Source organism: Pseudochaenichthys georgianus, chromosome 5, assembly GCF_902827115.2.
Source record: "Pseudochaenichthys georgianus chromosome 5, fPseGeo1.2, whole genome shotgun sequence".
Classification (NCBI taxonomy): Eukaryota; Metazoa; Chordata; class Actinopteri; order Perciformes; family Channichthyidae; genus Pseudochaenichthys; species Pseudochaenichthys georgianus.
In genome coordinates, this window is record NC_047507.1 from 33096763 (window position 1) to 33217414 (window position 120652).

The following is a 120652-nucleotide window of genomic DNA, read 5'->3' on the forward strand; positions in this document are numbered from 1 at the left end:
TTGTTACAACAACTTTCATTTGCCGTACACGCCATAACTGTTATTGCTCAGGTTGATCCCGCCCCTGCCCCGCCTCCGACGTAGCAGTTCTTGCTTCTAGAACGACAATTTTTTGGTGCTGAAAAGCACCAAAAGATTCGGAGTCTTAGAGCCGCTCCGCTGCGGTGTGAACAGGAAAAAACTGTGCTTTTCAGGCTCTAGCTCCGAACCGGCCATGGAACCACGTTGGTGTGAAAGCCCCATTAGAGAAATGCGGATTTTGGGTCCTTAGCTTGAACAAAAAAAACAGTAGGCGGAGCTAATGCCTGATCAGAATTCTACCGGAGATAAAGTTAAATTCTGCTGTGATAAACGCCATCCTGTTCTAAACCACATCAAGGATTTCTGAAACAGTATGGAGCTCAAATGCTTTTTCTCTTGAGGGTTTATCACACAAGGGTTAGTGCTAGATCGTATACCTCTTGGGTTTTATGCGGCGGAAGTGACGTAATAGTTGGTCGTGGATGAGACGGCAACTTTTGTTGCGCTCGCCGCGCTCCAACAGACACAGACAGACAAGTCTTGTCAAGGATGCCAAAGCGCAAACAAACAGGATGCCTTTCACATAAAATATTTCAAACACTGGAGGATTTCGAGGAAGTGTTAGGAGACGTGGAAGAAACAACGATCACAAAGTATATTGTGTACAAAAAGGAACAGGTTTTCGGGGAAAATAGTAAGTTTGTATGGTTAGATCGGAAATTTAAGAAACAACGATGACCAAGTAGCCTACATTGTGTCAGTAATCAAATAAGTATAAATATAATAATGTATAAGTATATAAGTATGTATGTATATAAGGCAGCTAAGTAGTATAAGGGGCTCACAGAACGGCCGGTCGTCAGCGGGCCGGTGCCGGCCGGCTCGGTTCGAGCCGTTAATTTATTCATCTTTTAAACGGCTGACAGAGGTCCAGATTTTCCCCGCAGTGAGGCTCCCCCGCCCTCCTGTTGACAGTTCACGAGCGTTCACACCACTAAAATGTTTATTTTGGTGTTCTGTGTTTTAATGCCTACAACAACTGAATTATAGGTTTGTAGTTTCAGCTTTCTACATAACCCATAGATTGATAAAAGCGAAAAATACGTGAAACTTTACTGTACATTCAGCAACAGGTTGAATTATCAGGCGTAAAGTTACTTAAGACATTTCAAATTCCGAGTGTCTTTCCAAATCTAAACTGACCAGTGTTAATGTATATTTTATGGATAAAATATGTATTTTTGTCACAAATGTTTTAATACAGACGTGCAACCTTCACCAGAGAAAAATATATACTGGCAGTTGAAATGTGTACCGATGGGGTGCCATTCCAACTCGTGGGCACCAAGATATATGGATGCCACCAGGAAAAGGACAGGTGTACTCGGCAAAAGGAGAAGTACCATGCACAAAAAGAGAAACAAGCGGTATATTTATGAATTGACATGCATTAACAACTTTAAATAATTGGTAAAGGAAAATTAAACAACTATTCGTAATATGACATGCATTATGGCATTCTATAACACATAACTACTACTAATTACAGACACATGCATTTCCTAACATTCGGTCTATACAGTGGGGCAAAAAAGTTTAGTCAGCCACCAATTGTGCAAGTTCTCCCACTTAAAAAGATGAGAGAGGCCTGTAATTTTCATCCTACACTGAACAAAAATATAAATGCAACACTTTTGTTTTTGCTCCCATTTTTCATGAGATGAACTCAAAGATCTAAAACATTTTCTATACACACAAAATAACCATTTATCTCAAATATTGTTCACAAATCTGAAAAAAATCTGTGATAGTGAGCACCTCACAGGTGTGGCATATCAAGATTGTCACAAGTTAGACACTTCTATTATTGTTTGTTTGATGGCTCATCTAAACTCTCCTGTCATTTCAGATCCCGCTTTCCTCCAGGCCCTTGTAATCAGCTCATTTCCCTCACCTGGTCTCCTCAGCCCTTCCCCTCACCTGTTACTCATTCCCTCATCACTCCACAGTATTTATACCACCTCATTATCAGTTGTCCTTTGCCAGATTGTCTTGTCGTTTCCGCCAAGCTCTCCAGTGAGTGTTGTGCTCTAGTCCCGAGTTTTGTCCTGCCCAGTTTTCGATTCCTGCCTGCCTGTCTGACGGATTTACTGGTTTTGACCCTGCCTGTCCTTGACCTGAAATAAACTGAACATTACTATATACTGGTTGTATCTGAGTCGTGCTATTGGGTTCTGATCTGTACCTGTGATCGTGACAAAGATGCTGATTAGACAGCATGATTATTGCACAGGTGTGCCTTAGGCTGGCCACAATAAAAGGCCACTCTAAAATGTTCAGTTTTATCACACAGCACAATGCCACAGATGTCGTAAGTTTTGAGGGAGCGTGCATTGGCATGCTGACAGCAGGAATGTCCACCAGAGCTGTTGCCCGTGAATTGAATGTTCATTTCTCTACCATAAGCCGTCTCCAAAGGCGTTTCAGAGAATTTGGCAGTACATCCAACCGGCCTCACAACCGCAGACCACGTGTAACGACACCAGCCCAGGACCTCCACATCCAGCATGTTCACCTCCAAGATCGTCTGAGACCAGCCACTCGGACAGCTGCTGCAACAATCGGTTTGCATAATCAAAGAATTTCTGCACAACCTGTCAGAAACCGTCTTAGGGAAGCTCATCTGCATGCTCGTCGTCCTCATCGGGGTCTCGACCTGACTCCGGTTCGTCGTCGTAACCGACTTGAGTGGGCAAATGCTTACATTCGATGGCGTCTGGCACGTTGGAGAGGTGTTCTCTTCACGGATGAATCCCGGTTTTCACTGTTCAGGGCAGATGGCAGACAGCGTGTGTGGCGTCGTGTGGGTGAGCGGTTTCTGATGTCAATGTTGTGAATCGAGTGGCCCATGGTGGTGGTGGGGTTATGGTATGGGCAGGAGTATGTTATGGACGACGAACACAGGTGCATTTTATTGATGGCATTGTGAATGCACAGAGATACCGTGACGAGATCCTGAGGCCCATTGTTGTGCCATTCATCCACGACCATCACCTCATGTTGCAGCATGATAATGCATGGCCCCATGTTGCAAGGATCTGTACACAATTCCTGGAGGCTGAAAACATCCCAGCTCTTGCATGGCCAGCATACTCACCGGACATGTCACCCATTGAGCATGTTTGGGATGCTCTGGATCGGCGTATACGACAGCGTGTTCCAGTTCCTGCCAATATCCAGCAACTTCGCACAGCCATTGAAGAGGAATGGACCAACATTCCACAATCAACAACCTGATCAACTCTATGCGAAGGAGATGTGTTGCACTGCGTGAGGCAAATGGTGGTCACACCAGATACTGACTGGTTTTCGGACCCCACCAGACCCCCCCAATAAAGCAAAACTGCACGTTTCAGAGTGGCCTTTTATTGTGGCCAGCCTAAGGCACACCTGTGCAATAATCATGCTGTCTAATCAGCATCTTGATATGCCACACCTGTGAGGTGGGATGGATTATCTCGGCAAAGGAGAAGTGCTCACTATCACAGATTTTTTCAGATTTGTGAATAATATTTGAGATAAATGGTTATTTTGTGTATATCGAAAATGTTTTAGATCTTTGGGTTCATCTCATGAAAAATGGGAGCAAACACAAAAGTGTTGCATTTATATTTTTGTTCAGTGTATATGCCTTACATTCATAATTTCAGCGGGAGGGAGGGGGAGCGGCGCTGAGGAACAGCAGAGTGGCGAGTGAGAGGCGAGCTGTCATCTTCTCTTTACAAGCTTCAAAAATGCCTGTAGCTAGTGAAATTGAATATAACAATCAGAAATAACAAAATATGCACAGCTAGATCAGATCGCGTTTTAGATGTGACTTTGGAGTAGAAGGGAATTATTGAAACGGGATTTGTACAGTGTTCTGCGGCATCTGCCGCTGCGAAAATGTGGGGCAGGGCTGAAAAGTGGGGGGGCCAATGCCCCCCCGGCCCCCCTGCTTCCGGCGCCCTTGGCCCTGAGCCCAATAGAGATTGCCCTGAAAAGTCCACGCGGACGAAATGACGCACGAAGGGTTTGGGGGGCCTTCGCCTAGAACATTTTGATTTTTGCAGGTCTTAGATGCTGTCCGGTGCATTCTCTAGACTGAATTATAAGATGAACCACCACAATATTATATTGTTCAATTTTATTCTTCATTTCACTTGTTTGTTTGCATGAGTTCTTGTTTGTGTTTGCTCGCTTGCATGCCCTGCATAGCTATAAGAAATACTTAATTTGTTGGTCAAGACACTTTCCATCTGATGAAGGCAAATGCCTTCCCAGATGTAAAATAGTAGAAAACATTACATTCAGTTATAACTGCCAAAACAAACATTATTTACACTATTATGGCCCCTGTTAAAAATGTTTGTAATGTTATCTACTGTTAGTCAGGAGACCTCGAGGGTACACTGGCCGGCTTATTAGAAATTAAGAATTGGCAAGAGGTCGAAACCACCCTGAAATAACTGCTTTATACAATTATTAATTACAAACAAATTGCACATTCAAGGTGGTCATGGAGTACTTGAATAATGACCTGCACGTGAAAATATTATTGCATTTCATGACCTGCACATGCACAACAAATTAATGACCTGCATCATGTAATACAAATAAATAGTACTCTGCCATTTATGCCTGAGAATTAATAAAGTTAATAAATTAATAAATTGACTGGGCCAGCCCGAACATCGCGAAGTTGGTCGAACGAATGCCTCCTCATCCGGAAGCTGACCGAGCAGACCTGAGCAGCAGTCGAGAGGAGCCGAGCGCATCCGCGAAGCACACAAAATGGCGACGTCCATGAAGAAAGACGGGTTGACCGACTTTTGGCAACTTTTTCATCGTTTTCCAACCGATTTGACCGCTGTCAGGCACTGACACGTCTCCACAATTGCCATAATAGATTTCCCGATCGGGCAACCAGCAGGTGAGGCTTCATTGCCCGAGCTAAATACTAGACTGCCTCGGGCCATCAGGCAGCCGTTAATGTCGAGCCCTGGTTTTATTTATTCAAAAATAAACTACATAAATGTTTTGCGAAACAATGTTGTTATGGTTCATAAGTAAATGTTGACTGTAGGTCTTTGACAGGAAGTAATACAACCTCTGCACTCAAACACTCAAATTACTTCCTGTGTCCTAAAACTCCATACATTAACCCTGGTTGCGTTCCAATAGTCCATTTAGCTCAGGAACCTTCCTAACGGAGTGAAATGACCCGGAAGTATGGAGTCAGATTTGGGTCAATATTCTAGCGCGCAAAACAAGCTACTCACGAGTGGAAAATGTGCTTCTACACGCGCATGAAATGACCCCCGCGCGCAGATTAAACCCCCGCGAGAGACAGCCCTCTTGCTCGCTCGGGGGAGTGTCAGCCTCACTTGCTCGCGGAGTCTGTCTACGCGCGCGTGAAAAGTTTCTGACACTTTGGGGCGGAGCCACTGGACTTTGATTGACAGCTGCAAGGAAGCCCGGAGTTGCCAGGTTTGATAAATGCCTGAACTACCAAGAGCCGAGGAGTGACAGCTGCAAGATCAGTTGGACGAGACTGAATGGTAAAGTTGTCCATAAAAACTATTATATTCGTAAAGTGTACAGCTAATATATATATAAATATTAGGGCTGTCAAACGATTAAAATTTTTAATCAGATTAATCACAGCTTAAAAATTAATTAATCATGATTAATCACCATTCGAACTATGTCCAAAATATGCCATTTATTTATGTATATTGTTGTGGAAATGGAAAGATAAATGAAAGCAGGCGGATATATCTATTTAACATACAGTATCTATGTTTATTATAACATTTTTCTGCATGTCAAAATGAAAAACAACCCACACACCTATCAATCATCAAACCGTGGGGTCTTAATTCATTACGTGTTGATTTCTATCAACGGGGGAGTACTTCAGGAAAGTCGACAGAGGGGGGGGGGGGGCTAGTGGAGTACTTCGTGACCACAGAGTGTGAACGTTGTGATCAGCTGTTTTAGCGCAGTTCTCCAGTGATGGGGGGAGTCTCCCTCCGCAGCCGGTTGGCGTAGTTTTGGCACAGTTCCGTTGTACAGACCGACGTTAACAGCAGCCCTGTCTGTGCACACGGAGACCGATTCTGTCGTCCGGTGATCGAACCGCCTTCTGGAAAAGCTTTACAAGTACGTCGGTACGCAAATGCGCTTTGTGACACAAGTGACGGTACGCATTTCAGATTACGCACATAACCTGCGTACCAGTTATGTGCACCCCTGTACCAGAGCCATATTATTACTATTATATGGCTCTGCCCTGTACTACAGCAAGAGTATTCTCCGTCGGGACTTCCTGCAACAACAACACGCCGTTATCAAAGATGTTCTATTGAGAAGACGATCACTACGTGACAAAAGTTTTCAAAACCGTGGCTACTGAAATCAATCTTACTAACTGCTGTCTGTGCAATTTACTCCGCGAGTTTGCAGACTTTATTTTGCTTACTTTAACATCATTTTTCATGGTGGGGCTAAGCCATTTCTTGGTATGGGTGTAGCCTACCCCAGCCATACCCTGGCGCTGCCACTGGTGGCACGTATGGGACGGGCCATTCTGCCCATGCGTTAAATGCGTTAAATATTTTAACGCAATTAATTCAAAAAATTAATTACCGCCGTTAACGTGATAATTTTGACAGCACTAATAAATATATATATATCTTAATGAATTTTATATAAAACAATATATTTTTGAGTGGGCTGTATCTGTCGAAAACTGCTGTCTGCTGTATGCACCTCCCTTACGAAATGAACTATAAATGAATTATAGTATTACTATAGTATACTATAAGAGTTGTATAGTGTCCTTTAGTAAGTTTTCACCAGCTATTGTATTACTATAGTTTTTTCTGTAGTGCCATTTTATTAGCTATAGTAGCCCTATAATATTTCAATAGTAATGCTATGCATCTAGATATTTGTAGTATTCCTATATTATTTTAAATAGTATAACTATAGTATAATATATAGTGTTTCTGTAGTTGTTTTTTGAACACAAGAACACTCCTATAGTAATAGTATGATGTTGTCATAATGAATGCATATTATTACTATAGTGTTTGTAAAAGTATTGCACTCCTAGAATTAATGTGTATTTTTTTATATCAAATTAATTTATATATATATATATATATATATATATATATATATATTAGTGCTGTCAAAATTATCGCGTTAACGGCGGTAATTAATTTTTTGAATTAATTGCGTTAAAATATTTAACGCATGTGCAGAATGGCCCGCCCCATACGTGCCAACAGTGGCAGCGCCAGGGTATGGCTGGGGTAGGCTACACCCATACCAATAAATGGCTTAGCCCCACCATGAAAAATGATGTTAAAGTAAGCAAAATAAAGTCTGCCAACTCGCGCGGAGTAAATTGCACAGACAGCAGTTAGTAACATTGATTTCAGTAGCCACGGTTTTGAAAACTTTTGTCACGTAGTGATCATCTTCTCAATAGAACATCTTTGATAACGGCGTGGTGTTGTTGCAGGAAGTCCCGACGGAGAATACTTTTGCTTAGTAAATATACAAAGAATAGACACTGAACATGTATTGGCTGTGCCCTAGAGATACTAATATCTAACTAATATAACTAATTATCTCTCTATGGCTCTGCTTTTGCTGTAGTACAGGGGTGCACATATCTGGTACACAGATTATGTGCGTAATCTGAAATGCGTACCGTCACTTGTGTCACACAGCGCATTTGCGTACCGACGTATTTGTGAAGCTTTTCCAGAAGGCGGTTAGATCACCAGACGACAGAGTCGGTGCACACGGAGTGCACAGACAGAGAGCTGTTAACGTCGGTCTGTACAACGGACTTGTGCTAAAACTACGCCAACCGGCTGCGGAGAACTGCGCTAAAACAGCTGATCACAACGTTCACACTCTGTGGTCACGAAATACTCCACTAGCCGCCGCCGCCCCCCCCCTCTGTCGACTTTCCTGAAGTACTCCCCCGTTGATAGAAATCAACACGTAATGAATTAAGACCCCACGGTTTGATGATCGATAGGTGTGTGGGTTGTCTTTCATTTTGGCACGCAGAAAAATGTTATAATAAACATAGATACTGTATGTTAAATGGATATATCCGCCTTCTTTCATTTATCTTTCCATTCCCACAACAATATACATAAATACATGGCATATTTTGGACATAGTTCGAATGGTGATTAATCATGATTAATTAATTTTTAAGCTGTGATTAATCTGATTAAAAATGTTAATCGTTTGACAGCCCTAATATATATATATTAGCTGTACACTTTACGAATATAATAGTTTTTTATGGACAACTTTACCATTCAGTCTCGTCCAACTGATCTTGCAGCTGTCACTCCTCGGCTCTTGGTAGTTCAGGCATTTATCAAACCTGGCAACTCCGGGCTTCCTTGCAGCTGTCAATCAAAGTCCAGTGGCACCGCCCCAAAGTGTCAGAAACTTTTCACGCGCGCGTAGACAGACTCCGTGAGCAAGTGAGGCTGACGGCCCGTCCACACTACAGCTTCAAAAATAGCTTGGAGCTGGGCGTGTCTGGAGCTTGGGGATTTTATTCAAGCAACACGGCCAACAACCAATCACATGAATCTCCCGCCCCCGACATACAAAGCAAAAAACCCCGGGGATTGTATGGGAGCAATATATATATAAACTCCCCAAACAGGCAAAAACCTACCAGTTTCACCCACTGTCTCTGCCACCTCCATCCATGCCTGGTTCCTCCAGTTTGTATCCCGGTAGGTGAAGAGGGTCTGGTCATACAAAACCGGGTGATCTGCTACGGCGATAGTTAATTTCTCCTCCGACTTTTTTTGAAATATAGAAATGAACGGCGGGATATCTCTCCCAGCTTAGACGCGGTTTGATTGGCTACGGCTTCAGCTGTCAGATTTTGGGAAACGGGATTTGATTGGCTGGCGCTGGCTACTCCGGCGTCTCAGGCGACAGAAGTTGAACATTCAACTTCTGTCGCCTGAGACGGACCGCTCTGCTACCCACAATTCAGTTCGGCGAAAAAGCGCGGCTACGTGACGTCACCCCATTGAAAGTGAATGGGCAGATTGGAGCTTTCGACGCTGTCGACGCGGTAGTGTAGACGGGCCGTGACACTCCCGCGAGCGAGCAAGAGGGCTATGGAACGCCCTTTGCGCCACAATTCGCGCGTTTATTCGCGCGAAACTACGCGCGAATAAACAGGGAGGTCCGTTTTATAAACGGGGAGGTCCGTTTGAGTTCAAAGTTTCAGTAACCAATCAGTGAAGAGCAAAGCCAGACCAAAGCAATCTGTAGATGAAAAGTTCCTGACATTGTGAGGCTGTACATCAGTGACCACCAACTGGCGGCCCGCGGGCCACATCCGGCCCGCCAGACATTCTCATCCGGCCCGCACGACGGGGGTGACTGTGGCGTTGGCGGAGTGGTTACTGCATTCGCCCCCCACCCATTTCTTTGTTTACAACGTCTCGTGAGTAAGGTGCAGTACCGGAGTCCAACAGAGAGGCAGCAGCTGCGCGACAGTAGACTGCGTACTGCGAAACCTTCCTGTTCCCTCCCCTGAAGAAGAAGTGATCCTTCGTTGTGAAGAGTCTGGTTAATGCGCTCCGCACCACAGCAGTAGCCCCGCTGTGACAGAGTCCAACAGAGAGGCTGGAGCTGCGGGACAGTAGCCAAGAAGCAGGGTTGGGTTGTAACGGAAAACATAACGGCGTTACGTAATCAGAATACGAAAATCAAGTAGGCTTAACTGTATTCAGCTGGCGTTACATTTGAAAAACGAGTAATCTGATTACAGTTACTTTCGTAAACCTGAAGTGAATACATTTTGGAATACTTATTGGAATTATTGGTGGAAAAGTTTCCTCACAAAATGTAATATTCATTACCGGCAGAACTGTGTGCGCACTGTACAGCGCTGCAGCATGTCTGTGAGTGAGAGAGGTGCAGCGTGTCTGTGAGGCCCCGCCCCCGCACGCAGATGAGAGAGAGAGATCTCTTTTAAAATATATTGAAAGTTAGAAACGGAGATGGTTAGATAAAATGTGCAAGATAACGTTTATGTAGCATTTCTTTATTGTCGAAATGATGACATTTCATAACGGGATGAAATCAAAGTGAATGGCCTGCTGCTGCTGAATGCATGGGGCAAGTGACTGGAAAACGTTTTAAAAGTTATTACATCGTTTCAGATAATAAATAATAATGATAATTCATTCTATTTAAGGGCGCCTTTCAAAGCACCCAAAGACACCTTACAATTCATAACATATTCCAAGGAAAGGTTTTAAGACAGTACAAAGAATGCAGTCAGGGTGATGTTTTTTATGTGGGGTGCAGATGAGAGAGCTGTCCAGAATGACACCAAGATGTTGTGTTTGAGTTCTTGATAAGCCATGAAAACAGTAAAATAAGTGTCTCCTGTTCACCAAAACATACCCATCTGTTATGGAAAAAGAAAGTATTCCAAAAGTAATCTGAATACTATTTATAAAATTCTGGGCTATATAAAAATCGCTGGCCCGCGATAGTGTCTATTGGTTACATTTCGGCCCTTGGACAAATGTAGTTGGTGATCCCTGCTGTACATTGTACGATATTCCAGATTCAGGGGACTATGTATTAATTTGGCTTTCAATATAATAAATATATCAATCAATATAACCTGCCTTGTCTTTTAAAATAAAATCGCCTTATCTTACTGAAGTGAAGGGTATTTATGTCTCCTTAAATCACCTTTTAAATGTACTTTTTATAACATGGCATGGTGTAACATATCAAAATGTTCAGTCTCTGGTCTTGCTAGAAATGCAATGTCACTCACCGTAGAGCACTGTCTTATGAGATACTTAGCTTAGAAATCAGATTTTTGGAAAACTTACAAACTCTTGTGAAAACACAGATGTACTCATGTCATCCATTTTTTTTGGTGTTTCAGATTGTGTTTACCAACGTTTTTGGTTCACAAAAGTAGTGAAATATATGAATTACACTATATGCCTATATACATGTGTTGTTCATGTCTAAAACGAAAATGTGTAAATTAGAATTTGGAGTAAAATAGTGCTATCACTCTACTTTAACCACAGAAAAGTTACATCAGGACTGATTCATGACTTCATATTCCATACTGAGGTTCATGTGATGTGTACAAATACAAATTGAGCATTACAACTTTTTTTTCAACCAAATATTTATGTTAACATAAGAAACTGTAAAATCTCAATATTTACAATACAGGGTTCATACACTTTTTCACCAATGATTTTAAATGACTCTTTCATGTGGCCTCACCCATATTCGAAATATTGAATATGTTACAACACAGTTTGCATTTAGCACGTCTTGGGTCAATGTCTTTTGATAACCACAATTGGTACTTATTATAAAAATATTGCATTCCATGACTTTTCCAGGTTTTTAATGACTGTACGAACCCTGACAATATCAGAACTTTCTCAACCAACTATTCATTATAAATGTAAAGACAGGGGGAGCAGTGCCAAGGTCTTTGTCTGTCTTCCAAGACAGTGGGTCTGGCTGCTGTGTAGGTGGGGGTGATGGTGCATGGGCTGCTGGTGGCTGTGTCGGTGGGAGGGAGGTGTGCGAGGCAAGACTTCTTTGCTGGCTGGGTTGATCGTGATGGCTGTGGTGGAGGCCTTTGTACCGAGGTGTATCTTAATCTTGTGGCAGGCACAGATGGAGATGGAAGCTGCTGTAGTGATGCTGGTCCTCTGGTGGTGATTGTTACGATTATTGTGTTATGTCACGTTTTCTATGTCTTGGTTTGGGTGTTTTGCTGTTCTCCTTGTCATGTTTTCCTCCCTGTATATTGTCTGGTCTCTTTTCTTTGTGTTTTCATGTCTGTCGTTAGTTTCCCTGGTGTGTCTAATTTCCTGATTGTTTTCACCTGTCACTCCTTGTGTGTCTCCTGTGCTCATCAGTGTCAGCCCCGCCCCTGATTGTTCCCACCTGTGTCTAGTTACCCTGTGTTTAAATTCCCCTGTCTCCCAGTGTTCAGTGTCGGTTCGTCTTGTGTCATGACCTGGGTCACCGGTGAGTGTTCTGTCTGTCCAGAGAGGCTTCTCAATACTCAAATGTCCCCTCCTCGGTCCTCCGGTAGTGACCCGGAAATGAATTTCAGCGCGCCATTTTGAAGGACGTCTCATTTCTCTAAATGCACACCGAGGATCGAGCGTCGAGGAGGCTCTATGGAGGAGCTATAACCGAGGATACACTGATGGTTCCTCCACGGCTCCTCCGCGGGTGCATTTCCGGGAACGGTGGAGGCGTGACGCACGGCCGGACTTATCTCAGCCAATGACAGCTCTGCATGCATCCCCTGGATATTATTTTAGAAACTGCTCTCATCGCAACGCGATGTTTACAGTGAGAACAGCTGTGAGGTCTGTGCAGAAAGCAGAGCAGAGTGTAAAATATATATCACTCAGTATAACAGGCCTACTCTCTTTATTTGCTTTAGTTTAGTAGATATCTACAAACAAAGAGTCGATATTTTTCCAAAACCATTTAGTGCTTCACATAATAAAATACACAACGGCTGTAGCCTGATTATGCTTTAGGAGCTGTACTGTAGGTGTGTGTGTGGTACAGTGTGTTGGTGTGTGTGTGGTACAGTGTGTAGGTGTGTGTTGTACAGTGCGCAGATGCGGCGGACAGACAGGTCTCAGTTGGTTTGGTGTCCTCTGCTTACTTTTAATACTTGCAAATACAACTTTTGGCCCGTAATTTCAATTCCCCATTTCAGCTACCAGAGAGAGGGGGGGGGATATATCCAGTCTCTGATTGTGTTACGTTATTATGAGAGTGCTCTCATACTTTAAATTGCATATATATATATATATATAAATATATTTGTGTGTTTGTGTGTCCGCATCTGTAGCCTGTTATTGTCTCATTATACCGCACTCTCAATGAATTCACAGTAAATATGTGGGGGAACAATGTTCAGCTGATCTAACAGAGATTATAAAATATGACAAAACACTCGACAGCTGATGCAGCTGTTGCCACGTAATAATGAACGGACGTCGCTTTAATATGACCGCTCAGAGGAGAGGAGTTCTCATTTCTTTAAACGTCTGCTGCTTCCCCTCCAAATTTAAGAATTGAGAAGCCTCTCAAGTTCTATTCGTTATCCTTGAAATAAAGGTATAATCAGTTTAATCTGCATTTGGGTCCTGCTTGCTTCGCTCTACCGTAACAGTGATGGCTCTGGTGAAGGCCCTTGAGCCACGGTAGATCTTGACCTGGGTGCAGGCACAGATGGAGGTTCTTGCTGCTTGGCCCAGGCAGCTGTGAAATCGGAAAGAAATATAGGACAATAATTACTACTAAGTTCATTAAAATATAAAGTTAGGTTTGAAATGAAATGAAATGAAAAAAAGTTCAAGTGGAATGTTTCTCAAGCACAAATAACAATGCACAACTCAAAATAAAATGGGGAGGTGGGACAGGAGTCTCTCTCTCTCTCTTACAACCTATTTAACTAAACCCACACAATGAAAGTACACTATTACTGTAATATTTACATTTACCTATCTTCAAATGGATCCTTGTTGTTGTTGCTGTATTCTCCAGGTTCCGATGCTCCAACTCCACTGCTGCTAGTGTTACAAGTCTGCTGTGCAGAGCTGGTAATCAGATAATAAGCCTGTTGAACAGGAGAAAAGAATGAAGCAGAGGGAAAGTTGCTGCCGTTTGTGTGGTTGTCCTAGCCAGTATTTATTAAACACATCAATAAATTCACTTACAAATTATATCCGTTCTCTATTTATCTAATCATTCTCTGGTTTGATGCCACATATCTCTGCGTTGTGTTGTGTGGTCGAATGAATATGACTTCCTTCTTGCCAACCAGCTTTATTATCTGTGCAAACAGAATATAAGGAAATGGCTCCTTCACCAGCTTTCTACCTCAATACTTCTCCTCAGTGCGGCCTGAAGCTAACTGAGAATGTAATCATACATTTAGCCAATCAAAATAACTCTATGTCTGACATATTTCGTTTTCTAATCAAAAATGGACATACATCTACATGCCATATTATGACTTTCATGAAGGATTAAAGCCTTTTTCATTTACAGTATACAATACAGTGATAACAGATAACACACACAACCCGACTGTACTCACTTTAACATGGCTGTTGTACAGGCACAATATTAGCATAGCATTAGCGCTTTAGCATTTAAATAATATGAACAATTATGACCTCAGACCAGCATTTCACATATTTATACAAACAGAATAAACTTGAAATGTAAACCAGACTAGTGCACAGGACTCATACACATAGTAACATTCGTAGAGCTACATTATTCAGGGAGCAACAGCCTGTGCTTTATGGGGCGAGGAACCATATTTGATCACTTCCGCACACACCAAACATGGCGTCACTGCTGCGACTCAGTGAGGTCGAGAAGCATATGGTTTTCTCCCAGCCAATCAGCGAAGATAACTCTACGCCACAAAGCCCGCCATTGGGGAATTTGACCAATCAGCAGAGACCTGAAACGTTTCAAACTTCCGGTTTTCTCGGAATCCGGAAAAAGGCAATTTTGCGGCTCCGTGCATTCACGGAATTCTGTGAAACAACAAAACTAACCATGGTAAGTTGACGAAACTCACACATTGTATGGTTGAATAGTTGTGCTAGGTTAGGACATTTGTGTTGTTAGCGGAAAAGTGAGTGAAATTAGTGAAAATACGGCATGAAAAGTTCGGGCACCATATTTGATCATACGCCCCGTTCAGGTAAACACTGGAGTTAGTAGGATATGACCATATTTGGACATACGCTCGATCCGTCTAGTAAGCGATACATAGTATATTTTAATAACAAATAAGGCAATACAATTTAGGATTTTATATTATAATGTTGCCAAAGGTTTGTATAACACTATACAGTGATTCAGTGAAAAGTTTAACACATTTCTAGAAATGTTCAAGCCATAAATAGTGAATATGATATTCTATTTTATCTATTATGTCAGTTTTATGACCTTATAGCAGTTGTTTTATGTTTTTTTGCATGTGTTTAATTTTTAGCAACTGTCTACCCGATGCGGAAGCCATACATAGCACATTTTAATTAATTTCCTCAATTCTGCCTTCAGGCGTGAGCCGCAGACCCCCAAACAGTCTGTGGATGAGGTGATGGTTGCCTACAAAGGGAAGACAGCCGGCAACCTGAGGCAGTATATAAAGACCAAGCCAGACAAGTGGGGTTTTAAATTGTTTTCCAGGGCCTCTGCGGATGGCTTCATCCACGACATGGTGCTCTACCAGGGGAAGACTACTCTGGAGGCCCACGGTGTCCCCCTGACACCTGAACAACAAGCCATGGGTGCCACCAGCCAGATTGTCTCTGTCCTGGCAAGTACCATGTCCTCCCCCAGCACCACAGCCATCTTTGCGGATAACTTTTTCACCAGCCTGGAGCTAGTGCGGTACCTCCGAGACCAGAACTGCAGGTATACAGGGACAGCCAGGGACAATAGAATTGATAAGCCCCCGCTCAAGTCCATCAAGGAAATGGAGAAAAAGGCTGTCCCTCGTGGAACATGTGACTACATCATGAGTGATGATGGGATCCTGGCTGTCAGGTGGAAGGACAACAGAACGGTATCTCTGCTGTCAACAGACATGGGGGTGGAGCCTATGTCCTCAGTCATCAGGTACTGCAGTGAGACGAAGACAAAGGAGCCGGTGAGCTGTCCAGCTGTCATCCGGACCTACAATGCCAACATGGGGGGCATTGATAAGAGTGACATGTTGGTCCACCTCTACCGCACCCCCATGAAGTCCAAGAGGTGGTACATGCGTATGTTTGCATACGCCATTGATGTCAGCCTCACAAATGCCTGGATCATGTACAGGCGGGACTGCAAGGCCCTTGGTGTGAATGGCGTGCCTCTGAAAAGCTTCAGAATTCAGGTGTTCAGGGCTGCCAGCAACCAGTGGCCAGTCAAGTCTAGCTCCCGAAGAAGCTCATCTTCATTGGTTGAGAGCATGACCGTTGCTGACCCCCAGCCTGTCCGTGGACACCGCAGCCACACCCCAAATGTGGCTGTGCGGTTTGATCCCTCCCTCTTCCATGCCCCTGTACATGCCAATCGCCTGACCTGCAAGTACTGCAGCAGGAAAGGCAACATTGTAAGGTCAAATGTGGTCTGCAGGGTCTGCAAGGTCCACCTCTGCATGAATGCGGAGCGTAACTGTTTTGTCAGTTACCATGAGGAATTTGACTAATTTCTCATGTTATGTATGTTTTGTTAGTTAGCTTAGTTTTCAGGGACCATGTTAAAAAGGAACAGAATATAGCAGTTTGCTAATTTCCCATCTGCAGTCCCTGGGCAGGTCAACATGTATACTACATATTAAATACATTATATACAAACATATTTCATACCCCTGCACTAAAACGTTTACATTACAAATATTTATTTCATACCCTTGCACTACAACGTTTACATTACAAATATTTATTTCATACCCTTGCACTACAACGTTTACATTACAAATATTTATTTCATACCCTTGCACTAAAACGTTTACATAATATATATTATATTTCATACGACTCTACACTCTTTTTATATTGTATTTAAGTGCATAGTTATGTTCTAATGTTCTAAAATAAATATTCCTTTCACCCTATATGTATTTTTGTCATACTTTTTTTTGTTTACCAGAAACGGGCAAGGAACCATATATGATCACTTCATTGACCTTGATTTTTTATATGAAAATTAAATATTTTGGAAAATTTCACAAAAGTAAAACAGTATTGTTATGTCCTCCAATAACACTCTAGGGTTGAAATTTAGAATTTCAAAGTATTTCAATGAGTGCCCTATAAAGGGTTAAAGAAGCTAGCGGACGCCATTAGCCAGGGGCGGACTGGCCATCGGGACGTTCGGGACGAATCCCGATGGGCCGGTACTGAAGTGGGCCGGTCGGACGATGTGGGCCGGCCGGTAACCGGCAGGGCTCGACATTAAATGGCCCGCTGGCCCGGAAGCACTATTTAGACACCCCGGGCCAGCATAACGTACTTTCCACTTGCCCGCTCGGGCCACTAAAAATATAAAAATGGTCCTGTGGTATTGGTATTTTGACTAGCAATTTAGTTAAATTGTTTCGTTTATCAACGCTACAACATAGCGTTCCGTGAGTCGGTTGTCGTTTTTGTTGGGTGAAAAGCAAACAGCTGTTTGCTCCGGAGCGCAGCGGGAGCAGGAGCACGCTGCTTCACTACAGACTATCGCGCCACCTAACCATTCGCCAAATGTTTTTAATACCAGCGGTAACCGGCCAAGCGCCGGGCAAAAAACAATCTTCAAATAAAAGAAAGTCACCGGAGGAATTAAAGGAGAGTGACAGGGAGCATGAGAAGAAGAGGGAGAGAAAGTGTCAGCCAGCTTGATCGATGGAGTTGGCTGCAGTGACGCGTCCTAAAAACTTTTTATAATCTATCGATTCGATTTATGATTCGAAAATTATAAAAGTAGGGTAGACATGTGGAGATTATCCGGCTGAACAAAACGTGCATTTATCAAACAGGTTTGTTTTCCACAGACCTTATTTCCAGCTATTTTCCAAAACCCTTGTCGAGGGAACCAGCAGCTTACTTCCCGCGTCACTGCTGCACCTCTCGATATGATGCCCATATAAACAAGGTCTTCTGTCGGCTCTGTACATCAATGCCGACCTATGCTGACAAGTAAGTGAAGAGTAGACCATATAAAAAGGTATTGGCGAAATGTCCCAGCAGTTTAGGATAATGAAGGTTCTAATCTAATCTATTACATAGCCATTACATGTCTAACTCCTAATGACAGGAAGGCAGAAAGTGCATTATACAAATAATAATAATAGCAGACATTTTTTAACAATGACCACAATATCATTATTTTAATAAACCAAATATGAACAATTGAGGAAAATGAGGAAGAACTGATGATTAAAATGTTGTAGTACAAGTAGTAATGTCGTTAGTGCATACATTACTATTGCAACAAATGTGTTAATTTTCTTCATTATTAGTCGATTTTTTTTTTTTTTGGACGAATGCTCCGGGCCAGTGGTTACAATGGTGGGGCCAATGATAATACAAGTCCACATTATTTACCCTTAATGTCTACCGCTAGTAAATTGTCTACCCCCCCAGTCCCCCCGACAATTTACTAGCGGTATTTACTAGCGGTATTTACTAGCGGTATTTACTTGCGGTACCGCGGTGGGCCGGCGGTACCGAAGTGGGCCGGTCGAGAGTCCCGGGCTGATTTGTAGTCCCAGTCCGCCCCTGCCATTAGCCATACGCTAGTGGCATAGCTCACAGAATGACATTAAAGTTAACTACACATAAAACAGTTTCAAAGACACATCTTAGATCGAAATATGACATAATCTGTGTACACACTACTAACCTGTTGAACAGGAGAAATGAATGAAGCAGAGGGAAAGTTGCTGCCATGAGTCTGTCTGTCTTCTTCTTCTTCTTCTTCTTCTTCTTCTTCTTCTTCTTCTTCTTCTTCTTCTTCTTCTTCTTCTTCTTCTCTCGGACCATGCCGTTGTAGGCATAGATAAATATAAACACTAGATGGCTCATGGGAGATTTTCCAGCGTAGCTGACTGGCCGCCATCTTGCTACAGTCAACAGTTACTCTGATTCGCGTTATGGTAGCTGTTGTAAGGTGAGTGATCTGCACAAAAATACTCTTAACTCGCTGAAATCTTGACTGATTTACAAACTGTTTGGTTTATTATAAACATTATTAGCATGGCTATGATACAGGATGCTTGGACATGTTGAAATTGCAGCTTTTCTTTGTGTATGTGGTTGTATTTATTAGCTGGATAATAACAAGAGGCTGTCAGTGAGACCTAGTATTACAAAGTTCACCCAGCAACTTTACACCAGTGGGAGAGGCAGAACTGCTCTTTCTTTTCAACATAACTTAAGTTACACATGATTTCTTCCAAGTGGTTTGGCTTGTTAAAAACATCTTGCATTATGATACAGGAATTTGCTGGCTTTGTGTTTACAGAAGTACCTGACTATGCCGGACTTTTGTGCAGCCTACGGATGCTCCAATCGCCGCTGTCTGCAAACAAGAACCCGTGGGATCGCCACATATGTTTATGTTTGCTCAGTCTAATAAACCCATAACATGGTTGTGAAAGAATACCAAAGCTGAGGCTGGACGATGATTGATTGTTAGTGTGCCATGTGTCACTGTGTGTCTTATTGGTTTTGTGGTATACTGTATTTTATTTTATTGTGTGCAAGACACATTTAAAACAAATAACCTTGAACCTTGAAGCCCCATCTCTCCCCACCTGCTCCTGCTTCCTACATCCCCGCACACCAAGTTGTTCTTCTTAATAATAATAATACATTTATGTTGGGGGGCCGCCTTTCATAACACCCAAGGACACCTTACAGGGGCATAGGGGCAATATAGGGAACAATTTAAACAGTGGATTTTGTGATATATCAGCCGGGGTGAGTCAAGACAAACCACAAATGGACTACAGAAGGACATATGGTACAGTTTATATTATTCTTGGTCTTTTTTCAATAACATATTTCAAAGGTTCTGGATTTGTTTACAAATCTAGAAACTAAATACAAAACTAGGATGATATGAAGATCTCATGTCAAAAATAATTGTGATAAATTAGACAGAACTGGCCTGTCTGTGAGCACATTTTATGTTGGTTTGGTTCTTCTGATAAAGGTGTGAATATCTAAATAATATACCAACATATGCTATTGTCATTAGTTGTGTCCCTGTTCTTCAAGCTAAGGCATTGCTCAATTAACAACTCTTGGTTTACAGAGTGGTAACATGAGACCGATTTTTATATATAAAATATAAATGTATTTTAATTTTATAATTTATTTATAATTTTTTTTGAAATATTGACAATATAATAAAGTAAATGGAAATATATACACCGGCAAATATTTAATATAAATACCTTGTGTGTGTGTATAGCTATTGCTTTATCTGATTAATGTTATTTTCATATGAAAGTCCATGATTATAAGTATGCAGTATCATAACTACATCTTTGATGTTTATAAAAATCCAAACCGTTTGAAAATCGGTTGAAAATTGAGCAAGCTATGGTTATTTAAATAGTAAACCATAATGTTATGAATGAGAGCTGTTATGGAAATCTAGGGCCCAACACAGCGCTGGAGAGTACAAGTCAAATGAACAATACAAATAAATGGTGAATCAAGCAAAGCTGTCTTTTGGTTATTTATTTGAAGCTTCAAATACACAATACAATAATATAAATATGTCACAAGTCGCACAGAGTATAAAATAGTCTGCGCGAGAGTGCGCAGAACAATGGAAAAACAAAGGTTATATAGAACCCCAGTGGGAACGTGAGAAATCTGGGTTCACACAGTCACATATTGTTATTAGACACCTGGCCTTCAAAGGGAGATAGCATAACGGTTCTCAGAGCAGGGAAGTTCGTGTGTGTCTGTGTGAGTCTCTTAGTAGCCAAAGCATCTCTTTGGCCTTGAAGGAGAGGAAGAAGAGATATATAATAATGGTAAGAATATATCAGGAAATAAGAAGCATTTGGTTTAAACATATGAAAGATATAATAAGGATGATAATAATAAAAATGTCCACTACATTCTCCCCTTTTGATCATACTTGATCAATAGAAAAAACAAATGATAGGATAGACTGATATAACACATCAATGAATACACTCCATCGCTGGTTTAAGTAAACACATCACAAATATATCATAGAAAACTGGCTGTTTTTGTGGAGGACAGACTCCAATATAATGTAAGCATAAGAGAGGAGATACACACATGATTATATTGATAAATCGGAATCAGACTCTTCTGATTCTAGCTGATCTATCTCACTGTGGCGCAAAGGATTGTCTTGTAATGGAATAGTAGTATACTGAACGAAAGCTGAGGACACCATGCTGGAAACGCACTTCTTCAGTATTGGGATAATCAAACAGGTACAACTGATTAATAGGCCAAAAATGATCGCCAGGGGTGTTGGAACTCTGGGTAATGATGTGTCGTGTGCATTAAGGACGTGAGTACAGTGACTGCTGGATTCAAATCCACTAGAGTGCATGTCCCTATCCAAAGGGGAGCCAGAACTTGATAGAGCTTGTTGCCGCACAACCAAACGTAATCTTCTGGCGCACTAAACCCAGCCTCACTGGGCCACGCCAGTTGGAGGGAAATATGTTTAACATCTGGGAATGCTACGTTAGAAAGGATTCTCTCAGGGGCACCAGATATGTGACAATACGAGATTTTGTAAGCACCGTCACCGCATGTGTTCCGTAGGATGCGAGTACAACCAGTAGTAGTGCCTAGGAAAAAATAAGGTGGTGTAAGAGACGTTTTGTGGTAAACTCTCTGGATGCATAGGCTGTGTTTCATCCCTCTCAAATGACTGGGGTGCACATGGCTGACGGGTTGGTACTTTGCGTATGTGGTATCAAATGTAGATGCACGCAAAGAGGAGTTAGACCGATTGCTGCATGGTGGGGGAAGCTGCCTAGCATAACGCCACTCGGTTACGCTGTCTTCACCCTTGATGGGCCTTGTCAGAGCCATAAACGCGCAGAGGTGTTCAACCTGGGTCAGAGAGCGCGGACGAACTGGCACGGACATTGATGAGTCCTGGGGGAAAAGGGTGCATGCATAACATGACCCATTTTGTCCTGCGGCCTGCAAGAATGATCTCAGAGTGTGCCACCAGACGTTACCGGTGATCCCATTACTGGTCTGACCCACATCAATGTTGCTATGGTCGTTATCGCCTATGTATAGATTAAATGTAGATGTACCTATGGATGTCAATAGTGGCGTCAAAGGTTGCTTACGTTTTTCCGGGTCTGAGTTTTGGGCGCGATGTCTATGTAAAATGTGCCACACGGGTCGGCGCCGGATACATACATACATACAACAAAATAAAATAAATGTGGTTCGCCCTGCTTTCCCCATGTACCTCTTAGATACCTCGATTTTGGCTGACATGCTGTATGCTGAAATGGATACATAAAATATAGGACTAGTCCTAACACAACTATCATGGCAAGTATGCAGAGGAACCATTCTATGATTGTCCAGGCTCTCCAGTAGCATTCACATTGCTCACGGTTGCGTTGTCGTCTCTCCAGGCGAGCCCTCATCACGAGCCCTCATCACGAGGGGGAAATGTTCCATGGAGTGTGTGAGTGTATTCTCTCGGTCGATTTCGTGACACGGACCGTCAGACTTCGCACACTGATAACACAAACGAGGAACCAGAGAGCATATGAAACCGCTCAGCTGGCACCCGCTCGTGACACCTTGTGTGTAGTGTGTTTTGGTGTATGTAGTGCAAGTGTGGTGCTGGTGGTGACTAGGACACGTCACTTGCTGTCATCTCTGTTGGTGACTCGGACACGTCACTTGTTGTCATCTGTTGGTGACTTGGACACGTCACTTGTTGTCATCTGTTGGTGACTTGGACATGTCACTTGTTGTCATCTGTTGGTGACTTGGACATGTCACTTGTTGTCATCTGTTGGTGACTTGGACATGTCACTTGTTGTCATCTGTTGGTGACTTGGACATGTCACTTGTTGTCATCTGTTGGTGACTTGGACATGTCACTTGTTGTCATCTGTTGGTGACTTGGACATGTCACTTGTTGTCGTCTGTTCCTATCGTTTCTCCTTTCCTGTGACTACGACCTTGCAGTGGCTGGCGTGGACCCATGTAGCTCTCTCGGCGACCTTGACCGCTGTCTGGGTGACGAGAAGCACCTGGTAGGGACCTTGCCAACGATTGGATTTCCAGCTCTTTCTCCGGAAATCCTTGACCAGCACGAAGTCGCTCGGTTGAAGGCGGTGAAGCGGACCAGTGGCAGTCGCTAAAGTGGATGATAGGTTAACACAATATGACAACATAGCATCCTCACACAAAGTTGTGGAGGGAAGAGGACATCCTGGAGCCTTGAGTCCAATCTGTGGAGGAGCCCAAAAAAGGATTTCAAATGGGCTGAGTTGACTCCGTGTTCTTTTCCGCATCCTCATGTACATCAGCACAATGGGCAGAGCTTGTGTCCATGACAGACCTGTGTCTGCACAGCATTTTGTTAGTTTGTAATTTTGCATAATGCAGATTAGCATGCTTCACAGTGCTTTTGAGCTGTTACTGTGAACCCCCTTGTGAACCACTCCTGATTGATAGACTCTAACATCCCTCCTTTTGACACATGATCCCACCCATGTGTCAACTTAGCGAAATGAGGGAAAAAATGTCTGGGAAGACATGGATTGGAATTTGGGCCAACCCAGGTGCTGGATTTTGGGTCAAAAACAGCCCCAGCAGCCTTCCATTGAGCCTTCTCAACTGGCGTAGCTAGCTGCTGCATGGAAGTCAGTGATGACATTTTGTCAGTGAAGGAGGAGACAGGGATTTTAACAAATGAGTGTGCGTGAGGTGCGAGAGGAATCAGGGCAGCTGCCTTTGCGGCTGAGTCAGCAGACGCATTTCCTAGGGAAACTGGGTCTGTACTGCTTGCGTGTGCGGCACATTTACAGACTGCAACCTCAGATGGGAGCAGAATGGCGTCTAGTAAGCCTGCAACCAGTACATGGTTAAGTACTGGTTTGCCATCAGATTTAAGAAATTGTCTACACTTCCAAATAGCCCCAAAATCGTGTACTACCCCGAAAGCATATCGTGAGTCAGTGTAAATAGTCACGGTTTTGCCTTCTGCAAACGTGCAGGCTTCAGTTAGTGCGATGAGCTCTGCTGCCTGTGCTGAGAGGTGACATGGAAGCGGTCCAGAACGGAGAACACCAGAATCTGAAACAACAGAAAAAACAAAACAAAAAAAAAAACAACAAAAAAAAACAAACAAATAAATTAGTGCCCCCTTGGTCACGAGAGGCAGACCCATCAACATACAAAATGAGGTCAGCGTTGGTCAGAGGAACGTCTTTTAAGTCCAAACAATAAAAACCTGTCTGTCTTTAAGTCCGGTCTAGGTGTGCACACAATGGAAATTACGTCAACCGTCTTCAGGCAATATTCAAACTAAATGAAGTCTCTCCTTTTGAAACATCATGTGTTGAAATAAACACCTGCAGTTCAAAAAAAAAAAAAAAAAAAAAATGAATTGCCTAATATTTTTGTTGTGGAATCAATTAATTTCTTTCTTTAAAGGCAAAAACATGAAAAAGCTAAAAGGAAAACCCTATTGAATACAATATTATTTGGAGCAACTTAATTTATAAATAGTTGTCAACTTAAAAACATGTGTTCATGTTCAACATGTGGTAATTAAGTACATACAATTTAAGATTATATTTAAATAATACGGTAAAACAAGTTGGAACTTTGGAGTAATCAACTTAAAAACTTGTGTTTATGCTACCAATTATTAAGTGAGTGGTAATTGAAAACACCTCTGATTGTAGAGGAAAAGCCTTCTCCCCTAACCCAAATAACTGTGTTGCTTTAACAACATTTCAATAGAAGTTGTCTTAACTCAATAACCATCGATGCAACCTATTGCCTTGATTTTCTTTGTTAAGCCAATGCATTTGTTGTTAGAGTGTACGTAGACTGGGCCTCCCATATAACCTGGCTGAGCCGATATAAGAACCAATCAGCAAATAACTTTTCAATACATTATTGATTACTATTTTTGAGGTACTTTTAGGTTGGAAGTGAACATAAGTCATAGGTACATGGTGTACTTTTCCTTCACTACATGTATGTAATACCTTTAGTTACTTCACAGATCTGGATGAATGATGTGAAATATAATCAAGTGTTGAATCAGACTTTAGTTCCACCTGGAGTAAATCCACAAGCTACCCTGCAGTATACAAAGTACTTCAGACTAGCTGCACCTTCACCAGCTCTGAGAACACTTTCATGATCAATCATTATAAAACATATCATATATATTATTCTGAAATGGACCAATCTGCACAACGACTACTTTTACTGTCTTTACTTTCACTATATTTTTATAATACTTTTCTACTTTTACTTGAAGAACATTTTGAATGCAGGACTTTTACTGTAACACTCTGGTATTTCTACTTTTACTCAAGTACAAGATCTGAGTACTTATTCCTTTACTCAAGTACAATATCTGAGTACTTCTAATTTCACTACAATATCTGAGTACTTATTCCACTTCTGGTAGTGTATTAGTCTGAATTGTAACTACAAAATCACACAGAGCTGCATAAAAATAGAATAATATGTACACGTGTGTACAATGATTTGTAGGTAATTTTGACTACTCAAGACACCTCACTTATACATCTTCAAAGTATTGGCTTTCAGAATATTAAACTTGTTTCGGCAAATTCAGATGATAAATTCAACTTTGAAGCTTGTAACGGCATAATTACAAGCAGAGAACGGACTAATGTAACGTCACAGCAAGCATAACAACAGCCGTGTGTTATGAACACATACGCAAGAATGACATCATCTGTTGCTTAGTGACTTTTTTAACATTTAGTCTTAACACAAACGTGTGAATGTGTAAGGTTTACCATTATATTCAAATGTGAACAAAAATTGACTGTCTTTGTGTACCGGAACACTGGAAAAAATGCATTTGAGACATCTATGGCAGTAAATATGTTGCAGAGGCTGGAACTTTTGGAGTAATCAGATAAGAATTCCGGACGAGCGTGCATGCACAGCTGCATTTACATCGTAAATCCTGGACAAATCTCCACTCGTCAGGAGGTTTGTCTCTGATCTTTTTGACAGGAAACACTGGAATCGTTACACGGAATAATGACCCCTTGTTTAAGCAGAGAGGTAAACACTGGCCATCAACAGTTTCACGTTTCAATGGGTACGGTACGTGAACGTGGACATTAACCCTACGTCATATCTGTGAGCTGCCCAGAGTGAGTATGGCACATCTGAAAGCGCGGCAGGAAGCTCAGAGATATGAGAATTACCTTATCCTCAACCAACAGCAATGTGCGCAGAACGGCTACGTTCGTGCACATTTTCCTTTGATACACGTCACGTGACATAGAGTACATGACATATTCTGTGTGTGTAGGTGCCCAATCAGTGACTGACTCCCAATCTTTAACGATTGGACCCAAATCCCTCCATCTATCAGTGGGGCCCCCTGGCTAGTGAAATGTGTGGACCGCCCCTGGGATTTGACACAGCTGGTTGTGTCTTGTGTGTGTGTGAGTCTAACAGAGATAGTGCTACCCAGCGAATTCCAATACATTTTTAAATATGAGCTCATCATTCACACATTCTAACAGTAAACCTCTCATCATAGCATTTACACGGATCTTTCAACCACGTTGCAGTACAATGCAAAATGAGAAGTTTCCACACAGCAGGTGGAAAACCACGTTGATCAGTCAAACGCAACAACTCCTGAAAATCAGGATATGTCAGCAGCCCATTGATACACATTCACCAGTTCTTTATCATCAAATGACACTTTTTTGAACCATCGTAGGAGATGGCTGTCGGACTTTAAGACCCTCATTTGTGGAAAAATGAGGTCCAAGCCGAACCGGAGAACCAGATCTCTGCCCAGTAAATGTATTGGGCAGACAGATGATAAAATAACTGTTTTTTACTGATGTGGGAAATGAATTACTGTCAACACCGTTATCTCCACTCTGAAGTGGTACAGAAACTTCTCCTTTTCATAAACCCAGCACATGAATAAATCTATCACTACATTTGCATTCAGGCAAATCTACCCTTTTTTACCACAGAATGTGTAGCCCCAGAATCAACCAAAAATGTGTGGGACATTTCTTAATGCAAACATTCACTGTCATATTTCAAATATGTACCCTTTTTAATTACAGACATGTCCTCTAATTCTTCTAATTTCTCAATAGCATGTATGATGCGTGTGTGTGTGTGTGTGTGTGTGTGTGTGTGTGTGTGTGTGTGTGTGTGTGTGTGTGTGTGTGTGTGTGTGTGTGTGTGTCACTTCCCTGGTTAGATGCTGCTTGGCATGGGGTCCGTCTCTCCCGACCGAATTCCTTCCTCCTCCACTCCCTCCCTCGACTGTTAGTTTGAAGAATTGTCTTTGTTGTGGTCCGATTTATCCGATCAAAAGTTCTTTTTCTGCTTCTCGTGTGGGCATTCAGCGATCCGATGACCCGTTTCTCCGCAGTTAAAACAGCGATTGTGGTTATTGCGGCCTCTGCCTTTTCCTCCCCGGCCACCCCCTCCTCTTCCCTGGCCATCACTTTGGGTCCAGGTGGTTGTAATAGCCTGGACCATGGTCAGCTGGCCGGGGAAAGGGGGGAATGTAGTTATTCCTTTTTCTGTAGAGTTCAGCTTTCTTCGCGTCTCTTTTCTTTTTCTCTCTCTTGTCATGGATCTTTTTCAGTCCTGCTTCTTCTTCTTCATTTTCTTTTCTCTGTCTCTCTTCGTCTCTGCTCCCTGTCTGTGTGTCTTGCTGCGCAGCTGCTCCAGCGGCGGCTGGTATGTTGACCTCTGGTCCAGCAGCAGCAGCAGCTCCTCCAGGAGCCTCCACTGCAGGTAGCAGACGGGGGGAGGTGGAGGAGGGGATGGAAATCCCGAGTCGAGGAGAGGGTCCCGCACGCCTGCAAACAGAGGATAGAGGGGAGCCTGTATTTTATGTTGAGGAGGAAACACAAAACACTTTTTCTCTTCCTTTGCACTTTTATCCTCAGCCTGTATCTTTTTTATTGCCGCGGCCAATTGCCTTCTTTCACGGCACTCTGCTTCATCCTCCCAGTATTTTAAACACTTTCTATGAGTGTCCAGTTTCTCTAAGTCTTTTACTTTAATTGTACTCTTCTTCTTCATTCCATCTTCACACTCTTGTAATTTATCCCTTAGGTTTTTGATTTTTAATTTACTCAAAGAACCTCCCTTAGGAAATCCGAACATTTCCGTCCATATATTTAATTTAGACAGACTTTCTTCACCATATTTTGCTCGCATGACATCAACTATCGGACCCTCAGGAGGCTGTACTTACCCCCTCGCCTGCTTTGCCCCCATAGCAAAGTCTTTTAAAGTGTCACCAAAACACTCCGTGTCACCAAAACACTATTAAAGTGTCACCAAAACACTCCGTGTCACCAAAACACTCCGTGTCACCAAAACACTATTTTTCATCCGTCGATGCTAGATATGCCAAATATCTCTGTTTTCGAGCAGTCCCTCTCCTGATGTCATGGAGTTTTAATTACGTTTAACTTTAAACAATTTAGACTTTGCACATCTCACCGAGTATTGAAAGCCCTTTGAGTTCGTTGGATCTCGTGAAGTCAATCGGTTCCACCCCTCACGCTGGTCCCCTCGTCCCGTACGTTTTTTTTCCGTCGAGGTAGAGGAAGACCAAAGATCCTGGAGCGACCACCAGCGTCCAGAGGTTTCCCCGATCAAACATACAGAGATCCTGCCGACAACGCCATTTGTTATGGAAATCTAGGGCCCAACACAGCGCTGGAGAGTACAAGTCAAATGAACAATACAAATAAATGGTGAATCAAGCAAAGCTGTCTTTTGGTTATTTATTTGAAGCTTCAAATACACGATACAATAATATAAATATGTCACAAGTCGCACAGAGTATAAAATAGTCTGCGCGAGAGTGCGCAGAACAATGGAAAAACAAAGGTTATATAGAACCCCAGTGGGAACGTGAGAAATCTGGGTTCACACAGTCACATATTGTTATTAGACACCTGGCCTTCAAAGGGAGATAGCATAACGGTTCTCAGAGCAGGGAAGTTCGTGTGTGTCTGTGTGAGTCTCTTAGTAGCCAAAGCATCTCTTTGGCCTTGAAGGAGAGGAAGAAGAGATATATAATAATGGTAAGAATATATCAGGAAATAAGAAGCATTTGGTTTAAACATATGAAAGATATAATAAGGATAATAATAAGGATGATAATAATAACAATTTCCACTACAGAGCACTGCCTGTAGCAAGATGGCGGCCAAGTGGAAACGTCGGTCTCCATTGGCCAGCAGCGCGTGTGAGCCATCTAGTGTTTATATATATCTATGGTTGTAGGTACCAGATGTGTTCGAGTGTATTTCCGTCGCTGCCGTCATCCGTCATATTTTACGGCAACTCAAGAGGGCCATGATGGTCAAATTCCGAACATTTAAACATAGCCGACACTTCATTCTTTAGTTTGTCCGTTATTATATGTAGAAGATTATACTTTTTCTCCGTCATGTTGTTTCCATAGCAACAACTTCAAACAGGCTTAGCCTACACTTCATTCTTTACTTTGTTCGTTAAGATATTATTTTCTTCTCCGTCATGTTGTTTCCATAGCAACAACTTCAAACAACAACAACTAACCGCTAGCCGCAAAGCTAGCATCACAGCCACTGCTCTGTTTTCAGAGACTTTGCACACGTTTTTCACAAACATTTTCACACGCTAGGAGTACTTCCATTTGCTTCGTCTTGATCTGTAGATGTGATTTGATGTGTCATGTGTCCCCCAACTCCTCTCCAAAGTTCAGATATTTAATAAAATACTCAGGGGAGTTTCCTGAATTTTCATGCCCAAAGCCAAGCACTAGGCCCTGGGTAAATTAAGAGGCTGATCTCGGGCACTTTTGTCCACTTTCCCTGGTGGTAGAAACTCAAGCCAGACATCCCTGGAATTGTCTCAGAGAGTAGATGATCAGTGGGGCCTTGTTTTTACTGAATGATTTGTTTTTTTATGGGGAATTCAAATATGAGCTTATTTTTAGGATTTTCGGCACACGTTTTCACAAACATTTTCACGCTAGGAGTATGGGAGTACTTCCATTCCCTTTGTCTTGATCTGTAGATGTGACTTGATGTGTCGTGTGTCTCCCAACTCCTCTCCAAAGTTCAGATACTATATAAAAATTAGGGCTGTCAAGTTAACGCGTTAATAACGCGTTAACGCAAAAAAAAATTAACGCCACTAATTATTTTACCGCGATTAACGCATGTGTATTTTTTTTCCTCGGCTGCCCCGTAGTTTCAGAGTGCATCAAGTTTAAAATACCATCTACAAGCTGATGCTGACAGCCCCGCAATGTAATGCGTCCTTGGGTTTCGTGAAAGGCGCTATATAAATTTAAATTATTATTATTATTATATCATATAGGCCTACACAACTGTGGTGTAGTTCTGCACTGAATGAAAAACTTGGGTTGCAGGTTCCTCAATAGTGCATTACAAGACATCTATCAATATTTGTGCATACCTACAGCAATGTTAACTATGTTGAAGCACTTATTTTAACTGATATTATACATAATGTATTAGACTCTTATAAGATGTATGTAGATATTTCATCTCCGGCCTTGTCAGGTATTGAACAATCAATAAATAAAGAACACAGAATTGTTGAATATAAAACACAGAATTTGTGTGATTATACTAAATGATTTTCAAATAAACACAACTGCATATTTAACTGTTACACATGCTGATGTAACGCAAATGTTCCAACTTGGGATCAATAAAGTATATCTTATCTTAAGCTGATCGATGGCTACTGCCATATTTGCAAAATGTGCCTCTGAACCTTGACAAGTGCATGTTTCAGGCTTATCAATTAATGTAATGTAATGTAATGTTATCACAGGGGTCACACACATAAGACCAGCTGTTAAATAAAGCTCTTCTGACCTTAGCTGGCATGTGGGTATATATATTAATACTGCCCATTATGGGTACAAGCAATTTTCACCCATTTATTAATTATATGTTTTAAATGTGAGTGTTTCCTGTCCCCTAAACCTCCAGGGATGTACACAGTTTAATACTGGCAACTTCTTATTATGGGAAATACGAAAACGTCTTTTAAAACTACAACTCCCAGTAGAGACGTGCCATAGAGAACATGTTGCGAAACAGAATAGCCAGCATGTGTAGTTCTGAGGACGGGGTGGGGGAGGGGGGACGCGGTGGACCCGTTCAAATCCAGTTTTGGACAGTCTGCCGTGGTTCCATCCCATTTCAAGTGCTGTTCGAGGCTCGGCTTAACCCTCGGAGCACACTCTCCAATCACAGAGCTTGAGGACTATCACGGGGTTTGTCAAACAGAGCACATGGTGTAGTCCAAACGATAGCTGGGGATTCTGGGTAGTGTAGTGTCTTCTGCCATCCTTTACTCCTGGGAATGGACGCTCACATTACCTTTAAGGGCAGCCGACACAAACGAATGCCGTGCTTCCATGAGCGTCAAATCCCGACGCAGATGGGAATACATTGCAATCAGTTGAAAGCTATTTGCGTCCCTTTATGACGCTGAAGGAGCCTAGGAGCGTCACAATTGGACGCCACGGACACTGACCAAACGTCGTTATTGGACGCTTAGGGAGTGAGAGTGTGTTGTTCGAGCATATGCCTTGAGTTGCACATAGCTCCAACGATCCAACACACACACACACACACACACACACACACACACACACACACACACACACACACACACACACACACACACACACACACACACACACACACACACACACACACACACACACACACACCCCCCCATTTGTATTGTATGAGAGAGGTTCCAGGTTGAATTGAGGCGAATATTTGTAATGTTCAGAGGTTGTTGTGTTTAATATTCATGAGAATATTTGTCATTGTTCAAATGATAATAAACATTAGCATTTGTCCACTCATATGTTGATAAGAGTATTAAAAACTTGAAAAATATTCCTCTAAGGTACATTTAGAACAGATAAAAAATGTGCGATTAATTTGCGATTAATCGCAATTAACTATGGACAATCATGCGATTAATCGCGATTAAATATTTTAATCGACTGACAGCCCTAATAAAAATACTAAAAGGTAAATAAAAGAACGGCGAACTTAAAGATAACAATACCATTAGCACTCCTAGTGGTGACTTTATGAACTGCAAACAAATTATAACATAAAATGCCTTTAAGGCAGCACACTGTTTGAAGCGCTGCACATTATATAAACTAACGTTACACACGGCAACGACATTAACTGCAAACAGTCGTGACTTGTGTTAAGTGTAACAATTTATTAACTAGCGCGTTAATTACGCGTTAACGCGTTAATTATTTTAACGCGATTAACGCATGTGTATTTCTTTTCCTCAGCCGCCCGTAGTTTCAGAGCGCATCGAGTTTAAAATACCATCTACAAGCTGATGCTGACAGCCCCGCTCCTGCCGGACCACACTTCCACGCTCACCGGCAGGCTGGGATTTGCGTAAAGCAGCTGTGCGCGCAACATAGCATGCCAGCGCGCGCATGGGACAAAGGAGATGAGATGTGGCTTCCTCCTCTGATGTGTGCGGAGGAGGAAAGAAACCCTCCAAGGTTATCACTCTCGATCTAAACGAGCTTGTGATCACTTTGGGCATAAAAGCCGGGTTCGGGCGCAACACAGCTGAGCTGCCATCTCCTTGGATCTGGAGACATTACGGAGCCACAGAGAGAGCAGACAATTCACTCACCCTTTTAGCTGATGTCAGAGCCAGGAGCAGAGCTACTTTGGCTGACAATAACTTCAGGGGAACCGGATCCAAAGGTTCAAAAGGAGCTTTACTTAGTGCGCGCAGCACTACAGCCAAATCCCATTGAGGCGCTAAAGCGCGTGATACCGGTCTGAGTCTCTGTACTCCTCGTAGGAATCGTTTTGTCAGAGGGTGACAAAACACCGTGCTGATCCCAAAACCTCCATGGCACGAAGAAATGGCAGCCGCATATGTTTGTATTGTGCTATAGGCCAGATTCCGGTCCAGCAACAGCTGGAGGAATGATAGCACCTGAGGCAGGGGACACGCAACGGGGTCCACGCCTTTCCCTACACACCAACGCTGGAACGCTGTCCATTTGGCTGTGTAAGACGCCCTGGTGGACGTGGCTCTAGATCCCTGAATAGTACTCACAACATCTTGAGAGAGGCCGAGCCCCTCTAAGTGTTCCCGTTCAGGGGCCATGCCCACAAATGTTGGCCTAACACTGGGTGACCGCTGATTGCTCCCTCCGCCTGGGAGAGAGCATCCCCCCGCCACGGAATTTCCCACGGTCTCCCTGACAGCATCCTCTGTATGCAGGGAAACCAGGACGCTCCCGTGCGCTCCGGGGCTATTAAGACCGCTATCAGTCGCTCCTCCTGCACTCGGTCCAGGAACCGAGGGATCAGAGGGACTGGTGGGAACGCGTATAGTAACACCCTGGGCCAAGGTCTGTGTGCGAACGCGTCCACCCCTAGAGGGGGGTGATCCTGCCTTCTCAGGGAGAACCAGAGAGCACATTGCGCGTTCTCGCGTGCAGCGAACAGATCTACCTCCGCTCTCCCGAACCTGCTCCGCACTTGGGAGACCAGCTCGGGGTGGAGGCTCCAGTCCCCTTGTCGAGGACCTCCTCTGGACATGAGGTCTGCCCCTCTGTTCAGCTCGCCGGGAATATATACTGCTCTGATCGAGAGTATGTGTGTGCGCGCCCAGCCGTCTGGCTGTGTTCAGCAGCTGCTCTGATCGTACACCTCCCTGACGATTTATGTAGGCTGCCGCCGTCTTGTTGTCTGTTCGAATCAACACATGATGATTCCACAGCAACGGGGCGAAGTGCTGAATTACTCTCCATACGGCGAGTAATTCCAGCGTGTTTATATGAAGGGACATGTGAGGCGGCCACTGTCCCCCAACCTGATCTCACCAGAATGCGTGACTCCACCACGACTCCTTAACACCGCATTGCATGGTGGTGTCACGAACTTTGTTACATTTACGTGTCTGCACCACGCAAACAACCCCAATGTAAAGTGAATGAGGCTCCTTTGTCGTGGTGCACACACGCATTTCTACAACGTCCCGCAGTGAGCTTTTATTCTATACAACGTTTTTAAAATCTACTTTATAGCTTGTAGTAACTCACGGGAGGCTTCTTTTATTTTATTTGTATTCATAATAATTTTAATTTTTCGACAGAATGTATTATGGTGCATTAGTTACGAATTGTTGTTCTCAAAAAACAGTGCATTGTGTGTAATACAGCTGTGATTTGTATTAAATTAGTTTGTTTTTAAGGAAGGCCAGAGCTTCAGCTGTGCCAAATAGATTGTTCCCTTTAGTTAACGTTTTTTAAAAGAACATTATATTCCGATTTGATCATGTCCCCTTTATTGTATTACGGAGAGCAATGTGAGCATCCATTCCCATTGGATAACGCAGGATTTTACACCCGGAAGTAAGTATTCTCTGTCGATTGATTTTACAGTGCTATCTGCACTACTCATCAACTCAAACACACCAGATTGTCCTTGTTGATTACACAACATTGATTGGTTTAAATTGTGTACAATGCTTTTGTAATTTTCCCCTTCGATTCGGAGAAACAAATATTTGTTCAGTTTAGGATGGCCGAAGACACTACACTACCCAGAATCCTCAGCTATCGTTTGGGACTACACCATGTGCTTTGCTTGACAATGTTGAAGTTTACGCTGAGCGACAAACAGCATTTTGAAATGGAATGAAACCCATCGACGGCACACTATTCAAAACAGGAATCGAACGTCTCCTCCCCCCCCCTCCCCCCCTTAGGTCACAGGCTCCTCCAACAGTGCAACACAATAAAACAGATAAACAGAAAAAATAGTGCAAGTCAATACAAAAAGAAAAATAGTAAAAAGTGAAATAGTGCAATAAGAGTCTATACAAGTGATTGGAATATGATATATTAGACAAATCATTTCTAAGTAGCAGCCAGATGAATGTTATTTCAAAGTTCAGGTGTTTAATAGTCTTATGGCCTGTGGGATGAAACTGTCCCTGAGTCTGGTGGTTTTGGTCCGGATGTAAGATAAGATAAGATAAGATGGTACTTTATTGATCCCAATTTGGGACATTGTTTTTGTTGCAGCAGCATAAAAGACAAGGCATTTTACAATCAAACAAAACCACAAATAAACAAGAATAGAAAGAAAAGAAAAGAAAATAGAAAATATACGTGTTGAAATAGAAAATAGACATGTAGATATTATATATGCAAATATACATATTCAAAAATATATGACAATGGAATATGGAATATCAAATATTGAACAGATTATATATGTGTACAATGTACAGCGAGGTTGTATTAGAGAAACTATGGAGCAGAGAGTTCTCTTCCAGCCAGAGGTGATTTATTGTACAGAGTTATGGCAGTGGGCAGGAATGTGTTCCTGTATCGGTCCTTGTGACAGCGGAGCTGCAGCAGTCTGTTGGAGAAGGAGCTCCGTTGACTGTCCAGCTGCAGGTGGAGAGGATGGGTGGGTTATCCATCATGGACAACAGCCTGTTCAGTGTCCTCCTCTCCACCACAGCTTCAAAGGGGTCCAGCTTGATGCTGATGACAGACCCAGCTTTCCTGATCAGTTTATTGATCCTGCTGGTGTCACCGGCTCTGATGCTGCCCCCCCCCAGCAGACCGCAGCAAAGAAGAGTGCACTGGCCACAACAGACTAGAAGATCTCCAGCATCTTGCTGCACACGTGGAAGGATCTCAGCTTCCTCAGAAAATAGAGTCTGCTCATCCCCTTCTTGTATAGCGTCAGTGTTGATCCTCCAGTTCAGCCCATAAGTGCACTCCCAGGTACTGTAGTCCTCCACAACAGCCACATCCTCTCCTAGAATGCGACTGTTGTGCCAGATGGCAGCAGACAGAACAGTTTGTGGCTGGGGTGATGGGGGTCTTTTATAATCCTGAGGGCTTTCTTTAAGGTTAACCAGGTATTTTTACTCCACTACATTTATTTTAGTTACTTTACAAATTCTGATTAATGATGTGAAATATAAACAACCCTTAAAGCAGACTTTAGTTACACCTGAGTAAAATTCAGGGAAGGTGATTGTCAAGTGCCAACAATCAGGAGAGATATTTGATTGGAGGACTGGCTTATCTAAAGCCAGTTGAGTAGCACTTGAAATGTTTTTGCTCTATGAAGCCTGATGTACTTTATGATTCTGTTTTCTTCAAGCTTGTATTTTGTTGGTCGAACGCACTTATTGTAAGTCGCTTTGGATAAAAGCGTCAGCTAAATGCAATGTAATGTAATGATTGTTGGTGCTTGAGAAGACTAAATATTTATCTGCAGATCCCTATAAAGTATATACATTACTCGTTATTCTCTACAAATAGTTAATTAAAAACTGTATATAATTGCTATTTTGGACATCCCTTTTCAAGATTTCAATATTACTCTAAACGTGTAATAACGTGCTTTAACCAGTAGGTGGTTTGGGTTAAAAATCTGTCAAGTTTACAGTGTTAACAAAATAAAATATACTGCTGTTTCTGGTTTAGTTTACGACGGATATATTTAGTTATTGTTTTGATATTTGTAACACAAAAGCGATGGAAAAACCCCACAGCAACACAGAAAATATGGTCTTAACATGAGTAGTTCATAAAAAACAATAATATCAAAACAAATTATTACTACTAACTTTATTGTGAAATTAAAACAGAACGGTAAAAGAATAGTTTCCGGTCTATTCTGAGCCAGATCTCTGTAGATAAATACAAATACAGAACTACGACAGATGTGTAATATTTAATGCAGCCAAACCATTTATTACAATGCATTCATGTGATGACTTTCAAAGAGTAAAGCAAGCACTGCTGAATAAAGTATGATTTATCTTTTACGAAACGTTTTTTTTTCATATGGAATGCAGTCAACCAATCACAGAGCTTGAGGCAACGCAGACAATAGCTGAGGATTCTGGGTAGTGTAGTGTCTTCGGCCATCCTAAACTGAACAAATATTTGTTTCTCCGAATCGAAGGGGAAAATTAGAAAAACATTGTACACAATTTAAACCAACCAATGTTGTGTAATCAACATGGATAATCTGGTGTTTTTGAGTTGATGAGTCGTGCAGATATCACTGTAAAATCAATCGACAGTAAAGAGTATACTTACTTCCGGGTGTAAAATCCTGCGTTATCCAATGGGAATGGACGCTCACATTGCTCTCCGTAATACAATAAAGGGGACATGATCAAATCGGAATATAATGCTCTTTTAAAAAACGTTAACTAAAGGGAACAATCTATTTGACACAGCTGAAGCTCTGGCCTTCCTTAAAAACAAACTAATTTAATAAAAATCACAGTTGTATTACACACAATGCACTGTGTTTTGAGACCAAAAATTCGTAACTAATGCACCGTAATACATTCTGACGAAAACTAAAAATAATTATGAATACAAATAAAATAAAAGAAGCCTCCCGTGAGTTACTACAAGCTATAAAGTAGATTTTAAACACGTTTTATAGAATAAAAGCTCACTGCGGGACGTTGTAGAAATGCGTGTGTGCACCACGACAAAGGAGCCTCATTCACTTTACATTGGGGTTGTTTGCGTGGTGCCGACACGTAAATGTAACAAAGTTCGTGACTCCACCACGCATTGTGGTGTAAAGGAGTCGTGGTGGAGTCACGCATTCTGGTGAGATCAGGTTGCTGTCCCCCCACTACCTGCGACCTGCATGTTCCCCCCCACCCGAGAGCGATGCGTCCGTAAACACCGAGGTGTGTGACGTCACTCTACCGAGGGGAACCCCCACGGACAGGACGTGGGGATTTTTCCAGTAGGTCAGATCCAAACCTATGGATAGAGGAATGCACACCCTGCGTCTCCTCTGACGCACGGGGTCGATGCGCAGGCGAATAAACCACCTCTGAAGTCTCATCATGTGAAGGAGACCCAGGGGAATCACCACGTGACTAGCTGCATCACGGAAAGGGCTGTCACCACCCTGTCAGGTGTCAAATTCTCCACTCTCCGCTGTGAGAGTCGTGCTCTCATGCGAGTTGAATTCCATTCCCAGATACATGATGATCTGGGAGGGAAGAGGACAGCTCTTCTCCCAATTGATTACGAAACCCAGGCTTGACAGGTGAGATACGTGTTGTACCGTCTGTAAAGCAGCTTCCTCTCTGGAGCGAACCAGCAACAGCAGGTCGTCCAGATAAAATAACACTCTCATCCCTCCTCTGCGTAGCGGCTCCAGCGCCGTCTCTACACACTTTGAAAAAGTGCGTGGAGCCAGGGAATATCCGAACGGCAGTCGATTGAACTGGTACGCTATTCCCTGGAATGAAAATCGCAGGAATGTCCTGTGTTTTGGGATGATGGTTGGAAGTAAGCATCCTTGAGGTCTATGGAGGTGCACCAATCTCCCTGGTGCACACACTCCATTACCTGTTTGATTGTCAGCATGTGAAACGGTATTTTCTGTATCACTTTGTTGAATGCTGACAGATCTAGGGTCTCATGGGTCTCATCCCCCCGGTCTTTTTCGGGATAAGAAAATAACGGGAGTAAAACCCCTGATTTTCTTCCCTTTGCGGAACCCTGGAGATTGCTCTTTTTAACAGGAGTTTCAGCAGCTCTGACTGGAGCGCAAGACATTGTTCTTGGGATGACAGAAGTGTTTCCTGAATCCCCTCGAACTGCGGGGGGGGGGGGGGGTAAGGCAAATTGCAGAGAGTAACCTCTGCTGATCAGCCTGCTCATCCATCCATCCGTCCATTAAACATAGCGGGCGTACCTTGGCGTTTTTGTTGTGCTGTGGTAGTCATGGTGACAAGCCATGCCAGAGCCCTCGCCGTCGTTGCTTGTGAAGCAACCCAAGGGGGGCCCCGCCCTAAAGGGCTGTGCAGGGGTCTCCACACGCTGCATCACACACCGACTCTCATCCTGTCTCTGTTTAGAAAAAAGCTCATAAACAAGACCCTGAGGCGGATTTATGCTCCCACTCATGGAGGTGTGTGCAGTGCTTTTCACCTCTCGCGTAATAGCCGCGCTAGGCTTAATACGACTGTGTGTAGGCACAACTGAGACAGAGGAAAAACCGTGCTGCTTGTTACCCGAAAGGATAGAAGCGGCCGATTTATATGTCAAGCCCTGCTGTCTTATAACCGACTGGTTAAATAATGCAGGCTTATACAGCGAGCCTAGCTGTTTGCTAACCGACAGATTAGAAACCGCTGGCCCAAACGGCGAGTCCCTCTGTCTTTTGACTGACAGGTTAAAAGCAGAGAGATTAAGCAACAAATCCTGCTGCCTTTTAATCAATGGATTAATGGCAGCCGGCCTGACTAGTGTGGGGGATACATGAGACACAGTTGCTACAGACACACTGTTGAGATTTGAATCATTCTTTTTATTGATAATTCTCTCTTCCCACATAACCCCCCCAAAGAGTCATCTTCGGTTCTGCTTCCTCGAAGGTTCACTCGGAGGAGCAGACCAGGAGCGGGGGTTCTTCCTTCCCCTCCGGCTCGTCGCCTGCAGATCCTGTCTCTGCGGCGGAGGAGCGGAGACCTGGGACGGAGCCCCTGCAGCTGCCGAAGGGCGATTCTGACGCCGCTGCTGTTCTCGCCGCTGTCCTCGCCGCTGTCCTCGCCGCTGTCCTCGCCGCTGTCCTCGCCGCTGTCCTCGCCGCTGTCCGCGCTGCCCCAGTTGAGACTGTTGCGGGGGCTGCGGAGGCTGTCGTTGCTGCTGCTGCTGTCGCTGAGGCCGTTTGTCTCTAAGCCAGCTAGCGTGACGCCTTATGTCATCTGCCTGCTCTGTCGCAGATTTCATGGTCTCCACCATGGTGTGGAACTGTGGTCCAAATAGTCCGTCCGGACTGATTGGAGCCTCCAGCAGATCCTTTCCTGCACCCTCCAGTATATTCCCCTGCTGTAGCCAGAGATATTGGTGGACCTGTGTCGCCCATGCCGCAATCCGCGCCTGCGAGACTGTGACTGCTGCACACAGTGTAAGTGCAGTACTGGCCGCCTTCCCTATCTCCTCAGCCTCCACTGAGGACATAGTTTTTGACCGCTCCGACATTTCCACCATGGAGTTTGACAGCAACGCTATGTTGTTCGCCGCCGCTGACGCCTGAAACGCACACTGGTGCATTCTGTCCGTCTGTCGGGCGACAAACCGATCTTTGGTGGCAGCCAGCATGGGTTGCCGTCCGGTAACTGCACTGGCCTGCCTAGCCCCAAAGAACGCTGTGAGGTTCGGCTCTAGAGGAGGCACGGTCGGGAAACCCACATCTGTGAATCCCACCACTCTCGTGAGGGGCACGTATGTCCCTATCGGAGCCTTCATTGCTCCAGGGTCCTCTGCCGCCCCCTCCTGGTACCTCCTTATGGCCGGGAAGCGTGGCCAGACCGGGTCACTCCTTACCCTGTGTACCCGGGAGAACACCCCGGACATGTCATTCGGAGGCGAGCTCTCCTGAGCTGTGTCTGACCCACACTTAGAACATTACTCTACAAGCAGATTGTAGTAATTTTACACCCACGCAGTGCATGGTCGAAGTGCGCATATTTTACGTACTTAATCATGGGCAGTAACTACAGACCCATAGCATTAACATCACACTTGTGTAAATGGATGGAGAAGATGATAGTGTATATACTATTACATGTCTTAGAACAAAGAGGGTTACTGAGTGGAACGAGTGGTGTCATAAATGTTATATTTAATATGTTAATATATTGTTTAATATTACACTTCACACAAGTCACGACTGTTTGCAGTTAATGTCGTTGCCGTGTGTAATGTTAGTTTATATAATGTGCAGCGCTTCAAACAGTGTGCTGCCTTAAAGCATTTTGTTATAATTTGTTTGCAGTTCAAAAAGTCACCACTCGGAGTGCTAATGGTATTGTTATCTTTAAATTCGCCGTTCTTAGCCCCACTTCCGGTTTAGCGTTAGAGAAACCATATATATCTATGAGAGAAACGACACACACACACACACACACACGCACACACATGGCAGCAACTTTCCCTCTGCTTCATTCATTTCCCCTGTTCAACAGGTTAGTAGTGTGTACACAGATTATGTCATATTTCGATCCAAGAAGTGTCTTTGAAACTGTATTATGTGTAGGTTAATGTCATTCTGTGAGCTACGCCACTAGCGTGTGGCTAATGGCGTCCGCTAGCTTCTTTAACACAGGCTGTTGCTCCCTGAATAATGTAGCTCTACGAATGTTACTATGTGTATGAGTCCCGTGCACTAGTCTGGTTTACATTTCAAGTTTATTCTGTTTGTATAAATATGTGAAATGCTGGTCTGAGGTCATAATTGTTCATATTATTTAAATGCTAAAGCGCTAATGCTATGCTAATATTGTGCCTGTACAACAGCCATGTTAAAGTGAGTACAGTCGGGTTGTGTGTGTTATCTGTTATCACTGTATTATATACTGTAAATGAAAAAGGCTTTAATCCTTCATGAAAGTCATAATATGGCATAAGTATGTCCATTTTTGATTAGAAAACGAAATATGTCAGACATACAGTTATTTTGATTGGCTAAATGTATGATTACATTCTCAGTTAGCTTCAGGGTTCACTGAGGAGAAGTATTGAGGTAGAAAGCTGGTGAAGGAGCCATTTCCTTATATTCTGTTTGCACAGATATTAAAGCTGGTTGGCAAGAAGGAAGTCATATTCATTCGACCACACAACACAACGCAGAGATATGTGGCGTCAAACCAGAGAATGATTAGATAAATAGAGAACGGATATAATTTGTAAGTGAATTTATTGATGTGTTTAATAAATACTGGCTAGGACAACCACACAAACGGCAGCAACTTTCCCTCTGCTTCATTCTTTTCTCCTGTTCAACAGGCTTATTATCTGATTACCAGCTCTGCACAGCAGACTTTTAACACTAGCAGCAGTGGAGATGGAACATCAGAACCTGGAGAATACAGCAACAACAACAAGGATCCATTTGAAGATATGTAAATGTAAATATTACAGTAATGGTCTACTTTCATTGTGTGGGTTTAGTTAAATAGGTTGTAAGAGAGAGAGAGAGACTCCTGTCCCACCTCCCCATTTTATTTTGAGTTGTGCATTGTTATTTGTGCTTGAGAAACATTCCACTTGAACTTTATATTTTAATGAACTTATTAGTAATTATAGTCCTATATTTATTTCCGATTTAACAGCTGCCTGGGCCTAGCAGCAAGAACCTCCATCTGTGCCTGCACCCAGGTCAAGATCTAACGTGGCTCAAGGGCCTTCACCAGAGCCATCACCACCAAGGACCAGAGGACCAGCATCACTACAGCAGCTTCCATCTCCATCTGTGCCTGCCACAAGATTAAGATACACCTCGGCCATCACGATCAACCCAGCCAGCAAATAAGTCTTGCCTAGCACACCTCCCTCCCACCGACACAGCCACCAGCAGCCCATGCACCATCACCCCCACCTACACAGCAGCCAGACCCACTGTCTTGGAAGACAGACAAAGACCTTGGCACTGCTCCCCCTGTCTTTACATTTATAATGAATAGTTGGTTGAGAAAGTTCTGATATTGTCAGGGTTCGTACAGTCATTAAAAACCTGGAAAAGTCATGGAATGCAATATTTTTACAATAAGTACCAATTGTGGTTATCAAAAGACATTGACCCAAGACGTGCTAAATGCAAACTGTGTTGTAACATATTCAATATTTCGAATATGGGCGAGGCCACATGAAAGAGTCATTTAAAATCATTGGTGAAAAAGTGTATGGACCCTGTATTGTAAATATTGAGATTTTACAGTTTCTTATATTAACATAAATATTTGGTTGAAAAAAAAGTTGTAATGCTCAATTTGTATTTGTACACATCACATGAACCTCAGTATGGAATATGAAGTCATGAATCAGTCCTGATGTAACTTTGCTGTGGTTAAAGTAGAGTGATAGAACTATTTTACTCCAAATTCTAATTTACACATTTTTATTTTAGACATGAACAACACATGTATATAGGCATATAGTGTAATTCATATATTTCACTACTTTTGTGAACCAAAAACGTTGGTAAACCCAATCTGAAACACCACGAAAAAATGGATGACATGAGTACATCTGTGTTTTCACAAGAGTTTTTAAGTTTTCCAAAAATCTGATTTCGAAGCGTATCTCATAAGACAGTGCTCTAAGGTGAGTGACATTGCATTTCTAGCAAGACCAGAGACTGAACATTTTGATATGTTACACCATGCCATGTTATAAGAAGTACATTTAAAAGGTGATTTAAGGAGACATAAATACCCTTCAGTAAGATAAGGCGATTTTATTTTAAAAGACAAGGCAGGTTATATTGATTGATATATTTATTATATTGAAAGCCAAATTAATACATAGTCCCCTGAATCTGGAATATCGTACAATTTACAGCCTCACAATGTCAGGAACTTTTCATCTACAGATTGCTTTGGTCTGGCTTTGCTCTTCACTGATTGGTTACTGAAACTTTGAACTCAAACAGACCTCCCCGTTTATAAAACGGACCTCCCCGTTTATTCGCGCGAATAAACGCGCAAATTGTCATGGGAGCCTGCCTGTAGACCTCCACTCTCAGGACAGTTTCGGTGCAGACCTCCCCTCTCAGGACACCTCCACTGTCAGTACAGGAAGTGACGATTCTGACGCGTTTTGTTCCCGCCCACCGAAGGACTCGTTTGATGGAAGTTTTCAAATCACAATGGAGACTTCACGGAGGTGATGAGTCCGACCACCGTGCACTTTGGGTCGGCCTTGGTCAAGCCCTTTTGACCCCCCAGCCTGGTTCTCGTAAAAGTTGTTCCTAAAAGTTTTTCGCTCAAATGACACCATGGAGATATGTAACGGGAGTTGACAGGGGACTCTGCCCGCCTCACGAGTGCCTATTTTCGGACACTTTTTTCCACTTTTCCCCGGTTTTATTATTTTTTAGGTTATTTCACCCGGTTTCTACCGGGGACATTGCCCGGTCTCGGGTGTCCCCCCACGGCCTGTGTCCAGCCCCCCCCCACACTCATCCATATATTAACGGATTTTGACAATTGTTGTTGCATTTTTCTCCTCTCCTCTCACTGATCGAATGGCAAACGCGACCCACTGTCGGAGGGCCTCCGCGCCGGCCGATATGAAGCGTGACCAATACGCACCGTCCAGGGGTCCCACGGGTCCCGCAGCGGGGTGGAGGTTCCCAGCTGGAACCTCTACACCTCCGCCGCGGTGCACCCGGCAAACACGGTTGTTTCTCGAACATTCCACTGTTGTCTAGCGGGTGTAACTAAAATACAAGATGTCGTATTTATATAAATAAATATATATATATCTATATAGATATATATATATAGATAATAAGTGTCAGTGCTATTTTATGTTGTATTAGCGTGCATTTCCTGTTCGGAAAGTGGTGCTGTACTGAGAGTAAACAATACAAGGTGTCCCTATTTTTATATATAGCTATATACTTTATGTATATAATAAGTGTCAGTACGATTTTATTTGGTATTTGCGTGCATTTCCTGTTCTGAAAGTGGCGCTGCGGCTGTACTGATAGTAACTACAATACAAGATGTCCGTATATATCTATATATATATATAATATATATACATATATACATATGTATTATATTAAGTGTCACGATCCGATTTTATTTTGTATTTGCGTGCATTTCCTGTTTGGAAAGTGGCACTGTACTGATAGTGGTGATTTTATTTTGGAATTCTTAGCGTGCACTTCCTGTACTGACAGTGGAGGTGTCCTGAGAGTGGAGGTCTGCACCGGAACTGTCCTGAGAGTGGAGGTCTGCAGGCAGACCTCCGAATTGTGGCGCAAAGAGCGTTCCACAGAGGGCTGTCTCTCTCGCGAGCGAGCACATAGCCGCTCGCGGGAGTTTCATGTGCGTGTAAAAGCACATTTTCCACTCGTGAGTAGCTTGTTCTATTTCGTCCCTACTGACCGCCAGAGGCGGTGCTTTAGCACTGGATATATCCATCGCGCACATGCGCAGCTCGAGTACCAATAACAGCAGCTTCGCGACTGACAGTCGGAGCTACGGGTCGTTAACGCGTCCTCCAGGAGCTGTGGCCGGCCGTGCGCCTCGACAGACAGGTTTGTGTCAGCTTGTTGCTGGTGATGGCTGTGTTTCCGCACCCTCTCCCAGCCAAGTTGTCCTGATTACCGTCTTATTTTTTGTGGCTTAGACTTTCTGGTGACGACAGTGTTCCCGCTTCCTCTCCTATAAAGTTGCCCTTATGCTCTTTTGAAAGTTCTGCTTGTGGCGTTGTGCCCGAGCTATCATTAGCATTTGAGTCCCAGCTTTGGCTGCGTCCCTCATTCAATTTAGTATGGAAGCCCAGAGGGTCATACTTTAAACCCGTTTTCCGTTTAGATGCAGAAAGTAAGGTAAGTACTTTATATTTCTTAGAAGCTATTATCTGGTCTTAACATTTGTGTTCTGACTTGGTCGCTTGATTGTTAGCAGCAGCCGCTTGGCTAACACCTTGCTGTTGAGCTTAACTATTAACTCAGGGCAGTGCTCCCGCTCCCGGTAGCATAGGGTTTGATTGCAGTAGCGCTAGATCGTTGTATTACTGCTCCTAGTACTAGACTCCTAGCACTAGGATGATATGCAGAGAACATCTTCACGGCGGGTGCTGTGTGCTCGGCATGTGCGGTTACTACTGTAACCAGGCACGGTTCTATGCGGGCTGTTCTCTTTCTTAGAAGCTAATTATCTGGTCTTAACATTGTGTTCTGACTTGGTTGCTTGATTGTTAGCAGCAGCCGCTTGGCTAACACCTTGCATACTGTTAAGCTTCATTATTTAACTCAGCCGGTGAGGGCAGTGCTCTCGCTCCCGCTCCCGGTAAACGCATGGTATGGTTGCAGTAGCGCTATATCATTGTATTTACTGTATTTATAGACTCCTAGCACTAGGACTAAGGTTCTAAGCCGTAAGTACTGGCCATAATTACTACTGTAACTACGGTTCCAAGCTGTGTAAGTACTGGCCATAGTTAATACTGTAACTACAGTTCCAAGCCATGCAAGTACTGGCCATAGGCAATACCGTAACTACGGCTCTATGCTGTGTAAGTACTGGCCATAGTTAATACTGTAACTACGGTTCCAAGCCGCGTAGGTACTGGCCAGAGTTACTACTGTAACTACGGCTCTATGCTGTGTAAGTGCTGGCCATAGTTACGACTGTAACTACGGTTCTGAGCCGTGTAAGTACTGGCCATAGTTACTACTGTAACTACGGTTAGATGCCGTGTGAGCCCTGGCCATGGTTACTGCTGTAACCACGGCTCTGTGCTGTTCTCTTCTTTAGAAGCTAGTTATCTGGTCTTAAACATGTGTGTTATTTGACTTGATCTCGCTTGATCGTTAGCAGCAGCCGCTCGGCTGACGTCTTGCGTATACTGTTAAGCTTCTTAATTTTACCCAGCTAGGTGAAGGCAGTGCTCTCGCTCCCGCTCCCTCTACCGGTAATGCGGATGTACCTACATCCCTTTTTCTTCGGCGAGTAGTAGCACCGCTCTACTCTTCCCGTTCAGCAGGTAGCTGGTGAAGGCTGTGTTCCCGCACCCGCTCCCGGTTACACTGCATCTGGCATTCGTCTCTAACTCAACCAGTGAAGGAAGTTCTCGCCCCCGCTCCTGGTAGATGCCAAACTGCCTCGTTTTTCCATTAAGCAGGTAGCTGGTGAAGGCTGTGTTCCCGCATCCGCTCCCGGTTACGCTGCATCTGGCATTCGTCTCTAACTCAACCAGTGAAGGCAGTGTTTTCGCCCCCGCTCCTGGTGGACGCCAAACTGCCTTGTTTTTCTGTTAAGCAGGTAGCTGGTGAAGGCTGTGTTCCCGCACCCGGTTACGCTGCATCTGGCATTCGTCTCTAACTCGACCAGTGAAGGCAGTGTTCTCGCCCCCGCTCCTGGTAGACGCGGAACTGCCTTGTTTCTCCGTTAAGCAGGTAGCTGGTGAAGGCTGTGTTCCCGCACCCGCTCACGGTTACGCTGCATCTGGCATTCGTCTTTAATTTAACCAGTGAAGGCAGTGTTTTCGCCCCCGCTCCTGGTAGACGCCAAACTGCCTTGTTTTTCTGTTAAGCAGGTAGCTGGTGAAGGCTGTGTTCCCGCACCCGGTTACGCTGCATCTGGCATTCGTCTCTAACTCGACCAGTGAAGGCAGTGTTCTCGCCCCCGCTCCTGGTAGATGCGAAACTGCCTTGTTTATTCCGTTAAGCAGGTAGCTGGTGAAGGCTGTGTTCCCGCATCTGCTCCCGGTTACGCTGCATTTGGCATTCGTCTTTAATTTAACCAGTGAAGGCAGTGTTCTCACCCCTGCTCCTGGTAGACGCTAAACTGCCTGGTTTTTTCCATTAAGCAGGTAGCTGGTGAAGGCTGTGTTCCCGCACCCGCTGCCGGTTACGCTGCATCTGGCATTCGTCTTAGTTTAACCAGTGAAGGCAGTGTTCTCGCCCCCGCTCCTGGTAGACGCTAAACTGCCTGGTTTCCGTTAAGCAGGTAGCTGGTGAAGGCTGTGTTCCCGCACCCGCTCCCGGTTACGCTGCATCTGGCACTCGCCTCTAGCTCAGCCAGTGAAGGCAGTGTCCCGCTCCTGGTAAACTGCCTTATTTACTAATCCAGCTAGGTGAAGGCAGTGATCTCGCTCCCGCTCCCTCTGCCGGTAACGTGGGTGTAATTACATCCCTATTTCTGTTGGGCGAGTAGCGGCGCGGCTCTACTCTTTCCGTTAAGCAGGTAGCTGGTGAAGGCTGTGTTCCCGCACCCGCTCCCGGTTACGCTGCATCTGGCATTCGTCTCTAACTCAACCAGTGAAGGTATTGTTCTCGCCCCTGCTCCTGGTAGACGCGGAACTGCCCTGTTTTTCCGTTAAGCAGGTAGCGGGTGAAGGCTGTGTTCCTGCACCCGCTCCCGGTTATGCTGCATCTGGCATTCGTCTCTAACTCAGCCGGCAGTGTTCTCGCCCCCGCTCCTGGTAGACGCTGAACTGCCATGTTTATTAATCCAGCCAGGTGAAGGCAGTGCTCTCGCTCCCGCTCCCTCTGCCGGTAACGTGGGTGTAATTACATCCCTCTTTCTGTTCGGCGAGTAGCAGCAACGCTCTACTCTTTCCATTAAGCAGCTAGCTGGTGAAGGCTGTGTTCCCGCACCCGCTCCCGGCTACGCTGCATCTGGCTACCTACAGAATGGTTCATTCATGTAGCCTGTATGGCTTCTCTTGAGCCGAGGACGGCCACGACCGCTGCCCCTCCTGCCTCGGCCGCCTCTGGCGGTCAGTGGGGACGAAATTCGAGCATCTGAGGGAGGTTCTCACGGTAAACGCCTGCATGAGCTGTAGCTGCATGCCTCGGGTGCTCAGAGTGGCTAGAATCAGTGAGGTGGAACGTCTGGCAGCAGCCAACAGACACCTCTCCTTGTCACGTCCTCCTCCAGATCAATTCGGCCGTTCCCGGCGACTTGAGGGAGCGATGGCTGTGTGCTCCCCCCAATAGAAGGACTAGAAACAGGCTGTCCTCTAAAGTGGATCGGCTAGCTGCCGATAGGGGCATGATGAAGTCGCTTCTTGGCCCTTCAGCCTGGGCCCAGTGTAGGGGCTGCTAGCGGGCCGCCTGTCCCCCCCCCCCCCCTCCTTTGGTTGGCGCCCCTCCTTCGGTTGGCGCCCCTCCTTCGGTTGGCACCCCTCCTTCGGTTGGCGCCCCTCCTTCGGCTGACGCACCTCCTTCGGTTGACGGAGAGTCGCGTACCAGTCGAGCCAGGGGAGCTGTTTAGGTCAGCTGCCCTGGAGGCACTGGAGCGTGCCGACCAAGCTAGGCAGACCAGGCAGCAGCACTCGGGTCCTCGTAGACCTGTGCCCACTCCCAGCAGGCCCAGGGGCCGCTCTAGCAGCCGCACTCAGCCGCCGCAATACAGGGGTGGTCTGCAGAGGTCTTAGCGGCCTACTCAACCGCCTCCCAATGACTTTCGTGCCCCATGTCGCCCGCCTTCCAGGCGGCCTCGTGCCCCAGAGCCTTACTGGAGCCCCCCAAGAGGCTCCAGGGTCCGGGGGGGCTGGGCCCTGAAATCCCGGGGGTGGTCGGCGGCTGCTTTCCCAGCAGCAGCTCAGTCTCTGGGCAGTCTGTACTTCCGTCCCTTGGGTGGTTTTCACCTTAACCCAGGGGTACGGACCGCAGCTCCGGCCCCTAGCCTTCGGCTGGGTCTAATTGACAGTCGTCAATACCTACCTCTGGGCCAAGAGTTGTCCGTCCTTCTGTCCATGGACGCAATCAACCCAGTAAGACCCTCTGCTTAGCCAGGGGGTTCTACTCGGCATACTTTCTCGTATGACCCGACATGTTCGGGTCGACGGCGCCACGGCGGGGTGCCACAGGTCGGTGTCCCTCTTTATGAGAGGGGCTTTACGGCAGCGTCCCCCTTGCACCCCGAGGGCTCCGGCTTGGGACCTGCCCTTGCTGCCGGATGCCCTATCATCTCCTCCCTTCGAGTCCCTGGCCCAGGTGGGGCTTAGGTGGCTGCCCACAAAGGCAGCATTTCTGCTTGCCATAGCCTCAGGGAAGCGAGTCGGGGAAGTGCATGTCCTCTCCATAAACAATACATGCCCAAGGTGAGACTCTCAGGCGTTGCCCTTTGGGCAAATGTGGCATTCCCGCCCGGGGTCCTTCCACAAACCCACTTCAATCAGCTTGCCCAGCTGGCACGCTTTGACATTCAGGAGTACGGCACGTCGAAGTTGCTGTGCCCTGGGGGTGCCCAAAGGGCGTATATCAAGGCTACTGCCTGTATACGGCAGGAGGAGCAACTCTTGATTTTGCCCTGGCGGCACTAAAGGAGGTTAGGCCCTCTAACCAGTGGCTGCCCCACTGGGTTGTCGATACCATCTCACAGGCTTACGGGGCCAGTGGCCGCCCCCTGCCATCAGTCTGAGATGCCACTCTACAAGGGGCATCTCAACATATTGGGCTGCCCTGAGAGGGGTGCCCCTGGAGACCATCTGCGCCGCGGCGTCGTGGGCGTCTTCTGGCACATTCTCCAGTTGTCATCAGGTCAATGTCGCCACTCCCCATTCTTTGGGCGTGGTCCTTTTGCCGAGCTCCGCTGCTTCCAGTGGTGAGCAAGGGCTTGGATTCTTCATGACATTGTTGGTATAAGTCATCCAGTGCTAAAGCACCGCCTCTGGCGGTCATCCGGGACTCATAGAACGATTGTTTTGCGAGCTAGAATATTGACCCAAATCTGACTCCATACAGAAGTCCCACAGTGGCAGCCATGATAAGTGCCGTTCCAATTCTCTAAATGAAAGGAAAGGAGGTTTCAAACTTCCTTTATAACCTCCTTTAGCTTAGGAACCACTGGACCTCCCTTACCGAAAGGAGAGTAAAAATGCTGCCCCACAATGCATTGCAGCCGCAGCATTTGCCGTCACTCAACAGTCGGCCGTTCACGGAAACAACCGATTATGACCGAGAAATTATATCATGAAAGTTACGGTGTTTATTAAGCATTTTAAAACGTATGTGGTAAGTTGCCAAAGTGCTTTTTTCTGAACGTTCATGAGTATTATAATCAAAAAGAGCAATATGAACGCTAGTTTTTACTGAAATGATCAAATAAATTCAACATTTCACAGTCTTTACTGAGCTGTGTGGAGTTTATTCAACTTTTAAAAGATGTTTGAATGGTGACACCGTGATAGATGTTAAGGACTAACGTTTATAATAAATACATTTGTATTGATTTTAAGATCTTTTCATAGTTCATACAATCATACGTATTGGGATCATTTGTATTAATGTGGACCGGAGGGAGAGGGTGACGAGCATAAGATTCACTTTCCTTTTTTATTTCAATTCCAACTTTGGTCATGAAGAATATGTTTCTCTGTTGTCCCCGTTCATAAAGCAAAACAGCAGCATCAGAGCACGGTGCAGAGTCTCCAGATGAGTTTACAGTAGTCCCTCCTTCTTATTGTACATCCATGTTGTAGTCCGCTATAGAAAACTGTAGTTTCCATAGTTTCCCCACAGCAGCAGACGCACATTCATGACGCTGGCGCATCATTCACGTTGGATAGTGAAAGTGCATTCGGATTCTCTATTCTCTCTTCTCCTAAATACTTTTTAATTCTCCTATCCACTATCCCTTAACCCCGTGACGGAATAGTAGATAGGGTTAGAATTGAGGAGCTGATTTTTGGATTATCGGAACGCAACCCATGTCCCGTGTTAAACTGACTTCCTGTCTCCTTTTCGATCGGCCGGTCGGTCCACGGCTGAAGTCGAATAGTCCATTTAGCTTAGGAACCTTCCTAAAGGAGTGAAATGACCCGGAAGTCCCTCAGTGGCAGCCATGATAAGTGCCGTTCGAATTCTCTAGAATGATGAGAATGATAGGAAAGGAGGTTTCAAACTTCCTTTATAACCTCCTTTAGCTTAGGAACCACTGGACCTCCCTAACCGACAGGAGAAGCGAAAATGCTGCCCCACAATGCCTTGCAGCCGCAGCATTTGCCGTCACTCGAGTCTCGGCCGTTCACGGAAACAACCGATTATGACCGAGAAATGATATCATGAAAGTTACGGTGCTTATTAAGGATTTTAAAACATAGGTGGTAAGTTGCCAAAGTGCTTTGTTTTGAACGTTCATCAGTATTATAATCAAAAAGAGAAATATGAACGTTAGTTTTCACTGAAATTATCAAATAAAGTCAACATTTCAGTCTTTACTGAGCTGTGTGGGGTTTGTTCAACTTTTAAAGGATGTTTGAATGGTGATATACACAGTGATAGATGTTAAGGACTAACGTTTATAATAAATACATCTGTATTGATTTTAAGATCTTTAGTTCATACAGTCAATCATATGTATTGGGATCATTTGTATTAATGTGGACCGGAGGGAGAGGGTGACGAGCATAAGTTTCACTTTCCTTTTTTATTTCAATTCCAACTTTGGTCATGAAGAATATGTTTCTCTGTTGTCCCCGTTCATAAAGCAAAGCAGCAGCATCAGAGCACGGTGCAGAGTCTCTAGATGAGTTTACAGGAGTCCCTCGTTCTTATTAAACATCCATGTTGTAGTCCGCTGTATAGAAAACTGTGGTTTCCATAGTTTCCCCACAGCAGCAGACGCACACAATGACGTCCGCTGGCGCATCATAAACACGTCGGATAGTGAAAGTGCGTTCGGATTCTCTAAAGTACCGCAGTCTCTTCTCCTAAGTCCTTTTGAATTCTCCTATCCACTATCCCTTAACCCCATGACGTTTCACTCAGAGGTCAAGGAATAGACGATAGGGTTAGAACTTAGGAGCTGATTTTTAAACTATCCGACTGCAGCCCACCTCTCCCTCACATGGTGCTCAGCAGTGCCCCTCTGATTAGTGTCAGTCCGCATGACACGCACACCCACACACACACACACACACACACACACACACACACACACACACACACACACACACACACACACACACACACACACACACACACACACACACACACACACACACACACACACACACACACACACACACACACACACACACAATTTGAATCAAACGTCCGTCACACGCTATAAAACACAAACGGTTGTAGATTCATTAACAAAACACACATGTCGGTTATTTCACATAAAGTGAAATAACACACAATAAGCTCCTGCTGACCATTTTCCTTTATGTGGCTCAATTCATTGCAGGGTAAAAAAAAGTTATCTAATTTAAACTATATCAAGCATTTCTGTGGATAAATAGATTTTAAAAATACATACATAGGGCTTTTAAAAAGTTGCTGTAAAAGTATTGCGTTTCCTAAAAAAACTCATGATTATTATTATTATTATTTATTACAAAGAAACTCCAAGATCAAATCAAATCAAGTTTTATTTATATAGCACATTTATAAACGATTTTTGGTCGAGCCAAAGTGCTGTACATAAAATAAAAATAGCCTACAGTAGAGACACTTTACAGCAAATACAACAGCACAGATTGTTCAGAATATCAGTAGGCCTATGACAATACGACACCCTCTGTCCTTAGATCCTCACATCGTACAAGGAAAAACTTCCAGAGAAAACCCACAGTTTAAAGGGGAAAATGGGAGAAACCTCAGGGAGAGCAACAGAGGAGGGATCCCTCTCCCAGGACGGACAGACGTGCAATAGATGCCGTGTGTAAATCGAAGAGATAATAAATGTTACAGCATATAAACCGAATGTTAGGAAATGCATGTGTCTGTAATAAGAAGATGAATCCACGAGGATGTCAGCTACAAGATGAGTGTTTTGTGTCTGATGTTTAGAGATGTACCACTCAGATATTGCCTTTGCACATCCCATAAAACATGTGCAGGACACGGCAGACGTAAGTGAAGGAATGCTAAATATCCGAATGGCATTTAAATGGCCACGGTCACATTTTTCACATTTCAACTGAGGTGAAGGAACGCAGTAATGTTGAGCGTTCAGCTGAGCATTAAACACAAACAGAGCAGCAGAGGAAGTTCAAACTGGAATATATCAGGAAAAACATGTGACACGTTACGGTCAAATGACACACATTTATCTGTTAACTCTCAGACAGCAGCAGTTACTGTTTCAACTTTTTTTCTTTTTGAAGCTAATCCAATTTCTGTTGGACAATATTTCTGAAAAAAAACACTTTAATTTCAAAATAAATGTTGTCCTGTAGTGGAAAATGATCCCGGTGTCCACAAAATACCTTTTTGATGACCCATGCAGGTGCCAATTTTTTAATTCAGCATGGTGAATTAAATGTCAGCTTTAATTTAGTTTGGCAGGCTCCATGAAGAACCAAAACTCACTGTTGTTTTAGTAACAATTGAATGTTTGGGTTCACTTTAAAATATCAACTAAACTGGTATCAGGACAACATATTTTCTATGTGCCTCCATCTTCTGATGTGACACAGCTATGATTCATCATTTGGTTTGGGTTCAAATACGGTCTTAAAATTAGGTTTGTCACAATTTTAAAGTTAAGGGATCAACCCAGGTATTACAGTTCATCCTGAAGGGAACATGAACTTCTGTACCAGATTTCACAACAATCATTTTAATTAATGTCAGGATTTGAGTCAAAAAACTTAAATTGTAACCCTCATGATGGCGCCATAAGAACATTTTGAGGATTGGGTTGACCATGAACGTCTATACCAAAACAATGTTTAAATCCATCCAATAGTTGGTGAGATTTTTCAATCAGTGTTAAAGTGTTAGACCAATCTGTAGAGCCATGCTGCTAACATGGAACATGTGGCTTAAATAAGGTTAAAGGCCACTAGAGTTTTTATTATTTCAAACCTTCAAAGTGTTCTAAAATATATACAATATATTCTTATTTAACTAGACATTTACTCGTGAAAAACATCAGATGTTGTCCTCAATATAACACGACATGTCTCTAACACACACACACACACACACACACACACACACACACACACACACACACACACACACACACACACACACACACACACACACACACACACACACACACACGCACACACGCACACACACACACACACACACACACACACACACACACACACACACACAGTGGCACGTGCCAAACTAGAAGACAAGACACTGAAAGGATAAGAATGGAGACAGACAGATGTATCATCCTCAGTGATTACTCAGTGTCATGTGAACCTTTGGATCTCCTTTGGGTTTTTATTTTGAAAGATTTTGATGTATTAGAGTAGAAATATAAAGTAGCATAAAATGGAAATACTCGAGTAAAGTATCAACTTCGTAACGTGTCATTAATTTTATTGGAAGAAGTACTCAGACCTTTGAGTAGCAAAACCGAATTGTAAAAATACCAGAGGTGGGGAGTAACTAAGTACATTTACTCAAGTACTGTACTTAAGTACAATTCTGAGATACTTGTACTTTACTTCAGTATTGAAAAATGTCGCTACTTTGTACTTCTATTCCACTACAATTCAGAGGTAAGCCGTGTACTTTTGCTGTACTACATTTATTTAATACCTTTAGTTACTTTACAGATGTGGATGAATGATGTGAAATATAATCAGCTCTTAAATCAGACTTTAGTTCCTCCTGGAGTAAATTCACAATCTACCCTGCAGTATATAAAGTCATTCAAACTAGCTGCACCTTTATCAGCTTTGAGAACACTTTATTGATCAATAATTATAATCAGAAGATATCATATATATTATTCTGAAATGGACCAATCTGCATGCTGAGTACTTCCTTTTACTTGTAACAGAGTATTCCTACACTCTGGTACTTCTACTTTTACTCAAGAACAAGTTCTGAGTACTTATATTATCTCTTAAAATGTAATGGAGTAAAAGTATAAAGTAGCATAAAATGAAAATACTCAGGCTCAGTACAACTACCTCAATATTTTACTTAGGTAGAGTACTTGAGTAAGAACTTAATTACCTTCCACCACTGGCCCAAAGTCCTAACCATGTATGTACATACAGACAGATTTTTGGATTCGGTATTTTTGGTGATTTTGGTTTGAGTGTCCTCTGCAGGTGGAGGTGTACTGAGGGACCAACAGTCTGGTCTTCCTGCGGGGGGAGAGGGGGGGGCTTCCTGTCAGCTCCTCTGTTGGGTCTGGTCCGTCAGCCCCACATGAGCCTCATTAGCGGATCAGAGCAGCAGCATGTGAGGTGTGTACGCGGTCATGAGACTCCACGTGGAGTTTCAATTCATATAGAACCGACCGACGAGCTGCTGTTAGTTAAACTGAAAAGCTTCGCTCTGATTGGCTGAATCGAGCTCGGGCCCGACGTACTAAACAGGTTTCAAATCGACAAATTTAACCTAACTGATGCAAACGTGCTGTACATTAATTTAAATGTAACCTCATTGATACCCGAGGTTCAAAGAAGCAGACTTTGAATCCTTTATTTGACTGAACAGTGAGGTACATTTACCTGAGTAGAAACTTTTGTTTCCTTATACATTATTGGCAATTTTGTATTTTATTTGATAGATTACAGTGAAGGAGAGAGAGTGACGGATATGACTTGTAACCAACTGAGGAAAGTAACGAAGTACAATTACTCTAATACTATACTTTATGGAGGATTTTAATTGTATGCTACTTGTTATCTCTCTACTCCATTACTTTTCAAGGGGACAAATTGTACTTTTTGCTTTGCAGATTCATATTTTAGAAAACCTTTTTTTATGAAGTGCAAGGCATTGTTATGCAATATATGAAACAACCCAGCAATATAAATAAATATTAAAGTAGCTCCAATGCAGCCAATATTAAACAGCATCTTACTGCATCATTGATAATAACTGATAAAGATATAATATAATAACATATGATAATGCAAAGACTAAACACTGGTACTTTACCTTTTATATTTTAGTACCTTTACTTGATTATACTTGCACACTTTACTTAAACTTAAATGCAGGATTTTTACTCGTAAAAAAGTATTTATAAATTGAGGTATAAGTACTTTTACTTCAGTAAAAGTCTCTATTTTTCTTCAATAACAACAACAACAACAACAACAACAACAACAACAACAACAACAACAACGCAACAACAGTCCAAAGGATGTTGAGGTTACATTGCGAGCAGCGTTAACAGTCAGCAAACATTGCACCATTTTTTTAAATGACTACATTTACGAGAAATGTTATAGTTCAAATGATAGAAATGTTCAGTGGTGCAGTCTAAAAGTCATGTCATAAACATAAAAAGGTCATTTTAACAGTCTCATAAATGTGTACTTCGAACTTGATGCCTATTTAATTTTCACTGTGAGTGACAAATGAGCCACTACGAATAATGATCTAACCGAACCCAAGGACTGTAGAAGTACTCAGCTTATTTACTTCACAATATACAAAAACTCAGTTTCAATTATAAGTTGTGCTATCAAAGTGTTACTTAGTATTTGCATTAAAATAATACTTATAGAACCATTTTAGAGTTGTGTAAATTACATTATTTGATTTTAACCATTGATGCATTAATATGTTCATCACTTTGATGTTTAAAAAGGTTAAGCTAATAAAAAGGTTTTAACAGTTGGCTAGTTCACGTTTGAGGATTGTTTAAGTATTGTCTTTAACTAATAATAATTTATTATCAATTTTTTGTTCATTTTATTTTGTGTTTTAATAATAACTGAAAAGTTATTGGTAACTGAAGTTGTTGTTGAGTGAAAAGTACAATATTTTGATTGAGTAGAAGTATCATAAAGTAGCATACAAGTACTATTGTGCACGAAAGTGTGCAAGAATGTGTGTGTGTGTTAAGATTCCTTTCTAAACCGACTTAACGCACAAACACTCACACACACACACACACACACACACACACACACACACACACACACACACACACACACACACACACACACACACACGCATGTTTCTTCACCTCTGTATCTCCATTGGCTGCTGCTGATGAATGGGCGAGTTGTTGACCAATCAGCAGCATGTGACTGGTGAATATCTAACCGCTCAGCATCAGCTGGAAACACTCTGACTTTCCCAGCGTCACACACACACACTTTTACACACAAACTGTCAGTGACAGAGGCTCCTTAAATAATCCCACACTCATCATTCTGCTGAATATCCTTTACCGTCTGTCATCATGAACAGCAAAGAACAGATCAGGTAAGAAAACACTTTATTTACATCTTATTTAAACTATTTATTGTTGTGCTGTTGTCTCTCACAACACAACACTCATTGTTTACTAAAATGTTTGGATTGTGACCGCTCATAATTTTATATGAGTAGTTCAACAAATAGTATTTCCATTCAGTAATTCACAAGAAAATGTACAAAGGACGGGAAGGTTGGATAAAAAGCCTCATAATGTTTGTTTTTTTCTACTAATTCTCCGTTAATGCGCTTATGGTCCCTCAGATTTATCCTTGGATGACTTGTTATTGTTAGACGGACCTTATTACAGCTGTAATTATGCTTTATGAATCCGAAATATTTCCTTAACTGTAAACTCAGTGAAGGAAAACAAGACTTTGGGGAAATTGGTAGTAAGAAGTGGGCATTTTAGAGGAAAGGAGAAACAAATCATGCTCTTTTGTAAATACTGGTTACCTTTGGGGTACAGCATTAAGTAATTATGGTATAAATTATCTTAAAATTATAACTATGTGTGTTTGTGACTCTTCAGTTGCACATTGCATTGTATCCAAATACCTAATAATTATTGCTATCAGTTTAAACATCAACAACAAACTCACTCTTTACCAGATTATATAAATCCAGCTGTTATTAAAAACTGCAGAGATACACCTCCTAACCTGTGTGACTTGTAAAGTTAAAGTATTGGTGATTTTATATGATGATGTAACCAAGATGTAATATTTGTTAGTTTTTTTATTTTACACTAGAAAACCTCCTGAGTTCAAAATGATTTGTTATAAATATTTTATATTTTACAAGAAATTAAAAAAGAAAATGATTTTGAAACTAAAATCCTATAGTAAATGATATTAGTTAACTCACTGACGAGGGATCAGGACTTCAAACTGATGGCACTTGTCCCTATAGCCTGTTTTAAATTGAAGTTGTCTGAGGTCCTTACCACCAGCTGCTCTTGCAGTAATAAGTAGTGTACCTTACTTACTGTCCCAAATGTGAACAATGTAGTGACTGCTTTTCGTCTTTTGTCTTTGTTGTGTTGTCTGTATTTTACATGTCTGTGTTATGTGTAAGAATGTATAACGTTGCTGCCTTCTTGGCCAGGTCAGCATTGTAAATGAGATGTTATCTCAATGCTTTTATCTGGTTAAATAAAGGTTAAGAAAGAAAGAGGACTTACAAAATGTATTCTTCATTAAACTGTATATTTACCATATTTACATGCTGCTCACTGGTTAGGTGTATTCAAGGTTTATGATGCTCATATCACTCTGGTTCCATAAGGAGAATCGTGTTAAATGCTTGGCTGGCTTTTGTAAAACATAACATAATATGTAATAGTAAAATATAAGGGACAGTTCAAATGTAAACATGCAATGACTCGTAAGACATGGATTTGAATTGCACAATATATTGTGTGTTTGTGTGTGTGTGTCTGCTATGAGTCTTCCAGTGATATAAGCATGTTTTTCTTGCCTCTGTTGTAATGTTTAACAACACAGCATCTAATCTCATTGACCCTTAACAATAAACTGTTCCTGCAGTCATGACGACTACCAGAAGACAGCTGATTGGCTGAAGTCCCAGACGAAGCACCGCCCCAAGGTGGCGATCATCTGCGGGTCGGGCCTGGGGGTGCTCGCTGACACGCTCAAGTGTCATGACTCCTTTGCCTACTCTGACATACCGGGCTTCCCCCAGAGCACAGGTACTGCTGATTTACTGTTATATAGTGTTTACTAGTGATGGCAAAATGAAGCTTTGAATGAAGCATCGAACCACTTGGACAATTGTGTCGGAAATAGGTTCTTTTCTCGAAGCTTCAGTTACAGCGACCTCTCCTGGCGAAGTGCAAGGCTGCAGTGGGTTTAACGTATCTTTGCCTTGAAAAATATTCGATGCACACACACACTAAGACTGAATATCATGTTCTATTTGCAATTAAAGATTGATAATTGTGTGTATTAGGTTATTGAGAAGAGACTAGAGAGTGCTGGACCTTTTTTTGGGAGGAGAGGGTTTTTTATCAGTTATTAAAGTTGAAAAGCAATGATTAAAATACATCCATTCCGGGCTTTGAACCAGCTGCGCGGAGGACATCGCCGCATTCGGGCCGCCGGCTCTACCCACTGGGCTATCTATTCCTTAAACTATTTAACTGTTTTTATATTACTGATAATTGTCTTTTCCACATTTCGAAGTGTTTCCCAAGCCAGAACGACCTATCTTTCTTCCTGGCTTGCTCTATAATGATACTACAATTCAAATGCAATACCAACAACAACAACGCAAACTATAGGTTACTTACGTAACCCCAGGTCTCAGAGTAACATGAAGTGAGATGTCTCACTATGGGATGCGCCTCATCGCGGAGCAAACAGATGCATCAATCTCATTACGCCAATCCTGATTGGCTGGTGATCTTGACGTCAGCGTCAGGGAATTCACCCCCTATAAGTAGCTTGCACCACGACGCATGCGTCATTCAAAATAAGCACCTCTTCTCGCTTCACCATAGCAAGGAGGGCCGTCTGGTGAGACATCTCACTTCATGTTACTCTGAGTACTGGGGTTACGTGAGTAACCTATAGTTTTCATTCATAACACTCCGTTCGATGTCTCACTATGGGATATTGTAGCTCCCGTATTGCCAGACGAGCTTATCTCGAAAATCACCAAACCGACCAGAACTTTAACAGGTAGGGCTCCGACTCAACCAGGTGCCCAGCACTGCTTGAGTCAAAACTGGAGTAGAACGTCCAGACTGTTAAAAGGCGGACAAAAGTGAGCGGCGAGGACCAGCTCGCCGCTTGCACCAATGTCTTGCATGGGAGATATCCTGTACAGAGCCCAGGATGCAGCCAGACCCTGAGTCAAGAGAACTCGCGAACCCGAGGGTGCCTGCGAGCTCTGACTTGTACGGGCCCCACAGCAATTGCTTCCACAAACAGTGGGAGAGCCGTTGCTTAGTAACAGGCTTGCCCTTGTAAGGGATAGCCCGTGACACAGGGGGCTTGGTCATTATGACAAAGCACCCCCGATTATGGTACCACTCACGGGCCAGGCCCATAGAGCCAAGCGCTCTGGGTGTGGGTGAAAGATCGCCCCCCCCGCTTGGGACAGTATGTCCCTGCGTAGTGGGAGCTGCCATGGCTGCCCGCACAGCAGCTGATATATCTCCGCTAGCCAGTACATAGCTGGCCAGTGTGGAGCTATCAGAATAAGTGTGTGGCGTTGCTCTCTCACTCTGGCCAGAGTTGGAGGTATCAGAGCCAGGGGTGGAAACGCGTACAGAAGGTCCGGGGGCCAATCGTGCGCGAGTGCATCCACGCCTAACGGTGCATTCAGATCCCGCATCGAAAAGAACAGCTGACACTGAGCGTTGTCTTTCGATGCGAACAGATCCACCGCGGCTCTGCCGTAACGCACCCACAGCTGGCTCACAATCCTTGGATGTAGAGTCCAGTCTGCATAAAGTAGTGTACCTCTGGACAGTAGATCTGCCCCGAGGTTCATCACTCCCGGTACGTGCGTCGCTCTCAGAGAGAGGAGACGTCTACCGCTCCATAGGATAAGTTTGCGCGCCAGTGTGTGTAACTGGAGAGAACGCAAACCCCCTTGGCGGTTAATATACGATATTGTGGTCGTATTGTCTGTCCTCACGAGGATGTGATGTCCCCTGAGAAAAGGCAGAAAGCGTCTTAGGGTGAGAAACACCGCTAAAAGCTCAAGGTAATTTATGTGCGCCCGCTGGAGGTCTCTGCTCCAGAGACCCCTCACCGGGCGACCATAATACCTCCTCCATAAATACCTCCTCAACCTGTCAGACATGCGTCCGTGGTGACCACTTTCCGTGGAAGGACAGCACCCAAGGGCACACCCCGTACTAGAAAAGTCGGGTGCAGCCAGTGGCGCAGTGCCATTACGCATTTCACAGTAACCATCACTCTCCGCGCGCCATGACGCGCGGGGTTTAGTTTTAGGGCGGCCACCCAGCGCTGAAACTCCCTCATGTGTAAGCGTCCCAGTCGTACGACCAGGATGGCTGACGCCATGAGCCCCAGCAATCGCAGGCATGATCTGAAGAGAACATGCTTGCGCAGCTGGAAAAGAGCAAGACAAGCTCTGAAAGCTTTCACTCTTTCTGCTGACAAGCGAGCTGTAAAGTGCACCGAGTTCAGGCGTAAACCCAGGAAGAGTATAGTCTGGGCGGGGCACAACATGCTCTTCTCTGTGTTTATTATGAAACCCAGGTTGAGCAGGTGCTTAACGAGGACATTTGTCTGCGTAACAGCCTCCTGCTCCGACTGTGCGAGAAGCAGCCAGTCGTCCAGGTAGGTCGCCAGGCGAATGCCCTGTTGTCTCAACGGGGCTATCGCGGCTTCCGTACATCGTACACACACCCTTGGACTGAGAGACAGACCAAAGGGGAGTACTCTGTATTCATAACAGATCCCCTGAAATGCGAATTTCAGATATTTCCTGTGTGGGTAATATACTGGGATGTGAAAATACGCATCTTTCAGGTCTACTGATGTAAACCAGTCATTTTGTCGCACGAGCCGCAGCAGAGATGTGTGAGTGAGCATTCTGAATTTATATCTTTTTAGATATTTGTTCAGAGCCCTTAAATCAAGTATTGGCCGAATTCCGTTCCCTCCCCGTTTGGGAACGAGGAAGTACTTGGAATAGAAGCCGCCTTGACTCTGCTCGGCGGGTACAATAGATATAGCCCTCTTTTCTAGGAGTGAGAGAATCTCTTTCTCCAGAATGATGTCTGACTCTCCTCGGGCCTGCGAGTGCAGAATGCCCGAGAAGCGAGGAGGGGTGACAGCGAATTGGAGTCTGTAGCCCCGTGTTACTGTCTTGAAAACCCAAGCAGATGATGTGAGCATCTTCCACTGCATGCTCCTTAGAGCCAGTGGAGATGTCACATCTCCTCCTCTCTGAGTCTCTATTTGTTGTGTTATCGGGCCCTCTAGTGTCTGAACACAGTGGTGCCCCTTATCGACAATACCCACCGACACTGCGCATGCGCGTGACGGTGGTGCTTTCACAACCGCCTCTTTTTCCCCGCTGCTTGGGGAAGATATTTTCCCTCGTAGCGGGACCCGGAGGTCTCCTTGGCCATTTCGGGCCACGGGACGTTGAGTCTGGCCGCAGCGCGTTTACACACGGCCTGCAGGTCCATGCTCAGACCGGGCGAAGCTGGTGTGCTATCGCCCGGGAGAGCAGCTCTCGCCTCAGGCTTTGCAGCCTGAGCCGGTGACATGAAGGTGTCCTCTTCCTGTTCATCTGACTCGTCCTCCTCGTAGTCCAGCTCGAGGACATCCTCCGCGGGTGAGACCATGGTGAGGTCTAACCGGGAGCCCCAGCTTGGTGGAGCGCGGGAACCGGGTCCCGGCCTGCCAGGGCGCGGGATTCCGGTTCTATAGCCATCGCAGATAATGAGCCCCAGACCGACAGACGGAGAGGGGTTCACTCTCTGTGTCGGACGCCCCCGTGTCTTGACTGCCGGCCCGGCGGGTCCGTGGACATGGGGGGGTCCTGTTCCGACAGGCTAGCTTGTCGTGCTAACCGTCGGCGGAGGCTCTTAACGGTGAAGCGGACACAATGTCCGCATGAGCCGGGGTTGTCGATAGCGCCTCGGGCGTGTTCCAGCCAGAGGCAGGACGAACAGACCTGGTGTGTGTCTGTGCCCGAGATCTTGAACCCGCAGCCGCAGAGTCGAGCCACCGAGTCCCTGACTCCTCTTGTTCGCCTCGTGGCATGGAGAGGGCCCGCTCTCGACAGGTGGGATGGGAGAAAAAGATATTACCACCTTGTCCTTAATCCGGAGAAAAGGACGGTGTGGGTCTTTTATTCCCGGAGAATACTGACTGGTGTGGCAGTATGCTCCTCTAATCCTTTCTTCCTCCGTGGAGAAGAGGAAAAAAAAAAAAAGGAGTAGTGATACAAATGCCACTTCAATCTCATTAGTATGCAGAAAAAGTGACAGGTCGCCCCGCCCCTTTTCGACCGGAAGTCCCGCCTCGTTCGACCGGAAGTCCCGCCTCGTTCGACCGGATGTCCCGCCCCCGCTTCCGGCGGATGTCCCGCCCCCGCTTCCGGTTTTCAAAATAAAAATAAAAAATAAATTAAAATTAAAAAAATGAGAAAAATAAAATGCCGTTGTTTTCAATCAATTAATATGCCTAGGATATATGTCCCGCCTCCTTACCACTTCCTGTGTGGTTAATCCTGTATACAGTATCGAATGTAACTTACAAATACTTGCAAATAACATGAAATTAATCCCAAAAGTAAGGCATCTTTAAAACATATATTTAAACCTCTCTGTTTTTGCAAACAGGACATGACAGGACATGAGGGGAGAGAACATATGGTGGAGGAGGAGGAACACACACACACACACACACACACACACACACACACACACACACACACACACACACTTTCCCCCGCCCCTCACCCTCTCCCTCTGTCTAAATAAAAAGCCATCGTCTTTAGTCACTCTTAAATATTTTTCAAGTCGAGAGAAAATGGCCAAGAGACGTCTTGATATGAATTTAATCAGCGAGACACCGGTGACAGCTTACAGCCATCCGTTGGGTGCTCCAAATCAAAGTAAAGCATATAAAAAACAGATATTTTAAAAAGTCAGCCTTTTTGCTAGAGGATAAGGGAGGGGGAAAACCCCAAACCCCCTATGGAGAAGTCATAAACCCCCTATAGAGACAAACATGTTGTAAACAGAGGGAGGTAGGTAGGTAATATACTTAAATATATATATATATAGAAAGTCAGAGAATATTTATCAGAGGATAAACCATATACATTTGTACAAGTCGACACTGGTGCATTTTGTAAGAAAACAGAGTTTTCGTACTCAGACCGCTGCAACAATTTCAAGCAGATCTCTGTGATATGCAGTCGCTGTCCGAATATAATGATGGTTTTAATTATTTATTAACAGTCATAAATGTATTTAGAAAAACCTGTGCTCAAACATTAAAGAAAAAGAAGGGTAAGGTTACCAAAAAGCTTTTGATATAGTTTTAACACACAGCGAGATCCCTAAAAAGTCACTAACAGCTGCGGGGAAAGAATTCTTTTAAATAAAGTTTTTCAAAACTTGTTGAAGAAAAAACGGTATACAATATTATATATATATATATATAACAGCCATTGACATATAGGCATGTATGGTAGAAAGATTTAACCGTACGCTGAAAACTAAAAAGTGTAGGTATTTTACAGCTAAAAACACTCCTAGACCTATGATAGTGTTTTTTATGTATGACAACTCTACAACTGGTAGAAAGTAAAGTACTTTTTCTGAGCAGATTTTCTTTAAGACTGTGACTCTTAACAAACCAACCCCCGAGAGACAGACATACTCATCCACTTTTCAACGTATTTTGTTTTTGTCTTTCTCGCTTTTTTTTCCATTATATTTTTGGAAAAATGCCTCAACCTCCATGTGAATTGCACACAAATCTGCAGAGTGTCACTAATATATATATATATATATATATATATATATATTCTTTATTTAACAGGTAAAAAAAAAACCTCATTGAGATTAAAATCTCTTTTCCAAGAGTGACCTGGCCAAGAAGGGCAGCATGTACAAAGTTACAACATATAAAACACAGACATGAAAGGCAGACAAATACAGCTGTAAAACACAAATAAAATGGCACATTAGCCAGTCAATATAAAACCTTTATTTAACCAGATTGGTCCCATTGAGATCATAGATCTCTTTTTCAAGGGAGACCTGCAGAAATATGCAAAGTAAAACAAACTATTAAAATCATTCAAAAACTGGCAACATTTTTAAAACGATTTCAAGATATACGAGCACTCACATCGACCAAAACTAAAAAAGTGTTACACAGTGACTGACATTCTGTACGGGAGTTCACACCTCAGCTGCTGTAGGGAGTTGAAATATGTTATGGCTCTCGGGGGATGGTGGTTAAGAGACAGATTCTTAGTTTTTTGGACTGCCTCAGGGGGTTAACGACATCTACTAAAAACAAAGTACTTCATAATCTACTTTTTTCAGCTTTTATACACAAAAGTGCAAGGAAGGTAGGCACATTTAGAACACTATCTATGAGATAGTGTTAGTGTTCCCTGCCCTTATCCATTTATTTTTTCTTTATTCAGCAATCGGCAATTGTGTCACCTTGTTTTTCTTGTTAATTAGGAAAGTGCTTGCTTAAATTTATGTATTTTAAGTGCATATTATAGAACAGGTATAGGGCAATATCAAAATTAGCCCAAACTTTTTTTATTCACAATGTTTACTGATAATCATCGAAATATGCAGGGGGTCCAATTCTTAACTTTTCCCTAAAACATTCTAGAATTTCTTTATCTAACACAAAAAAACATAAATTTTAAAAACATTTGACAACAATAGATACGTTGTTCCTGTTTTTATTACGATTATCAGATACAAAATGATAAGTATAAATAAATCTATGCTTTCAAATGCATTATTCAGAGATATTAGGCCTGTCAAATCAAAACTGGAGCATGTGAATAAGAGAGAGCAGAGTCCTAACCAGCTGATCCAAACCAAACTCTGAGCAGCCGGCGGCTGAGACGGAACCAACCAGCATGCGGACCAAACTGCTGCTAAGAACTCATGTTTAAATGAAATAGCAAGCAATGAATTCAAAGTGTGTATTTACTACACTAAGAGGAAAAGGAGATTTATCTGAGTTCTGTTGTGAGAGATTCGTGAGTAGAGAAGCGGCATCAGGTTTACAATCCCTCCTGCTAGGACGAAAACACAACTGCAGGTAAATGTGATGATGATGTGTGACAGGTTGAATGCAGCACAATAATCATTTTATTTTCTGAAATCTTTGGTATCGTAATCGTTTAACCAACATTTTAGTTCAAAATAAAATTTGAATAATCACCCTGTCCTCCAAACAAACAAAAGAGAATACAAAATACACTCATGTAATAACAAAAAATAAGTTAATTTGTCATTTTAAAGCAAATAAGACAAACTCTACGAATACAGACTTTACATTTTCCAACATCGACATAATACAATTGAAATGTAACCATTTAACATATAAAATCGCTCATGTTTTCATCAAGGGTATCTACAGCATTACTATACTTTAGAGAAGATTGGTACAGTATATGATGATGTACATTATATATATATATATATATAAAGCTTATGTGGGATACACAAATAAATATCACCCAATGGTGAGGGTTATGGTGAGCCATATGTCAATGGCTGTTATATATATATATATAATATTGTATACCGTTTTTTCTTCAACAAGTTTTGAAAAACTTTATTTAAAATAATTCTTTCCCCGCAGCTGTTAGTGACTTTTTAGGGATCTCGCTGTGTGTTAAAACTATATCAAAAGCTTTTTGGTAACCTTACCCTTCTTTTTCTTTAATGTTTGAGCACAGGTTTTTCTAAATACATTTATGACTGTTAATAAATAATTAAAACCATCATTATATTCGGACAGCGACTGCATATCACAGAGATCTGCTTGAAATTGTTGCAGCGGTCTGAGTACGAAAACTCTGTTTTCTTACAAAATGCACCAGTGTCGACTTGTACAAATGTATATGGTTTATCCTCTGATAAATATTCTCTGACTTTCTATATATATATATATTTAAGTATATTACCTACCTACCTCCCTCTGTTTACAACATGTTTGTCTCCATAGGGGGTTTATGACTTCTCCATAGGGGGTTTGGGGTTTTCCCCCTCCCTTATCCTCTAGCAAAAAGGCTGACTTTTTAAAATATCTGTTTTTTATATGCTTTACTTTGATTTGGAGCACCCAACGGATGGCTATAAGTTGTCACCGGTGTCTCGCTGATTAAATTCATATCAAGACGTCTCTTGGCCATTTTCTCTCGACTTGAAAAATATTTAAGAGTGACTAAAGACGATGGCTTTTTATTTAGACAGAGGGAGAGGGGCGGGGAAAGTGTGTGTGTGTGTGTGTGTGTGTGTGTGTGTGTGTGTGTTCCCCCTCCTCCACCATATGTTCTCTCCCCTCATGTCCTGTCATGTCCTGTTTGCAAAAACAGAGAGGTTTAAATATATGTTTTTAAGATGCCTTACTTTTGATTAATTTCATGTTATTTGCAAGTATTTGTAAGTTACATTCGATACTGTATACAGGATTAACCACACAGGAAGTGGTAAGGAGGCGGGACATATATCCTAGGCATATTAATTGATTGAAAACAACGGCATTTTATTTTTCTCATTTTTTTAATTTTAATTTATTTTTAATTTTATTTTGAAAACCGGAAGCGGGGGCGGGACATCCGCCGGAAGCGGGGGCGGGACATCCGGTCGAACGAGGCGGGACTTCCGGTTTCAAAATAAAATAAAAAGGCGGGACTTCCGGTCAAATAAGGCGGGACTTCCGGTCGAAAAGGGGCGGGGCGACCTGTCACTTTTTCTGCATACTAATGAGATTGAAGTGGCATTTGTATCACTACTAACAGGTATGCTGCTAGCTTGAAAAATCGGACCTACCTTACTTTCTCGGGTAAGAGAAGGGCGAGGTCGATTTTAAATACTAACAGCGTTAGTACTACCGTCTTCCTGCAAAGCAGAAGGAGTAGCCGGCGAGCGCCCCGTCGACCGAAATGGGTATTTGGGTTCAGTCTGTGGACAGTGAAGCTTGTCCGGCTACTATAGAGATGTGCTCTGAAGCGAGAAGAGGTGTTTGAATGACGCATGCGTTGTGGCGCAAGCTACTTATAGGGGGTGAATTCCCTGACGCTGACGTCAAGATCACCAGCCAATCAGGATTGGCGTAATGAGATTGATGCTTCTGTTTGCTCCGCGATGAGGCGCATCCCATAGTGAGACATCGAACGGAGTGTTATGAATGAGAACTACGACAACAACCCACACATTGCACATTGTTTAGAGCGGTCATAAAGTGTTGAAGCACAAATTTGAAACTGTTTCAACCTGTCACTTGTCAGAATCGAGACGAGGCAGTGCATTGAATCGCGTGAATGGACCGCGAACCAGTCAAGTGATTCATTCAGGAAATGAAGCAGTTGTTGCTTCGGACGTCATATGTCACGCTTCTATGGAATAGGAAGTCCAGGGTTGAAGCTCCGTTCGAAGCTTCAGTGTCAAACTGCCATCACTAGTGTTTACATCCTCGGGATGAACTGCTTAACACAAATCGAATCCATCTATACCTGTAAATTAAGTGTCATTTTTGAAGAGATGTTTATTTATTCATGAAGAGTCCGATTTTGTATGTATAACTTCTGAGACTGTCAGTACTTTCTGTTCAACTGGTAAGTTAATAGCATCACAGTTGCCTGGTTACAACTTGATGTACTGTATATCATGTGTGGGTTAATTAGCATCACTGTACCTGTGTCTCACCTGAACCCCCACTCTGTGCTGCAGTGCAGGGTCACGCAGGGCGGCTGGTTTTCGGGGAGCTGAAGGGGAAGACATGTGTGTGCATGCAGGGCCGCTTCCACATGTATGAAGGCCATTCACTCTGCAAGGTAAACAAACACAAACACACACATTTGCATAACTTACATTAAAGAATAGTTTGTCTATTTGCCAATATTTAGAACACTCATCTATTTATGGTAAATATGATGCTACTTTTTTTGTGCTATAATAAACTTGCCTAGCCTATAAATCCAATGCACTTCGTACAATTGCGCAAGGCAAACAGCAAATTCTCATATTTATACTCTTGTTTGTGTACAAATGAAACAAACAAAATATGTTGTGCTAATGAATAACTTCCAAGTTACAAGTCTTTGATTTTGTAACTGTTAGAAAGACCTAAGCTAGCTGTTTCCATCAATTTATAGTCTTTAAGCTAAGCTAAGCTAAGTTAGCTTCCTGCTAACATTGGCATCATGCTGCAGTGTTTGGGAGGCAGTGAGGGTTCAATAGGCGCATTCACACCGCAGTACTTTTCCCACTTTAGTTCCGATATAGTTCCGAAATGTCGCGTTCACACCAAACAGAGTCGGAACTAAAACTAGAAAATGCATTTCCTTCAGAAAATGTGTGAATGCTGTAAACTGTGAACATTTGTGGCTGAATTTAGCTGAAAATGCAGAAAAAGCAGAATATTTTATTAGCTGAATGGTAGTTGTTTTTAGCTACAAAAACCAAATAAGTGTGTTGCTGAACGGAGAAATGCAGAAAAGTGAAATGATTTAAATCAAATTGTTACAGCTCAAATGCATTGCAATGACTTTGTTGAAAACTTGAAAGTGAAATGTTAAACTGGATGAGTAGGACAAATAGTGAAGAGGCTTAATATTTAAAAGAAAAGGTTTAAAAAAAGGTATAAACAACAACATGTATAGCCTCAATGTCCTAAAATAGCTGAATAATCTAATAGTTGAATGGTTTCTGTAGCTGAAAATAGGCTGAAGGAGTTAAATATCAGATGTAAGTAGTAGTGAATGAATGTGTATTAAGAAGAGAAAATAAAGTAAAAAGGCTTGGGAAAGCAGCAGAATAATTTGACTGCAAACTTTTCGACTAAAACCATACGTCACCAATAATGTATAAAATATGTGGAACATGTTGAAGTCAGTATGACATCAGACAGAAAATAATAGGCTGAGACAGTCTGTTAAAGTCCAGTGTGTTTGTCAGTGTTTGTTTCTGTTCCTGAGCACCTAATCATAACAAATAATCATAACACCTGTGTGAGCCCAGAGATCAGAGGTTTCAATCTGTCCAGCAACACCATGGCAACCAACTGTAGCACTGAGTCCCCTTAAGAATGCATTGAGGATTATATCTGACAATTTTGCCACCTGTTAAAAAACTATGGCTCGTATCAAAAAATTAACAGACCGTGAGCATCAGGGAATCCCAATGAACTGATATATGGTTTTTTGGGGGTTTTGTGTGGTAAATGTGGAGATGGGAGCAGTTTGTCTAAAGTGTACTTCTCTCTGTTCTGAAGAAAGATCCGGATGTTTTTAACATGGGAATCAATTGGGAGCTAGCTGGACTTTTTGTCTCTTCATGCCCTCAACAGACATTTTATTTAATTTTTTAATTTTCCAACCTAGGAGAGGTTTTCCTACGTTTTTCATGAAAAATTATGTCTGAGGAGTGTAGGGTTTGGGAATTATGGCAAGTTGAAAACATGTTTTTGGGCGAATTTCAAGCTGTCCTCCACTCTATTTTGAGATCAAAGCACTCTAGACTTAACGAGCTGCTCCATCCACACTAATGTTAAAATCTGAAAAAAGCCTCTTTACTCCAAACTAAGTATCTCAAAAAGATATGAAAGATCTGAAGAACAGGTTTTATAGCTGAAGGTCTTGTGATCATTTAAAAGTTGGAATGAAGTCTCTAGCTGAAAATATGTGGAAGTAAAAGCATTTGGCGCAAGGTATAGGTAAAAGAGGATTTGAAGGTTTCTCCCATTGACTTCCATGTTAAAAGAAATAGTATAAAAAGCTGAATATTTCAAAAAGTATGACATATTTTGAAAAAGTTGAAAGTTTCACATCGATTGCTGAAAAGGCTGAATAGTTTAATATTTGAATAGTTTCTGTAGCTGAAAGTATGCTGAAGTTATGGAGAGCCAATATATTGGCTGAAATAAGAAGGGGAAGAATAAAGATCCGAAGAACTATAGTGGAATGCTATAAATAGCATTCGCACTAATAAAGATTCGAAGAACTATAGTGGAATGCTATAAATAGCATTCCACTAATTAGTTCATGAGAACCTTTTTACCCCCATTTCGTAGTACCCCTCACTGCAGTGCGCAGTACCTCAAGATGGTAGTACCCCTCACTGCAGTGCGCAGTACCTCAAGATGGGCGGGAGCTCAACATGGGCGGAGCCTCAACGCCCCTCCTTCTCAACCTTTGAGGCATGTGACTGACGGCCCCTCCTTCTCAACCTTTGAGGCACGTGACTGACGGCCCCTCCTTCTCAACCTTGGAGGCACGTGACGAGCTTCACAGATGATGCGTTGCATCCTGTTTCCGGGGTAGTAGTTCTGTTCTGTTAATCATAGCGTCAAAGTATTAACTATTTTAACATATTATATCTTATATTATTAATATATATATATATATATATATATATATATATATATATAATGATACCAGTAATATAATGATACCTTGAGGTCTGTGATGATGCTGAGTGATCTGTCGCCATGGCAACGGCATTTAAAAATGTAAAACTCAAATTAAACACATTAACAGCCTTCAAAGCATATTTTAATGTCTATTTGCATGTTAATTGCATCAATTATTTCAGCTATGACTTCAAGAAAGGGCCTTCATTTGTTTTTTAACGTACACCTTTTTAATTTTAATTTAATTTAAATTTCAGAGGCAATATTGTATATTTACTCACTTTTTACTGAAAAACATGTGATATAAATGAAATCATATCACATTATTTCCTACCAGTATTTTAAAAAATATATTAAAAAAGTGCCATCGTATTGACAAATTAATAGAATTGACAGGATAATATCAATGGTAATATAATACTGTGAACAGAGCCATTCCGCATGTACTTCTACTTTTGATACTTCGAGTACATTTAGCTGATAATACTTAATAATACTCTTTTACTTAAGAAACACTTTGAATTCAGGACTTTCAATTTTATTGAACACAGAAAGCAACAGACAAGACAGGACAAAATAATACACAGACAGATCGTGACAACTAATATATTTTGAGGCATTAGTGAACCTAATACAGCTGATTGTAACAGCTCCCCCCCAGCAGCGGTCACTCATGACCCCATCTCAAATGATGGTCTGCTTCTTTTGTGGAATCTCACAACCTCTTCATCCTAAAATATATTTGACAAAAGGGAGGTTAAATGTTTAACATTCACACTGGTTCAAGACTTTATTATTTGTGATTCAACAACTTCTACCTGCATTGCCTTTTCCTCCCGTCGCCTCTTGCAGTCTTGCGACCTCTCTTGTTCAGACCTTGGTGAATGAAAGACAAACATTTAAAAAAATGCATTCAAAATGATATAGTCAGGTTACAGTGTAACAAATAGTCTCAAGAATGCAAATGTAAATTGTAAAAATAAAGAAACGGCATGGGAACGTTTTTGAGGAGAACTAGGCACCACCAAGGCAAGGCAAGGCAAGGCAAGGCAAGGCAAGGCAAGGCAAGGCAAGGCAAGGCAAGGCAAGGCAAGGCAAGGCAAGGCAAGGCAAGGCAAGGCAAGGCAAGGCAAGGCAAGGCAAGGCAAGGCAAGGCAAGGCAAGGCAAGGCAAGGCAAGGCAAGGCAAGGCAAGGCAAGGCAAGGCAAGGCAAGGCAAGGCAAGGCAAGGCAAGGCAAGGCAAGTTTATTTATATAGCACCTTTCAGCACCAGGCAATTCAAGGTGCTTTACAAAAATGAAAGACATTCAGACAAAGGCATTTAAAAACAAACATTAAAAGAAAAACAAAAAATGAAAGACATTAAGAAAATGGCATTTAAAATCAGTCATTAAAAAGAAAAGCTAATAAAATAAACATTAAAAGATAAAAGTTACAGTGCAGTCTAAGATATGAATAGTTCATTTTTAATTTATTCTCAGAACCTCCCTTTGGAAATCTGAACATTTCCGTCCCGATTGTTAATTTAGACTGATTGTTTTCACCATGTTATGATCGCATGACATCCACAATCGGACCCTCAGGAGGGTGTACTAGCCCCCTACTCTGCTTTGCGTTCCATAACAAAGTCTTTAAGTGTTACCTGAACACCCCGTGTTACCAAAACACTATTTTTCACCAGTGCCTAATTTGCTGCATGTTTGTCTTGGAATATAAAAAGCACACAACCAGATGGGTCAACAACATATGTCCTGAAAAGTCTTGTATCCACAAGTGATATCAATGAAAAACTGAAATATGAAACCCTTATTTCTACATACCTCATTGAAATCAAATTGGGCTCTTGCCACAATGTAAAATGCGTACTGTAAATAAAGAAATAGTATATTATGTTAGGTTGTTGTGATGTTCATTGACAAATAATATTCCTCCGTGAATGTTGTTTTGGATATAAATACATCACAGCATGTCTCAAACTATGAGCAATAATGGAGTGCATAGCATGCTGAAAGCATTATACATTTGTATACATTATTATAAATAGGACTACTATATGTATACTGTACATCCAGTATCTTACCATCAAAACAAACACTCCACAGTTGTTCGAGAAACCTTGTCTTGGTAGGCCCTGTAGTGTGAAAAGTCAAAAGTGTGGTGCTGCAGTGAGCAGGTGAGATGGTAGAGGGAGCTGGGCAGGTGCTGTAAGTCGCCCTACAGTCACAGCTTTTGGCTCATGTGAATAGACATGCCGTAAAAAATGGCCCCTATTAATTATGGTCTGTGAGCAATAAAGACAATGCAAATGGCTTGCTGTTCTGCAGCTTAAGCCACACTTAACAATTGTGCACTCTGAAAACAAGAAACAATAGTAAAGTCAATAAGCTTGAAGACATTAAGCTCTCATTGTAAATAATGTGAAAATACAGACAGCACTAAAAAGAGCAATTTATTATACCTCTGTGCCTCACAGAAGAATGGCTTTTGGCATGGTATTCCACCTGAAGCCTCTGACCCTGGTATTGGCAGAACGGGCAGTGATAACTGCCAGAATTACCAATATACACTTTTGGGCTCCCATCATGGTGTAAATGTGTGATGTGTTTCTGGTCAAAGAAAATAAACACAAACAAAATGGTTAGGCAATAGGCAGGAATAAAATAAGCTGCATATACATTTATTTTGTAAAAATCGAATTGAAATATAGTTATCCATAGTTTTTTCAGGACTTTGCTTATACAGCAATCCTACTATTGCATAGTATAGTTATTAGTATTTCTCAAGTAGTGCAACAATAATATAAAGACTTTCCTAACGTTTTCAGGACTTTGCTTATACAGCAATCCTACTATTTTGAAGCAACACAAATGTAGTTCTATTTCGTCCCTACTGACCGCCAGAGGCGGTGCTTTAGCACTGGATATGTCCATCGCGCGCATGCGCAGCTCGAGTACCAATAACAACAAAGTCACCTGTGACCCACGTGACACCGGCTACATCAGCCGGTGTCGACAGAGGATCTGTTCCTTTTCATCTTCTCGCTGCGCGAGAGTACCTTGGCTACATTTTTTGTAGCCTACAGCGTTCGTTCATTCGGAACATTTGTTAAGGATTCTCTGCAAACAGCTGGCTGCGTGTAGCTTCGCGACTCATCCAGTCGGGGCCGCGGGATTACCCGTCCTCCAGGAGCTGCGGCTGGCTGCGCAGAGACTTCGTTCGGACAGGTTGGTGTCGGCTTGGTTGGCGACGGCAGTGTTTCTACTCCCTCTCCCAGCCTAGTTGTCCTGATTTCTGTCTGTTTGCTGAGTCTTTTGGTGACGGAGGTGTTTTCGCTCCCTCTCCCAGGAGTATTGCTGTGCTTTTGTACTGTTTTGGCCGCGGCGCTGAGCCAAACGTCATTAGCATTGAGCTAAACCTCATTAGCATTGAGCTAAACTTCATTAGCATTGAGCTAAACTTCATTAGCATTGAGCTAAACTTCATTGGCATTGAGCTGTACTGGCTAGTTAGCAGTAGCGAGCCACTCGGCGGACTCGGCGGACGCCGGGTTGAGCACCGGAGTTTCCCGTGCCGTTCTTTTTTCTTTAGCTACAGCTGGCATTCGCCTTTGATTTAGCGCTAAAGTTGCCGTGTTTATCCTGTTAAACAAGTAGCTGGTGAAGTCTGTGTTCCCACATCCGCTCCTGGTTACGCTGCATCTGGCGTTCGTCTTCAGTTTAACCAGTGAAGGCAGTGTTTGCGCCCCCGCTCCTGGTAGGCGCTAAACGGCCTGGTTTTTTCCGTTAAGCAGGTAGCTGGTGAAGGCTGTGCTCCCGCACCCGCTCCCGGTTACGCTGCGTCTGGCATTCGTCTGTAAATTAACCAGTGAAGGCAGTGTTCTCGCCCCCGCTCCTGGTAGACGCTAAACTGCCTGGTGTTTTCTGTTAAGCAGGTAGCTGGTGAAGGCTGTGTTCCCGCACCCGCTCCCGGTTACGCTGCATCTGGCATTTGTCTGTAAATTAACCAGTGAAGGCAGTGTTCTCGCCCCCGCTCCTGGTAGACGCTAAACTGCCTTCTGTTTTCTGTTTAGCAGGTAGCTGGTGAAGGCTGTGTTCCCGCACCCGCTCCCGGTTACGCTGCATCAGGCATTCGTCTGTAAATTAACCAGTGAAGGCAGTGTTCTCGTCCCCGCTCCTGGTAGACGCTAACTGCCTTGTGTTTTGGTTTAAGCAGGTAGCTGGTGAAGGCTGTGTTCCCGCACCCGCTCCCGGCTTCTCTGCATCTGGCTACCTACAGAATGGCTCATTCATGTAGCGCCTGTATGGCTTCTCTCGAGCCCGAGGACGGCCACGACCGTTGCCCCTCTTGCCTCGGCCTCGAGCATCTAAGGGAAGCTCTCACAGTAGGGGCCTGCATGAACTGTAGCTGCATGCCCCGGGCACTCAGAGTGGCTAGAATCACTGAGGTGGAACGTCTGGCGGCAGCCAACGGACACCTCTCTTGGTCACATCCTCCCCCAGATCAGTTCGACCGTCCCTGGCGACTTGAGGGAGCGATGGCCATGGGTGCACCCCCCAATAAGAGGACTAGGAACAGGCTGTCCTCTAGAGTGGATCAGCTAGCTACCGACATGGACACGATGAAGTCGCTCCTCGTGGCCCTTCAGCCGGGGCCCGGTATAGGGGCTGCTAGCGGGCCGCCTGCCCCTCCTTCGGTTGCTGCCCCTCCTTCGGTTGCCGCCCCTCCTTCGGTTGCCGCACCTCTGTACGAGGATGCCTTGTCGCTAGCGGCTTCGGCTAACCTCTTCAATGAAGAGACGGAGGACGAGGTCCCGCTCGAGGAGTTTTCCCTCTCCTCTGCTCAGGGGTCTCTGCAGGACGGGGAGGACGGCTCCATGGCGGCCATCATTTGTACAGCCTTGGCGCACCTGCAGATTCCGGTTCCGCAGGCCAACTTGGCTCCGGCTAGTGCCTTCTTCAGGCGTAACCCAGCCCGTGTCCCCCTCACCGTTCCTCCTTCAGAGGAGTACCTGAGGGAGCTCCAGGCATGCTGGAGGGACACCAGGGCCTTTAGCCGCACTGGTTCCGATGCCCGGACCTTGGCTGCCATGCAGGACCCGGCGAGGGCGGGGCTGGGTGGCATGCCACCCATTGAGCCTGCCATCGCCTCCCTGATTCTGGCTCCTGACGAGGCTTTAAGGCCTGAGGTCAGGTGCCCTCAGCCTCAGTGCAGGGTCACGGATGGGCTGCTCTGTAGGGCCTACGACGCAGCGGCACGCATGGGTCGTATCGGGAACTCCCTCTCCCATCTAATGCTGGCCGTCTCCGCCTCGCTGCAGCAGGCTCCGGCCGAGCCTTCTTTGCTGGGCCTCAGCGATGCATCACTGCAGGCCTTTGCCCTAATGACTAGGGAATTGGGACGAGTTATGTATTTTCTGGTACAGACTCGTCGCCAGGTTTGGCTGGCCCAGTCACCACTGACGGAGACATGTAGGAGGGTCCTACGTAGCGTGCCAGTCGAGCCAGGGGAGCTGTTTGGGTCAGCTGCCCTGGAGACACTGGAGCGCGCTGCCCAAGCGAGGCAGACCAGGCAGCAGCTCTCGGGTCTTCGCAGTCCCGCGGCCGCTCCCGGCAGGCCCAGGGGCCGCTCTAGCAGCCGCGCTCAGCCACCGGCTTACTGGGGTGGTCGGCAGAGTTCCCAGCGGCCCACTCAACCGGCCAATGACTTTCGTGCCCCAGGTCGCCTGGCTTCCAGGCGGCCTCGCGCTTCAGAGCCTTACCTTACCTCGTCGGCTGGTTTTCCCAGCAGCAGCTCAGCTACTGGGCTGCCTGTATTTCCGACCCCTGGGTGGTTTCCACACTAACCCGGGGCTACGAGTTGCAGTTCCAACGCCGGCCCCTAGCCTTCGGCCGGGTCAGAATGACAGTTGTCAAGGACCCGGCGAAGGCCTTAGCGCTAGCCCAAGAGTTGTCCGTCCTCTTGGCCAAAGGCGCAATCGAGCCAGTGGACCCCCTGCGTCAGAGCGGGGGGTTCTACTCGACGTACTTTCTTGTGAGCAAGAAAGTTGGCGGATTCCGTCCAGTTCTGGACCTCAGAGGAATCAACAGATTCCTGAGGGTACTACCCTTCCATATGCTAACCACAGCAGACACCCTTCGTGTTGTCACACAGGGGGAGTGGTTCACAACCGTGGACTTGAGGGACGCCTACTTCCACGTGCCAATTGCATCCCATCACCGGAGGTTCTTGAGGTTCGCCTTTCAGGGTCGACATTATCAGTTTCGGGTGCTTCCCTTTGGTCTCTCCCTCTCCCCAAGGGTGTTCACCAGGGTTGTTGCGGCAGCACTCGCTCCCCTGCAGGCACAGGGCATGAAGGTCCTGCCATACCTGGACGACTGGCTGGTTTGCGCGCCGTCCCGGGCCCAAGGGGCCCAGGATACGGCGCGCCTCTCATCCCAGGTTGCCCGGTTGGGCCTGACAGTGAACACCGGGAAGAGTTGCCTGGACCCTTCCCAGCAGGTCACTTATCTGGGGATGGTCCTAGATTCGGTCACCATGAGGGCCTACTTGACACCTCGTCGTGTGGACGACATTTCCCACCATCTTCGCATCTTCAGACTAGGCAAGAGGGTGCCTTACATACAGTTCCTCCGGCTCTTAGGCAGACTGACAGCTGCCTCAGCCGTCGTGCCCTTGGGCCTGTTGTCACTGCGCCCCATGCAGATGTGGCTGAACAGCCGTCACTTGGACGCCAAGCGGCACAGGCACAAGAGAGTCAGGGTGTCTCAGCGGTGCCTCCACTCTATGTCCCGCTGGAGGGACAGGGCCTATCTCCTGAGGGGTGTGCCCATGGGCACCATCCCATCCCGCCGGGAGACTGTCACTGTGGATGCGTGTCTCTCGGGGTGGGGTGCGGTGTGGCAGGGCAGGACTGTGCAGGGTCAGTGGTCTGCCCAGGAAGGTGCACGCCATATCAATGTGCTGGAGCTTCGAGCGGTGTTGCTCGCACTCATGCACTTTTTACCCCAACTGGCGGGCAGGCATGTGCTCGTTCGTTCGGACAACATGTCCGCAGTTGCCCAAATCAACCACCAGGGGGGCGCCAGGTCCGCACAGCTGCTCCGCGTTTCGCAGAGCCTCTTGCCTTGGGCGCTCCCCCGCCTCACCAGTCTGCGGGCAGTTTTTCTGCCAGGGGACCTGAATCAGGTCGCAGATTTCCTCTCACGGCGCAAGCCTCGGGGGAGTGGAGGCTTCACCCGGAGGTGGTGGAGATAATTTGGAGCCTCTTCGGCAGGGCCGAGGTGGACCTCTTTGCCTCGGAAGAGTCGAGGCACTGCCCCCTCTGGTTCTCCTGGTCGGAGGTGACCAGCCCATTGGGTCAGGATGCCCTGGCGCACGACTGGCCGGACACTCTCCTGTATGCCTTCCCGCCGTTGCCTCTGATACTTCAGACGCTTCAGAGGGTCCTTACCCAGGGGCACAGGCTCCTTCTAGTCGCCCCCCGCTGGCCGGGGAGAGTCTGGTTCCCACTGCTACGCAGTCTCTGCGGCAGCCCACCGTGGCGTCTCCCCGACAGGAAGGACCTCCTGTCACAGCTCAAGGGTCAGATCTGGCATCCCGACCCTCGCCGCCTTCAGCTCTGGGTTTGGCCTCTGCAGGGCCCAACCCACTGTTGAGCGGTGTCACGGCATCTGTCAGGGAAACTATCCTGAATGCCAGAGCTCCATCCACTCGGGCACAGTATGAGTGCAAATGGAGGCTCTTCTCCCACTGGTGTGTGAGTAAGGCTGAGAATCCGGGACATTGCTCCGTGGCCACCATTTTAGAGTTTCTGCAGTCCCTTCTGGATAGTGGACGTTCTCACTCCACTTTGAAGGTGTATATGGCTGCTATCTCTGCCCGACATGTCGGAGTCGATGGCGCCACAGTGGGGCGCCACAGGTTGGTGTCCCTCTTTCTAAGAGGGGCTCTACGGCAGCGCCCCCCTAGCACCCCAAGGGCCCCGGCTTGGGACCTGCCCCTAGTGTTGGATGCACTATCATCTCCTCCCTTCGAACCCTTGGCCCAGGTCGGGCTTAAATGGCTGTCCCTGAAGGCAGCATTTCTGCTTGCCATAACCTCAGGGAAGCGAGTCGGAGAGCTTCATGCCCTCTCCGTAAGCAGTACATGCCTGAGGCGGAACTCCGATGGCTCGGGTGTCACCCTCTGGCCGAATGTGGCGTTCTTGCCCAAGGTGCTTCCACTAGCCCACTCCAATCGGCCTATCCAGCTGGCACGCTTTAACATTCCACAGGAGAACGGCACACCTGAGTTGCTGTGCCCTGTGCGTGCCCTGAGGGCGTATATTGATGCTACGGCCTGTATACGACAGTCAGAGCAGCTCTTCGTTTGCCATGGCGGCACTAGGAAGGGTCGTGCTCTCTCGAAGCAGCGGCTGTCCCACTGGGTGGTGGATACCATCACATGTGCCTATGGGGCCAGTGGCCGCCCCCCGCCATCAGGGGCCAGATGCCACTCTACAAGAGGCGTCTCAACATCGTGGGCTGCCCTAAGAGGGGTGCCCCTGGAGACCATCTGCGCCGCAGCGTCATGGGCGTCTTCTGGCACATTCTCCAGGTGCTACCGGGTCAATGTCGCCACTCCTCACCCCCTGGGGGTGGTCTTGTGGCCAAGCTCCGCTGCTTCCAACTAGGTGAGTAAGTGCTTGGATTCTTCATGACATGGTTGGTATAGGTCATCCAGTGCTAAAGCACCGCCTCTGGCGGTCAGTAGGGACGAAATAGAACGATAGTTACGGCTGTAACTACGGTTCTATGAGTCCCGGATGACCGCCAGAGTTTCCTGTCACTCAGAATTCTTGTGTGCTCGCGAGAAGATTCTGGGAACAGATCCTCTGTCGACACCGGCTGATGTAGCCGGTGTCACGTGGGTCACAGGTGACTTTGTTGTTATTGGTACTCGAGCTGCGCATGCGCGCGATGGACATATCCAGTGCTAAAGCACCGCCTCTGGCGGTCATCCGGGACTCATAGAACCGTAGTTACAGCCGTAACTATCGTTTTACTTAAAGGTGACATGTCATGCTTTTCCGGTTATTACCCGTCCCCTTGTGTGTTATGAAGGTTTGTATGCATGTAAACGGTCTGCAGAGTCAAAACCCTCAAAGTACACCCTGTAGGGAGTAAAACTCTAACACAGAAAATACCTCCCCAAAACGCCTCGTTGGAGATACGTCATTGTCCATTTGATTCTTCCGGGGACATCATGATGTCATGTCGTCCCCGGAACGAAATGGACCAATCCGTGGAGCCGTTACGTTACGTCCGCGGAGCCGTTACGTTAAGCCTGCGCTGATTGGTCCAAATTGACCAATCCACGGACTTCCTCACACACTCAGTGCAGGCAGCTCAGCTGATCTCTCCTGCCTGGCTGCAGGCTGATAACAGACAGTTGGGATCGCGGTGAAATTCTCTCTGCAGACCCATTCTCACAGCGTTTATCAACCTTGTTCTTACTCAATATCAAGCCACACTTATTGTTTTTACTTCGGCTGTGACTTTGTGTGTGCTCAGGGTGAGTTTGGCTGTGTTTCGCTGTGTATCGCTAAACAAGGAAATCACACCTCCACGGAACTCAGCGCGATTCACAACATCCCGACTGGTCCCGACCAATTGGAGCACACTGGGCTCACAGGGAGGGGGGGGGGGCAAGAGCTGCAACGAGCCGTTTAGTGGAGAGAGTGAATACTGCTGAATACACATACTTTACAGAGATGCATATGCGAAACCAATGTGAGTTTGGAAAATTGCACAGTATAAATCTATTCTAGTAGACCTCAACAATGGAATTATGATCAGTGGAAATGGCCATGACATGGGACCTTTAAAATCAACACATTTTAAACCGCAGCAAAAACAAATAGTTAATTTATTCAGGGAAACGACAGCAAATAAGTGAGACTTAAAATAATATAAAGACTTTCCTAAAGTTTCAGGACTTTGCTTATACAGCAATCCTACTATTTTGAAGCAACACAAATGTAGTTTTACATTCAATCAACACATTTTAAACCGCAGCAAAAACAAATAGTTAATTTATTCAGGGGTACTTACCTACATCGTACTCTGATGCTATGATTAACAGAACAGAACTGCTACCCCGGAAACCGGATGTCACGTGCCTCAAAGGTTGAGAAGGAGGGGCGTCCCGTCACGTGCCTCAAAGGTTGAGAAGGAGGGGCGTTGAGGCTCCGCCCATATTGAGCTCCTGCCCATCTTGAGGTACTGCGCACTGCAGTGAGGGGCTTGTTAAAAGAAATAGTATAAAAAGATGAATATTTCAAAAAGTATGACATATTTTGAAAAAGTTGAAAGTTTCACATCGATTGCTGAAAAGGCTGAATAGTTTAATATTTGAATGGTTTCTGTAGCTGAAAGTATGCTGAAGTTATGGAGAGCCAATATATTGGCTGAAATAAGAAGGGGAAGAATAAAGATCCGAAGAACTATAGTGAAATGCTATAAATAGCATTCGCACTAATAAAGATTCGAAGAACTATAGTGGAATGCTATAAATAGCATTCACACTAATTAGTTCATGAGAACCTTTTTACCCCCATTTCCGTCCCTGCTAGAGAGCAGGTACTTTCGTGGGAGAAAAAGGTTCCCATGTCTGATTGGCTGGGCGGAATGCAAACCACGCCCCGTAAAACTCCCAAAAAGTTTTGTGAAGCCGCCATTTTATTATCCTCGCATTAGCATTATTATCATTAGCATTAGCCCAGCGCAGAAACGCAGAGAGACTAACTTATGGCAACACAACATAAAACATGGGAGCGGTGGAGATGAGGAGGTGTCGGCGTTCTGGCGATTTACTCATGAGAACTAAAGAGTTCTCATTAACTAAGTTCTGATGAACCTTTGTGGGAAAAGTACTGCGGTGTGAAAGCGCCTAATGTATCAAGGTTTTATTCTGTCTTCTGTGATTCTTCCTAATGTGTAAAAGTGCAGCACAAAATACTCCTTGAATCTAAACCTAATACTAACTTAAACTCAAGACTTTTAACTCAATCCAGCCCTCACAAAGACAAACACAAGAGCACACACTCATCAGGTTCAGTTCAGTACAATTTATTTTAGTAATTTCGCCACTGGTAACAGCTGTTAGATCAGTATCACACTTTTCACCATTTCAGTGTTTCAATGTTTAATTTTGTTAACACAAAATAAATATAAACATACAAATAAAAATGACTAGATAAATTCTTCACAGGGGAGCATTGTACACGTACAATTTAGCAAACCTCGGTATTACACACATACATTTTTTTGTAATCAGCAGAATGAGACTGAACCTGTAACGTGGTGTGTGTGTGTGTGTGTGTGTGTGTGTGTGTGTGTGTGTGTGTGTGTGTGTGTGTGTGTGTGTGTGTGTGTGTGTGTGTGTGTGTGTGTGTGTGTGTGTGTGTGTGTGTGTGTGTGTGTGTGTGTGTGTGTGTGTGTGTGTGTGTGTGTGTGTGTGTGTGTCCACATTTGTGAACCTGGCTCCGGTCATGCATGAGTTAGTCACATGCAGCCTTTTAGCAGACTGTTCAATGCTGCTATTGTTTCCCGTTATCAGACACACACACACACACACACACACACACACACACACACACACACACACACACACACACACACACACACACACACACACACACACACACACACACACACACACACACACACACACACACACACACACACACACACACTCACAGACTCTGTATGCTATGCTGATGATACCTGACTGTCCTCTAGTTGGCGCTCTATAGAAGCTCTGCCCAACACATTTTTTTCATTTACATTACAAAGGTTTTGAAAGAAATATCTGTCTCTGTCTGTTAATCAGACGACATTTCCAGTGCGAGTCTTCAAGCTGTTAGGGGTGGAGACTCTGATTGTGACAAACGCTGCCGGTTCATTGGCTGACGGCCTCCGACCCGGTGACATCATGATCATTAAAGACCACGTTAACTTCCCCGGGCTGGTCGGCATGAACCCGCTGTTCGGACCCAACGACGACAAGTGAGAAACGTGTATATACTTTTTTTAATATACTGAACAGATTGTTATGCTGTGCGTTTTGAATCCATTGTGCATACAATGGTAGTTGGTGCATATATTTTGACTTAGATACTCTGTGGCATTTGATCCGCTACTGTGTCAAATTTATAGTGACCTGACTGCATTAACAGCATTTCGATCTGATATGGTATCAGTTTAACACGGTACTGTATTACTCCTACAGGGAGTTATATCCAGTCATGCATGTAGTGAGGTTCAAGTTTATAGCGACCATATTATTCATATCTCAGGTATTACTCATTAAATTACATACTTCTTCACCTATATTTTCCTTGTTCTTAAAAAAAAAAGGGGTTGATGTATTGGACAGATTTCCTGGTTTCAACTATTATCTAATTAAAAGTATGAAGGCCTGCGGGCCACAGATTAATATTCTCCATGAATATATAAATGTCAAAAGTAAAAATATTTGTCACTCTGGCCCTTTTTATTGTTTCATATTTTCATGTTGCTTGTTAAAGGGGACCTATCATGCAAAATGCATTTTTGTACGTCTTTTATACATGAATATGTGTCCCCGGTGTGTCAGGGAACTCACCAAGTGTCAGAAAACACAACCCTCTCTCTTTTCCTCCATACCCAAATCTCTAAAAACGGGGCTGCAACGGAGCTGATTATTATTTGAATTTTTCTGACGTCAGAAAAGGAGTGCTCCGCCTATATGGGCAACTCTCCACCTATCAAGGGGAATGAGAGACCGCTCGAAAGCGCTGGAGACACTGTAGTACATATGCCAGGCCTGTAAGTGGCGCTGTAGTCTGCCACAAAAGCAGAATCAGCCCTTGCAAAAACAGGGCTGGAAAAGAGCAAATAGAGCGAAATGAGGCATGGCTAAAATGCATGATCTGTTTGGTATTTTGAAAAAAAGACTTCACAGACATGTTTTATATAGGTATGGCGCTACAATATATGTTTCAAATATAGCATGACAGGTCCACTTTAACTTAGCTGTCACAGTAACATTTTGAAGTGTGCTGCTTTGCGGTTGTTTTTATTTCAGTTGTTGTTTATCGTTTTGTTGTGTTCAGGTTCGGACCTCGTTTCCCGGCGATGTCTGGTTGCTATGACAAAGGTCTGCGCAGCTCAGCGATGGAGATCGGGAAGCAGCTGGGCGTGTCCAAGCTCATGCAGGAGGGCGTGTACGCCATGGTGGGAGGGCCCAACTTTGAATCCATCGCTGAGGCCCGGCTGTTGCACCGACTGGGAGTGGACGCTGTCGGTAAGATGTCAAAAACACTCAAATCACCATGATTCATCTTTTCTCAAAGCCTTTCAGGTAAATAAAAAATATATACGGGTTCATCCTCTGAGGACCAGGAAGTCTTCTCTGAATTTATAACTCCTCGATTTATGATAGTGTCTGCATTAAATTCATGTTTTCTCTTGTGTTGAAAATATCACGGACACCGATTTTCAGTCAGTTGGTTCGTAACCATAACTGCAACATAAATGCAACTTTTGAGAGCAATTACAACTAAAATAAGTCTAAAATATTCTATATATTTCACATGGCACTGTACAAGAAAGTTCGAGGTAGTATTCAAATCCACAGTATGTCAAAATACCAACAAAAAAATAAATGAAATGTTTTGAGGCTTTGTAGAAATTATTTTGTGAAGGTATGTACAATTAGTATGAAAATGTGCATTTGTCTTAAAAACAAAAGTACTCAATGCAGAACATTTTAGAAAATCTCCACATTTTTAAGATAAATTAAAGTAATCAAAAGAAAAAAAGCAAATCCTCACATTTTAGCAGTCCTGAATGTCATAAAATGTCCTGAATAATGTTAATAAATACTCAGGACCTTAAATCGTGCTTATGTTTAGTTCCTGAGAAAATGTACATTGTTTAATTACTGGCAGGGACACCATGGCTGGTAACGTCTGGTAATGAAAAGTAAACATTTATGTTGATACTACAGTGAAAGAAATTCAAAAATAAAAACGGTGACCCAGTGAACCTGCAGCTTAATAGAGTGGTGCAGTGACGAGTCCTAAAACCCGGAAGTGAGTTAGCATTTTACCACTACGGGTTCCCTCGTCTCAGAGTCAATGGGATTTCTCCATAGGATTTTGGAAAATAGCTGGAAATAAGGTCTGTGGTTGACACAAATTGAAGAGACAGATCACGTTTTGTTCTACGACATTAAATACATCAGCAGTGACCCCACTGGGGATTTTTGAAGAGTTTGCGTGTCTGAAAAACGATGGTTGTTAACATGTGGCTGAATAGGACTACAGAAGTTGTTGAGGACGTTGTACGTCATTACGCCGAACATGTAAACACTCCCGCTAAGTTTGTTTGCCCCTGTTCTGCTTGAAAGCAAGTACCTGCGCTCTTGCAAACTGTTAAAACAAATACTTCAACTTAAGTTGGCGTGACGTTGAAGTCGTGCGACCCTATTGTAGTTCGTTTATAGCATAACGTTAGCATTTTGCTTCTGCTTTTTATGATTCGAAATTATAGAAGTCGGGTAGACATGTTGATATTATCCGGCTGAACAAAACGTACATTTATCAAACAGGTTCGTTTTCCACAGACCTTATTTTGAGCTATTTTCCAAAATCCTATGGAGAAATCCCATTGCTTTTTTGTCGAGGGAACCCATGCGCAGCTTACTTCGGCTAAATACGTCATCCTTGCACCACAGTATAGAGTGGCGAAGTCCCTTCCCTTCCAGTGGACCTCCATGGGACCTTATTTCGGAAAAATTATGTATTGAAGTCAATGGAGAGAGAAAGATTATTTTTCGATCCCGTTTTAATTGTGCCACGAATTACACATATGATGTTTGTCAATTTAAAAGATAATTTTGCAAGTCAAAAAAAAAATGTGTCGTAAAACTGTGAAGTAACACATTTGTGACCCGCTCTATCGAAATCAGTCGGAAGTCGCAACAGCTCATTTCAAAATAAACGTGGATTTGCGTAAAAAACAATTTGGGTGTTTTGTTTGATTTTAAATAAACAAAATCTTGGCTTTCAGAATATATGAAACTTTTATTTCCAAACTCACACCATAAATACATTCTTTAAGCTTGTAAAGGGAAGATGACAGGCAATCTGCTCTTCCGCAGCACCACCCCCCCTCCCTCCGGCTGACATTATGAATGTAAGCGTAGAGCAGTGGCAGCGCCAGAGATTTTCTCTAGGGGGTGCTGTGGGGTAGCTTGACGTTTCATAGAGGGTGCTCAAACATTAAGGGTTTCCCATTAATGCACCAGCGCTACAGTTACATTTTCTACTGCAACACTACCCACACACACACGCACACAGTGCACCCGCGACTGTAACAATGAAGGCTCGATAATCAGCTCACGGCATATAGGTGTAAGCAGGGGTAAAGTGCTATTTTTACAAGTGGGGAGTGGACCTCACGTCCTCTAGGAGGGTCCTCACCTCCTCTAGTGGGGTCCGGGGGCATGCTCCCCCGGGAAGATTTTTTTTTAAATATTGAAGTTAAAAGCATCAATCTGGTGCACTTTGAGAGCAACATTAAGAGATCTATGGATACATCTCTCATCACCCATATGAAACAGAACTGTAAACAGATTTTCTATTTCTTCATAGACATTTTACAAATCACTCCCCTTTTAAAACAAACCGTTTGAGACCCACTGAGATAACTAGACTAAAGTTAACTAAACACTGAGAGAGTCCTTTACTTCACCGGAGCTGAGGTTACCTGAGACTCTCCGTCTGACAGGAGAGAGTTCTCCCTCCACCTTGTTGTTGAAAAAGCTCCTTATACCCGTTAGCTTGGCTGGCTAGCACCAGATGCTAACCACAATGATCTCCGGTAGATACTTGGTAGATACCTACCGGTGCGCGAGCTCTCTCGCTCGCGCACGCACACAAAATGGCTCGGGCCACACACACACACAGAGCAGAGCTTGAATGAAACACAGAGACCCAGAAGAAAGCTACTTGTACTCACGAGGCCTATTATGTGCAGAATCCCTCTGTTTTGATTGAGTGTCCACACGTGGATGTTTAAGAACTAAAAAACGATAATCTTTTCACTTTGCTGTTAGCAAATCATTTGGCGCTCTAGCTAACAGGAAGTCACTCAAGTGTCACAAAGTAATGGGTAGGTCAAAAATCGAATGGGTGCTGGCCATTGGCCTAATCATATCACCTGTGTTGGCTTTATGTTTTTGGTCAAACATTTGTTTGTTTCACATTTGCATTGATGTAATCAATAATTTTTCTAATTTAATTTAATAAAAATAATAATAATAATTTTCGAAAAAAGAACAAAAAAAACACATATTTCTTGGGGGTGCTTAGGGGGTGCTTTGGCAATCCTGGGGGTGCTTCAGCACCCCCTAGCTCCCCCCTGGCGCCGTCCCTGGCGTAGAGTAATCATAAATAACACTAGCAGGGTCCGTTACAGTTTGTTTTAATCTGATTTCAATTAAACAAAGTCTTGGCTTTCAGAATATTAAACTTTTTTCGGCAAATTCAGATGATAAATACAACTTTGAAGCTTGTAACGGCATAATTACAAGCGGAGACTGGAGTAATTTAACGTCACAGCAGGCATAACAACAGCCGGTGTTTCTCGTGAGGGTTTTCCCCGGGAAACAAACGCAATACACACAAACGCAAAATTACAAACACACACACGTATACACACACACACTCGTGAGCTTCTCCCAGACCAGTAATCCAAACGAAAATATCTTCCCTCCGTAGTATTTTGATCATTTGCTCCGCTAAATAATCAATCAGATCGATGGATTCCAGAGAAGAGAAAACTTTGAAGGCCTTTTTCTCAAAATGATGACTCTGTGACAGTCATTATAGAATGTGACATATTTCGCTTAATATTTGGAGTACAAAAACAATCCTGATATCATTAGAAAGCTAGGAATATCCTCTTTCCAACAGTGTATACAACTCAAAATGTGTCTTCGGGTCAATGCGACTGATTTCGATAGAGCAGGTCACATTTGTTTGTGTGAAACGCTGAATGAACTACATCTCCGGTCTAGCAGAACAACACACGTCACCAAGATGGCCGTCACTACTGTCTTCTCAACAAAAGGATTGACTACCCTCACTATCACCACAATGAAACACGTCCAGAAGAATGTCATGCAAAGCTGCCTGCCTTCCTTTGATTCTCTCTGAACTGCCTGGTCTTTTTCATTTTTAATGTCAACCATTTGTGCAGATAGCGTGAAGTAGAAAAGATCGCAGATGCTAATGTAGCGTTAGCATTTCTCCCCTGGGCTTGAATTGTGTATTATAGAATGATCACACCGGTGTGACAGTACTCTTCAAAGGGTTCACGAAATATGACTACTACTCTTACTGTTTAACATTTTGGGTTACTTGATGTTACTTCATGTTAAGGCTAATACAAATGACAAGGCTGTAATGCTAACTAACGTGCTAGCTACTAGCTAGGTAGCTAACTTGATCCAGCCACTCCTGGTCCTTTCATCAGACGGGAAGCGAAAGAACAAGCAAGACCCAGCGCCATATAGATAGAAGAGTTACGACACCGGAAGTCCAAAAACGGTTATCGTCACGTGGTTCATGTAGACGAGGATCGTTCCCCGGAAGTTCATGGCGGGCAATGTGAATGCATTGATAACAGGAGATAGAACTACGATTTTTGGTAATCATTAGTGAATAAAGGTTTTGATTTGCAATATTTATACAACAAATCGATATGTGTATGTATTTACATCAATATGTTTTAAAAAATAAAATCGAATTTGCTAATATTAAGTGATAATATTAGGATTAGTGTGAACAACTAGTTTACATGTTACTAACAGTGCCTTGTTAAAGAGCCTGTTGCTGTTTATTTATAGCTTTGAATTCTTTCAAACCAATATTATCTTCTTAAACTTGTATGGTAGTCAGGAGCATCACTTTCTAATGTTTATTGATACATTTAGAGGGAGGGGATCTAAAGTAATGCTTTAAAATTCAGATTGGATTCATTTCTACCATTTTCTTAAATTCATGGTAGTGTCAGTAATCCCATGGTAATTGAGGACACAAGTTATCTAAATGACTAATGTCATCTTTATGGTTTTCAGAAAGGACAGGAGACCGACAGGTGACTATCAAAGGACTAGCAGCAGCAGCAGCAGCAGCATGATGATGATGATGATGTTAAATGTGTTGTTTTAGGAACATCCATTGCAAATACATGGAGTTCAATAAACATTGAATAGCATATCATGCAGTTTGTCGGTGCCTTTTCCTCCGTGTTGTCCTGGTTTGCTGTGCTGCCTCCTAGTCGCCACCATGGTTTGCTGTGCTGCCTCCTAGTAGCCACCATGGTTTGCTGTGCTTCCTGGGGATGCTCCAATCGCTCAGAGAAAGGAGTACGAATGTACGGCTTCCCCACTGACACAGAGCGGAGGAAAAAATGGCTGGCTTAAGTCAGCAGGAGCAATTTCACGACCAACAGCAACAAAATATGTGATGTAATTATATACAAACACTGCATTTGCACTTTTTCACCAAACGAAAACCACACCATTGGGAAAGCTTAATGTTTTGTTTAATACAAAAAAACAGGGAAAGGCTTGAAAAACACTGAGAGTTGAGACTCAGGGTGCAGGGTGAGGGTCTCAGTGCAGGTATTCAGGCTCCATTGAATCCCCCTCTGGTTCTTGTGCTGAAAGAGGGAGTAACAGACAGGAGAAAGGGTTATACACACCTATATAGCACACCTATTGCCTTGGGGAGATAAGGTGTTTACTTATATAAAACAGTAGTATTAAACGTACCTTGTGTTTTCACTCTCACTTAAGTCCCTCTCCCTTTGCCATCAATCCAAAATCAGCTGAGCTGCAACATTATACAGACAGGTAATAATCAACAGAATTACAAGGACACAATATGGCTCTGATAAAAACACTCACTCTTACACGCACCAAAGTTATATTTATCTAATATTTAACTCCCTCCACTCCCGCATACAATCCCGTTTAGAAGCCCCTCTTCTCTAATTCAACATGTTGGACGAAATGACATTAAGAGAACGGAATTTACAATTAAAAGGCTGTTCAACGTGTGTTGCTAACTTGCTTCGGTATGCTAGCTTAATCTGTTATCTGTAAACGTTCCCTAAATCTACTAATTTAGGGATAATCCACTGACATCCTTTAATACACATGTTCATTTGAATCAGATGTACTGATAATATCCGCAATATAAATCTTTAAACTTCTTCTTACCTTTAAAAGTCCGTCACGAACGGTCTATTATGCTGCAACTCCACAGCTCTGCCAGCCTTGGCGCTAACTTCCGGGGAACGATTGAGAGGCTCCACGATCCGCCATTGCTGTAAAAAAGTGGTCCATTGGAGTGAACGGAGATGTCGTAACTCTTCTATTAAATAGCTCTGGCAAGACCCATTGCTGGTATGATAACAATCTGGTACTAAGCACACAGGCATCTTGTTAAACTTATCTTATCTTAGCCAGCGCCATATAGATAGAGATAGCTAAGATCAGCGCCAGATAGATTCTATCTATATGGCGCTGATCTTAGCTATCTCTTAGTGGAGGAAAACAGTTATGACATCACTTACGCGACTCTGGGATTTGTAGTCTTTCTAGTTGCGTATTTTTCATAGTCTTATATTTCAACAGTTTTACGACAAACTGTGACTTTTTTGACATGGAAATGATTTTTTTAAGATTGACAAACATCTGTAATTCATGGCACAATTCAAACGGGATCGAAAGACAAGTTTTCTCTCTTCATTGACTTCAATGCATTATTTTTCCGAAATAAGGTCCCATGGACTGGAAGTAGATGGGTGTGACTTCGCCACTCTATGGGCTCAGGAGAAGTTGCTTCCTATGCCTAGTTAGGAATCCAGAGTGTTGTAATTAATCTAAGAAATCTCAGAACGCAAAATCTTTAGGGCATAATCCTCTTTAATTTGTGGGTTATTACTTTCAAGGTGAGCTCACATTGAATACCTCTTTGATACCATGGTTGTGTTTTCTGAACATATATTTCAAGCAGATAATAGTTGGAGAAATATGACTTAATCCCCTCATTTTAAATGAAGTAAAGATTATTTATGAACGAACTGAATCAGATAAACAGTACACTGATATAACCGTCTAAGTTATTGAATTAGTTTGAACCTTTATGAAAAATGTATAAATGTATATCATTTTTAAACTTGTGTTGTTTTTGTGTGTACAGGTATGAGTACAGCTCCTGAGGTTCTCGTGGCGATCCACTGCGGTCTGAGGGTGTTCGGCCTCTCTCTGATCACCAACAAGGTGAAACACTCGATCAATACGTCGGTGCTGATGGATTGTGACTGATAACATATCAAAGCTGCAGAACACAATATCACCAATACCTGATTACTACAATGGTTAAGATTTATAGTTTCATTTATTTACTGACAAATCGTTTGTTTATTTGATCAGCAGATTATGTTATATAGAATCACACATTACCCTATATATTAGGGGATGAAAATGTATAAGTTATGACAGAGTAATAGATCGATACGATAGATAGATAGATTGTTTTTAACAAATACTTTCTTTAGAACCCAGAATATAATATTAAATGCGTTTTCCTAAAAAGAAACATATGTTGGTCTCTTCATATTAACAAATCTGTCATATTAGAAGCTATGTCTAAAACAAAATAATATATTAATTAAATTAAATTCAAATGTATTTATATAGCCCAATATCACAAATCACATTTTTCTCAGAGGGCTTCACAAGATAAATGTGAAAATACCAATGAATGGGTACATAACACAATGACACAAATACAGTTAGAATACAGTAATTAAAATTCCATAAAATGAAGGGTCCATGAGGATGTTTAAAAGGGAGTTTAAAACCAGTCCTAACTGTACGCTGTTAGGACTTAATATACACCTTTAAATGTGTATATTAATATAATTGCATACTTTAATAATTGGTCGATCACATGATTCATAGGGTAAACATTTACTCCAGCCTTGATTTATTTATTGATTGATTGATTGATTGATTGATTGATTGATGGATGGGTTGTTGTCAGGTGGTGAAGAGCTACGAGGACATGGACAGTGTGAACCATGAGGGGGTGCTGGAGGTGAGCCGGCTGCGCTCTCAGACCGTTCAGCAGCTGGTGACCGAGCTGGTCAGCAGGATGGAGACCAACAACAACAATGCTGTCTGAACACACACATACACACACTGTGTATATATTTGATTGCTATATAACAAAATTGAGCTATTTCCTATTTTATCAACTTGTTATTTTTTACTTTTGGTGTAATAACCTTATTTATATCAAGATGGCGCTTAATAATAGTTACCTATCAGGGTACGTTTATGTGTAAGTATTCATGTATGATATTTAACTCTATTCCTATAAATTAATATAACGATGACCGATGTGTCTGAAGGTGCTTTAATATAAAAAGACAAAACATTTCTAAAGATTGTCCTCGTGTAAATTTTATTTTGTAAAAACATTCACTGACTTCTTGATCCATGTTAATCTGAATACTATCCTGGCTCCAAAATGGTGGAATGAGCTCCCACATCAGGACAGCAGAAAGCCTACACATCTTCCAGCGCAGACAGAAAACTCATCTCTCTCGACTCCACTTCGAGCGATATAATTACTATCAAAGCACTTATATACTAATATAGGACTGGCTTATCTAAAGCCAGTTGAGTAGCACTTGAAATGTTTTGTCTCTATGAAACCTGATGTACTTATATGATTCTGTTTTCTTCAAGTTTGTATCTTCTTGGTCAAATGCACTCATTGTACTGTAAGTCGTTTTTGGATAAAAGTGTCAGCTAAATGCAATGCAATGTAATGAATAAAACGAGCTGACAAACCTACCACTTCCTGTTTCCTGCATTTGTTAATCAACCAATCAGCGGCTGGGTGTGGGTGTTGCAGTTCCGCTAATGTCCACTAGAGGCTGCAGCAATTAAACCCTGACTATCAGAGTCAATGGGTTTTTTTAACTAGTTTTTGGAAAATAGCTCGAAATAATGTCTGTGGATGACCCAAATTTAAAAGACGGAGACGCAGCAGTGACCCCACTGGTGATTTTTGAAGAGTTTACGTGTCCGAAAAACGATGGTTGTTAACAAGTGGCTGAATAGGACTACAGAAGTTGTCGAGGACGTTGTACGTCATTACGCCGAACACGTAAACACTCCCATTTGTTTTTCCCCTGTTCTGCATGAAAGCAAGTACCTGCGCTCTTGCAAACTTTTAAAACAAACACTTCAACTTGTACAATTTTGAATCTGTATTTTTGAACATCGATCTTAAGTTGGCTTGACGTTGAAGTTGTGCGACCCTGCTGTTGTTCGTTTATCATAACGTTAGCATTTCTCTTCTGCATCAGTTGATAAGTTCAGAATCTTTATTGATCCATGGCAGTGATACTGGGTTTCTTCACTTGTAGTACAAGTATCCTTGCAGTCATGTCGGCATTCAGGCAAATAGAACAAAGCAACAGCGCATGTTGTTGTGTTTTCCTATTCTTTTTCACCACAAAATGAAAGGTGCCGAATACTAACTGATTCTTAATATACTGGCAGTTTTCTGAAAAATTATGATGAATTGAAAAAAATGCTCTAAGGTTTTTGGAGGTTGTGAAGTAAAAGACAGATTGTGTTGGTTTGTAGGACAGAATACCTTCCTCTGGAAAAGTAAAATTATTCAGGTTGCAATAAACCCGATACGTTTATACTGAGACCAGAATCAAATAGGGGAATAGAGGGACTGTACTTCATTTACTATAAAAGCTAAACTTTTGAATGTTTCCTACTCAGGAATGCGGCTCCAACAGAAAGGTTTACTGTCTAATGATGATCAGTTTTGAGCAGGTCATATCTTACTCTGATTGGTTGAGGAAATTCAAAGAAAAACAGAATGTTTTCTTTTGATTTTCTCAGCATCAACAAACTGATTTTAAACCACAAGATCCCACCAGGAGAGGTAGGTTTGTTAAACCCACATATCAATACATGTTTGAAGAACAATGTTTTGCCTTTTCAGAGAGATTATACTAAATAGACTGCAAAGAGAGCTACATTTCTCAACTGCTTCTTATAAATTCAGGAATATCTCTAAACTTCAGTGTTACTCTACTTTGTGTCTCCCTAAACAGGTGTGTTGTGTTGAGATCTACAGTATCCCTGTGTTTCACATATCAGTGTGTCGATGACCTCTGAACTATTTTTAGTGTCGCTGGTGGTTCTGCAGCTGGTTCTGCTGGTTCTTCTGAATCTTTGCTGGATCCTCAGATTCAGCAGAAACAGGTAAGAACCAACAGCCTGTGTAGAGACATCAGCAGCTAAAATCAGCTTTTAAAAGCTGCATTAACAATGGTAATAATAAGATTTGGCTGATTGTAGATTTTATTGCATTTCTGTGTTTAGTTTGGTTGAATCGGGTTGGTTTTCTCCCTCTTTATGAAATGTGAACACAAAAATTGAACTTGGGCATGTGGACCAAAACAACCACACTTAGACCCTACAAATCATGAACAAACGTGTTCTGACCTCCACCTGACACAAATACAAGGATTACTGTGTAAATTGAGCTGAGTGCCTCCTGAGGCCAGAAGCCCTTACATATTGGGATGCTTTGAAGCCAATTTTTGTACCGGCCTAACCATGAAGTGACAACTTCCATGTAGGTCATGTGATACCATTGGGCCTAAAAAGACTTCCCCAAAGACTTACATTGGAAAAGAAACATCTGAAAAGATGTTAATTGATAAATCAACTTCCTAATATGAACACTTAATCAATATTTAAATCAGTATGAAGATTACGATTTTTGAGGTTAAGAATATTAAGGCAAACAAATCAGAGGCGGAGAGGGTAGGCCTGGCCTTTAGTGTCATTTATGCATAATAATTCATAGTTCGTTAAAGTGTGTATTTTCAGATCTGGCCCATTGGATGTTTTTTGGACTATAGATTAAATAGGCTGTTGAAATAATGGCATAATACTGCGAAACCAATGCTTGCTGGTAGTAAGATAGAAAATAAATCACTCGCTGTCTATAACAATCTTAACCTTAACCCAGCAGAGGGGAAATGCAACACGTTAACATCTTTTCAACTCATTTGGACGAGAACAAAGTAACTTTGAGTAGCAAAGTGCCCTAAACAACACCAGAGTGTCTCCCAGCTCTGCAGGTCTGAATGTATTCTGATTCCCCAGAAACCTGACTGAGCTGAGGGTCTCAGCAGGGCAACCCCTTCGTGTCCTGACCATCAGAACCAAACCAGACCAGGCCCAGCAACTGCTGGACCGCCTGCTGGACCGAGTCTTCCTCCAGGTAGAACCTGGACCAGAGAATAGAGAGGAACTAGCGGCAGGGACTGGAGAGGATATTGAAGTACAACTTGAATCAGACTCTGGATCAGATACAGAAGTTTCTACCTCAGCTCCTCTTTCCAGCAGAGGTATTGTTTTAAAAAAACTTCTCTTAAGTAGACTGTAAATATAACCATTCATCACAAAAGACTACAATTACAGGAATCACATTTAAATAGTCAAATTATCAAATGCCGGTCATTTTAAAGCACTGGAAAGAGTCATGAAAGGATTTGTATTGTCATTTCATTGAAAGAGCTGAAAGTATTTAGAGTGTTTTCAGGAAAAAGACCACTTACAGTAATTTAGGCACCAAAGTACAAATAAAATCATCCGGTTGTCTAAAATAAAAGCCCTCAAACTTTTTTCTATGGACAGAATTTCCATCATTTCATTCACAAGGCTTTTAGATAATATTTGCAGAACAGTATTGTGTAATACTGTTCTACAAATGAAATGCCTCCATTGGACTCCTTTGTATACTTCCGAAACATAGTGACATCACTATGTAACACTCACACTTCTATTGGCTAGCGCCCCAAAACATTGTACCTGATAGGCTAAGGGGCGGGACATTTTTAAGCTATTGACCAATCACAACAGAGCCGGCCAGCTAACCAATCAGAGCAGACTGGGCTCTGGTTTCAGACAGAGGGTGAAAAGAGATGCTGCAGCACATGCAGTATGAGAGAAATAAAGAGCTTTTTGAACATTAAAGCATGGAGACATGTCCCAGTAGAGACACCACATACTGACATGAACCTGAAAATGAGCAGAATAGGGCCTCTTTAACCATAGCTGTTATGCTCTACTCACGCATGCTGTGCAGTCGAAGCATTAAAGTGTCAACCAAATGGAAAATACTAGAATCAGTGAAAGGGTCGGATGGAGTGCACATGCAGATATGAGTTGAATAATTGGTTCAATTGCAATAAAAGGAGTCAAAGTGTCATAAAGTTTCAAGCTCCCAGTAAATAGAGGCCCCCCATTACAAAATATAGGATCCTGACCATTTTGAAGTGATTTGGAGGTTTTTACCTGAAAGTATAACCAGTAAATTAAGTATAAGATACAATCTACACGTGTTTAGGTATTACTGCCTTAACTTAACACTTTTATCGAGTATTTTCTTCATGAATGTAATGTTGTTCACGCAGCAGCAGCCACTGCTGGCACTGAGCAACACGTTCTCACTCCCAACCCGTCACATGTTGACGGACGCTCAAGGCCCCTCCCCGTCACTCTATTACGTACAGGGTACCCCTTGGAAGTCAGTTTTCAACGGGCAGGGCGTCCCATAGACCTTCATAGACCTCCCATAGCATTGATAATAGACTCCATGAGAACGCTCCCCAGAAAATGCTACCCCGACGGTCGGTTGTTATTGTCAATATTAATATAATTATTTTTTATTTTTTAATAGTCACACTCGATTTCACCAATGTTCTTGTTGTCCCAGCTGGTCGACACCTCTTTTAGCAGAAACAAAGGCTACATTAATGTATTAAATCGATGTTAATCCATGTGTGTGGTTGTGGAATTGTTACGGTGTATGTTGGAAGCAGGACCCAAATGCAGATATAAACTGAAAAAACTCCTTTATTTCAAGGCTAGGGCTAGGGATAGGGATATAAACAAAGACAAAACAGAACACTCACCGACGAACTAGTCATGACACAAGACGAACCGACATTGAACACTGGGAGACAGGGGAATTTAAACACAGGGTAACTAGACACAGGTGGGAACAATCAGGGGTGGGGCCAACACTGATGAGCACAGGAGACACACAAGGAGTGACAGGTGAAAACAATCAGACAACTAGACACACCAGGGAAACTAACGACGGGAGGAAAAACACAGGGAAAAGGACCAGACAATATACAAGGAGGAAAATACCCATAACCAGACATACACAACTACAAACGTGACAAAATCCTGAATCCTGACAGGAATTAATGGACGTGCCGTTGTGCGATTGCGCAACGCAATAATTTACAAACTCTTCAACTACAGTACAACCCTAATTATAATTAAAAACATTTTAGAAGGCCTCACGAAATACTTTAATGTAAATTTAAATTTAAATGTGAAGGGATGTGTGTAATGTGGTGATTATTATTCACCCGCGGATCTATGCACTCTAAAAACAAATGCCTTGGCTGGCTCAACAAAGAAAATCAACGCAACAGTTTGCATCGATGTTTATTGAGTTAAGACAACTTCTAATGAAATTGTCTTAAAGCAACAAAGTTATTTGAGTTAGGGGAGAAGGCTTTTCCTCTACAATCAGAGGTGTTTTTAATTACCACTTACTTAATAATTGGTAGCATAAACACACGTTTTTAAGTTGATTACTCCAAAAATTAAGTTGCTCCAACTTGTTTTACCGTATGATTTAAAAGGATTTTAAGTTGTATACTTAATTACCATCATTGTGAACACACGTTTAAGTTGACAACCATTTATAAATTAAGTTGCTCCAAATACATTATATTCAATAGTTTTTTTTCTTAGCTTTTACATGTTTTTGCCTTTAAAGTTGTGCAGTTGTTTATTTCAACACATGATGTTTCTATCAGGAGAGAATTCATTTTGTTTGAAAATGTATTGACACATGCCATATGATAAGGTGCATGAACACCTGAAATCACAGCTGACTGCAGGAGAGAGGAGAACCATTTTATAGTTTGGCTGCAGCACAGTGATTGGCTGCTAGAGAATGAGGTGAAATGTAATAGGTTAAAGAGAACACCTGTGATGAGCTGATTATATGCAGCTGCGGAGTGAATGTATGTACACCCAGTCTTCCTGAAAGAACTTGCGCTGAGCTTCATTTAAATCTTGAAAAAAAAGATAAATAACACAAATTTAAATTGCCCCACAAATAATAAACACATTAGCCATATTACCATGGGACATGGGGACACAGCAAATACATGCTGCCATCTCATCGAAGTTAGAGGCCTTTGCATATTTAAAACCAGTGCCAAATATGTCAAATCTGTAAAGTTTTTGTAAAACTACAGAAACAAACTCTCAATGGCCACCAATCTGCAGATCACACACATCCATTTTACAAAATATGTAACAAAGATGTTTACACTGCCGACAGTCATTATTTAAAACAGTATGAACACATTTAACGCAGAATGCTTGCTCATTCATTTGTTTCCCTCGACCACGATGGTTGCCATCGTATGGTCAGACCCTGGGATGGACCAGTCACTGATGAAGGCGATATTCATGTCCTTTTGAAGCACATTAAATAATAGGTTAGCGCATCAGAGATAATGAATTAGGTAATGCATACTTTTTAACTGTCACTCTTAGCGAATTCAGAGCCATTATTACCAGCTGCTAAAGCAACGCTGCTATTGTTTTCACCTATTGAGTCTGCATGTGTGTCATGGTAATGTGGTCCTGAAGACACACAGAGGTGGTTTTGAGTACTTTGCCTAGTGTTTGAATGCATGTGGACAGATTTTGTCAATCACAACCGTGCAAGTTTTAGTGTATCTTCTCATCTTTTTTGCAGGTTCCATACAATACAGTACTTGAACTGGTTAAGTGAAGAGCAGAAGCCACTTGTCACATTGTACACAATCCTTTTCCCATGCCATTGCTGTCAACACCTATCCATGCTGAACGTTGCTAAGATATTATTGATTGGGGTGTGGCCAAAAGTGCAATATGCTTCAAAGTGTAACTGACAGAGAGCAGTGCTTTTGTCCTGTGCCCATGGATTTTATTTTATTTCAAGATTTTTAATTACGTCGCTAAACTCCGACTCCGCTAAAGGTCCTCTTCCTTTTCTCCAAGGTACACGACAAGGCAGCGGATGGCTATAGTTCTCTGCACACTTCATTTGTATTGTGCTATTTTTGAAAAAGGAAAAAAAGAGAAATTACCTAAATGAATATATTCTGAATGGGTGACTGCCAACAACTTGCATTTCAATGACAACTCTAAATAACGATCCTACCTCAAGAAGCATGTCCTTGATCTGCTTCACCGAGATTCATTTTTAATAAAAAGCGATATCACAATAGTAACCAAAGTATTTGTACTCTCACAGTATCCTCTACTACTTTGTATCCTCTCACAGAACTATTCACAGTTCAAAGGCTGCTAATTTTGGTCAAACAGCAATTTGCCTATACAGTGCACTATAAGGCTATCTACTGTATTTGAATGACAAAAGATGACACTGACCTTAAAATGTCCTTTGTATAGTATTTCTAATTGTCTTAACTGTCGGAACTTGTCCAGGCATGTTAAGTGGGAGTGGACTTGAAACCCTTAACTCAAGGTGTAGAGCAATTAAGTTATCAAGCCAATTGCATTACTTACTACAACTTGAATTTTGTTTTAAGTAAATTAACGCAGAAATCAGAGTTCTAATTACACACAATATTAAGTTGATGTAATTACCAACATTATTACGTCAACACAACTTATAAATTAATGTTTGCAACTTAAAATGTTTATCTAAATCAATTAACTCGCATTTTTATCTTGCAACCATGCATTTAATTAAGTGGAGGTGAAAAGTCACCTGAATTCGTTTTTAGAGTGTGGGTTGGGGTATTGTTGCACACGGACATTATAGTTAACCAGACTTCCTGTTGATGTGAAATCCGAAAACTTTTTTTTAAAATAAAATACTTTATTGAGACAAACTAATAAGGCTTTATTGAAACATTAAAGAATACTTTAGGTTAAGGTCTTATTTTGAATAAGAAAAAAGCTTTGGGGGTATACATATTAAGCCTGACAAAGTACTAATATATTGCTTTCCTGCAATGTTAACTACTGTATGTTTAAGCACTTATTTTAACTGATATTATACATATGTATTATACTCTTATACGATGTAGATAGCATAAGAAATGTGCAGAATACGACAGTTTAATGTTGGAGGTATACACACATATTGATAGATGTCTTGTAATGCACTGTTGAGGAACCTGCGACCCAGGTTTTTGATCTCCGGCCTTGTCAGGTATTGAACATTCAATAAATAAAGAACACAGAATTATTCAATATAAAACACAGAATTTGTGTGATTATACTAAATGATTTACAAATAAACACCACTGCATATTTACAACTGTTACACATGCTGATGTAACGCAAGTGTTTCCAACTTAGGATCAATAAAGTATATCTCATCTCTTTCGACTCCACTTCGAGCGATATAATTACTAACAAAGCACTTATATACTAATAAAGGACAGGCTTATCTAAAGCCAGTTGAGTAGCACTTGAAATGTTTTAGCTCTCTGAAACCTGATGTACTTATATGATTCTGTTTTCTTCAAGTTTGTATCTTGTTGGTCGAATGCACTTATTGTAAGTCGCTTTGGATAAAAGCGTCAGCTAAATGCAATGTAATGTAAGATGATCGATGGTGGACCCGTTCAAATCCAGTTTTGGACAGTCTGCCGTGGTTCCATCCCATTTCAAGTGCTGTTCGACGCTCGGCGTAACCCTCGGCGCACACTCAAACATCCAATCACAGAGCTTGAGGACTATCACAGGGTTTGTCAAGCGAAGCGGAGAGAATACTTACTTCCGGGTGTCTAAAATTCTCTAAAGCAACTACTATGAGCTGCTCCGACCCTCGGTCCTGACGGACTCCAACTTGTGTTTATTAATCAAACAAATAAATAAACACAAGGAAAATTGTGTCTTATTGTTGAGTAAATAACAGTGTGTGGTTTAGAAAATAATACAACATTAGAAGGAAAAAACGATGAAACAATACAGATTTCAATATTCTGAGCCCCTACTCTCCCCATAACTGACGGCAACAAAAGTCTGACATTATTCAATTAAAATAAAGAAGTAAAAACAATAAGTGTGGCTTGATATTGAGTAAGAAAAAGGTTGATAAACGCTGTGAGAATCGATCTGCGGAGAGCATTTCGCCGCGATCCCAACTCCTCTATTACCAACGTTCAGGGAGCTCTATGCAAGTCAATGGGACGCCCTGCCCGTTGAAAACTGACTTCCAAGGGGTACCCTGTACGTAATAGAGTGACGGGGAGGAGCCCTGACTGTCCGTCAATATGTGACGGGTTGGGAGTGAGAACGTGAGAACGTGTTGCACTGAGATGAATTACAGATGTTACTGAGAGTGAACTGTGCTCATCTGAATTATTCGGTGTTATGTAACTTTGACTGACGCTGGATTTGTTTCTCTCCTGCACAGTGAGACCTCTTCATGACAAACTGTGGAAATGGGTCACTATTGCTATTCCTTGTGCAGGTGAGAAGAAAAGTACCTTCAAAAGTCTGCATGAATTAAAAGTGGCTTTAATATTCACATAAATCAAAAACGTAATAACCTTCAGAAATAATATACAGCAAAGTATTATTATAGGTGATGAATTAGATGTTTGTATTTATTTGCATGCATTTGCTTTGAGTGGTTTTCAACGTTTATGTTAAAATTGCCCGAATTTCAGTCACTTAAAACATTTTGTTTAAAAGATGATATATTATAAAACAATATAATTAGTTTAGCATTGCTGTCTTTCATTACAGCACCTCCTCCTCCTTCTCCTCCTCTTCCTCCTCTTCCTCCTCCTCCTCCCCCTCCTCCCCCGGCCAATGAGGATCTGACTGAGGACCTAGACCTCCAGGGGTCAGACGCATCCCAGAATGCTCGTCTCTCCTCTCAGGACGCCTCCTACAGTGCATCCTAGGCAGAGGATCATCATGATGAGTCACAATTGTAAAGATAAATAAAGTAACCATAGGAAATAGGAATCCATTATAGCATGAATACCGTTTAACTATAACTTTACATGATGTTTAAATATTAAACTGTCCAATAAAACTCAGCATGTTTTTAAAACACTGAATATTAAAGAAGGACATGCTTTTATCATCTCCTGTTTTAAAAAACATTATACATTTAAACTGCATAGAGTAGGGGTTTGTGGGTGGTTAGTTTAGAAGGTACACAGCTTTGTGGGTGGTCTTTTTATATATATATATTAGGGCTGTCAAGTTAACGCGTTAATAACACGTTAACGCAAAAAAAAAATTAACGCCACTAATTATTTTAACGCGATTAACGCATGTGTATTTTTTTTCCTCGGCTGCCCCGTAGTTTCAGAGCGCATCGAGTTTAAAATACCATCTACAAGCTGATGCTGACAGCCCCGCTGATGCTGACAGCCCCGCTCCTGCCGCCCGCTTGTGGCAGACCACACTTCCACGCTCACCGGCAGGACCGGGAGGGTGTGTGTATGTGTGGCCCGAGCGAGCGAGAGAGAGACCTTACGTGCATTGTTGTTGTTAGCATCTGGTGCTAGCTAGCTGCGCTAACAGATATAAGGAGCTGTTTAAATGAAAACAGAGGAGCGCTCTATCCACACAACTGCGCCGAGCACTTGACTTTATGCAGGAAGCAGACAGCGGGACATTGTACGAAAAGTCAGCACACTCAGCACGGATAGTGCAACATGATTGCAGCGTCCAGGCAGCTCCCGTTCGAGCATATGCCTTGAGTTGCACATAGCTCCAACGATCCATCACTCACTCACTCACACACACACACACACACACACACACACACACACACACACACACACACACACACACACACACACACACACACACACACACACACACACACACACACACACCACACACACACACACACACACACACATACCATGTATACATCACTTCAGGGGACATTACATTGACTTACATGCATTTCCTGGAGACTTTTCCTAACCTTAACCATAACCAACACATGCCTAACCCTAACCCTTACCCTTAACCTAACCCTTACTCTAACCCTAATCCTAAACCTAACCATGTCTTCACCCTAAAATTAATGATTCCCCTTATGGGGACCTCCAATTTGTCCCCATAAGGGAAGCCAGTCCCCACACGTGACTATGTAAACAGATTTAGGTTCCCACAAGTATAGTAATGCTAGACCACACATACACACACACACACACACACACACACACACACACACACACACACACACACACACCCACACACACACACACACACACACACACACACACACACACACACACACACACACACACACACACACACACACACACACACACACACACCATTTGTATTGTATTATTGAATGAGAGAGGTTCCAGGTTGAATTGAGGCGAATATTTGTAATGTTCAGAGGTTGTTGTGTTTAATATTCATGAGAATATTTGTCATTGTTCAAATGATAATAAACATTAGCATAAAGCATATTTGTCCACTCATATGTTGATAAGAGTATTAAAAACTTGAAAAATATTCCTCTAAGGTACATTTAGAACAGATAAAAAATGTGCGATTAATTTGCGATTAATCGCGATTAACTATGGACAATCATGCGATTAATCGCGATTAAATATTTTAATCGACTGACAGCCCTAATATATATATTGGCGCCTGGCGGTATAATCAGCCAAAAACTACATCCAGAGAAATTAATAAAACAGTATGCATCAGTAACATGTCAGTATCATCAGTGGCCTGCAGAGGGAGTGGTGGAGCTCCAGGTGGAGCTGGAAGCAGCTGGTTGGGCTTGATGGTCAGTGATTGGCTAAAGTAAACTGTATATCTGGCTCAATGGATTGGATGAGGTGCTGGCAGGAAACTCTTCCTCTTAACTTTTAAACTTTTAAACTGAGGGGGTGGATAAAACCTAAACATCTGTGATGTGTTGAGTTTCAGTAAGAGAGGCTCATGCTGACACAGAGGAAGTGATCTGTGTTTCTCTCTAATCTAATTTTCCATGAAGCTCTTGCCAGAAAAAAGGGGAAGACAAAAGTATGGAAAATTAAGAATGACAATCCGCAAAATACTAACATTTACATTGTCTATCTCATGGCTTTTTGAATCCAAATTCAGAGATCCTTAGTCATCATTTTTGATTGACTGTATCATTATTTTCAGATTCATTGAGGGCTTGCAAAGGTAAAACGCTGAGGTTTCAAGTTAGAGGATTCACAGGAGACGGATTAAGTGGAATGGTCTCAATCTGCAGCAATCTGAGCAGCAGATGCTGAGATATATTTAGAGACTTTTGGTATGGCTACTAAAGCATGCACTTGTTGTCATAATCATTGGACCCTCCTAACCTGGTAATACCACCGACTTTCAAACACAGTACTTCCAGTTTAACAGAGGCGTTCTGCTCTGAAGTCATCCGATTGACTTTTTCAGACTTAACAAGACCAGAAAAATAAAACACAGGTTTTCTCAGACTGAGTCAGAATATGCATGACCAATACGATTACCTTTGTGTTTTGGAGTTAATGGTATATACTGGAGAGGCGTGTGGCGCAGGGGAGTAGTGCACAGGTTCAAACCCCACTGCAGTCAGCATGTCGTTGTGTCCCTGGGCAAGCAAGACACTTCACCCCAAATTGCTCCTGTGGGAATTGTCCACAGTATTGAGTATGTAAGTCGCTTTGGATAAAAGCGTCTAACAAGTAACATGTAATAATGTAATACTCCCTACAAACACCTTCTAATGTGTGTTTAAACAGTAAATGATGTTTAACTTGTGTAAAACTTTAAGATAATCAGATTTGTTCTTGTTGAAATGAGAAGAAATGCAGCTGTACACATTCAAACACTCAGTTTCGTTTGAGTTTAGATGTGGGATGATGCTATACAAAAGGTATTTGCAGTGAGTAAACTCAGGGTTTCAGGGCGTCTTCTGTTGCTGAACTTATTTAGAAAAATGCCAGTTAATATGTATGTTATGAGATAGATCAACCCTTCTGTGCATGCTTCATTTAGCTAGTTGGAAAAATGCCCTTTGTTGGTGTTAGGGCTGTATAAGGGTGTGGAATCAAATGCATGATGCAGAGACAAACAAAGTAACAAAATAAAGTGTTTTAATGCAGACAGGTCATAACACACTGAATACACAAAGCAACAAAACAAAAACTACTAATACACTAATCTAACTCTATGGACGATAACTCTATGGACAATGACAAAAGGATCTTACGCTGGAAGGCTTGGAACACATAAGACAATCTGGCAACGAGACAGGGGAAGACGAGAACTATATATACTAGACAGACAACACCAGGTGAAGACAATTAGACAATCACAACCGTGGGAAAACAGACAAGGCAAGAAATATACTTTAGACACATGAGGGTAGACAAGACTATCAAAATAAAACAGGAACCCATCTAAACACATAACATGAAACCTAAACTAGGGAACAATCTTAGCAGAGCCGTCTACGCACAACAGTACCCTCCCCTCTAGGGACGACACCTGACGGCCCTGGGACCTCTGGATGACACCTGTAGTAGTCCTCGATTAAGTCTTTGCCCACGATAAAACTGGACGGGACCCAGGACCGTTCTTCAGGACCGTAGCCCTCCCAATCAACCAGAAATTGACGACCTCGGCCTCGATTTCTCACTGACAGGAGACGTTTGACAGAGTACACCGGACCGCCATCAACAACACGGGGGGGGGGTTTGGAGGGTGGAACCAGGGGACTGTCCAGAACCGGCTTGATTCGGCTGACGTGGAATGTTGGATGAACCCGTAGTGACCTGGGCAGACGGAGATGGACAGATACAGGATTGATTATTTTAGTGACAGGAAATGGACCCACAAACCTTGGAGCGAGCTTCTTTGACAAGAACCTGAGTGGCAGATCCTTTGTGGACTACCACACCCGCTGCCCCGGTCTGTATGTAGGTGCCGCCCGCCGCCGTTGATCCGCCACCGTCTTCATCCGAGCCGAATTCGTCAGGAGGACCCGACGGCGTGAGCAGATGGCACCACCAACTCCTTCTCAGTTTCTGAGAATAGAGGAGGCTGATAGCCAAAGACACAGTGAAAGGGAGACAGACCGGTAGCAGAGGTGGGCAAAGAGTTGCGTGCATACTCCACCCATGTCAGATGCTCGCTCCAGGTTGCAGGGTTCTGAGAAACCAGGCAGCGCAGGCATGTCTCCAGCTCCTGATTCAGCCGTTCCGTCTGTCCTTTGGACTGGAGATGATAACCTGAGGTGAGGCTGACGGACGCTCCCAGGAGGGTGTAAAACTCCTTCCAGAACCTGGAGGAAAACTGAGGACCTCGATCCGACACAATGTCTCTGGGAATACCGTGAATACGGACAACATGAGTCAATAACGCCTGAACAGTCTCTTTAGCTGACGGCAACTTTGGCATGGCAATAAAATGGACCATCTTAGAGAACCTGTCCACTACAGTGAGGACAGTGGTGTTACCCTTGGATGGAGGAAGACCCGTGACAAAATCTAACGAAATGTCAGACCAGGGCCTGCTGGGAACGGGGAGAGGCTGCAGCAGTCCCATCTGTGATTTTGATGACGTCTTGTTCCTGGCACAAACTACACAGGCAGCCACATATTCGGAGACATCCTTAACCAAGGAAGGCCACCAAAACCTCTGTCGAACGACGAATACGGTCCGCTTGACCCCTGGATGACAAGTGAGCAGTAATGTGTGAGACCAATGAATAACCTGTGACCGCATGGATTCAGGCACGAATAGCCTGTCCAATGGACAGCCACTAGGTTTCGGCCCCTCACCATTGACACGTTTTACCTGATCTACTAGCCATGTTACCACCCCAACCACACGGGAGAGTGGAAGGATTGGCTCTGGATCCTTGGCCATGGGCTCTGGGTCATGGAGGCGTGAGAGTACGTCAGGTTTGCCATTCTTGGACCCAGGTCTGAAAGACAATGTAAAGTCAAAACGGTTAAAAAAAAGTTGCCACCGGGCCTGGCGTGAGTTCAACCTCTTAGCTTTGTGGATGTATTGAAGGTTCTTGTGGTCTGTCCAAACCAAGTACGGCTGTGGCGCCCCCTCAAGCCAGTGCCTCCACTCCTCCAGAGCCATCTTGACTGCCAACAGCTCTCGGTTTCCGACGTCGTAGTTTCTCTCTGCGGGAGATAGTTTGCGAGACGAAAAGGCACAAGGATGCATCTTATGATCCCCAGGCGCTCTCTGTGAGAGAATGGCCCCCACCCCATCATTGGAGGCATCCACCTCCACAACAAACTTTCGTTGAGGATCAGGAACAGTCAGTATGGGAGCTGTGGTAAACGTTCTTTTTAACTCATTAAAAGCCTCCTCTGCCCTGAGGCCCCACACAAAGTTAACCCCTGGTGAGGTCAGTGCATGAAGGGGAGCAGCAACAGAGCTAAAGTTCCTAATAAATCATCTGTAGAAGTTAGCAAACCCCAACAACTGCTGTATCTTCTTCCTATTGGTGGGGGTGGCCCAGTCTGCCACTGCACTGACCTTTGCAGGGTCCATCAGGATTTGTCCAGGAGAAATGATGAACCCCAGGAATGAGACAGTTGATGCATGGAACTCACACTTCTCTGCTTTTACGAACAGGTGATTATCCAGTAGGCGCTGTAGTACTTGGTGGACATGTTGCACATGAGTCTCCTTATCAGGAGAGAAGATTAAAATGTCATCCAAATACAGAAAGACAAACACGTTCAAAAACTCCCTGAGTACATCATTGACCAGCGCCTGGAAAACTGCTGGGGTGTTAGTTAACCCGAAAGGCATTACGAGGTACTCGTAATGTCCTGTTGGGGTATTAAATCCAGTTTTCTACTCATCCCCCTCCCTTATTCTTACCAGATGATAAGCGTTGCGTAAATCCAGTTTTGTGAACACTTTAGCATCCTGCAATAGGTCAAAAGCAGAGTCAATGAGAGGGAGGGGGTATCTGTTTTTTACCGTGATGTCATTCAGTGGACTGTAATCGATGCAGGGACGGAGAGAACCATCTTTTTTCTTCACAAAGAAGAAGCCCGCTCCGGCAGGAGAGGAAGGCGGTCGGACGAGTCCTGCCTTGAGTGAGGTGTCGATGTAATCCTTCATGGACCCCTTTTCTGGAGCTGACAGGGAGTACAGACGGCCCTTGGGAATCGTGGATCCTGGCAACAAGTCTATAGCACAATCATAAGGCCGATGGGGTGGTAGTGCACTCGCCCTAGCTTTACTAAAGACTTTCTTTAGATCATGATAACATGTGGGAAAAATAGTCAGAAAGAGGTTCGTTGTGACAGTCTGCTTTAGAAGTGGAGATTTTCCTCAGTATCAACTTACTCTGATCGTGTACACACTTCTGTTTACACAACATTCCCCACTCTTGTACTTTCCCTGACCTCCAATCAATGACAGGATTGTGCAAAAGTAACCAAGGGTAACCTAAAATGATCGGGTGTTGAGCAGATTTAAACACATGAAAAACTATGTTCTCAACATGAGTGTCATTGATTGTCATTTTTACAGGTGTGGTGCAATGAGTCACTGTGAATAGTAGGCGCCCATCTAACGCGTTCACTTTTAACGGTGAAGGTAATGGCGTCAACGTCAGGTTAAGCCTAAGACCTAGCTCTTTATCCAAAAAACTCTCATCGGCTCCAGAATCTACAAGTGCCCCCTGTTCAATAACCTGATTACCTTCACATAGCATAACTTGAGTTAATGTGCGTGGAGGGAAGTCAAAAAAGTCAGATTGGCTCACCAGTGTCTTCCCTTTCACCGGCGAGCCTGTTCTTTTACTGGACACATGGCTTGTTGATGCCCCTGTTGACCGCAGTAGAAACATCTTGCCTCCACTAGGCGGCGACGTCGTTCCTCCGGTGAGATTCTGGCCCTGCCGAGCTGCATCGGCTCCTCCGAGTCAATGGGGGGTGCTGTGGCCTCTGAAGCAGGTGACGAGCCGAATGATATCCTCCGGACAGGATGAACAGCTGTTGAGAACCCTCTGGTTCCGCTGGACGAAACGGCAGTCTTCTTTCTTTCTCTATCTCTCTCACAGATGCGATTGTCAATCTTAATAGCAGCCGCTACCATACTTTCTAAGTCTGTGGGAGGATCCATAAGCAATAAATGATCCTTAATTTTCTCTGATAGTCCGTTCCGAAATATGTCCCTTAACGCTGAATCATTCCAATCGCAATCAATAGCCATAGTGCGGAACTCCAATCCAATCCAATCCAACTTTATTTATATAGCACTTTAAAAACCTTCAGACCAAAGTGCTGTACACAACATAATATAAATACATTTAAAATACAAGATACAAACACAAAACAAACCAGAATAAACGTAATAATTAAAAAATAAATAACAGGCATATAATAAAAACAATAGACCACTGAAAGCAAATAAAAGCAACACTCTACTTGTTTCTGAATGCCAAGGAGAAGAGGTGGGTTTTCAGACGGGATTTAAAAACAGTCAGTGTGGGAGCCTGTCTGATGAGCAAGGGCAGGTCGTTCCACAGTTTAGGGGCGGCAGCAGAGAAAGCACGGTCCCCTCTGCGCTTACACTTTGTTTTTGGCACCCTCAGGAGCAACTGATCAGCTGACCTGAGAGTGCGAGAGGGCGTGTAGCTGTGTAACAGCTCAGAGAGGTACGGCGGGGCCAGGCCATTCAGGGCTTTAAAAGTAAATAAAAGAGTTTTAAAATGAATCCTCAAATGAACGGGCAGCCAGTGGAGTGAAGATAAAATGGGGGAAATGTGCTCGTGTTTGCGTGTGCCAGTTAGTAGCCGTGCTGCTGCATTTTGCACCATCTGGAGGCGAGCAAGGGAGGATGCACTTATCCCCATATATAGTGCACTCAATTGCATAATCCGCCACTCGGCGTTGATTTTGCTGAATGTATGTCAAATTCTGTGCGCTCTCTACAGCTGGTGTGTGATGTGCAAACACTCATTTAAACGAGTGGATGAACTGAGAGACAGAGTTGCAAGTTGCAGAATTTTTCTCCCACTCCGCCGTAGCCCATGCAGCCACACGGCCGGACAGATGAGAAATGATAAATGCAATCTGAGCATAATCAGAGCTATATATGTAGGGCATTAACTTAAAGTGTAGATCACACTGAGTCAGAAAGGATCTACAGTCATTGGAATCTCCGGAAAACTTATCTGGAGGGGCCAAGCGAGGCAACGGGACAGCATGAGATCCAGGAAGCGGCGCCGCTGTAGTAGGAGGGGCTGCCAGCTGTTGAGGATGAGCCGCAGCATCAGGTAATGCCGGAGCAGTGGCACCGGCATCCACGCGTGCCAGCACACGATGCACCGCCTCCGCCATGTCGCTGATTTGGGTGTTGACCGAGGCTTGGAGTCCATGTTGCTGCTCCGCCAGGTCCCTCACTGCCTGGTGTACAGGCCCGGACTGGCCATCGGGAGGACCGGGAGGTTTCCCGATGGCCTGACCTGCTAAGTGGCCTGCTGGCCTGGGGATTCTTTTTTTTATGTATGTATTGTGAACGCAACGCTGCGCAAATGTGGGTCTGACTCTGCCTCACAGAGGGTCACTGGCTGTCTACATGATGTGGCCTGCCGACATGGCCACTTCCATACAGATCATACACTAAAGCCCTCAATTGGTCTCTGTGTGTCACTCAAGCTCGGGAGGGTGTGTGTTCGTGTATGTGTGGCGCGAGCGAGCGAGAAAGCGCGCGCACCGGTTACGTGTATTGTTGTTGTTAGCATCTGGTGCTAGTTAGCTGCGCTAACGGATATAAGGAGCTTTTTCAACAACAAAGTGGAGGAGAGTCCTCTCCTGTCAGACTGAGAGGCTGATAACTACAGCTCAGGTGAGGTTAAGGACTCTCTGAGTGTTTAGATAGTCAACTTAGTCTAAGTTATCTCCGTGGGTCTAAAACGGTTTGATCACCCTTTATGTAAACACATTTTCCATTTGAGGGGGGAGTGAGATTAGTGAAATATGCATGAATAATAATAAAAAAACGTTAACTAGGTGAAAACAACTTTTTTTAAAACTTGTTGAGAGCTACAACTAGTCTTTGCTGCTGCCTCAAAGAGGAGCAGGGGGAGACAGGTGAGGCTGATTCAGGAGCCCATACACACTCACAACTATAAATGAACCAAAAACAAATAAATAAACAAGTTTCAATGTTTTTCATATTGAATATGGTATGTTATTGGTTATGGCCATGTTCTTATGATTTTATGATTATTTAAATGTTTAGGCAGGGCTCGACAGTAACGGTTGCCAGGTTGCCATTGGCAACCATTCAGAAAAAATGTCAACCGCTTCTTGGCCTTTGGTTGCCATCAGTGGCAACCATAGACTGTGTATACATATTGAGCCCTGATAGGCTACAGTTATGTTTCATATGGGTGTAGTCTCTTTATTTGCCCCTCAAAGTGCACCAGATTGATGCATTTAAATCCAACATTTAAAAAAAAATCTTACCGGGGGAGCATACCCCCTGACCCCTCTATAGGATTTGAGGTCCGCCCCCACTTAAAATATGTTCACATGAATAGGTTCCTAAATAGATAAGCAATTTTTTTTAAATAGTAACCCATGTACATATGTTTATTTTTGGGTAGTAGATTTAGAGGGCTATCACTATGGGCAGCAACGCTGTAAATATTGACAAATAAATCCAGCAAAATGACACAAAAAACTGGTAGTGGCCTGGCTGGGTGTATAATTCCCGGCCTGACTTATTGTCCCAGTCCGGCTCTGCTGGTGTATGACAGAGAACTTCTCCTCATGATGGTGTAGACGTTCGCCCTGAAGTCGTATCGCTGTTTTAACTGGTTCTGCATCTGCTAATTCCATGTTTTGGCCAGATTGTACTGTCAGGGCTGTACAAGGGCGTGGAATCAAATGCACGATGCAGAGACAAACAAAGTATCAAAATAAAGTGTTTTAATGTAGACAGGTCATAACACACTGAATACATAAAGCAACAAAACAAAAACTACTAATACACTAATCCAGTGTTTCTCAAACTTTTTCATACCAAGGACCACTTAACCAATAAAAAAATACTCACGGACCACCTAACTCCACAAATATCCAAAAACACATCGTTTTTTACAAATCGCCTGAAAATGGTACAAACAAGTGGCCACATGTGTGATGAAGGTGTTGTGCTGGGCTATATCATGCAATTGAAAGTGAAACTTAAGCTCGCTCCATTGCGGAGATATTCCCGCGAGAGTGCGGAAAACTTAAATTAATTTATTTAAAATGTGAAATGTTACCAATATACTCACGGGCCACTAGGGGGCGCTCACGGACCACCAGTGGTCCGCGGACCACACTTTGAGAAGCACTGCACTAATCTAACTCTATGGACGATAACTCTATGGACAATGACAAAAGGATCTTACGCTGGAAGGCTTGGAACACACAAGACAATCTGGCAACGAGACAGGGGAAGACGAGAACTATATATACTAGACCAGGGGTGTCAAACTCAATTTCCTCGTGGGTCACATCAGCATTATGGTTGCACTCAAAGGGCCGGTTGTAACTATATAAATATACATATATAAATACATAATATATATTAAATAATGTGTTATATTATATTATTGCCTTGGCATTGGATTATTATTGGATAGGGTAATAACTTCATAATTAACTACGTCTGAAAGCAGAAGTTGAGGGAAAACAATTGAAAGTCTCTTCATGTCACAACATGAGATGCATTGTGGAACATGTAGTTTATGGGCAATGTGCTTCTGTAAAATAAGATAAACTAACCTTTATTAATCCCCGTGGGGAAATGCAGTAGTTTAACAGCAACAGGGTGAAATTGAAAAACAGGACAGCACAGATTCACACAGATTAATACAATTAAGGATAAAAAAAAGATAAATAAATAACTATAAAATAAGAAATTAATTAAAATGAACATATGTAGATATACTGTAAAGTAGTATGTAACCGTATAATAAACGTATTATAATATTCTTTGCAATCTCTTGCGGGCCACATAAAATGAAGTCGCGGGCCGGATTTGGCCCCCGGGCCTTGAGTTTGACACCCCTGTACTAGACAGACAACACCAGGTGAAGACAATTAGACAATCACAACCATGGGAAAACAGACAAGGCAGGAAACGTACTTTAGACACATGAGGGTAGACAAGACTATCAAAATAAAACAGGAACCCATCTAAACATATAACATGAAACCTAAACTAGGGAACAATCTTAGCAGAGCTGTCTACGCACAACAGTTGGTTACCATCCCTTTTTTTGACAAAATATTTGCTTGTTAGTCCTTCTTCAACTAGCATTCAGTATTCGTTCAACCTTTTTCATTTTTAAATGTGCTTTATTATGGATTTTAGTTATAGATTATCAGATAAAGTCACAAAGTATCATGTTATATCGGACCTGGTCCAATGACAAAGGAAACACAAAATAGCCCAGGATATTACACATAAAATATACAACAATCCTTTGATTGGTTAGCTGGCCGGCTCTGTTATAATTGGTCAACGGCTTAGAGATATCCCGCCCCTAAGCATATCGAATCAAACTTTTGTTATAAAGCACTTTAAAACCTACAGGCCAAAGGGCTGTACAGTGAAATACAATATCACACAATGCAGCTCCCAAAACAAAAACAAATAAAGGTAAGAAATAAACAAGAATGAAAATAAAAGCCATATAGTAAAACAATACCTTTTTAAAAGCAATGAAAACAAAAATCTACAAAGTGCAGAATGCTAAGGAGATGAGGTGGATTTTAAGACGAGATTTAAAAACGGATAGTGTAGAAGCCTGTCTAATGTGGAGTGGCAGGGCGGTCCACAGGTTAGGGGCCGCAGCAGCGAAGCACGGTCCCCTTTGAGCCTATCACATACAACGTGTTGGAGCGCTAGCCAATAGAAGCGCAGGTGTTACATAGTGATACCATTAAGTTACAGAAGTAAATCCAAAGGAGGCGTTTCAGGAGTTACTTTGCATATTTATAGATGATTAATTGAAATGATGAATGAATAAATATGATTTAAAAAAAATAATTTAAAAATAACCTGCCTGCGTCAGTTGATCTGGTAAAGAAGAACCTAAAGCATTATTATTGCAAAGCACTGCCTGCTTTTATCTGATTCTAGTGTTTATGGCTTCTACCATTTATTATTATTTTTAAATGCAATATCCTAAGTTTGCTTATCTTTCTTACAGTGCAGACGCTTTTCCACTTGCTCTTGCCTCTGCTTACTTTTTATGCTGATTTTCCTATTCTTATTCTCTGAAAACTTCGAGCAACTGCTCCTGGACATTAACTTATCACTGGGACAGTTATTTTTCGTAAATAGACGGAGGGTTTCAGCCATATTTCAAAATGTTTACGACGACCTCAGTCTTAGGGTTAGGGTTAGGGGTTAGGGTAGGCTACTGCATGCTATTTAGCTAAAGCTAGTTGGTAGAAAAATGCCTCAGATGACTTCCACAAACTTATACAGAAGAAGGCTGTGTTGGAAATGAAAATGCAATGGTTGGAAGTTAACGTGGAAGTGAATGGACTATGTCGTGGGAATGACACCACTTTACCAGTGTTGCAAAATAATGGAAAAGGGTATGCTAACTCACAGCTAGTTAGCAGCTACAAGGATTCCAAGGAACAGGAGGGCTGTGTACTGGGTAATACATCTACAAGTGGTAGTCCTCCCTGGAACTCTCTGGGCGCAAAGCCTAAGAGTAAATCATTTCCATGGGATTTGGGAGGACGGATAACAGGCAGAGCCCAGCGCTCTGAAATCTGTGATGCGACCGGCTGGCCTGCATTGTTATCACCCAGGAAGAGCGCCTCTTCAACCCCTATTCATACTAGGAAACAGCCATGGACAGCTGCTAAAGGGAGAACTAGAAACAATCCCCCTAAAGCACCAAGTGTGCCAATCCAGAACAGATACGATCCACTGACCCAGAACCGGAGATCTCTTTCTGGTGACCTGGATAACCTGTCCTCTTCACACAGCAGGGTAAGGACCAATAGCTACTCCAAAAGTAAAAGGCTAGAGGGAAAGCTAACGACTGGGCCTGAAACTCTGATTGTGGGTGACTCTGCTGTAAGAGACGAAAAAGTCTGTGTAGTAAGAACACCAAAGTACTCTGTTTTCCCAAGGATATGGTCTCTGACTTGGCTGAGAAGATCCTGCATATTGGGGCTGAATATCCGACAGTGAAGAATTGTGGTACTACATATTGGAACAAATGATGTTGTGAAACAACAGTCCGAAATGCTGAAAGAAGACTTTAATGTCTGTTGGAAACTGTCAGCTCTCTAAATGAGGAGGTGTTCATCAGTGGCCCTCTACCGCCAGTCAGAAGAGGAGTGGAGAGATTCAGCAGATTGTTTGCACTGAACACCTGGCTGTCAACTGCCTGTACTGACCATTCTGTCCATTTTATTGACAATTTCAACTTTTTCTGGGATCGCAGACATCTTTTCAAGGCAAATGGAGTTTGCCTGAACAAGTCAGGAGTGAAATTGTTTATCTCTAACATATTCAACATATTCAACTCATCAATCTGTTCCCTCTGCCAAGGACAAGCGGCAAGAGGAATCAAAACAGGAGAAAGACACAACACATCGCGCAGAAAACCCTGAAGAAGTATCACTGCACCCGCCTGGGGAATGTTCTGATTATGGGAGACCTATGACACAAATGGAGGAGTCTCCACTGCCCGTCACCCCCCCTGTCAACGCCTTTGAGGATACTCTTCATTCATCCCCCAGCTCTCTCTACTCTCCGCTCACCCTTTCACCCTCGCCCACCCCCCTGGAGTTTGATGACCGCATGAAGGCGATACGCAGGGTTGGTAGCCTGTCCTTTACCCCCGCCCCTCAACGATGCCCACCAAAATCACCGAAGCAGAGACGCGCACCATTTCCAAACCCCCCTTTCTACAGTGTAGCCCTCACCCTGCCCTCCTATGATGAGAGGAGCAGGGTGGTGGGTCCTCCCTCCCCTTCAAAGCCTGATAGATATGTGTGTGTACCAAACGCTGCAAACTGATATCTGCTGGGTCCAGGCTCAAGGGCGTATGGCACTCTCAACTCTTTCCAGGACATGCCGGGGCCCTGCCTGCCTGTAGCTTTGCCGATATCTGTGTTGATAGGTAATAGATTAAGAGCGGTGAATCATCTTAGATACAGGAAGCGCTCAAACGTCTGTGTGAGTTTATCAAATTTAGCAGTGATTCCATGTCAGCCACAGCTTGTTACAAAAAAACCTGACTGATAGTGTGTTCAACAAACTTAAACTAGCTTTATTAAATGTCAAGTCTTTGGCTGGAAAAACATTTTTAATCAATGATTTTATCACTGAGCACAATCTCGATTTTATGTTTTTAACAGAAACTTGGATTGAACAAAATAACAGTGCAGCTGTTCTTATTGAATCAACAGCTCCCAACTTTAGTTTTATGAGTCAGGAAATAATGCATAAGAAAGTGGGTGGAGTTGCTATTCTGTTCAATGATTCCCTTCAATGCAGGAAGACATCTTATGGGAACTTTGCTTCTTTTGAATATGTGGCCCTTCAGCTGAAATGCTCCTCTCGAGCTCTGTTCCTAAATATCTATAGACCACCCAAATACTGTGCAAGCTTTTTTGATGACTTTACGGAACTGCTGTCTATAGTGTGTATTGACTTTGACCGTCTAGTCATTGTTGGTGATTTTAACATCCATGTTGACAACCCCCAGGACAGAGGGGCTAAAGAACTGTTTTGTGTTCTTGATAGCTATGGACTGACTCAGCATGTGACGGAGCCCACGCACAATAAGGGGCACACTCTGGACTTAATTATCTCAAAGGGTCTAAATATCTCTAAGGTTGTGGTGACTGATGTTGCACTGTCTGACCATTCCTGTGTTTTCTTTGAGAGCTCTATTTCTGTTCACAAAAATGTTCAAAAACAGGTAACCACAAAGCGATATTTAACTGAAAATACTAGGGAAATGTTTACTCAGAATTTTTCTTCCACACTTGCCCCGGCTAACATCTCAGTAAATGAGCTAGTAGATCATTTTAATTCAAAAATTTAAAATGTTATAGATGCCATTGCTCCAACTAAGGTAAAGGAAGTGTCTGGCAAATATCTCCATGGAGAAAGGCCTTGACCGTGAAAACAGAAAAAAGAGAATGTCGAAAAGCTGAACGCAGGTGGCGAAAAACAAATCTCCAGGTTCACTTTGAAATCTATAAAGAGAGACTTGGCCTTTATCATTTGGAATTGAAAAACGCACGACAATCGTTCTTCTCTGACATCATTACCAAAAACAAAAACAACGCACGCGCCTTGTTTGCTACCGTCGACAGACTAACTAACCCCCCAGTGTCAGTAGCCTCTGAATTTCTATCCACCAGGGCGTGCAATGAATTTGCCTCCTTCTTCACTGACAAAATTCAGAAAATCAAACAAGCAGTCAGTGCCTCTGCATCACGTACAGCAAATGTGTCGTCTCTGTGTCCACTTAAAATCAATTCAAACACCATGACACAATTCCATCAGATTAATGATAAAAACCTAGAGGACATTACATTACCTTACATTGCATTTAGCTGACGCTTTTATCCAAAGCGACTTACAATAAATACATTCGACCAGGAAGACACAACCTTGAAGAAAACAGAATCATATAAGTAAATCAGGTTTCATAGAGCCAAACATTTCAAGTGCTACTCAACTGGCTATAGATAAGCCAGTCCTTTATTAGTATGTAAGTGCTCTGTTAGCAGTTCTTTGTTAGTAATTCTATCGCTCGAAGTGGAGTCGAAAGAGATGAGTTTTCAGTCTGCGCCGGAAGATGTGCAGACATTCCACCATTTTGGAGCCAGGATAGCAAACCCACGTGTTTTTGCTGATGGGAACTTGGGTCCCCCTCGCAGCGAGTCGTTTGGCTGATGCAGAGCGTAGTGCACGCGCTGGGGTGTACAGTTTAACCATGTCCTGGATGTAGGAAGGGCCAGATCCATTCGCAGCATGGTATGCAAGTACCAGTGTTTTGAAGTGGATTCTAGCAGTTACTGGAAGCCAGTGAAGGGAGCGGAGGAGCGGCGTGGTGTGGGAGAATTTAGGAAGGTTGAAGACCAGACGAGCCGCTGCATTCTGGATGAGCTGCAGAGGTCGGATGGCACATGCAGGTAGACCAGCCAGGAGGGAGTTGCAGTAGTCTAGGCGTGAGGTGACGAGAGCCTGGACCAGAACCTGCGTGGCTTTCTGGGTCAGCTGGGGACGTATCTTCCTGATGTTGTAAAGCGTGTATCTGCAGCAGCGGGTTGTAGCAGCGATGTTTGCAGTGAAGGACAGTTTGTTATCTAGGATCACACCCAGATTCCTTGCAGTCTGAGTCGGGGAAACAACAGAGGTGCCGATGTTGATTGTCAGGTCAAGAGTGGGACAATCTTTTCCTGGAAGGAAAAGCATTTCAGTCTTGTCAAGGTTGAGCTTGAGGTGATGAGCAGACATCCACTGAGAGATGTCAGCTAGACAAGCAGAGATGCGTGCGACGACCTGGGATTTAAAATCCCTCAAAATCGCCGTTTTAGCTACAATAACTACAGAGCAATTTTACAGAGTAGAATAAATGAAACAGAGAAGTCTAATTAAACAAGAAATAACTTATGGCGCATTTCCACTGCAACGGGGTAGCCCCGTTTAAGCGTCCCTATGCGTCCTCGCTCAGGCCTCGGGCTGCCTCGCTGGCCGGCCGAGGCCGTGGCGCATTTCCATTACACTTTAGGACCTGGGGTAGCAACGCAGTGTAGGCGGGGCGATCAGCTTTTTGGGCGGAGCGACGCTGGGTAAAACTGCAGTGGCGTCATCTTCAATGCGACACAACTCACAAAACACACACAACAATGGAGGATGTGGAAGCGATCGTTTACTTGTTTCTTGGTGTGTGGCTTGTTATCACAGCAAGAAGGAAAGTGATCACAGCAAGCATTGCATTGTATTCATTGTATTGAACATAAATAAATCCTTTTTTTTTTTCATATACATGTGTTTGTCAAATGTTTTAAACAAATATTATCTGAATTGAATATTTGAAATTCAAGCACCAGTAAGTACTGCCCCATAATAACATTTGAGGAAATATCAGATCATGGAAAGAAAATCTTTCTAATCAATTAAGCAAATATCAAAGCTGACTATAAACATAAATACTAAAGTGTAAAACACAGCAAAACTATATTCATAAATGCAAGTGTAAAATAGTGTGGACAATTGTAAACATGGATACATGGGACTGAGACTGAAGTATCCACAACATAAAATAATATATTAAATATAACCTCAATCTTTCTTCTAGACATGTTAAAAGCTTGCTTGAATGGGTTATAGGTTTATTTTGGTCTTTAAAATATATAAGGAATGTGTTGTTTGAGTGTAGTAGAACGAGGGTATTACAATTGAGCAATTTCTACATGTATTCTTAATACCATTACAAAATAAACGTGTAATAATGTTTTAGAGTAGGACCTCAAGCTAGCAAACTCAATTTCTTGCTTTAAATCTCTTAAAAGTAAGGGGCTTTTTCCTAACTGATGGTGTT

The 120652-nt window shown here is 43.2% G+C and overlaps 2 protein-coding genes across 4 annotated transcripts; both read left to right on the forward strand.

The window, feature by feature from the left end:
• The first annotated feature begins 57644 nt into the window (after window positions 1-57644).
• On the forward strand, window positions 57645-93088 carry pnp4a (purine nucleoside phosphorylase 4a). Its single transcript, XM_034082917.1, has 7 exons — window positions 57645-57667; window positions 59206-59369; window positions 69120-69223; window positions 83671-83846; window positions 84935-85125; window positions 92102-92181; window positions 92948-93088. The coding sequence occupies exons 1-7, from the start codon at window positions 57645-57647 to the stop codon at window positions 93086-93088; spliced, it is 879 nt and encodes a 292-aa protein (XP_033938808.1).
• A 1742-nt stretch (window positions 93089-94830) lies between these two features.
• On the forward strand, window positions 94831-103115 carry LOC117446621 (uncharacterized). Of its 3 annotated transcripts, none has more exons than XM_034082918.1 (5): window positions 94831-94879; window positions 95052-95202; window positions 96115-96359; window positions 102488-102544; window positions 102823-103115. In XM_034082918.1, exons 2-5 carry the CDS (start codon window positions 95105-95107, stop codon window positions 102981-102983), a joined length of 561 nt encoding a protein of 186 aa, XP_033938809.1. In that variant the 5' UTR covers window positions 94831-94879; window positions 95052-95104; the 3' UTR covers window positions 102984-103115. The 3 variants fall into 3 exon arrangements, with proteins under 3 accessions (XP_033938809.1, XP_033938810.1, XP_071059429.1); XM_071203328.1 differs by having other exon boundaries at window positions 94863-94883; XM_034082919.1 differs by lacking the exon at window positions 102488-102544.
• The last annotated feature ends 17537 nt before the right edge of the window (window positions 103116-120652 follow it).

What these genes read in the sequence shown, in the direction of transcription:
- pnp4a (XM_034082917.1), top strand. Translation starts at nt 57,645, where the DNA reads ATGAACAGCAAAGAACAGATCAG. An exon ending in GGGCTTCCCCCAGAGCACAG is followed by an intron (nt 59,370 to 69,119) that starts GTACTGCTGATT and finishes TCTGTGCTGCAG; the next exon opens with TGCAGGGTCACGCAGGGCGG. An exon ending in TCTCTCTGATCACCAACAAG is followed by an intron (nt 92,182 to 92,947) that starts GTGAAACACTCG and finishes GGTTGTTGTCAG; the next exon opens with GTGGTGAAGAGCTACGAGGA.
- LOC117446621 (XM_034082918.1), top strand. Translation starts at nt 95,105, where the DNA reads ATGACCTCTGAACTATTTTTAGTGTCGCTGGTGGTTCTGCAGCTGGTT. An exon ending in CTCAGATTCAGCAGAAACAG is followed by an intron (nt 95,203 to 96,114) that starts GTAAGAACCAAC and finishes CTGATTCCCCAG; the next exon opens with AAACCTGACTGAGCTGAGGG. An exon ending in AGCTCCTCTTTCCAGCAGAG is followed by an intron (nt 96,360 to 102,487) that starts GTATTGTTTTAA and finishes TCTCCTGCACAG; the next exon opens with TGAGACCTCTTCATGACAAA.